The sequence below is a fragment of the Bos taurus genome, chromosome 4 (assembly GCF_002263795.3).
Source record: "Bos taurus isolate L1 Dominette 01449 registration number 42190680 breed Hereford chromosome 4, ARS-UCD2.0, whole genome shotgun sequence".
In the NCBI taxonomy this organism is placed as follows: Eukaryota; Metazoa; Chordata; class Mammalia; order Artiodactyla; family Bovidae; genus Bos; species Bos taurus.
In genome coordinates this window covers 109124110-109268288 of record NC_037331.1, presented here as the reverse complement: position 1 = coordinate 109268288, position 144179 = coordinate 109124110, and positions in this window count along the sequence as shown.

Sequence of the window (144179 nt, the reverse complement as noted above, 5' to 3'; positions counted from 1 at the left end):
CTTTACTAGGGTGTGAGATGAGTGCAATTGTGTGGTAGTTTGAGCATTCTTTGGCATTGCCTTTCTTTGGGATTGGAATGAAAACTTACCTTTTCTAGTCCTGTGGCCACTGCTGAGTTTTCGAAATACTCTGGCATATTGAGTGCAGCACTTTCACAGCATCATCTTTCAGGATTTGGAATAGCTCAACTGGAATTCCATCACCTCTTCTTGACTTAAGTACATCTAAGTAATTAGAGGCCACCTCAGTTCAGTTCAGTTGTCGCTCAGTCATGTCCAACTCTTTGAGACCCCATGAACTGCAGCACGCCAGGTCTCCCTGTCCATCACCAACTCTCGGAGTTTACTCAAACCCATGTCCATTGAGTCAATGATGCCATCCAACCACATCATCCTCTGTCGTCCCCTTCTCCTCCTGCCTTCAATCTTTCCCAGCATCAGGGTCTTTTCCAGTGAGTCAGTTATTTGCATCAGGTGGCCAAAATATTGGAGTTTCAGCTTCAGCATCAGTCCTTTCAGTGAACATTCAGGACTGATTTCCTTTAGGATGGACTGGTTGGATCTCCTTGCAGTCCAAGGGACTCTTAAGAGTCTTCTCCAATACCACAGTTCAAAAGCATCAATTTTTCAGTGCTCAACTTTCTTTATAGTCCAATTCTCACATCCATACAAGACTACTGGAAAAGACATAGCCTTGATTAGATGGACCTTTGTTGGCAAAGTAATGTCTCTGCTTTCTAGCATGCTGTCTCGGTTGGTCATAACTTTCCTTCCAAGGAGTAACAGTGTTTTAATTTCATGGCTGCAGTCACCATCTGCAGTGATTTTGGAGCACCCCCAAAATAAAGTCTGACACTGTTTCCACTGTTTCTCCATCTATTTCCCATGAAGTGATGGCACCAGATGCCATGATCTTAGTTTTCTGAATGTTGAAATTTAAGCCAACTTTTTCACTCTCCTCTTTCACATCATCAAGAGGCTCTTTAGATCTTTACTTTCTGCCATAAAGGTGGTATCATCTGCATATCTGAATTTATTGATATTTCTCCCAGCAATCTTGATCCCAGCTTGTGCTTCATCCAGCCCAGCTTTTTTCATATACTCTGCATATAAGTTAAATAAGCATGGTGACAATACACAGCCTTGACGTACTCTTTTTCCTATTTTAAACCAGTCTGTTGTTCCATGTCTAGTTCTAACTGTTGCTTCCTGACCTGCATACAGATTTCTCAAGGGGCAGGTCAGAAGCCACCTATGTATTTACTATTGAAATATTATAAGTTGAATTAAACTGGAAAGTTCAAAGAAGAGTTAAAATTGATATGACTTCCCATAGAATAAGAAATTGGACAATGATTTCTTTCTGTATAAAATTAAATATTAAGTGACATGAAATTAGATAGAATAAACTTTACTGTTGTAGGAAATCTCTTTGAAATATTTATTCTCTCCATATATGTAGACTGAACAGACTTAGGTAGAAACCAAAATGGAGGCAGATAAATAAGGTGGACTCGTAGGCAGGCTAGCCACATGGGTACCTTTAACTGATACAATGACTCAGTAACATGTAGAATGTGTGATCATACAAGTGTGCCCTTATAAATATTTCCATTCATGAGAATAGCATAGACCCTTGAGTACTGATGTATCTCTCCAGCCATCTAGCCAACTTTGGTATAAAAAGCAAAAGGTAATAGTCTATACTTCTGAGGTCCCTCACCTGCGGATAAGAGTTCCCTGAGGGCTGCTTGGGCCAGAGAAGATTGAATATGCTTTTATGAAGAGCAAAGGAAAACAGCAGTGAACCATATCCACTTCTGCTAAACTTAATACTATGGGACTCTTTTGTACTTTTTGTCTGCTGTGCTGACAATAAACTGAAATGAAGACAGTTTGTTTTTCTCTCTAGTTCTTAAACCTGGAAGAGCCTGGGTCTGAACTGACATAGTTGAGTCATATGTGGTTTCAGGATCTGTCAATCACTGCCTTAGAGACTTCCTGTGTTTTGATAATTAAAAGTCTCATGCTGCCTCTTAGATTATCCAAAAAATCTATTTCAGTTTTCTGCTGAGATCTGCCCTAACTGAATAGCCTCCCATATCTGCACACTTTTGTTCCTTTTCATTTGCATTGAAATGAGCCTGCGTCATGTCCCAAATCCCTTATGGTCCCTCTGTGTGCAGTCAATTACACTGAAAAAGCTAATTTGTGCTAAGTTTTTAATGGTCCATTTTACTGCCCTTCTGAGAAATCATATTTATCTACAATACCCATCCTGAGTAATATGGTCAACCTGAAAGAATTACAGTACCATTGGAGGATAAGACTAATGAAAGCATTACACAGAATGAACCACACTTACTTACCCTCCTAAATCTCTGAAAATGGTGGAGAGGACAGGCATTTATAGGAAGAGTTTCAAAAGAAAGTGGTTGATATAATTGTTGCTGCTAGATCGCTAAAGATAATAATTGCTCAGAGAATTCACCATCCAGTGAGGTTCTTGTTTATTCCAGCATCCTACCGTCAGTCTCTCCACCTTGATTCCTCCCGTTTCAACACACCCATTTCAACAAGCCTCTGTGCCTTCTTATAGGCTATTCCCTTTGCTTGCCATGTCCTTTCTATTTCTTGTAAAAGTGTATTAATTCTTTAAGACATTCTTTAAAAATACATCACTTCCTCTTTAAAACACACTCTATTCTTTCTCAATAAAACTTAATTTGTGTCTGTTTGCTTTTTGCATAATTTTGGTTCACAAGGTAGATGCAGCAGTTATCACCTTGCATAATAGTTAATCTGATTTTTTTTTTCACCCATAGATGGAAACTATTCATTAGTTGCAAGCATTCCATATGCAACTTTGTATTTTTTTCAGGGGTTAGAACAGTGCCTAAAACATAATATAAGAAAGCAAATGAATGAATGAACATAATACCTTATAAAAATGTAAAATTGTGAGGGAAAAGGGGGGAAAAAAGAACTTCTAGTAGTTACAATAACAGATTACTGGGATGAATAATGTTATGTGTCAACTTGACAAAGCCATAGGGTGCCCAGATATTTGTGGGTGTGTCTGTGGAGACGCTGCCTGATGAGATTAGCATTTGAACTGGTGAATTGAGTAAAGCAGATTTGCCTTCTGCTTGTGGATGAGCATCATCCAATCTGTTGAGGGCCTGAATAAAACAAGCAAGCAACCAACCAAGGAAGGGAGAATTTGCTTTCCCTGCCTGACTGATGAGCTGGTAGCTGGTCTTCTTCAGCTCTGAGACTGGGACTTCAGACTTGGACTGGAACTTACTTTATGATTCTAGAATCTTCAGGTCTTTGGGTTTGGACTGAAATTGTAATACAGGCTTTTCTGGGTCACCAATTGGCAAGTGGAAGATTCTGGGACTTCTCTGCCTCCATAATCAAATGAGCCAATTCTTTATATTAAATCTCATTCATTTTCTCCCTTTTCATATATCTTTGTCTGTCTATATAATCTTTCTTATCTATCTGTTGTTGTTGTTTGACTGCTAATCCATGTCTGACTCTTTGCAGCCCCATAGACTGCAGCATGCTTGGGTCCTCTGTCCTTCATTATCTCTCAGAGTTTGCTCAAATTCAGGTCCATTGAGTTCAGTGATGCTATCTAACCATCTCATCCTCTGCTGTGCCCTCCTCCTTTTTCCTTCAATCTTTCCCAGCATCAGGGTCTTTTCCATGGAGTCAGCTCTTTGCATCAGGTAGCCAAAGTATTGAAGCTTCAGCTTCAGCATCATTCCTTCCAATGAATATTCATGGTTGGATCTATTTAAATATCTACTTGGCTATCTCCTATTAGTTCTGTTCTTCTGGAAAATACTGGCTGATATATTACTGTCTTCATCAATTTGGACTGCTGTAACAAAAAATCTTATACTCTGTGGCTTAAACAACAAGCATTTAATTCTTACATTTTTGGAGGCTAAGCAAAGATTGAAAGGTTGTTGCTGAACCATCAAAGACGCTGGGATTCTTGGCCTCCAGAGGAGAAAAATTCAATCTCGGGCCAGTGATGAGGCTTGATCACTCAGAGCTTTTGTGTAATAAAGTTTTATTAAAGTATAACAGAGATAGAGAAAGCTTCTGACATAGACATCAGAAGGGAGCAGAAAGAGTGCCCCCCTGCTAGTCTTTAGCTGCATGGTATATAGCTACTAGGAAGCTGTTAATTATAGAAAGGAAATACAATGGATTAAAGACAATCTCTTTAACAAGTGGTGCTGGGAAAACTGGTCAACCACTTGTAAAAGAATGAAACTAGAACACTTTCTAACACCATACACAAAAATAAACTAAAAATGGATTAAAGATCTAAACGTAAGGCCAGAAACTATAAAACTCCTAGAGGAGAACATAGGCAAAACACTCTCCAACATACATAGAGCAGGATCCTCTATGACCCACCTCCCAGAATATTGGAAATAAAAGCAAAAATAAACAAATGGGACTTAATTAAACTTAAAAGCTTCTGCACAACAAAGGAAACTATAAGCAAAGTGAAAAGACAGCCTTCAGAATGGGACAAAATAATAGCAAATGAAGCAACTGACAAACAACTAATCTCAAAAATATACAAGCAACTCCTACAGCTCAATTCCAGAAAAATAAATGACCCAATCGAAAAATGGGCCAAAGAACTAAATAGACATTTCTCCAAAGAAGACATACAGATGGCTAACAAACACATGAAAAGATGCTCAACATCACTCATTATCAGAGAAATGCAAATCAAAACCACTATGAGGTACCATTTCATGCCAGTCAGAATGGCTGCGACCCAAAAGTCTACAAGCAATAAATGCTAGAGAGGGTGTGGAGAAAAGGGAACCCTCTTACACTGTTGGTGGGAATGCAAACTCGTACAGCCACTATGGAGAACAGTGTGGAGATTCCTTAAAAAACTGGAAATAGAACTGCCTTATGACCCAGTAATCCCACTGCTGGGCATACACACTGAGGAAATTAGAATTGAAAGAGACACCTGTACCCTACTCTTCATTGCAGCACTGTTTATAATAGCCAGGACATGGAAGCAACCTAGATGTCCGTCAGCAGATGAATGGATAAGAAAGCTGTGGTACCTATACACAATGGAGTATTACTCAGCCATTAAAAAGAATACATTTGAATCAGTTCTAATGAGGTGGATGAAACTGGAGCCTATTATACAGAGTGAAGTAAGCCAGAAAGAAAAACACCAATACAGTATACTAACGCATATATATGGAATTTAGAAAGATGGTAACAATAACCCTGTGTACAAGACAGCAAAAGAGACACTGATGTATAGAACAGTCTTTTGGACTCTGTGGGAGAGGGAGAGGGTGGGATGATTTGGGAGAATGGCATTGAAACATGTATAATATCATATATGAAACGAGTCGCCAGTTCAGGTTCAATGCACGATACTGGATGCTTGGGGCTAGTGCACTGGGACGACCCAGAGGGATGGTATGGGGAGGGAGGAGGGAGGAGAGTTCAGGCTGGGGAACACGTGTATACCTGTGGTGGATTCATGTTGATATATGGCAAAACAAATACAATATTGTAAAGTTAAAAAAAAAGAAAAAAAAAAAAAGAAAGGAAATGTCTCAAAAATCAGAGATTGGCACCAGGCCCCTCACCCACAACATGCATTGAGATAACATTGGCACCAGGTGAGTCATCCCAGGCCATTAAACTATTGACGTGAATCTTGAAGAAAGGCAGATTTCCAAGCAGATATATAGTTTCATTAACATACGTTAGTGAGTGAAGTCGCTCAGTCGTGTCCGACTCTTTGCGACCCCATGGACTATAGTCTACCATGGACTATAGCCTACCAGGCTCCTCTGTCCATGGGATTTTCCAGGCAATACTCCTGGAATGGATTGCCATTTCCTTCTCCAGGGGATCTTCCCAACCCAGGGATAGAACCCAGGTCTCCTGCATTGTAGACAGACGCTTTACTGTCTGAACCACCAGGGAAGTCTTGCTGCTGCTGCTAAGTCGCTTCAGTCGTGTCCAACTCTGTGTGACCCCTGAGACAGCAGCCCACCAGGCTCCCCTGTCCCTGGGATTCTCCAGGCAAGAACACTGGAGTGGATTGCCATTTCCTTCTCCAGTGCATGAAAGTGAAAAGTGAAAGTGAAGTCGCTCAGTCGTGTCTGACTCTGAGGGACTCCATAGACTGCAGCCCACCAGGCTCTTCCATCCATGGAATTTTCCAGGCAAGAGTACTGGAGTGGGGTGCCATTGCCTTCTCCATAACATACGTTAGGAGAACAATATTTGACTAAAACATACTGGTTTGTCAAGTCGGTTTTGAGTCTTTAGGCTGAACCAGAACCGACTTGAAGACAGAATCTGGGGTAAATGCATAGCACATTAACATAGCTTAAGACAAACATTTCCATAAGAAAAATGCATTGGTTAGCTCAAGGTTTGAGAAAAGTTAAGTTCAGGTGGAACCAGGTGTCATTATGGCAACACAGGAGAAATCTCTTTTTAAATTTGTATAGAGAAGGGGGAAAAATATAACACTAGTTTGTTTCCTCCTGCCACTTAAGAGAGAGATAAACAATTGTCTGATACTTGTAGCCTATTTCCTCCATTTGGAGACCCCTGGCCTGCCTGCCTGTTACCCTCTCAAGAACAAGGTGCCAGAAGATTTGGTATCTGCTGAGAGCCCTTTTCCTGATTTGAACAGCCTTCTTCTTGCTGTGTCTTCACATAGGGGAGACAGAGAGGACTCTGATGTCTTCCTCTGCTTATAAGGACACTAATCCCATCACGGGGCATCACCCTAATGTTTTCTTCTAAACCCTATTTCCACCTAAAGGCCTCAACACCATCATGCTGGGGATTGGGGCTTCATTATATGAATTTGGGGTGAAATCAAACATTGTCTACATCAGCTGTGAAGAATGTCCTGTTTCTGCAATAGGGATATTATAAATATCAACATTAGATACGTTCATAAGTTATGAGATTGGGTTAAAATATTTCCCTGAGCCCAGTCTTGTGACTGGTGATTTGTGACTCCTATGATTTGGTGATGAATCTCAGTTCTTAATTTCCTTCTCATACCAAATTTAAAAAAAAAGGAAAGAAAGAAAGAAAAAAAAAAAGAGGTTACTCTGACTACATTTTTCAACAAAAGAGAATGATGATTTCATTTATGTAGATTTTCATATGAGTGAAGATGAGAGAAAGAGAAGTTTATAAGCCTAGTTGCTCTTAATTTATGTCTCACTCATTTATGTCTCAGTAAAATTGGAGTGGTTTTTGCTTCAAAGAAACTTGAGAAAAAAAATTTTTTTGACTAATATCAGTCTTAGGTCGCCAAGATACCAGACTGTTGGTAACTTCATGATATATTTTGTGTCCAGGCAATGATATTAGTCTTTTTTTGTTTTAAATTTGCTTTTAATCAGATAATGCTATTATACTAGGTTTTCATTTTGTGAACATCTGCTTCTTAATTATTCCCATGTTTATTATTACTTCAAGAAAAGATAAGGTATTTTAATTGTAACTAGGGAGTGATCATTATCCTCATATAGGTGTAAAATAAGAATATATTAAAATCTGGGAGGAGGTTTAAAGAGAAGACATTTTTTGTTATAAAATTTAGAAGTTTTTGTGTCTTATGTTAAGCTTAAATTAGTATCATTAAGAAGGATGTGTATGGCTTAGTGGATGTAGCTCAAATTTAAAAAACCAAAATCAAACAAAAATATATAATTATTGTATTATTTACAACACATTACAAAGTCTGTAGAGATATCTATATTTTTAGAGATGAAAACTCTATTTTCCATTACAAAATGTGTTAGAGTCCATGAGGATAAAATAATGGTAAAGATACATAGTATTTTATATATTATTTCAATATAGGACATTTGAACAGAATCACTATGACAAAATATCTGAAATTTGTTTCCAGGTTTAAAGTTGTCCTTTAAATTATTGTTCTCTATTAGTCTAATTAAGCATGGCATATTAAGGACCTAAATTCATAACAATTTGGCTTTGAAAAACTACATGAAATTCTTTGTTACATCCCTAATTGCATACTGCAGGCTTCTGTTATACTTTTGAAAATTCAGATAAATGTATACTAAGACTATGTGCAATATCCAAATTAGTGAGCTATTTAATTTTCTTTGAATAGAATCTCTCCACCATGGGAGCTAGACATCTTGCTAATTTTGCAGTTTATCTGCAGAATACCAATAAATGGCTTTTAGGACTGTGGTGACCCTCAGGAATGATATTTTTGATGATCACACACAAGCTAGAAATTTATCTTCTCTCCTTTCTCTGTCCATGAGTAAGTGCAGCTGTGCTTAATAAAATACTGGGGAAAAATAATATACTAATACTAGTCCTGTTAATCCCAGGAATTAAGTAAGGCTTGCTTTGCAATAAATCCAGCTGTTAGGGAGTCACAAAGCAAGAATTCTTTCCAGATTTCCTGCCAGTGACACTGAGACTAAAATAAATTTGCCATTTCTATTTTCCAAATACAGGAGTTATTATTGAATTTTCCTCTATTCTTTGGAAACAATATGTTATCCCAAATTGAATTATGTTCTGTGTATCTATGTTCCTGACAAACACATGCAAGTTGTCACTGTTTTGTAAAGAGATGATAATGCAGATTTGTTGGATATGAAATGCTTAGGTTGCTACATCCCCTTGAACCTCTGCAACTAGGGATTGGATTGTTTGCTGAAGTATCGTTGGGTCTGTTTGTCCAGTGGTAGGAGATAGGAATTTAAAACCTCCATTCACCATGATGCTAATGGAAATAATTCATACTGTCAATGCAAAATAGCAGAATATTCTACTTATAAAAAGTTGACCATCACCTCTCAGGTTAAGCACGGATGGCAAAATCATAGCATGATGAAGCTTAAGGAAGTATTTTGGAGTCAAAATATAAAAGTTAGAGAAGTTGGAATAGACATATTTTCCCCTTATCCACCAACAATGTACAGCTAAATAACACTGGACATTTTGTATAGAACAAACATTAGGATACTCTGAGATACGGAGACAAGAAGGCAGCCAGGTTAGGGATTTCAGCTGCCAAGGAATGACGTGGTGGTCAGTTCCCTGGGCTTTCATTTTGCTTCATATATTCCACAGTCAAAGCTGAAGAAGGTAGCAATGCACAAAAGTCAACAGTTCAGTTCAGTTAGTCAGTTCAGTCGCTCAGTCGTGTCCGACTCTTTGCGACCCCATGAATCGCAGCACGCCAGGCCTCCCTGTCTATCACAATCTCCCGGAGTTCACTCAGACTCACGTCCATCGAGTCAGTGATGCCATCCAGACATCTCATCCTCTGTCATCCCCTTCTCCTCCTGTCCTCAATCCCTCCCAGCATCAGAGTCTTCCAATGAGTCAACTCTTTGCATGAGATGGCCAAAGTACTGGAGTTTCAGCTTTAGCATCATTCCTTCCAAAGAAATCCCAGGGCTGATCTCTTTCAGAATGGACTGGTTGGATCTCCTTGCAGTCCAAGGGACTCTCAAGAGTCTTCTCCAATACCACAGTTCAAAAGCATCAAGTCTTTGGCACTCAGCCTTCTTCACAGTGCAACTCTCACATCCATACATGACCACTGGAAAAACCATAGCCTTGACTAGACGGACCTTTGTTGGCAAAGTAATGTCTCTGCTTTTTAATATGCTGTCAAGGTTGGTCATAACTTTCCTTGCAAGGAGTAAGTGTCTTTAATTTCATGGCTGCAGTCACCATCTGCAGTGATTTTGGAGCCCCCCAAAATAAAGTCTGACACTAAAAGTCAACAGGGGTAGACAAAAAACAAACAAACAAACAAATAAACATATAAAAGAAAAACAGCTACAACAAAATACTACTAAGTCTAACCCTAAGACTGGACACAAAGCAAAGATACCTATTCTCAACACTCTTATCCATCATAGTGTTGGCAGTTCTACTGAGTGCAATTAGGCAAGAATAGGGCAGGATTAATAAATAAAAAGCATACAGTTAGGGAAGGAATAAAATTCTCCAGATGTAGTTAGCATGATTATCTATGTAGAAAATCTCAACAGAGCTCTCAAAAAAAAAAAAAAATCCAAAACTAATAAATGGGAGAAGGGAATGACAGAGGCCGAGATGGCTGGATGGCATCACTGACTCAGCGGACATGGATTTGAGAGATGGTGAAGATGGGAGATGGTGAAGGACAGGAAAGCCTGGTGTGATACTGTCCACAGGGTCACAAAGAGTCGGACACGACCAAGTGACTGAACAACAACCCCCTTTACAGAATTTTATATATTGACCTTTCCCCACTATCTTTTCTGGAACAGTTCCTCAAAGATATCAGAGGTGCTTTCTCTTGGGCTGCAGTCCTCATTTGCCCCAAATAAAACTTAACTCATAACTCTCACGTTGTGCATTTTTTTAGTCGACCCTTGTACGAAAAGCAAAAAGAAGAAATTCTATTGCATTAGAACCACTAAGAAATGTGAGATAAAAATATTAAATATCAAAGCTTGTGAAATCTACGGCAGGAAAATAATATCTAGTAGAAAAGAAAGGTTAAAAAACATCTGCTTTTAGATAGAAATAAAGCAATAGAAAAAGTCAAAAGTAGGAGAAAATAACACAAATAAAAGCAGAAAATAATATAAGTAAACAAAGAGGAATAAGGAGGATGAACTCACCCCAAAATGTTTTATTAAAAAAAATAATGAACTGTAGAACCTCGGGTGGCATTGCTTTAAAAAGAAGAGACTTATGGAGGACAAATAAATAGTATTAGAAGTAAAATGGTACATAATTGTAGCAGAGTGGTAGCCTGAGTAGAACAGAAATCTGATGTGTAACCATTAAGGACTTCCCTATGGTTCAGTGGGTGAAAAATCTGCCTGCAATGCAGCAGACACAGAAAACCCTGGCTTGATCCCTGGATCGAGAAGATCACCTGGCTTAGAAAATGGCAACCCACTCCAATATTCTTGCCTGAAAAACATCATGGACAGAGGAACCTAGAGGGTAACAGTCCGAAGGGTTGAAAAGAGTCAGACAGGACTGAGCATGCAGGCTGGAGGAAGATGTAATGATTAAAAATGAGGCTATTAGAGCAGGTTGGATATTCATAGACATAATAAAAAGGTCATGTAGAAGGAGAGAAAGGGATCATTACAGGAATAAAATCCTTAAGTAGTTAGTCTTTTTTACTATAATGAGATAATTTACAAGCAAAAGAATTTAAAGTGTGTACCTTTCCATTAATCACGAAAGTATTATTTAATTCAGATAATAGCAGCTTATTTTGGACCTCTGTACAAATGACTGGGACAAATATAGTCTTCCTTGATAAAAGCTATTAGTCTTATACTTGGGTCTCAAACTATTAGTTAATTTCACTTTATTGTTACTGTATTTTGATCTGTTTGTTAACCTTATTTGAAAAATTTGTGTTTGTCAGAAATGTGTCAGTGTAAATTGATCCAGACAATATCAGTATGCTTTTATTAAATAGTGAAACTACTTGTATCTTGTTTACATTGTGGAGGAAGATAATTTAGGGAAAGCAGAATTAACATGTTAATATTATTCAGCAATGTGGAAACAGGATCAAGGACTACTTGAAGAAAGCTTTAAGGAAAACTTGACGTGGTGCTTCAGAATGTTGCAACAGCTAATATTCCCCTTTCAGAGCTGATAGTTGCAGCTTGTAAAAAGGCCTCAGATAAGCACTGTCTTCTTTTTAACTCTTTAATGTATCCTGCTTGTTATCAGCTGCTGTCAATGTGGGTATGGAAAGCAAGAGAGATTTATTAATAAGAATAGTAGGTTGAGGGTATGAGGATTTATAGAAGAGGAATTTAAATGATACATTAAAGAAAAAACTTTGGGAAGAAATTGTATACTTATACTAAAGTTATTTTTTGTTTTTGTTCCATTTACCATCAAAGTAGGTTTCCACATTTCAGTCTTGCAAATAGATTCTATCAAATTAATCTATAAAATGATCCTGTAGGGGAAGGAATAGAATTTAAAGCCTTAAGGATTCTGAGATCACCTCACTTATCCGGAAATCACATCTAGAAACCTCAACTTAGGAACACAGAGAAGTTTAATAAATATCTGTCACAGTGCTTTCATTATCTCACTCAGAAGACACAGAATCTTTAGATCCTCATTCCAAGACCATTTGTATACAATTCTCATAAGCTTGAATGTAAAAATGCACATAGCTATAATAAATTATAATGGATTTGAGAGACAGTTAAGAAATAAAAGAACAATAAGTGACAAGAAAGATCCTGAAGGTAAGGAATTATACACCATAAGAGTAGTCAAATAACTTGAAAGTGTAGCTTTTCTAGAATCAGAGGCAAGAATTGTATTCAAATAGTCTCAAACGTGTTGTTAAACTGTCTCAACCATTACCACGACGGAAGATTATAAAGAAACCGAATCATCATGTATTAAATTATATGTACTAAATACGTTGAATTTATTTAGAAAACCAAATGCTATCAGTGTCAAAATAGGAACACTTTTTCTCCATATTTTAAGACACTATCTATGTGTCCATGTCTTTTTTCTTTCTTTCCTTCTTCTTTCGTCTCCCTCCCGTCCTTCCTCTCTTTCACCATAGTTGCTATAAAATATTGTCATATTGATATCTAGATGCCTGTTTTACTTCTCAAATTAACACCACCTGTAAGAGTCATTAATCTAATCATTACTTCCTGTCCCAGCTAATTATAAATGCTGTTGAACAAGACCTGACCTAGCATTGATCCATATATGTCCCATTAAAGGTTTCCTTAAAATTCAGCAGACTGCCATTCATCATTGCATTTGCGTATGAATCATCCTTTGCATTTCATTTCATGCTACAGTGCTCAGTTCCAAGCTGATCCTTGGACTAGACTTTCCTCTTCACTCAGTCAACTTTTCAGTGAGCAAATCTGCTCCATAATCACAGGTTGCACCTCTCTCTCCAGCTGTTCTAAATATGTGCTATGTGGACACATAAACTTCTGGGGAGATTTCTTTAAAAGTTAGTTCAAAGTAAAAATAACCGCCTAAAATGAAAAGTTAAGATTTAATAGTGTTCATGCATTTCTTAAAAAATATTAAAATTCTGGATGTAACAATTCATAAATCCTTCACAGTAAAGTGCACCCATTAAGAACATGCACTTTTCAGCTAGAGTGCCTTGGTTTGAATCCTGAAATATATGCCACTTATTAAAATATGAGGTTTATTTAACCTTATCTTTACAAATGAATTTTCTCAGAGATGATGTAGTTGCTTTTATGTAGCACCTTAGTCGTATGCGACTCTTTGTGACTCCTTGGGCTGCAGCTTGCCAGGCTTTTCTGCCCTTCACTATTTCCTGGAGTTTGCTGAAACTCATGACCATCGAGTTGGTGGTGCTATTCACCCATCTTATAAAAGTGACTAGTACATAGCCATAGACATGTTTGCCATTAGAGTTATTATAATTATTACTATTATTATTGCACAAGGAACAACATGGTGCCTTAATCATTATTTTTCACATAGCAAAATTATATCATTCAGAGATTGATTAACAGCTTTCTATTCCAATTGCTTGGATTTATAGTCTCAACATTTCCAAAAAGGTCATATTCTAAAATAAATACTAAAATCATAGCATCAGATCAGATCAGATCAGATCAGTCGCTCAGTCGTGTCTGATAGGCGATCTTAAAAACCATCTTAAAACTATATTTAAATAAAATGTTTTAAGGCAAACATAATTGTTATAATTTCCATTTTTACTCTATTATTTAGCTTATTATTCTCATTACAGTCTTTTACCCTTGATTCCAAAAGGATAAAATCCTGCCTAATTTACTGGGAGTCAAAAAACTTTGTTTATTTTATACTCAAGTGTCAGCTTCAGTTGATTGAAATCCTTTCTACTTATCTCACAATTGCTACATATATTTTGTTTATTTCAGTCCTCCTGTAGTCTGTGGGAAAAAAAAAAGCATGCTCATCAAGGGATAAGTGTAGGAAATATAAGAAAAAGGAGAAGAAAGTGGATAGGAAGGACACTGAGAATGGCAGATTGCTTTAAATGTGCCGGTTGCTATGTCACGTGCAGCAAATGTCTCTACACTTTTATTCCCTAGAACAAGGATAACAGTTATAACAACTATTATTAACTCCATTTCATACCTGAGGAAGCTGAGGCATAGAGAATTCAAATATCAATACAGTGCCCAACTTTACACAACTAGTAAATGGTGGGGCTAGAGTTCAGACTCAGTTCAAGAATTTGTGCTCTTTCTCTACATGCAGAATCTTCTCAATATCCTTTCTCTGACATTCGTTTTTCCCCTGGAAACTTTTGATCTGTGAAGTATGATGATCAGAACAATTAAATGCTGGTTGTTCTAACAGACACATCTGAAAATTCACACACATGCACACAAACACACAGAATGATATAACTGAATAATTGTATTTGTCTCTCAAGTCTCACTCTGATGTGATGCCGCTGTCTGGATGGTGCTCCTCTGAGTAGTAAATTAGATGACAAGGCTTCTTCTCTGTTGTGATCAGGCCATTTTCAATTTATTACTGTCACAGTCTCTTGAGGATTTGTCTATATGCCAGGCACTCAGAAACAGAAAAAACTATGTAGAATTTTCATCAGTCTGGCCTAAAAATAGCAGAGGTCTTTGGTCTAAGCTTATCACATGAGTGGTCCTAATTTCAAAGGAAGCAACAGAAATAAAGTAATTGAATTCTCAGAAGGAAGAAAAGGCTATTTTGTTGACTATTTAGTTTTCTCTACAAGGGGGAGTATTAATATTGTAAGAGTGCTTTCTTTTAAATTAGAGAACAATTCCTGAGGCTAATCTTCATTGTTGTATTATCTGTAGGTCTATCTACCTACATATCTATCATTCCACTTATTTTTAATGTGCCCCTTGATTCATTTCCTAAGGTTGTAATTAAGTGAAGTTGCTCAGTCGTGTCCGACTCTTTGCAACCCCATGGACTGTAGCCTACCCAGCTCCTCTGTCCATGGGATTTTCCAGGCAATAGTACTGGAGTGGATTGCCATTTCCTTTTCCAGGGGATCTTCCAGACCCAGGGATCGAACTCAGGTCTCCCACATTGTAGACAGACGCTTTACTGTCTGAGCCACCAGGGAAGCTAGGTTGTAATTAGGTCATTCTCTAATTCATAATCTGACAGGTTGGCCCAGGCTGGTTAATAGCAAGGAATTTGTTATGACAAAGTAAGAGCAAGTCATGGGAAGTACTGTTTACAAATTTGTAGAAGAGTACTCTGTTCATTCACGTCTCTTCATATACCTCTCTACAGGTGTATTTCCCTACTTAAACTTTCTGACAATTTAAAAAGCCTGAAGTGATGAGATACATTGCTTCACTGTGTTATCACTAGTTCATTTCCACTCATATAGTTCAATCACTCTCTCATGTTTGTTCATAATTCTGTACTTATTCTTGATCCTTACCATTTCTTATGGGAATCATGTACTTAGTCAGGACTTTCTGTAATCCTTTTGGACTGTGGCTGCCAGGCTCTGTTTCATGGGATTTTCCAGGCAAGTATACTAGAGTGGGTTGTCGTTTTTTTCTCCAGGGGATCTTCCCAACCCAGGGATTGAACCTGCATCTCCTGTGTCTCCTGCATCATACCTATTCACAAATGTAAGATTCCCATAAGTAGTGGTAAGGGGAGAAGATTCCAGAAGGGCAGGAAAATAGAAGACAGAGATCCTTGGGTACTATTCTACAGGCCTGCTCCACCTTTAAAACATTCATTACATTTTAAATACTATAAACACTTCTGTCTGGAAGAAAATTCAGGAAAAGAAATATGCTATCTTTTGGTGATGAATCAAATAGGTTGATAGGCTTCAGTTTGAGCTCTCCAAGTTAACCACAGAGAAGGAAATGGCAACCCACTCCAGTACTCTTGCCTGGAGAATCTATGGACAGAGGAACCTGGTGGGCTACAGCCATGGGGTTGCAAAGGGCCGGCCATGACTGAGCTCGTCAGCACAAGTTAACCGTATAGTCTTTACACAACTCTAAGTCTTAGCATGTCCTCCCAACACTTACAGTGGAATAATTTCCTTGAAAGAAATACCAGAAATTTTGTGATTTCCCATAGCATTGATTTACTACTTTGTGTTTCTATAAACATTTTGTAGCTTACTTTCTCTCTCTTTTATCTTCAGTGTTTTTCTTCATTATTTGAAAATTCCAAAGTGATCTTGCTTTGATTTTTCTTTCTGGACTGAATGTTCTCTTGTCTTCAGGATGTTCATGCTAATGCATGTTTCAGTGTACAAAAGATTGCTTTATTTTCAGGGACCTCGTGGAGTACATGAACATGATGATTGTCATTGGCATTGAGTGACATTTGTTTAGGGAGACGGAGAAATGAGTTCAGTTCAGTTCAGTTCAGTCGCTCAGTCGTGTCCGACTCTTTGCGACCCCATGAATTGCAGCACGCCAGGCCTCCCTGTCCATCACCAACTCCTGCAGTTCACCCAGACTCACGTCCATCGAGTCAATGATGCCATCCAGCCATCTCATCCTCTGTCGTCCCCTTCTCCTCCTGCCCCTAATCCCTCCCAGCATCAGAGTCTTTTCCAATGAGTCAACTCTTTGCATGAGGTGGCCAAAGTACTGGAGTTTCAGCTTTAGCATCATTCCCTCCAAAGAAATCCCAGGGCTGATCTCCTTCAGAATGGACTGGTTGGATCTCCTTGCAGTCCAAGGGACTCTCAAGAGTTTTCTCCAACACCACAGTTCAAAAGCATGAATTCTTTGGCGCTCAGCCTTCTTCACAGTCCAACTCTCACATCCGTATATGACCACTGGAAAAACCATAACCTTGACTAGATGGACCTTTGTTGGCAAAGTAATGTCTCTGCTTTTCAATATGCTATCTAGGTTGGTCATAACTTTCCTTGCAAGGAGTTAAGTGTCTTTTAATTTCATGGCTGCAGTCACCATCTGCAGTGATTTTTTAAAGTCTGACACTGTTTCCACTGTTTCCCCATCTATTTCCCATGAAGTGGTGGGACCAGATGCCATGATCTTCGTTTTCTGAATGTTGAGCTTTAAGCCAACTTTTTCACTCTCCACTTTCACTTTCATCAATAGGCTTTTTAGTTCCTCTTCACTTTCTGCCATAAGGGTGGTGTCATCTGCATTTCTGAGGTTATTGATATTTCTCCCAGCAATCTTGATTCCAGCTTGTGCTTCTTCCAGCCCAGCATTTCTCATGATGTACTCTGCATAGAAGTTAAATAAGCAGGGTGACAATATACAGCCTTGACATACACCTTTTCATATTTGGAACCAGTCTGTTGTTCCATGTCTGGTTCTAACTGTTGCTTCCAGACCTGCGTACAAATTTCTATGAAATCACAATAATATCATGGTTCTTAGTGGCCATCAGGAATGCCTGCATTCTAATATTAAATAAATAAATAAATAAATAGTATGGGGTCTTCTTTAAAACTATGTAATACCACTTGGAATATTTCTTAGTTCTTTTTTTTTCTTTTTCCTTCATAATGTGGAACATTTTTCTTTTGAAGTGAATTATAAAGAATTCATAATACTTTCATTTTTCTTATTTTAATTAATAATCAATTGATTGAAGTATTACATACAGCCTATTTTAAAACTACTACAAGGAAGACACATCATATACATTACTTAACACTTAAAGAGGAAACCTCACTCTAATACAGAATATTTTAACTAAAATTAGGAAATGTGACTTTTTCCTAAAGGGTCTGGCAATTCTTTATATCTAAAAGGAATTTAGGAGAACATTAAAATAAATACTAGTAGTATAGTTTTATAGCAATATTAATTTGTTCCTTGATGAAGAAAAATTGAACTCTACATTAGAGCTAATTGATATAAAGTAATGGTGTCTAATATATCATTTAATATATGTGGCATGGATCAAAAAATATTTTTAATTTCTCTGTCTTTATATATACTGTGATGCATTTCATCAGGAAAAAAGTGGGGAGGGGTGGTTTCCTGGCTGTCCAGTGGTTAAGACTCCATGCTTGCCTTGTACAGTACAGCCAAAAATGGAGGTGGGGAGGAGGTTTGCTTTTATATGAAGCAATAATTAATTCATGAATGAGTAATTGTTAGTGCTAGAGTGGATTATTGACATCTTGTAATCTAGCCAGTTGGGAGACAACCACGTGACAGAAAGCACACAATAAATGGAACAGGACACGTTTAAAATAAAGAATAAACTGTAACAGGAAGTGGGGTGAGGAGAGATAGACTAGTAAGAAATCATGAGAATTCCAGAGAGTTCAAGAATCACAGATGCAGGCAACAGCCACTCTCCCTGCGGCTGAAGTAGAGTGCCCCAAACAGAAGCACCCACAAATCCGTATCTTCTCAAAGAGGGGGGCATGTCTGTCCATGGTCTAGCGGATGGTGTTGACATTATTAGGAGACCCTGTGTTTTGCTGAAAGTTTTCACTTTCGTCTCAAGTTCAAAGGACTTGTTAACAAAATAAGCCACTCATCATATACAAATAAATAATACAAATATTTATTAGAGAATTATCTAGCTTACTTTTCATACACTAACATTAAAAGAGAAGAGAAATAGAGCAGAGGATACATCACCAAATTGGGTTTTGATCAACATCCAGACTTAACAGCTCTGGCAACTCCTGTGACACAGCACATCTGGAGTCCCAACTGGGAAAATGTCCCAGGCAGCATGTCTGCTTAGTGGATGAGACTTCAAAGATTGTAATTCGGGGTTCCCATTTATTAATCCCAGGACACAAACTGATATCATCATCAATCTGTGACCAATTTGTAGATTTGGCTTCATGTTAATGCTGTGTGTTTTGTTGTGTAAAACTTGGAATGTGGTTAAGCCTGGGGCTTGGCTGGCCAGGACCCCTCCAGGGGCTCAACAATCTCAAGATTTCTCCCCCATCTTACATTCACAGCAGGCAGTCACTTCCAGTCACTCCCAGTCAGGGAAGTGTCCAGGCAGGTTAGAAGCAAGGTCGGAGGTCTGCTCTGTTCTGTCTTTGAAGCCTAAACAAGACAATTTATTTAATTTCCCTAACGCTGTGAAACTTCAGTACTTTGCCCACCTGATGCGAAGAGCTGACTTATTTGAAAAGACCCCAATGCTTGGAAAGATTGAAGGCGAGAGGAGAAGGGGACGACAGAGGATGAGAAGGTTGGATGACATCACCGACTCAATGGACATGAGTTTGAGTAAACTCTGGGAGTTGATGATGGACAGGGAGGCCTGTTGTGCTGCAGTCCATGGGGTTGCAAAGAGTCGGACAAAACTGAGCGACTGAACTGAACTGAACTGAATGCCCTGTCAATGGAACTTGCTTAGAATGTGTCCCCCACCCCTGCCCTGCCCCAAGGGATGATTATGTTAGGTAGTTAGAATAGGAAACAGGAGTCCAAAATGGTGGTGGCTAAAAGACAAGGAAGGGAAAAGCCCACGAAAATAGAACAAAGGAAGGTCCGACAGGAGTGAGGACCTCAGGCAGAACAAACAGCACTCCTGGTTAGCCCAATTTACATAGGGCAGGCCCAGGGGGAGAATAAAACATATAAAAAAGCCAAAGGGCCAAGGGTTTCTCTCTCTCCTACACCCTGGCATGCTCTCTGACTCTCTTCTCTTTGCATCTTTGGGTCGGCACCCCCTCATGCCTCGAGGATGGATTTTCCTGCTATTTTCTAAATAAAGTAGAGCTGTAACATGGAGCTGTAACACTGATCTGTCTAAGAGCTATAACCCGGTTTGTCCAAGACCTGAGAGCTATAACACGGTCTGTTTGATACCTGAGAGCTATAACACGGTCTGTCTGAGAACTATGATATGCCTAGGGCTCTAACGTCTGTCGCTTCACATTTTTGTTGAGACGATACAGAACCGAGAAGAATACACTTGCCTGACAATTGCATACAATAGAACTCATTGGAAAGACACCCAAAGGGGAGCCATTCATGGGGTGGTCCCTCATCAGTGACACTCCACAGGGAAGATGGAGGAAGTACAAGGAGAAACTGCAGGACCCAGCCCTGGGGAAAGCCATCACTTTAGAAGACAGATGTTGGGGAAATATGCTTCATGAGCTGAGCTGAGCAGGAGCCAGGCATGGGAGAACCTACAAGCTGCAGGAGCTCAGCACTAGAGAAACTGCATGATGTAGAAGTCTGGTGAGGGCAACTTGTTCGAATCAGGAAGAGAAAACCTCCCTCCAACTCCACTGTCCCCTCTGCATCCCTATTGACAATATTTAACATTGTACCAGTTGGCAAAGGAACCATCTTTAAAAAGCCCAGCCATCCCTTGTATGTGAAATCTAAAAAGAAATGATAAAAATGAATTTACATAACAGAAAGAGACTTGCAGAGAACAATCTTATGGTTGCCAGTACACAGCGTTGTATTTAAAATGGAAAACAAAGAAGGACCTACTGTATAGCACAGCGAACTCTGCTCAATGTTATGTGGCAGCCTGGATGGGAGGGGAGTTTGGGGAGAACGGATGCATGTTTATGTATGGCTGAGTCTCTTCACTGTTCACCTAAAACTATTTCACCATTGTTCATTGGCTATGCCCCAATACAAAACAAAAAGTTAAAATAAAGCCCAGTTCCACATTTTCAGAGCAAACAATGAAGTATGCATTTGTAGTTAAGATGCAATATGTCGATACCCGAGAAAGTCCTTCCTTTTGGCTACCCAGCTTTCATATATATCAATCCAAACACATTGAAATACGTGTGCAGAATGAGATACCTAACAAAGTATTTATCTCCACCTAATGGGGCCCAGGTGGGCTCCCCAGGTGGCACTAGCAGTAAAGAATCTTCTTGCCAGTGCAGGAGAGGTAACAGACATGGGTTCATTGCCTGGGTCAGGAAGATCCCCTGGAGGAGGGCATGGTGACCCACTCCAGTATTCATGCCTAGAGAATCCCATGGAAAGAGGAGCCTGGCAGGCTACAGTCCATAGGGTTGAAAAGAGTCAGACACGACTGAAGCAACTTAGTATGCATGGACACAATGGGGCACAAGCATCCCTAAAAGTGAAAAAGCTACCATATTTATCCCTAAATTAGGAGAGGCATAGCCTAGTAGTAATTGAGTCTGTTGTTGACCATGATGCTGGGAAAGATAGAAGGCAGGAGGAAAAGGGGATGACAGAGGATGAGATGGTTGGACGGCACCACTGACTCCATGGACATGAGTTTCAGCAAGTTCCAGAAGGTGGTGAAGGACAGGGAAGACTGATGTGGTGCAGTCCATGAGGACGCAAAGAGCTGGACATGATTGAATGACTGAGCAACAACAACAACTGACAATATTCACTATTCCTCAAATGCCATGATAGTCCTGCTGAGCAGTCATCATCCTGCTTATTTAAAATCTTTAACAATGGCATTGATTCTTCCCTTAAGAATGTCATATTGCTTCAGGTTCATTTTCTTCTTAGGGAGTGAATGTTCCAGGGACTGTCACCAAGCCTTGTCTACCTGAATGGATCTTATGTCAAGTATAGAGTGGTAATAGAGGAATTCTGAAGTTTCCAAGAATGTGTATTTCATTTACACATTTAAGCACTAGGAAAATAATATACAGTGAGTCCATGGACTAACACACATGGAGACACATTTGAGCTAAGACTATAGATATCACTTAATCACCAAAAAATTGCATTTTGGCAAGAGTGAAATTTTGAGTCCCCAGGAATTGGTATCATTTCAGAACTGATGTATTGAAATCCTCTAAGAATTCTGGGTATTTCTTTTTTCTCTAAATGGCTCCAGGCTAATTGGGGAAAATTTAGAGACACTTAGTAGTATATACTGGTAGCAATTGTGCATAATCCTTCTTCAAGAAATTTTTTTCTTTCTTTAATTATTATTTTCAATCAAGGGACTCTGGCTCTCCATGTTGATTTAGGTCTAGATACTGGAGAAAGGCTGTGACTTTTCTCAGTACCAAATCAAGCCAGGTGTTTTCTACCTAAAGTTTTTGCTGTAATGTAGCTCCAGTGACATTCTATTGGTTTCCCCACCCATTGCAGTCCCAAGGACACTGAAATCAATTGGCCACTGCTAACATCGCTGAGGATCAAAGCATTCTGTTTAGCCATTGGTCCTTGCTTTCTTTTATTGTAGATATCTGTGCCTCATCTCAATGCCAGCATCTTTAAAACTGTACCTGACCTAAAAAGGAAAATGATCTCAGAACTTTCAAAGATATAAGTGTTCTACTTATTAATGAATTTCTCAATATCTTATTAAAGTTTTTTTTTTATCTTTTATGAAATGTATATGGGAGATGAGTATGCATGTTACATGTGATAAGTCCAATCTTTGGATTCCTTTCTCCTTATCATGGAAGAGAAGACCTGGCACCTCAATCACATTAAATGTTGGCCAGCTTTGCTTCCAGTGTTTGGTTAACCAACCAAGGAAGTAGCTAAATCTACCTCCAGATAAATAAGTTAGCATGTTAAATCTAGAAATCTCTATTAAGTGCATCCATAGTAATGAATTTAACTTGATTGAATACTCTTAGATTCTTTTCTCAAATATGTTCCTAAGTTTCTGCTGATACACTAATAAAGTTTTTGGGTGATTCTTTTGATAGGTAGGCTCTGTTTAGTGGTGTTATATTATATACTTGTCCCCTGGAGCATACTCACATTTGACCCTAGCTTTTGGCCAAGTGACCACAAAGAGTATTTGTGGTTGACCATAAGGGGAATGATGGTTCTCCTTCAGGGCATCTATCTCAAGTGGAATTAACAAAGTATTTTTTGTTTGTTTGTTTGTTTGCTCCATCAGAGGAAGTCTGATCTTGACCATTGGAGGGAAAGGCTTGGATCACTGGTAAGGAAGGCTGTATGACTTGGAAGTCCAATAGTATTATTTAGATCCAACCAGATGTCCTCATTCCAAATTTCAGTATCACATTGTTTCCCAGTGAGGAACAATGTGATACTTCACTTCATTCTTTCACATGAAGAATGCAGTGAAATTTTGAACTGAACTGTTATTTCAGTAGACTGAATAAAGAGACCTACCCTTATCAATGTCAGGGGTTATCATTTAATAAGTTGGAAGCCCAGTGGAATAAAAAGGTAAAGATAAGGGTGGCTTCTCTCTCTTCCTGAGCTGGGCTGTCCAACTTTTCCTGCCTTTGGACATCAGTGCTCCTAGTTCCTGGAACTTTGAACTTAGAAATTATACTAACTGTTCTTTTTTTTTTTCAGTCAAGGGGTTCTGGCTCTCCAGAAAGATGTTAAGGAAAGCTAACAAAGGCATATAAAGTATTCCAGGGATCAAAATAGTAGGGAGGCATTGGCGATGCCACACCTAAAGAAGTTAGGGGGAAAAGCGAGACTTGCAGGTACAGAGGAAGGCTGTCCCACAGTAGTAGTAGCCTCAGGTAGAGAAAGACTACCCTGCCCCTGGATCTATTTCTGGTGCTTCCATTTGTCTGGATCCAAAGTGAAACTACAGGTTGAAGGAGGTCAAGTTTTACTTCCATAAAAATTGTGAGCTAGTTGGATGGCATCACCGACTCAATGTACATTAGTTTGACCAAGCTCTGAGAAATACTGAAGGACAGGGAAGCCTGGTGTGTTGTAGTTAATGGGGTTGTAAACAATTGGATATCACTTAGTGACTGAATAACAACAAAGGGTAGAAAACATTACTAAAGATAAAGAAGACCTCTCTATACTAATAAGAAGTTCAATAAATAGAAAAAGATGCAAAACTATAAACTTATATGCAACTAGTATCAGACTCAAAAATATTTAAACAATTCACAGAACTGCAGGGAAGAATGGAAAAGTGTACTATTTGAATAGGAGACTTTAAATACACTTCTCTGGGTAATTGATAAATTGAGCAGAAAAAAAAAAATCACTAAGGATACAAAAGATTTGAATAATGCAATTAACTAATTTGATCCAGTGGATAAGTATCCACTACACTCAACAATGGCAGAATGCATTTCAAGCTTGAAGGAACACTTATGAAAACTGACCACATACTGGGGTATGAAGAAAAGCTCATTATATTTCAAAGCTTTGTTATCATGTAGAAAACATTCTCTCTGTACACAATAAATCAAATTAATGATCAATTATTAAAAAAAAAAAAAGGAAACTAGAGGATACCAATTCCCAGAGAGAGGAGAGAAAATGAAATATTAAGTCACATTGTGTGGTACAGTTCCTCAAGAAATTAGTATTTGAAGAAAGACTTGAATGTAATGAGAAAGCTAATCAAGCGGATATCTTACAGAACTCTCTTCTAGGCAGACAGATTATCTGAAGCAAAGGCTTTAATATGGCTTTTGTTGTTTACATGTGGAGGCCAGTCTGAAGTAGAATGTGCAAGACATAGTTAGAAAGTGAACAGGATGCCTATCAGGAAGGATTTTATTTTTTTCATTTTTGGTTTTATTTTCCTTAGTTTTTTTTCTTTGTTTTGGCTTCCCTTGTGGCTCAGCTGGTAAAGAATCCTGCAATGTGGGAGACCTGGGTTCAATCCCTGGGCTGGTAAGATCCCCTGAAGAAGGGAAAGGCTACCCAATCCAGGATTCTGGCCTGGAGAATTCCATGCACTGTATAGTCTATGGGGTTGCAAAGAGGTGGACAGGACTGAACGACTTTCCCTTTCATTTTCAATTCACTTAGGTATTTTTTAAGAGCCTGATTTTTACTTTAAGTGAAATAAGGAGCCTTTGCAGGGTTTTGAACAGAGAAGTAGCAAAATTTGAATTATGCTTTGATAGGGTCACTGTTCTGAGGAAAATGTGTATTATTTGAGAGACATTAGAAAGTTGTTACATGATCAGATAAGAGATCATTGTAGTCAGACAAGAGCATCAGCATGGAAATAATTTAAAAAAAAAGTTTGCATCTGGATATTAATACATGTTCACAGGAGAAAATATGATAACTTCTAGTGTGAGAGAAAGGATGACTTAGACTGTTGGCTTGAGAAACTAGATCTAAAGAACTGTCATCAAATTAGATATGAATGTTCACAATTGGAGTAGGTCAGTTTTGGATATATTTTGCCTGAGATGCATGTTATATATCCAAGTTGAGATATCAAATAGTCAGTTGAAAGTGTAAGTTTGGAATTAAGGGGGAGAAGGGCTTCCCTGGTGGTTCAGATGGTAAAGAAACTTCCTGCAATGCAGGAGGCCCAGGTTTGATCCCTGGGTCAGGAAGATCCCCCAGAGAAGTGAATACCCTTCTCCAGTATTCTTACCTGGAGAATTCCATGGACAGGGGAACATGGCAGGCTACAGTCCATCAGGTCACAAAGAGTTGGACATGGCTGAGCAACTAACACTTTCAGCAGGGAGAAGCCTGAGTTAGAGGTACACTACTGGGCATGGACAGCAAGAACATGGTATTTTTATTTATTTTTTGTCCATGCCTCAAGGCATGTGGGTCTTAGTTCCTCAACCAGGGTTTAAACCTGTGCCCTCTGCAGTGGAACACAGAGTCTTAACCACCAGACTGCCAGAGATATCCTCAAAAGGTGGCATTTGAACTGGTTAGGCTGAATGATATCACCAAGGGAATATTAATAGAGATGAAAGGGGGTCTAAAACTTGACTGCTGAAGCAAACCAATATTGAGACTCCAACATAACGAGAAGGAACTAATAAAGAATAGAGGGAAGTAATAAAGAGAAGTGAAAATGATAATTAAAGAAGGAGAGAATCATCAATCATATGTGCTTAATATTAATAATTAGTTGAATAATATAAGCACTAAGAATTGACATTATATTCAGTAAGTTGGAGCTTATTGGCAAACTTAACACAGTTTCACTAGGATATTTGATATAAGAGCTGAATTGGAATGGTTTTAAATCAGAGTAGGCGAAGAGGAATTAGAAAGAAAAACTATAGAGAAAATTTTGGGGAATCCAGGGAAGTAAAGACTGTGTCAGTAGCTGAAAGAGGAGGAGGATCAGGAGGATACATATGTATAAAAATAAACAGAGTGTGAGAATCTCACGTTTTAGGAGTTTTCTGTTTGTTACTGTGATGTGGATCTTAGGCGATATAACAGTAGAACTGAACAAAAATGTATTCACTTGAAGTAAGGAATTACCCGAGAAATACACCCATAGGGTAAAAGAAAAGTCCATGGACATCCAAGATAATGAGCATACCTTATTCATTCTCTTAACCACTTTTTTTTTCATTCTCCTTTATCTTTTTGTTTCTTATTTTTTCATGTTTTTCTTTTCTTTCTATCTCCTGCATCATTTTGAAGCCTAGTCATATACCTTTCTTCTCAGTATCACATTTGGGCCATTATTAGTGTCCTACTCTCTTGTACTTGCTTCTGTGGGTCATTAGACTTGGCTCTTTCAACTCTTACTTCACCAACAACAGAATTGCACAAGAAACTGCATTCGTACTGCCATCAGCTCCCTCTACAGCATCTACAATGCTTTATTAAATCTCCCCAGGCTTCTACTGTGGTAGAGAAACTGGTCAATAACAATATAGTCACAACTAACTTTTTGCAGGTTTTCACATTCCTATTCTTGTGATATTTGCTAGTTGTTTTTAGGTCATCATTGACAACTGTTCCTTGAAAAAATGTCTTTCAAAAACATTTAATTAAGAAAACTGTGATTTGAATTTTTCCTGAATGGTAAATAAAATATACATTAACCAACCTCTGTCTGGTATGTGGAATGCTTGTGTGTTGTTGGAGCATGCTTGTGGCGGAGTCTCTCAGTCCCCTCTCTTCTTCCCTTTTTCCCTTAGAAATAGCACATCTGGATATTACTTTGGCCCAGGGCCTTCTTGCACAATTACCATGTTTTTATGTTTCCCTTGAAGAAAGATATGATCACATGCCCTGCAAATTTTGGCTAATAAAATGTGGGCAGAAGTGATTTATGCTACTATCAGGTTGCATTCTTAAAGTCAAGGTTTTTTAATACATTTTTTTTCCTTTTTTTCCATTGGCTATGGTACAGACTCTAGCTAGAGCTAGAGCATGCATCTTAGACTATTAATTTGAAGCTCAAGGTGAGTTTGACAATAATTATTCAGAAGGATCTAGATCTCTAATGACTGTGGTAGCACCAATCAGCTTGGATTAGCTACACAGACCTTTTAGGTAAAGGAGACATTTCTACCTCATTAATACACTAGTTATTTTGAGTCTTTTGGTTATATAGTTGAACCAATCTAAATTATATACTCTTTTAGCCTCACACTTTCTCAAAATACTCCAAGATTGCAAGGAATATTGAAACTAAATTCCCTAAGTCAGAAATCAAATACTTCTGAGTAAGCTGTGACATCTTCCAAACTATAAACTTTTATGACATTTTCTGTTTATCAGCAGAGTTTGTATGTGTCATAAATAATCATTTACATCTAACAGTGAGTTGTTATAAGGTTGGGCATTCATAGATCATTGATTTATTATACTTTGAATCAGGTGATTGGAGTCTGTGCACGGTTAAATATGCAATAATTCCTCAGCTGTTTCCGATGATTAATACCTGAATTGGCTCAACATTTCGCTCATTGCCTACGTATACTTGTCTACCAGAATGATAAAGCACTAATAGATTCTCATTACTATCCAGGGGCAAAATGTGTTTCTCTTCAGCATTTCTGTGACTGTCCTAACATTTTACAAGGAATGCCCAGAGCTAAATGGAAGAGTTGGAATATAATAAAGATGAAACAAAAAGTAAATGATGAGGCATGGTGCAGATAGATACTTTTTAGGTGAAAATTATTCAGTATAATTCTTCTTCCTCTGATAATGGCCTATTAGAAAGAATATGTCAAATTACTGTTTCATAGACTCATAGGTCCTAAAGCTAAAGGCATGTTGAACTGTAATCTGTTGCAATTCCCTGCTCCCACAGGTGAGGTATTAATATCCCTGGTTCACATTCTGGTTAATAGCCTTTCTTAAGATTACAAAAGAGAAAAAAAGTCAGGATTAGATCTCTAGATTCCTGATGTATGTAGGTTTGTTATTTCTGGATAATGTGGTGTCAGGTTAGATTTGCTGATTCATTTATTTTTATTCATTTATCTATTCAGTTCACTTTTAAGGATCTAAGATTGCAGATGGGGCAATATAAGTCAGTCAGAGGCCTGATGATTCCATGTGACCAACCAAATACATCAAAGTACTGAGGAAGCTGGGAAGGGGCTGGGCCAATTCTGGAAGAGAATCAGTTAAGTTTTTACAAGAAGGCATTTCTCTGACCTTAATATTAAAAATAGTTAGATTTTTTAAATAGGAAGAATAGGGCAGAAAGACAGTGAGCCATGAAAGACCATGATGTGATTGAGAATATGACAAGCCCCAATGTCATTCAAACATTGAACGGATCGGTGGAAGTGTCCAGTGAGTGTCAACAGGAATAATAAGCGGTCTGATTGTGAGTTATTTGTAAGTCAGCTAAGAAATTTGGATTTTTATTTTGTAGGAAATACATAAAAACAATTTTAAGTAAGATAAAATAGTCTTTTTTTTTTTTGTCCACACCACCCAACATGTGAGATCTTAGCTCCCTGACCAGGGATTGAATCTGTACCCCTTACAATGGAAGCAGAGTCCTAACCATTGGACTGCCAGGGAACTCTCCATAGCTTTTTTTTTTTTTTAAGGTTACCACACCCCCCGACCCCCCACTGTGATCTTAAGAGTTGATGCTTGACTGAAGTGAAGAAATACTTGGGATGTGAATGATATACCAAGTTTACATATCATATGAATTTCCTGAAATGGGATAGTCTTGATGAAAGGAAAGATTGTCCTTTTCATCATAGGGGACTGGAATGCAAAAGTAGGAAGTCAAAAGATACCTGGAGTAACAGGCATGTTTGGCCTTGGAGTTAAAAATGAACCAGGGCAAAGGCTAACAGAGTTTTGCCTAGAGAACACACTGGTTGTAGAAAACACCCTCTTACAGCAACACAAGAGAAGACTCTACACATGGACATCACCAGATGGTCAATACCGAAATCAGATTGATTATATTCTTTGCAGCCAAAGATGGAGAAGCTCTATACAGTTAGGAAAGGCAAGACTAGGAACTGACTGTGGCTCAGATCGTGAACTCCTTATTGATAAAAAAGAAAAAAATTCAGACTTAAATTGAAGAAAGTAGGGAAAATTGCTAGTCCATTCAGGTATGACCTAAATCAAATCCCTTATGATTATACATTGGAAGTGAGAAATAGATTCAAGGGATTAGATCTAATAGACAGAGTACCTGAAGAATTACGGACGGAGGTTCATGACTTTTTACAGGAGGCCGTGATCAAAATCATCTCCAAGAAAAACAAATGTAAAAAGGCAAAATGGTTGTCTGAGGAGGTCTTACAAATAGCTGAGAAAAGAAGAGAAGCTAAAGTCAAAGGAAAAAAGGAAAGATATACCCACTTGAATGCAGAGTTCCAAAGAAAAGTAAGGAGAGATAAGAAAGCCTTCCTCAGTGATCAATGAAAAGAAATAGAGGAAAATAATAGAACGGGAAATACTAGAGATCTCTTCAAGAAAATGAGAGATACCAAGGGGACATTTCATGCAAAGAAGGGCACAATAAAGGACAGAAATGGTATGGACCTAACAGAAGCAGAAGATGTAAGAAGAGGGGGCAAAAATACACAGAAGAATTATACAAAAAAGAAGAAATATACTAAAAAGATCTCAATGATCCAGAAAACCACAATGGTATAATCACTCACCTAGAGTTGGACATCCTGGAATGCGAAGTCAAGTGGACCTTAGGAAGCATCACTATGAACAAAGCTAGTGGAGGTGATGGAATTCTTGTTGAGCTATTTCAAATCCTAAAAGATGTTACTGTGAAAGAACTGCACCCAATATGCCAGCAAATTTGGAAAATTTAGTAGTGGCCACAGGACTAGAAAATGTCAGTTATCATTCCAATCCCAAAGAAAGACAATGCTGAAGAACATTCAAACTACCACACAATTGCACTCATCTGACATGCTAGCAAAGTAATGATCAAAATTCTCCAAGCAAGGCTTTAACAGTACATGTACCATGAAATTCCAGATGTTCAAGCTGGATTTAGAAAAGGCAGAGGAACTAGAGATCAAATTGCCAGCATCCATTGGATCATAGGAAAAGCAAGAAAGTTCCAGAAAAAAAAAAAAACAAAAAACATCTACTTCTGCATTATTGAATATGCCAAAGCATTTGACTGTGTGGATCACAACAATCTGTGGAAAATTCTTAAAGAGAAGGGAATACCAGAAAACCTTACCTGCCTCCTGAGAAATCTGCTCAAGATTATATAGGTCAAGAAGCAACAGGAACAAATTGACTGATTCCAAATTGGGAAAAGAGTACGCCAAGGCTGTATATTGTCACCCTGCTTATTTAACTTATATGCAGAGTACATCATGTGAAATGCTGGGGTGGATGAAGCACAAGCTGGAATCAAGATTGCTGAGAGAAATATGAATAACCTCAGATCTGCAGATGACACCACCCTTATGGCAGAAAGTGAAAAAGAACTAAAGAACCTCTTGATGAAAGTGAAAGAGGAGAGTGAAAATGTTGGCTTAAAATTCAGCATTCAAACTCTAAAGATCATGGCATCTGGTCCCATCACTTCATGGCAAATAGATGGGGAAACAATGGAAACAGTGAGTCTTTATTTGCCTGGGCTCTGAAATCACCACAGATGGTGACTACAGTCATGAAATTAAAAGACGCTTACTCCTTGGAAGAAAATCTATGACCTGAAACAGACCAACTTAAAAAGCAGAGATATTACTTTGCCAACAAAGGTCCATCTAGTCAAAGCTGTGGCTTTTCCAGTAGTCATGTGTGGATGTGAGAGTTGTAATATAAGGAGAGCTGAGCACCGAAGAATTGATGCTTTTGAACTGTGGTGTTGGATAAGACTCCTGAGAGTCCCTTGGACTGAAAGGAGATCCAACCAGTCAATCCTGAAGTAAATCAGTCCTGAACATTCATTAGAAGGACTGATGCTGAAGCTGAAGCTCCAATACTTTCGCCACCAGATGCGAAGAACTGACTCACTGGAAAAGACCCTGATGCTGGGAAAGATTGAGGGCAGAAAGAGAAGGGGATGACAGAGGATGAGATGGTTCGATGGCATCACCAACGCGATGGACATGAGTTTGAGCAAGCTCCGGGAGCTGGTGAAGGACAGGGAAGCTTGGCATTCTGCAGTCCATGGGGTTGCAAAGAGTCAGACACAACTGAGTGACTGAACTGAACTGAACTGATAAGAATTTCCAAGTTAGAATTTACAATTAAACATGGGGACTCTAAATTTGATTGAAAAGTAACAAGGACATATTTCCCCATACTCAATATAGATTCACAAAATTAATCTTTCTGAGCTTCCATTTTTTATAAAGTAAAATAGCAGTGAGTATACAGCTCAAAGGATTATTAATCTCAGAGGAAAAGTAAATAGGATAATGAACATAAAGTAACCATGAGGGCCAGTTAAGTGGTAAGTATTGAATAAATGGTAGTTGTTATTATTGTTTTATTTTTTTGGTCATTTTTATTATTGCAGTGAATTTAGAAATAAGCATCCTACAGGAAAATGAAAATAAAAATATCCTTGGAAGAGAGCCAGGGATGTAAATATCTATTTGACAGTCATTAATGTATGGTGCTCAGTTAAAAACACAAGATTAGGCAGAAGTCTAATACAATTTTGTTCTTTGTTTTGTTGAAAAGGAGATTGAATTGTATGAAACTTGAACATCCCAAGTTAAGTGAATAAGCACAATAACATGTTAACTATTAGCACTGAATCTACAGAAACTGTGGAAATGCTGGATTTGTGCCTATGCCTGAATAAATAAATTTCAGGCTTCAAAGCCTTCTCTAAGTAGTAAAGTAGGCTGGCTTTAGGCCAGAAATTGAAATATGCAAAGTTTTTCTTCAGATGCTGCCTTTTCAAATCCATTGCAGAGAATGGAGGGGGAGGGTTAATAGAATAAGACCTGAAAATCCCTAGAGGCAATTTTGAAGCCTTAGGCATATCATAGCATATTTTATTCTCTCCATCATATATTTTCATAAAAGTGAAATCAAGTAAAATGAATATGTGAAATTGACTTGAAGGAAAAAGGAAATCACAAAAAGGAAACATTGTATTAGGTTGTTGTTCAGTCTGACTTTTTGTGACTCCCTGGACTACAGCGGCCAGGCTTCCCTGTCCTTCACTATCTCCCAGAGTCTGCCCAAACTCATGTCCATTAAGTCGGTGATGCCATCCAACCATCTCATCCTCTGTTGTCCTCTTCTCCTCCTGCCTTCATTCTTTCCCAGCATCAGGGTCTTTTTCCAATGAGTCAATTCTTTGCATCAGGTGGCCAAAATATTGGAACTTTAGCTTCAGTGTCAGTCCTTCAGGGTTGACTTCCTTTAGCATTGGCTGGTTTGATCTCCTTGTAGCCCAAGGGACTCTCAAGAGTCTTCTCCAGCATCACAGTTTGAAAGCATCAATTCTTCAGCACTCAGCTTTCTTTATAATCCAACTCTCCCATCCATACATGACTACTGGAAAAACCACAGCTTTGACCATATAGACCTTTGTTGGCAAAGTGGTGTCTTTGCTTTTTAATATGCTGTCTAGATTTGTCATAGCTTTTCTTCCAAGCAGCAGGCGTTTTTTAATTTCATGGCTACAGTCACCATCTGTGGTGATTTTGAAGCCCAAGAAAATAAAGTTAGTCACTATTTCCACTGTTTCCCATCTGTTTGCCATGAAGTGTTGGGACTGGATATCATGATCTTAGTTTCTGAATGTTGAGTTTTAAGCCAACTTTTTCACTCTCCTCTTTCACCATAATCAAGAATCTCTTTAGTTCCTCTTTGCTTTCTGCCATAAAGGTGGTGTCATCTGCATATCTGAAGTTCTTGATATTTCTCCCAGCAGTCTTGATTCCAGCTAGTGCTTCATCCAGCCCAGTGTTTCTCATGATGTAATCTGCATATAAGTTGAATAAGCATGGTGACAGTATAGAGCCTTGACATATTCCTTTCCCTATTGAGAATTGTATAGGAGACTTGACTTTTACAGGGATGGTTGGTACTGATTATGGGTAAATAAAACTCAAGTCATTGGGTAGTGGCCACTGCCCTATTAAAAATCATATTCTTTGCTGATAACAGGATTTCTAAGTCACTGCTAAAACCTAGAATGCTGGTGAGCTTAAAACGTGATCTCTAAAGACAATATTCCCAGAATATCCAAGACACATACTTGCTTTCCATGATTGGGCCTGACAGACAAATGAATCTCTCCATCTCTAAATGGAAAAATCACAATTATCACCATCATAACCGTAGTTCTCAGAAGGTTATAAGACACTTATGTTGAGTCAGATCTACTGTCTCAGTAGTCAGATCTAGTTTAATCTACTTTTGAAAAAATAATCTTATTTATTCACTTCTTTGATTTTATTTTTGGCCGCCTTTGGTCTTTGTTATTACACACAGGCCTTCTCTAGTTGCAGCGAGTAGGGTTACTCTCTAGTTGCGATGCCTGGTCATTTCATTGTGGTGGCTTTGCTTGTTGTGGAGTACGGGGCTGTAGAGAGCATGGACTTCAGTAGCTGTGTCTCATGGACTCTGTAGCACATGCTCAGTAGTTCTGGTGCATGGACCTAGTTGGATGCAGCATGTGGAATCTTCTCAGACCAGGGATCAAACCCGTGTCCCCTGCATTGCAAGGTGGATTCTTAACCACTGGATCACCAGGGAAGTCCCTAAATTACTCTTCAATTATTAACTCATTTAATTCAACAGCAACCTTATAAGGTAAGCATTATTGTAAATATTTTCAGTTGAGGAGCTCAAGGTATAGAGAGAGTTAACAAAACATTGCCAAAGTCATTCAGAAAAATAGTTTCATTTAGTTGATTACTATTTCCATGACTCCTCCAAAGTGTCTTATGACTAATCTGACCAGAGGGCAAATGATCCTTTTTATTTGTTGGAAAAGACAGAGCTGAAGAACTGTTAAATTTGGTTTCTGAAATCTTGATTGATCTTTAGGGGAAAATGTACCCTGCTCTGACCAACTCTATGACCTTGAGAAATATGTTTAATCATTTTGAACTTGAATTTATACATCTATAAGATGAAGACAAGAGTGGAGGGAAAATGGAAGTGGATTAGGTTGTTGAAGAAATAGAGGAAAACAACAGAATGGGAAAGACCAGAGATCTCTTCAATAAAATGAGAGATACCAAGGGAACATTTCATGCAAAGATGAGCTCAATAAAGGACAGAAATGGTAAGGACCTAACAGAAGCAGAAGATGTTAAGAAGAGGTGGCAAGAATACACAGAAGAACTGTACAAAAAAGATCTTCATGACCCAGATAATCACTATGGTGTGATCACTCACCTAGAGCCAGACATCCTGGAATGTGAAGTCAAGTGGGCCTTAGAAAGCATCACTACAAACAAAGCTAGTGGAGGTGACGGAATTTCAGTTGAGCCATTTCAAATCCTGAGAGATGATGCTGTGAAAGTGCTGCACTCAATATGCCAGAAAATTTGGAAAACTCAGCAGTGGCCACAGGACTGGAAAAGGTCCGTTTTCATTCCAATCCCAAAGAAAGGCAATGCCAAAGAATGCTCAAACTACTGCACAATTGCACTCATCTCACATGCTAGTAAAGTAATGCTCAAAATTCTCCAAGCCAAGCTTCAGCAATACTTGAACTGTGAACTTCCAGATGTTCAAGCTGGTTTTAGAAAAGGCAGAGGAACCAAAGATCAAACTGCCAACATCCTCTGGATCATGGAAAAAGCAAGAGAGTTCCAGAAAAACATCTATTTCTGCCTTATTGACTGTGCCAAAGCCTTTGACTGTGTGGATCACAAAAAACTGTGGAAAATTCTGAAAGAGATGAGAATACCAGACCACCTGACCTGCCTCTTGGGAAACCTGCAGGTCAGGAAGCAACAGTTAGAACTGGAAGTGGAACAACAGGCTGTTACAAATAGAAAAAGAAGTAGGTCAAGACTGTATATTGTCACCCTGCTTATTTAACTTCTATGCAGAGTACACCATGAGGAATGCTAGGCTGGAGGAAGCACAAGCTGGAATCAGGATTGCTGGGAGAAATATCAATAACCTCAGATATGCAGATGACAGCACCCTCATGGCAGTAAGTGAAGAACTAAAGAGCCTCTTGATGAAAGTGAAAGTGTAGAGTGAAAAAGTTGGCGTAAAGTTCAACATTCAGAAAACTAATCGTGGCATCTGGTCCCATCACTTCATGGCAAATATATGGGGAAAGAGTGGAAACAGTGGCTGACTTTATTTTTCTGGGCTCCTAAATCACTGCAGATGGTGATTGCAACCATTAAATTAAAAGACGCTTACTCCTTGGAAGGAAAGTTATGACCGACCTAGACAGCATATTGAAAAGCAGAGACATTACTTTGTCACCAAAGTTCTGTCTGGTCAAGGCTATGGTTTTTCCAGTAGTCATGTATGGAAGTGAGGGTTGGACTAGAAAGAAAGCTGAGCACCAAAGAATTGATGGTTTTGAACTGTGGTGTTGGAGAAGACTCTTGAGAGTCCCTTGGACTGCAAGGAGATCCATCCAGTATATTCTAAAGGAGATCAGTCCTGGGTGTTCATTGGTAGGACTGATGTTGAAGCTGAAACCCCAATATTTTGGCCACCTGAATGTGAAGAGCTGACTCATTTGAAAAGACCCTGATGCTGGGAAAGGTTGAGGGCAGGAGGAAAAGGGGACGACAGAGGATGAGATGGTTGGATGGCATCACGGATTCAATAGACATAGGTCTGGGTGGACTCTGGGAGTTGTTGTTGGATAGGGAGTCCTGGTGTGCTGCAGTTCATGGGGTCACAAAGAGTCTGACATGACTGAGCAACTGAACTGATCTGAACTGATTGTCCTTAATTGGAAGCCAGTCAAAAAAATCCTGAAATGCAAGTTAAGATAAGGGGAGATAACCATCTGGTTTTATTAGCAAGAATGTCCTTGGCCCAGAGCCCGCATATTTCTTCATCATGTAGAAGTAACTCATGAGTAGCAATGTTAGTGGCTGTGTGAGTGCTGATATGGCTGAAGTGTAACAGCGGTGAGTCCATGGTTCTACGATTTGCTAAACTCCTTGATGTTTCGCTTTGAAGACCAGGAAACTCCAGGTGTACTTCTTTGAGACATGAGGCAGGCAACAGCGAGACTTTCCCATTCACTAGCATCATTTTGTGATTTGTATATTTTACTTGTTTATTTGTTGACTTCCAAGAATCCAAAGTTATTTTAACTTTGGACAAAGTCTAACTCATCATTTTCACCCACACTTAGATGTGAAGTAGCCTATGTGTCCTAACCTAGGTTTGGATGTCAAAAATTAGCCAAGACTCTATTTCGTAGTGCATGCATGCTAAGTCACTTCAGTTCTGTCTGAAGCTTTGTGACTTTATGGACTGTAGGCTGCCAGGCTCCTCTGTCCAGTGGATTCCAAGCAAGAATACTCGAGTGGGTTGCCATGCCTTATTCCAGGGTATCTTCTTGACCCAGGAATTGAACCAGCATTTCTTATGTCTCCTACATTGGCAGTAGGTTCTTTACACTAGCGCTACCTGGGAAGCCCTCTATTTGATAATGTGTGTGTGTTAGTCACTCTGTTGGTCCTATGGACTGTAGGTCACCAGGCTCCTCTGTCCATGGGCTTCTCCAGGCAAGAGTAATGGAATAGGTAGCCATTCTCTTCTCTGGGGGATCTTCTGGACCCAGGAATTGAACTCGGGTCTCCTGCATTGCAGGTGGATTCTGTACCATCTGAGTCACCAGGGAAGCCCCTATTTAGTAGAATATACCATAAAAAAATAGCTATAATATTTTAGAAGAGGAGAGACTTTACAAAACTTTTCAGATTAGCTCTCTGTAACTGCTGAATTATCATACAATTGCATGCCCCTTCGTAGTAAGAGGATTTTCATAAATAGCAAGTAATAACTATATTTGTTTTTAAAATAAGTTTAAACTTTTTTTGGTTTGAAAATTCATTCTAAAATTCAGGATTCTGAACTTTTTCAGCACTTCCCAGTACCCTTCCTACTATAACTCACTGCTATTGTTGTTCAGTTGCTCAGTTGTGTCTGACTCTTTGTAACCCCATGGACTGCAGCACGCCAGGCTTCCCTGTCCGTCACCAACTCCCGGAGCTTGTTCAGACTAATGTCCATTGAGTCAGGGATGCCCTGACACAGTATATTACTTTAATCCAGTTGAATTTAGTTGGATGTAGCTTTTTTCCTCCTGCAAAAATCTTTTTATTTGCTTATTTTTCTTCTATTGCTAGCTAGATTTCTGCTAATTGAGACAAATAGTGTTATGATTTTTTTTTAACATTTCATCCATAAAGTGAGACTTTCAATTGGTGTAGATTTGAAAACATAAATATTTACCTCATCATTTTGCAATTTTTCCCCATAGACTCTCTAAAATACAACCCTTGTAAGTTGAAAGAATTGAGAAACAGAATTAAATTATTTGCACAGGCAGCAGAGTAAATTAGGGAAACAATTCCCAATCAAAATGAAGTAAAACAAATCAATCCTAAATGCATTTAGGTTCATTTTTACAAATATTATTGGATTGAGATCCCAAAAGTATTCCCATTGACAGAATTATTGCTTTTGGCAGTAATTTCACTAAATTTTTCACAGATTTAAATCTACTTGGTGGACTGCACTAATCTGATTTGCAAGCTCAGGTGGGTTAGATGTGCTGATAAGGATGTGGAGCAATTGAAACATTTATACATTGCTAATAGGAATTAAAAGTGATATAAGTTTGGAAACAAACTTGGCAGTTTGTTGTGTATTAAGATACATTGAACCAAATGCTTCCATACATGGGACCACAGCTAATTCCTTCCTAGAAATTTATCCAAATGGGTGAAAGCATGCAGCTGCACAGAAATCTGGGTGCAAATGTCTATAGCTATTTTATTCATTATTCAGAAAAAAGTAGAAAAAGCCCAAATGTCCTTCAATTAGTGAATGGATAAAAACATTGTGAAATAGGCATGCAATGTAATAATACTTAGAAATAAAAAAAGAACAGATACGTGTAACTATATGAATGCATCTCAAAAGCATTAAATGAAGTCGAACTATGAACACAAAACAGTCTGTTGTTAATATCCTTGAAGACAATGGTTAGTAGAGTATCTGAGAAAAAATATGCTTCAATAAACAAGTTTTGAAAGAACAAATTAGCATATAGCTCTGTCTGAATACTCAGTCACTTAGTCATGTCCGACTCTTTTGTGATACCATGGACTATGGCCCACCAGGCTCCTCTGTCCATATAATTTTCCAGGCAAAAATAGTGGAGTGGGTTGCATCTCCTACTCCATAACTTATAGCTCCTGATGTCACATAATTTTATACGACTGTAAAAAGTTACCAGGTAAATTGTTGTGGAACACCCTCCACCCCTCCCTAGAGTAAGTCATTCTATAAAGGAAAAGTCACACTCCTTGTTAACACATTCTGTTAAGATACAGAATATATATGCAGATACTAGAGAAGATAGAAAGAATAAACATTCTATATCAGTTTGACTATAGGTTAGAATAATTCATATATTGAGCATTGTGTGTGTGTGTGCACCCACATGCTCAGTTGTGTACAACTTTTTATGACCACATGGACTCTAGCCTGCCAAATTCCTCTGCGCATGAAATTTTCCAGGCAAAAATACTGGACCAGGTTGCCATTTCCTCCTCCAAGGGATCTTCCCAAGCCGGGGATCAAACCCTTGTTTCTTGAGACTCCTGCATTGGCACCTCCTTTACCACTAGCACCATCTGGGAAGCAGGCATTGAGTGTTAGTTTTTATTTAAACAAATAAACCAAAACAGAAGGCTTTAACCTAGCATACAGTTTTGATTAGACTGTGGCCCAGAAACTGAATTCATGTATAATTGACAGTCTTAATTTTAGCTAATCTATTTCATGTAAAGCAGAATCTTATTGTCATAGCAATTTGCATTACTGTTACAGTTAATGATGTTAAGCAACTTTTCATGTACTTATCTACTCTCTGTGTACCTTCTTTTGGTGAAACGTCTGTTGATTTTTTCTTTTTTTTTTTCTCACTGTTTAATTCTGGCTGCTTGTCTGTATTTTATTAAACTTTTAAGTTTCTCTATTATATCCTGGATACAGTTTCTTTGCAAGAAATGTCATTTGGAAATATTTTCTCCTTGTTTGAGTCTTATCTTCTGATTAACTTAAATGTTTTTTCAAGCAAAAGAACTTAAAAATTACAGTATAGTTTCTCATTGTTGTCTTTTATGTTTCATGTTTTTCTTTGTATCATATATTAAAAAATCTTCACTTCGGTTGTAAAGATTTTTTTCCTATACTTTCCCCTAGTAGCTTTATAGTTTGAGTGCTTACATTTAACTCTATGATCACTTTCAAATTAATTTTTATGTTTGGTGCAAGGTAGGGGTTTTGGACAGAGGAGCCTGGCAGACTACAGTCCGTGGGGTTGCAAACAGTCAGACGTAACTGAGCTAACACTTCACTACATGTCTAGTTACGTTTTCTTTGTACTTTTCCTGCATGGAATTTCCAAGATTTTGCATTTGTGGCTTCCAGTCATTCATTAATTTTGAAAAATTCTTGTCCTTGAGATCTTCAAATACTTTTCATACTTCCTCTTTCTTTACCTCTGGGACTCCAAATGTATCTATATTAGGTATTCAAAATTGTCCCATGGCTCATGGGTGCTCTGTTGCTTTTGGTTTGCTTGATTTCCTTTATTCTTTGTTTTTCCTCTTTGTGTTTCAGTTTGGATAATATCTAATTATCATTGTTCAAGTTCACTATTTCTTCATCTAGTGGTGTTCAGTCTGTTGAAAAGTTCATCAAAGGAATTCATTATCTTTAATATTGTTTTTTTTTTATTTCCAGCATAAATAATAGCTTCAATCACTCCTTTATAACATCCTGTCTGTTCTCAGACAGTGTCCACCTTTTACATCATGTCCTTTAAATAATCATAGCTATTTGCAACCCCATTTTAACTGTTCTATCATTAGGACCACTTCTGCCTGTAGTTCTATGAATTAGTTTATCTTTTAACGAATAGTCAGCAGAACTACACTTAAAGATGTGTTGCTTTTTTTTTTTTTTTTTCTCACTGCGTCTTATAATTTTCAACTCTACGCTGAACAGTGTGCAGAAGAACACTTGAACCTAAGGTATTTTTTCTCGGCAATTTTTTCTTCTTTCCTCAAGCTGCCTATCTGATGAGTTTAGCAAGTGCAGACACTGGTTTGGTTGGTTTGGGGTTTTAATGTTGCTGTAGCTATCCCCAGTGCTCCCCAGGTTTCAAACTCTCCCAGCATCAGGCAACGACTCTCACAAGCGTAATGCGAGGCCCGGGAGCCAGAGGCTGTTTTCCTCAACATCTGTGCACCGTTCTCAGGGCTTCGCAGGCACATGCTCTACCTTCCCCACTTCTGATAAATACGCTCTGTCAGGTATTGCTGATAGTTTTGTGTTTGTTTCAAAATATATATTTTGTTCTATATTGCGTTCCTTCTATTAATTCTTCAGCAGTATCTTTAAAATATTTCTAGCATTCTCTCTTGCTCTCTGTGTTTTTCTATTTAAAATGAGGTGATACTTTAATAATTTTAGTACCTACATATTTGAAAAACAACACCATTCAAACATAAAAGCAATGCATTGTGGTCTCTGAAAGCTACAAGGCAGCTGCCTGTATATTGGTTCCTGTGAAGTGAAAATAGCAACTTGTAATGTTGCTGCACTACACTCTGTTTATGTGAACAAAAGTGATGTTAATATATGTGTTTATATATGCAGACTGTCTCTGGAGGAACGCCGAGGAAACAGTTAAGACTCATTGACTTTTGGAAAAGGAATGAGATAGGCTTAAGAGTTAGAAGATTTACTTTTCGCATCACACGTTTTAAGTATTTATTAAAGATTTTAACATTTTAAAATATGGAAATATTATCTAGTCAAAATTAGAGAAAGGTAATAGTATAATTAGCAGTATAATTAGGTATTTGAATATTTAATTTAATTTTATTCCTGTGTACGAGACAGCAAAAGAGACACTGATGTATAGAACAGTCTTATGGACTCTGTGGGAGAGGGAGACGGTGGGAAGATTTGGGAGAATGGCATTGAAACATGTATAATATCATGTATGAAACGAGTCGCCAGTCCAGGTTTGATGCACGATACTGGATGCTTGGGGCTGGTGCACTGGGACGACCCAGAGGGATGGTATGGGGAGGGAGGAGGGAGGAGGGTTCAGGATGGGGAACACATGTATACCTGTGGCGGATTCATTTTGATATTTGGCAAAACTAATACAATATTGTAAAGTTTAAAAATAAAATTAAATTAAAAAAATAATTTTATAATTTTATGTATTTATATTTGGCCGTGCTGAGTGTTCACTGCTGCACGAGGGCTTTCTCGAGTTGCAGCAAGGGGATGGCTACTCTTCATTGCTGTGCACAGGCTTCTCACTGTGGGGTCTTGCTGTGGAGCTCAAGTTCTAGGGCACAGGGCCTTCATTAGCTGCAGACAGGCTTGGTAGTTGCAGGTCCCCAGGCTCTCCCCAGGGGGCGCTAGTGGTAAAGAACCTGCTTGCCAATGCAGGAGACAATAGAGATGCGGGTTCCATGCCTGGGATGGGAAGATCCCCTGGAGAAGGAAATGGCTACCTACTCCAGTATTCCTGCCTGGAAAATTCCATAGACAGAGGAGCCTGGTGGGCAACAGTCCATGCGGCCACAAAGAGTCAGACAAGACTGAGCACAACTACTTTCTTAGGCTCTAGAGCACCAGCTCAGTAGATGTGGCACACGGGCTCAGTTGTTCCACCGTATGTGCGATCTTCCCAGACCAGGGATTCAATCTATGTCTCCTGTACTGACAAGCAGATTCATATCCACTTCCCCACCAGGGAAGTCTATTATTTGAATATTTTAATATATATGTGTGTCATTTCTGTAAATAAAGAAACTCAGTCTCCAGAAAGTGTGTCTTAAATCATGGTTTTTCTGAAATATCTCTGAGGCCCATAGCATTATTATGTTTAGACAGAAACTGCAGGCTCAGGTATGTGATTCTATATTCTGGATCCACACTAGTATAATCTGGATACCTTTTCAAAAATATTCAGGCTTATCATCAGAATATTGATTAAATTAGTATTATACAAGCATCATGTGTAAATATCCTCTTTTAGTCAACAGTTCTTTTACTTCACCCTTGGGGGCATTAGTAAAGAAAAATTCGAAAACAAAAGTAAATAGTTTAATAAATAATCATAAGAAAGCATATATGTATGCATAACCCAGGTCAAGAAATAGAATATTTCTCATTTTTCCAATCACATTTTATCTTCTTTATCCCCTTCCTCTCCAGCGACCATCTCTAGATAATGACTATGCAGATTTTTAGCTTAGTTTTATCCTTGCTTTTCTTTTTATTTTTGTCATCTAAAAAAATAATTTTGCACCCTTAAAAATATAATAAGATTTTATCTGCTATAGAACTTCAACAAAGATAATTCTATCATATTCTTCACATCTTAATATTTTCAAATTGTTTTATATTTGATATACTTCTTTTTAAAAGTACCTATGCTGCTGCTGCTGCAAGTCACTTCAGTCGTGTCCGACTCTGTGCGACCCCATAGACAGCAGCCCACCAGGCTCCCCCATCCCTGGGATTCTCCAGGCAAGAACACTGGAGTGGGTTGCCATTTCCTTCTCCAATGCATGAAAGTGAAAAGTGAAAGTGAAGTTGCTCAGTTGTGTCCGACTCTTCGCGACCCCGTGGACTGCAGCCTTCCAGGCTCCTCCATCCATGGGATTTTCCAGGCAAGAGTACTGGAGTGGGGTCCCATTGCCTTCTCCAAAAGTACCTGTATCTACCTTCAATTTTCAGTACTGTATTATATTCCAGTGTATGAGTATAGCAGTTTGTAGTTTGACATAATCAAACATATATGATTGTTTCTTATTTTGAACTATTGTAGATAAAGCTCTCATAAACTTTCATATGTATTTATCATAGTGTTTATATGCAGAATTTTCTTTAGAGTTTATCTCTGGGGTGAATCTTTTAAATCAAATGTATGCATATCTGGAAATTTACTCCATTTAGTCCAACTGTTTTTTCCAAGTGGCTGTTCCAATATATACACCCATTGGCATGTAATAGCAAAGTATACTCCAGAGATGTGCAAAGCTGGGTATAATACGCTAGCTCACTGCCTCTGGATTCCTGACCCCTGAAGAGGTCAAGAGATAATCAGCTATTTCAAATTTGAAAATGTTCAACCCAGTTAATCCATTAATCTCCCAATAAAACCATACAATATATTATGTGAATAATTTTTGATTCCTGTTCACAAAATTATGGGAAAATATTATTTAAATGTGGGTTCCCCTGCTGCCTATTAATAGATAACTTTATCTATCTATTGATCTATCTTTATTGTTGTTAAAGAAGAGCTTCATTATCTATTTTTAAATGGATGATGTTGTTGTTTAGTTGCTAATTTGTATCTAATTCTTTGCCACCCCATGAACTGTAGCTCGCCAGGCTCCTCTGTCCATGGGACTCCCCAGGCAAGAATAAGGGAGAGTGTTGCCATTTCTTTCTTCAGAGGATCTTACAGACCCAGGGACTGAATTTACGTTTTCTGCATTGGCAGGTGGATTCTTAGCTGTGGAGCCACGGGGAAGCCCTAAATGGATGACTGTTGCTGTTAAGTCTCTAAGTCGTGTCTGATTCTCCCTGACCATATGGACTGCAGCATGCCAGGCTTCCCTGTCCTTCATCGGAGTGGGTTGCCATTTCCTTCTCCAGGGGATCTTCCCAACCCAGGGGTCGAAACCAGGTCTCTGGCCTCACAGGAAGATTTTTTTACCATCTGAGCCGCATCGGAAGCCCCTCTTTTAAAATGTTAAATCTTTTAACATGCCAAACGTGTGTCATTTGTAACTGTACTAACGATGAATACTTTTATCTTCTGGTACAAAACATGTGATGGAACACATACTTTTCAGAGCCATTTGGAGTTTTTGGTGTGTGAAACACACAATCATGGTTCTCTTTTTGCTTGTGTTTCTATTAAGGTGTCTGTGTTTTTACCATTGTTTTTGTTTTTGTTTTTTTTTCAAATTTTTTGGGTGCAAAATCCAGAAACAATACCTTTGATTTAAAGAAGTTCTTTGTATATCCACTGTATATACATTCTTTTTGGTTACATGGTATTTTCTCCAAATTTGGTACTTGTCTGTTCACTCACTTCATGATATCCTCTGATGCTTCAGTTCAGTTCAGTTCAGTCACTCAGTCATGTCCAACTCTTTGCAACCCCATGAACCGCAGCACGCCAGGCCTCTCTGTCCATCACCAACTCCTGGAGTCCACCCAAACCAATGTCCATCGAGTCGATGATGCCATCTCATTCTCTATTGTCCCCTTCTCCTCCTGCCCTCAATCTTTCCCAGCATCAGAAACTTTTCAAATGAGTCAGCTCTTCCCATCAGGTGGCCAAAGTATTGGAGTTCCAGCCTCAATATCAGCCCTTCCAATAAACACCCAGGACTGATCTCCTTTAGGATGGACTGGTTGGACCTCCTTGTAGTCCAAGGGGTGGTCAAGAGTTTTCTCCAACACCACAGTTCAAAAGCATCAATTCTACAGTGGTCAGCTCTCTTTATAGTCCAACTCTCACATCCATACATGACTACTGGAAAAACCATAGCCTTGACTAGATGGACCTTTGTTGGCAAAATAATGTCTCTGCTTTTTAATATGCTGTCTAGGTTGGTCATAACTTTCCTTCCAAAGAGTAAGTGTCTTTTAATTTCATGGCTGCAATCACCATCTGCAGTGATTTTGGAGCCCAGAAAAAGTCTGACACTGTTTCCACGTTTCCCCATCTATTTGTCATGAAGTGATGGGACCAGATGCCATGATCTTAGCTTTCTGAATGTTGAGTTTTAAGCCAACTTTTTCACTCTCCTCTTTGACTTTCATCAAGAAGCTCTTTAGTTCTTCAATTTCTGCCATAAGGATGGTGTCATCTGCATATCTGAGGTTCTTGATATTTCTCCCAGCAGTCTTGATTCTAGCTTGTGCTTCTTCCAGCCCAGCATTTCTCATGATGTATTCTGCATATAAGTTAAATAAGCAGGGTGACAATATACAGCCTTGACGAACTCCTTTTCCTATTTGGAACCAGTCTGTTGTTCCATGCCCAGTTCTAACTGTTGCTTCCTACCTGCATACAGGTTTCTCAAGAGGCAGATCACGTGGTCTGGTATTCCCATCTCTTGAAGAATTGTCCACAGTTTATTGTGATCCACACAGTCAAAGGCTTTGGCATAGTCAATAAAGCAGAAATAGATGTTTTTCTGGAGCTCTCTTGCTTTTTCGAGGATCCCAGCGGATGTTGGCAATTTGATCTCTGGTTCCTCTGCCTTTTCTAAAACCAGCTTGAACATCTGGAAGTTTTTGGTTCACATATTGCTGAAGCTTGGCTTGGAGAATTTTGAGCATTACTTTACTAGCATGTGAGATGAGTGCACTTGTGTGGTAGTTTGAGCATTCTTTGGCATTGCCTTTCTTTGGGATTGGAATGAAAACTGACCTTTTCCAGTCCTGTGATGCTTAAGATGTTCTTAATTTAAATTAGATGAACATATTAGTATTTTTCTTTCTTATTAGTGTTATTTTGTGTCTTGATTAAGAAATCTTTCTCTCACTCAAGATTGAATACTTATTCTCCTGTGTTATCTTCTAGGAATTATATAGATTGCTTAAATTTTTTAGGTGCAATTATTATAAAACTCTGGTAAAGAATCTGCCTGCAGTGCAGCACACCTGGGTTTGATCCCTGGGTTTTGAAGATCCTCTGGAGAAGGGAAAGGCTACCCACTCCAGTATTCTGGCCTGGAGAATTCCATGGACTATGCGGTCCATGGGGTCACCAAGAGTCAGACACGACTGAGCGACTTTCACTTTCATTTACACTATAAAACTCTGATTGGTCTTTTTCAACCCTCAGAAGGCTTCTATCTGATCCTGACTTGAAAATCTGTATGATGACCCTTTTATAACTTTTCCAGGATGCATTTTTCCTTTCTTTTTTTCAATCCTGCATCACCTAGCATCCAGAAGTCCTTATGACTTCTCATAAAGTTGGAGCAATTTTATTTCCTTAACCCTGAGAGCCAACCTTGTTGGAGACCCAGTTTAGAATGGGCAAGTTCTCCCAAGAGTTACCCACACAGTAAGGGGATTTGACTTTGGCTCCTGTTATTCCCATCTCTTAGGCTCCCAAAGGAAGGCCCAAGTCTGCTAGGATCGGCAGCTAGTCCTTAGCAAAATTGTTTTTGTTGCTCTGATGTTTTTCAAACTTGTTTGTGCCCTGTTTTCTCTTAGAATTTTGCCTGGTAATTTCTTATTCTCTTGAGATCATCGTAATATACTTAATAAAATAGGATCCATATTTTAACCAACATATTGTACTGTATTCAACAGAATATTTGATATGAGTGTCTTAGGTATCAACTTGGTTAGGCTGTAGTACCAAACTAATTGATAAAACACTAATGTAGGTGTTTCTGTGAAGGCGTTTTGTAAATGTGGTTAATATCTATTATCAGCTGACTTTCTTTTTTATTATTTTATTTTTATTGAAGTATAGATGATGTACAATATTATCTATGTTATAGGTATACAACATAGTGATGTATAATTTTTAAGGTTATACTCCATTTGTAGTTATTATAAAATATTAGCTATATTCCTTGTGTTGTATAATATATCTTTATAACTTATTTTGTACATAACTCCTACATTGTCCCTCCTTCCTTTCTCTCCCCAGTGGTAGTCGCCACTTTGATCTCTATATCTGTTAGTCTGTTTTTGTTGTTGTTATATTCACTAGTTCATCATATTTTTTAGATTCCACATGTAAGCGATATCATACAGTATTTGTCTTTCTCTGTTTGACTTAATTTCACTTAGCATAGTATCCCCTGAGTCCATCTGTATGTTTGCAAATGGCAAAGTTTCATTTTTTGATGGCTGAGTAGTATTCCATTGTAAGGAGATTGTCATCAGTAATGGAAATGGGCCTCATAATTCCTTGATGGCCTTAAGAACAAAAACTAGTTTTCACCAAAGACAAAGTAACCTCTGCTTCAAGAATGAAACATCACCTCCCACATGAGTTTCTAGTTGGTCAGACTGCCTTACATAGTTCAGACTCACCAGCCCTCACAATTACTTCAGCCAATTCCTCAAAATGTAATAAAATTTTACATATGAATGTGTGTGTGTGTGTGTGTGTGTGTATACACACACACACAGAGACACATTATTTGTTTTTGTTTCCTTGGAGAAGGCTGATGCACTGTCGTATCTTAGCATTAATGAAACTGAAATGCTCCCTAATCTTCTGTCTTTGTCTCTCTTCTTGGTATAAATTTATGTCTCTTTCACTATCAATTCAATTCAGTTCAGTTCAGTTGTTCAGTCGTGTCCGACTCCTTGTGACCCCATGAATTGCAGCACACCAGGCTTCCCTGTCCATCACCAACTCCTGAAGCTTGCTCAAACTTATGTGCATCAAGTTGGTGATGCCATCCAACCATCTCATCCTCTGTCATCCCTTTCTCCTCCTGCCTTCAATCTTTTCCAGCATCAGGGTCTTATCCAGTGAGTCAGTTCTTCGCATCTGGTGGCCAAAGTATTGGAGTTTCAGCTTCAGCATCAGGCCTTCCAATGAATATTCAATACTGATTTCCTTTAGGATTGACTAGTTGGATCTCCTTGCAGTCCAAGGGACTCTCAAGAGTCTTCTCCAACATCAAAGTTTAAAAGCATCAGTTCTTTGGTGCTCAGCTTTCTTTATAGTCCAACTTTCACATCCATACATGACTACTGGAAAAATCATGACTTTGACTAGATGGACCTTTGTTGGCAATGTGATGTCTCTGCTTTTTAATATGCTGTCTAGGTTGGTCATAACTTTTCTTCCAAGGAGAAAGCATCTTTTAATTTCATGGTTGCAGTCACCATTTGTAGTGATTTTGGAGCCCAAGAAAATAAAATCTGTCACTGTTTCCTTTGTTTCCCCATCTTTTTGCCATGAAGTGATTGGGCCCGATGCCATGACCTTAGTTTTCTGAATGTTGAGTTTTAAGCCAACTTTTCACTCTCCTTGTTCACTTTCATCAGGAGGTTCTTCACTTTCTGCCATATGGGTGGCATAACACCCTAATTTTCTTTCGTAGAAATAATATGGCTACAAATATGTTTTGTGATACTTATTACAGGTCTTATCTTTTCCCTTTCTATGTCTTCTCTTTCTGCTAAGCCTTTCTGTTTAATCTTGTTCTTAATTTTTTGTATTTCCAGCTCTCCTCACATGTCTGGAGATCCCTGGAAGACCCATGAAGCAGTCAGTATGTAGGGAGATCTGTTGTCTGAGAAACATTATCTTAGATGCATGTCTGGAAATTGAGGTGTTTTTATGGGAACCCTCAAAACTTTGGTTAAGAAGACACAATTCTCAGGTACTACCTTCTTTTTTTCTTCATATCTCATTAGGTCATTTTATGAGCTCTTTCTAGAACTAAGATTATCTCACTGATGTTCTAATTCACACTGTGTTCTGAATCCCACTGATTTCTATGTTTTTTTATCTTCGGTCTTCATGTTCTGAGCCTCTCCAGGTTTATGTAAAATAGGTTGGATTTGTCTTCTACTTTCTCTTTAAGCAGTAACTTCTGCTTTATTTATTTACTCTATATTTTATAAATTCATTGGAATTTCTTGTTTTATTCATTTCTTGATACTGCTGCTGCTGCTGCTTTCACTTTAGTCGTGTCCGGCTCTGTGCGACCCCAAAGACGGCAGCCCACCAGGCTCCCCCATCCCTGGGATTCTCCAGGCAAGAACACTGGAGTGGGTTGCCATTTCCTTCTCCAATGCATGAAAGTGAAAAGTCAAAGTGAAGTCGCTCAGTCGTGTCCGACTTTTAGCGACCCCGTGGACTGCAGCCAACCAGGCTCCTCCATCCATGGGATTTTCTAGGCAAGAGTACTGGAGTGGGGTGCCACCACCTTCTCCGTTCCTGATACTACATACTTTAATATTTTTTTTCCTACATTGAGATGAGGTCTTAAGAGAGGGGAGAGTTATTATATGTTTTTTTTCATAATCCAGTATCTTAATCTGAAAGATAAGATACCATTTAAATGCAATTTTATGTATTTAAAATGGTAGTAAATGAAACAGTTGTATTTATAAATTCTATATTAAAGAATATTTTATTGGAAAATTGCCTTGTGCTTATTCTTTCAATTTCCCTGCATTTTACATTGCTTACCCATTGTTAAAAAGTCTTGAGCTGCTAAAAGAGATTGCATAAATTGCTGTTTTTCTGTCTTTCTACTTTCTGCCTCTTAAATTACATGATAAAACTTAATTATCTCTGGTGAAGCTAATGTAGGCAGAGAAGAGGAAGAGACTTGGTAAAGCTCCTACTGTACACTTGATTAAGCACAAGCTCAAAATTCTGTTTATTAATATTGATTGGATGCTGAAAGAAGATATGTTGGAAAGTATAGATTCAGTTGCAGTGTGTATACTCATAAGGAAAAGAGAAGCCTAGATTATTCTGCAAAGGAATAACAGCTTCAATAAATGCAGTGGTACTTTTATATGCAATTTTAAGTCACATATAGACTTCTGAGCTGATTTACAAATCAGTCTTTTAATTCAGCATTCCATAATTTCAGAGTTTGTGCCATTAAATTCCAAGTTATATAAACATTCAGACTCAATTACTCTTCTCTTAAATTATTCCTTATGGTACTATGCATTGCTTAGAAGACACAGAAATTTCTTTTTAAACCTAAATGATCAATGAAAGTAGGATGGCTCTCATTTCATCTCTAGCAACAGTAATATCAAATAGTTAAAAATGAAAATGTGGAAGATTCTGGGAAGATGGTAGCCATCATGTTGTTTTGAACATCCCAGAGTCTTCTTATTAAACAAAAGTAGAAACTAATTAGCAAAAGCAATTATATCAAAGGCATTAGAGATATTTACAACAAAGTTAATTGACAAGGTATCCCTATGGACCCTGGAATACAGACATATAGTGAAAGGCTTTCAACATTTCTAAGACCTGCATAGAATCAATTTTGTGCAGAAGAAAGCAGAGGATAGAAATGAGGAGTATAAAAGATCTTGAAACAAGAAACATTCAAAATATTCAATAGTTATTTACTGAAAAACAGCTACAACTCTGAGTGATTTTATACAATCTAAAAGTTGGTGAGAGTGAAGGATCTAAACAGGCTGGTGCAGTGGGGCTATGTTGCTTCAGTTGTGCCTGACTCTTTGCTACCCTAAGAACTGGGGCCCCCAGGCTCCTCTGTCCATGGGATTTCCCAGGCAAGAATACTGGAGCGGGTAGCCATTCCATTCTCCAGGGGATCTTCCCAACCCAGGGATCAAACTGGGGTCTCCTGAATTGCAGGCAGATTCTTTACCATCTGAGCCACTGGGGAAGCCCACTTTATGGAATATTTATATTTATTTCCATAAATCATTATCTTCACCAATACTGTGTTTCTTGCTTTAAGTTTGGTAGAATTCCTTTTTCTCTGGTTTCATGTGTATGCAATTGACAGAGAGCACTGTTTAAGGTGTATATAAAGAAATGGCACCCCACTCCAGTATTCTTGCCTGGAGAATCCTGTGGATGGAGGAGCCTGGTGGGCTGCTGTCCATGGGCTCACACAGAGTCAGACATGACTGAAGCGACTTAGCATAGCAAGGTGTATAGATAGCATAATGATTTGACTTCCATATATTTCAATATGATCACTACAATAAGTTTAGTTATCATCTGTCATCTTATATTGATACAAAAGTAAGAAAAATGTTTTATCCTTGTATGAAGACTCTTAGGAGCTACTCTCAAAAACTTTTAAATATACCAGATAGCACTGTTAACTATAGTTATCATGTTGTACATGACATTTCCAGTACTTCAGTGCAGTTCAGTTGCTTAGTCATGTCCAGCTCTTTGCGATCCCATGGACTGCAGCATGCCAAGCTTCCTTGTCCATCACCAGCTCCCGGAGCTTGCTCAAACTCATGTCCATCGAGTCAGTGATGCCATCCAACCACCTCATCCTCTATTGTTCCCTTCTCCTCCTACCTTCAACCTTTCCCAGCATCAGGATCTTTTCCAACGAGTCAGTTCTTCACATCCAGTGGCCATAGTATTGGAGTTTCAGCTTCAGCATCAGTCCTTCCAATGAATACTCAGGACTGATTTCCTTTAGGATTATCTGGTTTGATTTTCTTGCAGTCCAAGGGACTCTCAAGAGTCTTCTCCAACACCACAGTTCAAAAGCATCAATTCTTTGGTGCTCAGCTTTCCAGTACATACTTATCTTCTAACTGGAAATTTGTGACTTTGACCACTTTCATTCCACATGCAAGTGAAATCATACAGTGTTTGTCTTTCTCAGTCTGACTTATTTCACTTAGCCTAATGTCCTCAAAGTCCATCCATGTTGATGCAAATGGCAGGCTTTTCTTTTTTTACTGCCATATAATATTTTATTGTGTATTCATGACCCGATTTCTCCATTGATGCATCGATGGACACAGGTTGCTTGCATATCCTTGCTATTCTGAATAGTGCTGTTATGACATGAGGATTCTATGACTTTTTAAACATGTTCTTATTTTTGAGTTAAATTGAGTATATTAGGGTATATGCCATGATGATTGGAAATATATAAAGAGATAAATGATTACTATCATCAAGCTAATTAACATATCATTTCCTTGGATAACTGCCATTTTTGTGTATCCCCCTTATCCAGCTAATAGATTTCAGTTAATAATTAAAAACTCAACTGACACATTATCTCTTCTAGGAAAAAGTTTCCTGACCTTAAAGGTAAGCTTTGACATCAATTTATTAACCAAAATTTATATGATTGATATATTATATGCTATTAATATTTTATTGATACTATTTGTTTATATACAAACATTACCTTCAGTTACCTCACTAGGTAACATTTTTTTCTATAAAGGGCCAATATTTTAGACTTTGTGGGCCATAGTCGCTGTTACAACAACTCAACCCTGTCACTGTAGTGTGAAATGATATGCACAAATAATAAATATAATCAACCATAAACAATATGTAAATAGCAGTTTATGAAAAGAAAAGACCCAATGAAAAAATATGCAATGGATGTAGAAGAAGACAGTGACAAGCTAACAAAAACAAGCAAGCAAATAAAAAACAAAAGAAATATACATGATTGTGTCCAGGTAAAATTTTATTTACAAAAAGAGGCAGCCAGCTGGATTTGACCTCTGGCCCATAGCTTGCCAACTTTTGAATTTGCTGACTAAGATTTACCTTTGATGCTTGCTATAAAATGTCTATGATGAAGCATTAGTATTATTATATCATAGTAGGTATAAAAGTTCAAACTGCTAAACAGACCTGGAATTCCCAGTAGAAACAGCTTGTCTTAATTGACTGTCTTTCATTACCAATAACGGATTCTTGTACATAGTAAGACAAAAACATGATAAATTCTAATAATACATATGTAGACTGTTACTAAAATTAGATAGCATATTTTTTATAGTATTGTTTATAGAAAATGGCTGTGAAAGGAATCAGTCAAGAAATGTTCATCTTCTTGCAACTTCCTTGGGGTCCAGGGGTTAAAACTTTGCCTTCCAACACAGGGACTGTGGGTTCGATCCCTGGTCAGGGAGTTAAGATCCCACAAAGAAACCAAAACATGAAAGAGAAGCAATAATATAACAAATTCAATAAAGACTTAAAAAGTGGCCCACATCAAAAAAAAAACCCCACAAAATCTAAAAAACAAAGAAAAAGAAAAAAAAAACGTTCCTCTCCTTTATATATGGTCCTTCTTGTATGAATGTATCATAAGGTATCAGATTAGAGCTGCACAGTGGTTTATTCAGGATACTCTTTTATCTAATCCATCTCAAAGACCTTTTCAGGAATTTTTTACTCTTAAAAGTGTTATAATTTGTTGAGAGCAATGTAAGAACCAAAATTCACACCCACAAAGATGGCATGAATTTTATTTTATTGTAAATTATTTTAGTTTATAATAGAATAATTTTACCATCGACATAGTTTCTTTTTTCCTAATGTTAGCTGCACAGGGTGATTTTATGATCACACTAAGTTATTCTTCGTTTTGTGTCAACAATAATCTTTCCAGCCCTCAGGTAGTTATAATTCTCTGCTTTGTCCTAAAATCTAGGAAGGGAGAGAGACAGAAAACATTAAGCATGCCATATAAAACCTACCATAATGGATTGCTTTATTTTTAAAGGTTAAAAACCTTAAAATCTAATGTTGGTTTTATATGAGTACAACAGAGCAGACACCTAGAGTTTGAAGTCTACATACACATACATTTCCCAAGCCCTTTGAAAGTGATCTAATAAAGGTTAAACCAATAAAACAGACACTTGAATATTGCTATTAAATTGGAATGAGAGAATAGTGGTGTTTACCATATTTCCATAAATATAAAGTCCCAATGGTATTTTCTATTCTAAATTTAAATTGCCTTTACTCCCAAGATTTTCATAAGGGACTTATAAAATTAAGATGAAGTAGACTTAGTAAGCAAAAGTATTTCAAGTGTTTATGTGAACATGTGTGTTTTTAGCACATTTATAGCAACTCATTTGAAATAGGTATTTTTTTTATTGTTTCCTGAGATGGGGTCTGTAACTTTGGTGTCCCTTTTTTGCTACTATAACAAATTACAGCAGACTAAGCAGTTTACAGAATACAATTTTCTATCTTCTGCCAGTCAGAAATTTGGTATGGGCCCCACAGGGATAAAATGAATCATCAGTAGAATTCCTTTCTGGAGATTCTAAGGACAAATTAGTTTCGTTGCTCATCTGTTTTGTTAGTAGAATTTAGATCCTTGTGGCTACAGGAAAAGCTCCCTGTTTTCTTGTTGGCTGTCAAATGAAGATTATTCTCAGCTTCTAGGAACCACTACAGTCCTGGGCTCATGACCCCTCACTCTGTCTTCCAAGCCAGAAGAGGTAGAAGGAATCTGTATCAAGCTGAATCTCTCTGCCCTACTTGGCCAACTTCTTAAAAGTGACATGATTACACTGGGTCCTTTTGAATAGTTCATGATAATCTCCCCATTTGAAGGTCAGTGGATTACAAAATTTATTCCACCTGCAACCTTAATTCCCCTTTGCTGTGTAATATAACATATTCACAGTTTCCAGGATTAGGATTAAGCCATAGACATCTTTGGCCTGGGGCTTTCCTGGTGGCTCAGATGGTAAAGAATCTGCCTGAAATGCAGGAGACCTGGGTTTGGTCTCTGGGTTGGGAAGATCCCCTGGAGAAGGAAATGGCAAATTATTCTTGCCTGGAGAATTCCATGGACAGAGGAGCCTGGAGGGCTACAGTCCACGGAGTCACAAAGAGTCAGACATGACTGAGTGACTAACACACACACACACACACACACACACATTTGGCCTATTCAACATGCCATATTTGATAATTTCCAATATCAATATCAATAGACAATAGCAATAGTAAATTCAATTACTGACTGCAAAACTTTGAGGTAAGAATAACAATGGTTACATTTTTATTGTTGGCCTCTAATTCTCATAATAAAGTTGAAGTCAAAGATGCAACAGATACTAAATAAGTCATTTGATATGGATACTGGTTATCTGAGCTGTAGGCAAGCAAGTTTTATTGTAATATTATCAGTTGGGAAATAATTGAATATTTTTTTAAATTTAAAGGAAGTAATATTTAGGTAGAGTTGTAATTTCTAGAACTGTGGATGTTGTCTTTTATGTACTTTGGAGTAAAACTTCCAATTTTGGTATACATGGGGGTCTTGCAGATACTTTCTTAGTTGAAAATAAAAAGATTTGGTACATCCACCCAAGAAAGTCTGCCTGAAAACCTGTTGTTCTGTGAAATAATTCCTAAGGATGCTCTTCACTCTATTTCTTACTAATTATTCAAAGACAGATTTGGTTTTAATTTTATTTTCAATAGCTCAGTTTTTCATCCTTGAACATCTAATTTATATTTTTTCCCCCATCATGTCTTTCTACCATCAATTTCAGAGGTAGCTAATCATTCAGGGTTTTTCTCACCTTGTTTAATGTGCTCAGAAGTATATCTGCTACCTTAGTGGTTCAAGTTTTCTACAGCAGCATGGATCAAGATATGGTAAAGGGCCAATGGAACTTTTTCCCATCATTAAACTTAAACACTAATCAGATCATTTTTATTTGGTATAGCTTTTATTTTGGAGTATTAATTTAAGAAGAATAACACACTTGAGTATATTCAAAGAGGAATGAAAAGTATAATTAGCAGCTCTGACAAGTACATTTTTAAAAATGATGAAATTACCATTGTTTTGTCTAAAATAAGAATTAAGTGACACATGTTATTTCCCTATATTTCACTGATTTGTTAGAGAATGTTGATGCTTCTAATATTGAAGTATTTGACTATATATAAACATTATGTTAATATTTTATCATTATTAAAGTTGCACAGACTCATATCTGAGTCAGTTATGCTATTCAAACATCTTATCCCTGGGTGCCTCCTTCTCCTCCTTCAATCACAATCAATCTTTCCCAGCAACAGGATCTTTTCACATCAGTCAGTTCTTTGCATCATTTGGCCAAAGTATTGTTGTTTCAGCTTTAGCATCAGACCTTCCAATGAATGTTCAGGGTTGATTTCCTTTAGGATAGACTGGTTTGATCTCCTTGTAGTCCAAGAGGCCCTTAAGAGTCTTCTCCAGCACCACAGTACAAAAGCATCAATTCTTCAGTGTTTTTGGGCTTTTGTGTTTTGTGGCTCAGCTGGTAAAGAATCTGCCTGTAATGCAGGAGACCTGGGTTCAGTCCCTGGGTTGGGAAGATCCACTGGAGAAGGGAACGGCTACACACTCCAGTATTCTGGCCTGGAGAATTCTGTGGACTGTATAGTCTACTGGGTTGCAAAGAGTTGGTCATGACTGAGTGACTTTCATCTCACTTTACTTCAGCCTTCTTTACGGTCCAACTCTCACATCCATACATGAATACTGGAAAAAACATAGCTTTGACTTGTTGGCAAAGTGATGTCTCTGCTTTTTAATATGCTGTCTAGGTTTGTCATGGCTTTCCTTCCAAAGAGCAAGCATTTTTCAGTATCATGACTTCAGTCAACGTCCACAATGATTTTGGAGTCCAAAAATAAAATCTCCCACGTTTCCACTTTTCCCCCTTCTATTTGCCAAGTAGTGATGGGACCAGATGCCATGATCTTAGTTTTTGAATGTTGAGTTTTAAGTGAGCTTTTTCACTCTTGCCTTTCACTCCCATCAAGAAGCTCTTTAGTTCCTGTTTGCTTTCTGTCATGTATCATCTGTATACCTGAAGTTGTTGATATTTCTCCCAGCCATTTTTATTCCATTTGTGATTCATCTAGCCTGGCATTTCACATGTTGTACTCTGCATATAAGTTAAATAAGTATCGTGACAATATACAGCTTTGATGTACTCCTTTCCCAATTTTGAACCAGTCCATTTTTCCATGTCTGGTTCTAACTGTTGCTTCTTGACCTGCATACAGGTTTTGCAGGAGGCAGGTTAGGTGGTCTGGTATCCCCATGTGTTTAAGAATTTTTCACAGTTTGTTGTGATCCACACAGTCAAAGGCTTTAGTGTAGTCCAAGAAGCAGAAGTGGATGTCTTTTCTGGAATTCTCTTGTTTTCTCTATGATCCAATGGATGTTGGCAATTTGATCTCTGGTTCCTCTGCCATTTCTAAATCCAGCTTGTGCATCGGGAAGTTCTTGGTTCATGTAGTGCTGAAGCCTTGCTTGAAAGATTTTGAGCATTACCTTGCTAGCTTGTGAAATGAGCAGAATTGTGCAAAAACGAAAGTCAAGGGAGAAAGGGAAAGATATACCCAACTGAATGCAGAGTTCCACAATAGCAAGGAGAGATAAGAAAGCCTCTTTAGTGAATAATGCAAATAAATAGAAGGAAACAACAGAACAGGAAAGACTAGAGATCCCTTTGCTCAATTGGAGATATCAAGGGAACATTTCATGCAGGGATGGGCATGATAAGGGACAGAAACAGTGAGGACAAAACAGAAGCAGAAGAGATGAACAAGAGGTGGTCAGAATACACAGAAGAACTACACAAAGAAGACTGTAATGACCTGGATAACCACAGTGGTGCGGTCACTCAGCTAGAGCAAGACATCCTGGGTATGAAGTCAAGTGGGCCTTAGGGAGCATTAGTGGGAACACAACTAGTGGAGGTGACGGAATTCCAGCTGAGCTGTTTAAAATTCTAAACGACGATGCTGTTAAAGTGTCAGCAAATTTGGAAAACTCAACAGTGGCCACAGGACTGGTAAATGTCAGTTTTCATTCCAATTCCAAAGAAAAACGATGTCACAGAATGTTCAAACTTCATCATAAGGAGTAATTGAAACAAACCCATATCCTAAAAATTCAAACTGTTTTTTTTTATCAGCTTATTTTCTGAGTTATTTAAATTTATCTGTTCATAGCAAGATCATCTGTAAGAACTAAATTACATGCCCTCTGGGAGACAATAACATCATTTGGAGCCACAAAAGAGATCTATTTTATTTTCCTACAAATAAATTGCTGTTGTTTAGTGACTGAGTTGCCTCTGACACTGTGATCCCATGGACTTTAGCCCACCAGGTTCCTCTGTTCATGGGATTTCCCAGGCAAGAATACTGGAGTGGGTTGCCATTTCTTTCTCCAGGGGATCTTCATCACAAAAGGGCATCTCTCAATTAAACATAATCAGGCATTAAAGTATGTTGGAACTCCGTAATAAAAAAACAACTAATAAGAATAGAAATGCAGGTGACCCATATATTGGCTTTATATGAAAAGGTTTTATCAGTAGTAGTTTAAAAATCCTTGTATTTAAGAGATCCAAGGGATTAACTAGCATGATCAAATCTTTCACCAGAGAAATAAAAAATACCAAATATCAAATATAATATCTAGGATGAAAAATAGTATTAATAGTTTGGTGGTGATGGTTTAGTCGCTGAGTCATGTCTGACTCTTGTGACCCCATGTGACTATGGCCTGACAGTTTCCTGTGCTCATGGGATTCTCAAGGCAAGAATACTGGAGTGGGTTGCTATTTCCTTCTCCAGGGGATCTTCCCGACCCAGGAATGGAACCCAGGTCTCTTGCACTGTAGACAGATTGTTTACCAACTGAGCTACAAGGGAAGTCATAAATAGTTGAGTGGTGGTTTTAATAGTAGATTGGACTTCCCTGGTGGCTCAGATGGTAAAGTGTCTGCCTACAATGCGGGAGACCCAAGTTCAATCCCTAGATCCGGAAGATCTCCTGGAGAAGGAAATGGCAACCCACCCCAGTATTCTTGCCTGGAAAATCCCATGGACAGAGGAACCTAGTAGGCTATAGTCCATGGGGTTGCAAAGAGTCAGACATGACTGAGTGACTTCACTTTCTTTTTTCTTTCTTTAATAGTAGATTAAAGAAAGTTCAGGTACAGCTGAAGAAAGAACCAGTAAACTAGAAAAAAATTAGAATACCCAGAGTAGACCATGGGAAGAAAAATAAATAGAAATTTTACAAAGTATAAGCAAATATATGGGATATGGTTTAAAATATAAATTGCATGTTACAAAAATCCTGAAAGGAGTAGAGAGGGGTTGTGAAAGATGCAATATCTCAAGACAGAGAAACCAACAATTTCCAAAATTGATGAAAGATAGTTTGCTGGTTCAGGGAACTTTACAAATCTTTGGTTGAATAACTACAAGAGAATCTATACTTTGATGCATCATAGCGAAACTACTGAAATTCTTTTATAAAGGAAAAAATATAGCTTTCTGATGTAAAGAATGACTTCTTAGGTATCCTATTTGATACTTTTTGCCCGACCATTAAGTTGCTTTTACTGGTTTTATGTTCCCTAAGTGAAAGTGAAGTTGCTCAGACATGTCCGACTCTATGAGACCCCATGGACTATAGCCTACCAGGTTCCTCCATCCATGGGATTCTCCAGGCAGTAGTACTGGAGTGTGTTGTCATTTCTTTCTCCAGGGGATCTTCCCAACCCAGGGATCAAACCCAGGTCTCCTGCATTGTAGACAGACACTTTACCGTCTGAGCCACCAGGGAAGTTCCCTAAAGACCTTATAAAACTTGACTTGCAGTTATTTAATCATAAGCATTATTCATTTACAATCTGAAATCTTTGTGGACTCTATCCATGGTGTATTGTTTCAGCTGCTATCTATTCAGTGACCCTTCTCGGCTTTTAATCACATTGCTTTGGGTTGCTCGTTGTGTTTGTTCCTTATTCAATATGCGTCTTTGAGACTTAAATGAAGACAAATGAAGAAGCCATCATTCTGAGAAGAAATTTAAGTTAATTTAGTTGTTTTCCAAAACACTAAATCTTTTTCCAACTTTTGTCTTTTATTCTAATTTTTGTCAGTCTTAGAGGGATACAGCAACCTATTTAATGATGATTTTAGCATTTTGGTGTATGTGGTGAGATTGTTTAGACCATCCAGATGTTGGGATTTTAGGCTTCAAATCAAGAAGACAATTTGCAAAAGCTGACATATTTAAATACAAATCTCAGGGAAATTGGCTTTCTGGCTCAGGAACAACTCAGTTTACTTTGTACTTGCCAGAAGAATATTTCTTTGGATTCAGCCAAATGGTGAAGGACGCCTCTTATAAATCTCCATCTTCAGGAAAAGATACTCTTAAAAAATTCATTTCCTGTTTGCTTCAAAAATGCATTAAAACTAAAGTTCAACTGTGCCTGGCTCGAGGTAAAAATGATTTCAATGTGTCTCTTATTTCTCTAGGTTTTGGCTTTCTCCCCATTTCTTCCAAAATGACTGTACCCTTTGACATTCCAAACTGCAAAGTATCAGAGTTCCTGTTGTTCCAGCTCTTCACCAGCATTTGGTATTGACAGTGTTCTGGATTTTGGTCATTCAAATGGGTGGAGAGTGGTGTCTCATAGTTTTAATTTGCATTTGCCTAATGACATGATTATGGCAGAAGGTGAGGAGGAACTAAAAAGCCTCTTGATGAAAGTGAAAGTGGAGAGTGAAAAAGTTGGCTTAAAGCTCAACATTCAGAAAACGAAGATCATGGCTTAAAGCTCAACATTCAGAAAATGAAGATCATGGCATCCTGTCCCACCACTTCATGGGAAATAGATGGGGAAACAGTGGAAACATTGTCAGACTTTATTTTGGGGGGCTCCAAAATCACTGCAGATGGTGACTGCAGCCATGAAATTAAAAGACGCTTACTCCTTGCAAGGAAAGTTATGTCCAACCTAGATAGCATATTCAAAAGCAGAGACATTACTTTGCCAACAAAAGTTCGTCTAGTCAAGGCTATGGTTTTTCCTGTGGTCATGTATGGATGTGAGAGTTGGACTGTGAAGAAGGCTGAGAACCGAAGAATTGATGTTTTTGAACTGTGGTGTTGGAGAAGACTCTTGAGTCCCTTGGACTGCAAGGAGATCCAACCAGTCCATTCTGAAGGAGATCAGCCCTGGGATTTCTTTGGAAGGAATGATGCTAAAGCTGAAACTCCAGTACTTTGGCTACCTCATGGGAAGAGTTGACTCATTGGAAAAGACTCTGATGCTGGGAAGGATTGGGGGCAGGAGGAGAAGGGGACGACAGAGGCTGAGATGTCTGGATAGCATTACTGACTCGGACATGAGTCTGAGTGAACTCCGGGAGTTGGTGATGGACAGGGAGGCCTGGTGTACTGTGATTCATGGGGTCGCAAAGAGTCGACATGACTGAGTGACAGAACTGAACTGAATGACATGATTTGGAGCATATCTTTATATGCTTATTTATTATGTGTATATTTTCTTTGAGATGTCTGTTAAGTGTTTGGCTCGTTTTTAAATTGGGTTCTTCATGTTGTTGAGTTTTAAACTTTCTTGGAATACTTTGGATAACAGTCCTTTATCAGATGTGTCTTTTGCAAATATCTTATCCCTACCTGTGGCTTGTCTTCTAATTCTGTTTATACTATATTTCAGAGTAGCAGCTTTCAATTTTAATGAAGTCCCATTTAGCAATTATTTATTTCATGTACCATACCTTTGGTGCTGCATTGAAATGTTTTTTTAATACCCAAGTCACCTAGGTTTTCTTCTATGTTACCTTCTAAGGGTTTTACAGTTTTGTGTTGCCCATTCAGATCTGTGATCTATTTTGAGTTAATGTTAGTGAAGGGTGTAATATATGTGTTTGGATTATTATTATTTTTTTTGCATATGGATGTCCAAATATGCAAGTCATTTCATGGAAAAGATTATCTTTGACTACATATTCCCGCCTCTGCCCAAGTCACAAAGAGTTTCTCTCAGTTTTTCATCATGAAAATCTGATGGGGATTCTGTAACTAAAACCCAGGAAGGTTTGGTAGTCCCTAGGACTGCAATTCTTAGGAGTTACTCACTATAATGATGGTCTACACTTAGACTTCAGCAACTCATCACAATTACCATTTAAGTGTCTCCACCTGTGTATAACTACTGCTATTTCTGTTCCAGGAAGTCAGATATGGTTGTGGGACTCTGGATTTGACTGTTTTGAAACTTAATGCCAGTTTGCCTTGTGACCTCTTTTCTGACATGACCAAAAGAAGTCACTGATTGTCCACATATTTAGATTTTTCTTGTAAGGAGTAATGATTTCTGTTTTGTATATTAGAGTCGTTTTCATTACTCAATATATTTACATGGTTCAGAAGTGGAAACAAGTATAAAGAGATCAGTATAAGATATCTCACTTTATTATTCATCTCCTGTGTGTCAAAGTGTTAGTTGCTCAATAGTGTCTCTTTGCAACCCCATGGGCTGTAGCCTGCCAGCTTCCTCTGTCCATGGAATTCTTCAAGCAAGAGTGCTGGCTGGGTTGCCAATTCCTTCTCTAGACGATCAACCCAACCCAGGGATCATATCTGGGTCTCCCACATTGCAGGCAGATTGTTTACCATCTGAGCCATCAGGGAAGACCTATTAAAAATTAAGACTTAACTCTTAATAGATAGCTATTGCTATTTTTGTGGGGGTTATTTTAAAAATATTTTCATTTTATTTTTATGTATGTTTTATTATTTTTGTTGTTATTTTACCCTTTCAAACATTTCATGCAACTACAGATGTATATTTTCCATTTTTTAAAATAGAAATACTTGTAAAACATTTTTTCTTTTCTTTTTATACTTGTTACTAATTCCCAACTGATTTATTCAAAGAATTATCTTGATTTTTCATTGGAATAGAATTCCATTATATGGATATGCCTTACTTTTAAAAACATTATTGGCATACATGTATGATTGTTTCCAAACTTTCGCTATTATATTTATAGGGAAATATCTATTATATTTATTTTGCTAATATATTTCGCTATATTATATATATAGAACATTTTCCATATGCATGATATTTGTGAGACAGATACCTAGAAGTAAAATACCTGAAAGAAAATGTATATTTACTTGTAATTTTGAGAAGTATTTCTCAATATTTTATGTATTTCTCAGTGTCGTAAGTGAAAGTTATATTTCAATGCAGCTTAAATTTGCAGCTATCTTATTTTAAAATAATGTAGTATTGTTAAGAGCTACTTTTATACCACTTGCCCAGTTATTAATTAAGCTGTTTCCCTCTTACTGATATTTGTGAAATTTGGCATTTTTACTGTGAGATATGAATTACAAATATGATTACCCAATTTATAATGCCTCATTTATCTTTTGAGTCTGTGTTTTCTATGCAGAAATATTTTTAAGATATATTTAGTTTTTTAAAATGTTTAGGACTTGAGGAATTTCTGACATGGTGAGATTTCTTCATAACTATGGAGTGATAAAATTTCTCATCTTTCAAAATTTGCACTTGAATCATTGGAATTTATCCTAATGTAAAGTGTATAAATATGGTGATATAGATTAGTTTCCATCTAGTGTTACTTCTACTTTTCCGAATTTTTAGAACTTTATTAATATCACTATTTTCTCTTCTTAATAATATTGCATTGTACCTGAAAAAGTTACATGGTAAGAGCATACTTTCTGTTTTTTGTCTTTCTGGTTAAAATTACTATTTCTCATATAGAATGCTGATTTCTGAAAATTAATACATCAAGAAAGTTTTTATTTCTGTGGTACTGGTTTATCTTGAGTTGCTGAATCTTGCTAAATTTTGCCTTTTCAGTATACTTGTATATAGTAGTATGCCATTTTCTTCCATTTTAATAAACAAATTCCTAAAAATTGAACTAATTTTAATAATTAATTTCCTAAAAATTCAGCAATCTTCTCATTTCTGGAATAAACCTCATTTTGTAATGAACTGTTATTAAACTTTTTTCCGGATTACAATACCTAATATTTTAGTAAGTAGCTTTCATATTCATAAGTGAGATTTGTTTGGTTTATTTGTAAACAGTTTGTTTTCTATTTGTAAGCAATTTTCCTAGTTTGGCATCATTGTTATGTTCACTTACAAGTATCAGGAAATAATCTTTCCTTTTAAATGTATTTTAGTGGTTAAATAGAATTTCTAATACTATTATGAAAAATGTCAAATTTATTAAAAAGTTAAAAGATGTAAACAGTAAATATCTGTATTCAGTTCAGTCGCTCAGTCGTGTCCGACTCTTTGCGACCCCATGAATCGCAGCACGCCAGGTCTCCCTGTGCGTCACCAACTCCCGGAGTTCACTCAGACTCACGTCCATCGAGTCAGTGATGCCATCCAGCCATCTCATCCTCTGTCGTCTCCTTCTCCTCCTGCCCCCAATCCTTCCAATCATCAGAGTCTTTTCCAATGAGTCAACTCTTTGCATGAGGTGGCCAAAGTACTGGAGTTTCAGCTTTAGCATCATACCTTCCAAAGAAATCCTAGGGCTGATCTCCTTCAGAATGGACTGGTTGGATCTCCTTGCAGTCCAGGGGACTCTCAAGAGTCTTCTCCAACACCACAGTTCAAAAGCATCAATTCTTTGGCGCTCAGCCTTCTTCACAGTCCAACTCTCACATCCATACATGGCCACAGGAAAAACCATAGCCTTGACTAGACAAACCTTTGTTGGCAAAGTAATGTCTCTGCTTTTGAATATGCTACGTAGGTTGGTCATAACTTTCCTTTCAAGGAGTAAGTGTCTTTTAATTTCATGGCTGCAGTCACCATCTGCAGTGATTTTGGAGCCCAAAAAATAGTCTGACACTGTTTCCACTGTTTCCCCATCTATTGCCCATGAAGTGATGGGACTGGATGCCATGATCTTCGTTTTCTGAATGCTGAGCTTTAAGCCAACTTTTTCACTCTCCTCTTTCACTTTCATCAAGAGGCTTTTTAGTTCCTCTTCACTCTCTGCCTTAAGGGTGGTGTCATCTGCATATCTGAGTTTATTGATATTTCTCCCAGCAATCTTGATACCAGCTTGTGTTTTTTCCAGCCCAGCGTTTCTTATGATGTACTCTGCATAGAAGTTAAATAAGCAGGGTGACAATATACAGCCTTGACGAACTCCTTTTCCTATTTGGAACCAGTCTGTTGTTCCATGCCCAGTTCTAACTGTTGCTTCCTGACCTGCATACAAATTTCTCAAGAGGCAGATCAGGTGGTCTGGTATTCCCATCTCTTGAAGAATTGTCCACAGTTTATTGTGATCCACACAGTCAAAGGCTTTGGCATAGTCAATCAAACAGAAATAGATGCTTTTCTGGAACTCTCTTGCTTTTTCAATGATCCAGCAGATGTTGGAAATTTGATCTCTGGTTCCTCTCCCTTTTCTAAAACCAGCTTGAACATCTGGAAGTTCACGGTTCACACATTGCTGAAGCCTGGCTTGGAGAATTTTGAGAATTACTTCACTAGCATGTGAGATGAGTGTAATTGTGTGGTAGTTTGAGCATTCTTTGACATTGCCTTTCTTTGGGATTGGAATGAAAACTGACCTTTTCCAGTCCTGTGGCCACTGCTGAGTTTTCAAAATATTCTGGCATATTGAGTGCAGCACTTTCACAGCATCATCTTTCAGGATTTGAAAGACCTCAACTGGAATTCCATCACCTCCACTAGCTTTGTTCGTAGTGATGCTTTCTAAGGCCCACTTGATTTCATATTCCAGGATGTCTGGCTCTAGGTGAGTGATCACATCGTGATTATGTGGATCGTGAAGATCTTTTTTGTACAGTTCTTCTGTGTATTCTTGCCATCTCTTTTCAATATCTTCTGCTTCTGTTAGGTCCATACCATTTCTGTCCTTTATCGAGCCCATCTTTGCATGAAATGTTCCCTTGGTATCTCTAATTTTCTTGACAAGATCTCTAGTCTTTCCCATTCTGTTGTTTTCCTCTATTTCTTTGCATTGATCACTGAAGAAGGCTTTCTTATCTCTTCTTGCTATTCTTTGGAACTCTGCATTCAGATGCTTATATCTTTCCTTTTCTCCTTTACTTTTCGCTTCTCTTTTCACAGCTATTTGTAAGGCCTCCCCAGACAGCCATTTTGCTTTTTTGCATTTCTTTTCCATCGGGATGGTCTTGATCCCTGTCTCCTGTACAATGTCACAAACCTCCGTCCATAGTTCATCAGGCACTCTATCTATCAAATCTAGGCCCTTAAATCTATTTCTCATTTCCACTGTATAATCATAAGGGATTTGATTTAGGTCATACCTGAATGGTCTAGTGGTTTTCCCTATTACTACCACCTAAATTATATAATTAACTTTGTTCTTTGTTTTCTTCATAATACACACACATCAATTCCTATGTTTGCTATTTCTTGAATGCCTTTCAAAGTTAGTCTCAGAGTTTATTCAATTAAGCATTGTTCTTCATAACTTTTAATAGTATCACCCTGGTATAATTGACATGTATTAATAAGTGGCATGTATTTAAGATATAGAATTTAATAAGCTTTGGATAAAGTCACCACCATATTTAAGATAATGAACATAGTTACCCAAAAAAGGAATCCCTCTCTCTGCTTCCCCAGGCAAACACTGATCTCCTTTCTCTCTGAACATTAATTTCCTAAAATTTTTACATTATGTTTCATACAGCATGCATTTGTTTTTCTTGCTTTATTTCATTCTGATGCTTTTTGAAATTGATTTCTATTTCAGGGCTTATCAATGATCTATTTCTTATTATTGGTGAATATTAGTCTATTGTATGGATATGTTATAGTTTATTCACATAGTGATAGAAATTTAGGTTGTTTCCATTTGTTGGTTCTGTACAAAGTTTTATATGAGCATATGTTTTCTTTATCTTGGATAAATATTTAGTAATATAGTGCCTGGATCCTAAGGTGATAAGTTTTCAAGAGTCTGTCACACTCTTTTCCCAGGTATTTGTTCAACTACAATTGCGTTCCATGCATGCACACTTGAATACACTCTTCCAGACACTTGATATGTTCTGTCTTCTTCACTTTAGTCATTCCAGTTAGGTCTGAATGTCATACCCTTTTATTGTACTTTGCATTACTTTGACTAATGATGTTGAGCATCTTTTTAGGTGCTTTTCTGCCATTTATATATTTTCTATGGTGAAGTGTCTGTTCACATTTTTGCCTATTTTTAAGTTGAATCATTTTCTTTTAAATTTTGAGAGTTTTTAAAACATATATTACAGACAGGTGCTTTAGATAGGTATGATTTGCAAATATTTTTTCCCAGTCTGTGACCAAGAGACAGTCTGCCACTACTGCATGTCCTATTGAGGTTTTGAAATGAGCTCTTTTCAACCTGGCGAAAACAAAACAGTGAACTTAAGCTTGTTCAGTTTTTTGTCTGAGGAGACAGAAGCCTGAGGTTTGTGGGCAAATGATTTACTAACCATCAGTTTAAAATTTTACAATTCTATAGGATTCAGTATTAACAACATGAAAGTTACTATGCCACATTTTTCAAAAGGGACAGTTACTCTTATAAGTCAAATAAGAAAAGCAAAAGAGATTCTGGTCTTTCCAGTGTCACACAAAGATATGGCAAAAAACACTTTCAGTATCTGCAGCTAACCAAATCAACATAAGTGGTATAAACTAGCAGAGGCCATTTTTAAGATACTTAATATTTGATTGAGACCATTTAGTTAGTTATTAAATCAGTTTCACTTATTCCTCATAGTATAAAAGGACATTATGGCTCCATTAAGTTTGCAATATTAGGCAGTAAGTATAAGGAAATTGAAAATTCAAGATCTTCCCAGCTATGTTATCTTGGCCATCTTCATTTATTGTGTTTGAATAATTTATACTTAATATCAAATAATGAATCTCACTGAAAGTAAATTAGTCATTAAAATAAGTATCATTATTCCCATATAGAACTTGATCAGATTGGCTTAGGAATTTGCTGTTTAATTGAAATACTCTTACATAGTATTTAATTGGGGAAAAAACCTTTATGATTTTTGCTCTGCATCCTACAAAGTGTTTAGAATGATTAAAGACAAGTTGAATTCACGGCTAGAAACATTGTCTCTGAACCTGAGTTTTTACTCCATTCTAGATGGTGGACTGATTTTTGTGGCTCTTTATAGAATCCCATCTTATTCATTCTCTACTCTCTAGCACTGTTAGCACTAGAGTTAGCAACGCTTTTCCAGGTCCTGCACCTGTGTACACATGCTCAGTCATGTCCAACTCCTTGAGACCCCATGGACTGTAGCTCACCAGGCTCCTCTGTTATTGGGATTTCCCAGGCAAGAATACTGGACTGGATTTCCATTTCCTCCTTCAGGGGATCTTCTAACCTAGGAATCAAACCCTTGTCTCCTGTCTTCTGCATTGACAGGCAAATTCTTTACCATCTGAGCCACCTGGGAAGCCCCTCACTTATGCATAGACTTTATGAATTCTGTACTCTATAAACAAAGGAAATTTATTCTCTCTTGACTAATGTCTTTTCATCTTATATCCATTAAGCTTCCTTTTCTTTCAACTGTCTTGAATTTTTTTTTTATTAAGAAGGAACTCATTTTCTGCATAAAACATTTTTTAAAGTGATGGGTTTATATTATCATTTAATTTTAATTTCCCTTGGTAGGAAGCATGTGATTAAGAAAATCAACTATTCTTCACTTCTCATACAATAATATTTTAGACTAAAAGAAGAAAGCATTTCTTTCCTATAAGGTCTCAAGTTAGTTTTCAAACTGCATCTCCAGCTAATATTTTCATAATTATATTCATATTGATTTTTTTCACTGTTCCTTAAAATATTGTGCTTTCATGCTTGTCTGTATCACTCCATTTACCTAGCATTATTCAATAGTTTAATCCACTTCCACTAATCTTTCATTTCCATGATCTTGTCTCTTAAATTTGATGTTTATATTTATCTACATGGGCTTCCCTGATGGTTCAGCAGGTAAAGAATCTGCCTGCAGTGCAGGAACCACAGGAGGCCTGGGGTTGATCCCTGGGTTAGGAAGAGCCTTTGGAGGAGGAAATGACAATCCATTCCAGTACTCTTGCCTGGAAAATCTCAAGGATAGAAGAGCCAGACAGCTCCAGTCCATGGGTTCAGAAAGAGTCGGGCATGATTGAGCACGTGAGCACATTTATCTACACTTTAGACTACATACTTGAAACTTTCAATAATAAGACTTCTATTTCTTGTTCTCTTCATAAGGTGAGTTCATTTCAGTTGAGTCACTCAGTCGTGTCCAACTCTTTGTGACCTGATGGACTGCAGTGTGCCAGGCTTCCCTGTCCATCACCAACTCCTGGAGCTTGCTAAAACTCATGTCTATTGAGTCGGTGATGCCATCCAAACATTTCATCCTCTGTTGTCCCCTTCTCCTCCTGCCTTAGATCTTTTCCAGCATCAAGGTCTTTTCCAATGAGTCAGTTCTTTGCATCAGGTGACCAAAGTATTGGAGTTTCAGCCTCATCATCAGTCCTTCCAATGAATATTCAGGATGGATTTCCTTTAGGATTGACTGGTTGGATCTCCTTGCAGTCCAAGGGACTCTCAAGAGTCTTCTCCAGTACCACAGTTCAAAAGGATCAATTCTTGTGTGCTCAGTTTTCTTTATAGTCCAACTCTCACATCCATACATTACTTCCGGAAAAACCACAGCTTTGATTAGATAGACCTTTGTTGGCAAAGTAATGTCTCTGCTTTTTAATATGCTGTCTAAGTTTGTCATAGCTTTTCTTCCAAGGAGCAAGCATCTTTTAATTTCATGGCTTCAGTCACCATCTGCAGTGATGTTGGAGCCCCCCCTCCCCAAATAAAGTCTGTCACTGTTTCCTCTGTTTCCCCATCTATTTGCCATGAAGTGATAGAAATAGATACCATGATCTTAGTTTTCTGAATGTTGAGTTTTAAGCCAACTTTTTCACTCTTCTCTTTCACTTTCATCAAGAGGCTATTTAGTTCTTCACTTTCTGCCATAAGGTGGTGTCATCTGCATATATGAGGTTACTGATATTTCTCCCAGCAATCTTGATTCAAGCTTGTGCTTCATCTAGCCTGATATTTCACATGATATACTCTACTTAAAAGTTAAATAAGCAGGATGAGGGTATACAACCTTGACATACTCCTTTCCTAATTTGGAATCAGTCTGTTTTTCCATGTCTGTTTTTAACGTTGCTTTTTGACCTGTATACAGATTTCCCAGGAGACAGGTAAGGTGTTCTGGTATTCCCTTCTCTTTAAGAATTTTCCACAGTTCATTGTGATCCACACAGTCAAAGCCTGTGGTATAATCAATAAAGCAGAGGTAGATGTTTTTCTCTAATTCTCTTGCTTTTTCAATGATACAGTGGATGTTGGCAATTTGATCTCTGGTTCCTCTGCCTTTTCTAAATCCAGCTTGAACATCTGAAAGTTCACAGTTCAGGTACTGTTCAAGCCTGGCTTGGAGAATTTTGACCATTATTTTTCTAGCATGTGAGATAAGTGCAATTATGCAGTAGTTTGAACATTATTTGGCATTGCCTTTCTTTGGGATTGGAATGAAAACTGACCTTTTCCAGTCCTGTGGCCACTGCTGAGTTTTCCAAATTTGCTGGCATATTGAGTGCAGCATTTTCACAGCATCATCTTCCAGGATTTGAAATAGCTCAACTGGAATTCATCACTTCCACTAGCTTTGTTTGTAGTGGTGCTTCCTAAAGCCTACTTGACTTTGCATTCCAGAATGTCTGGCTCTAGGCGAGTGATCACACCATCATGGTTATCTGGGTCATGAAGATCTTTTTTGTATAGTTCTTCTGTGTATTCTTGCCACCTGTTCTTAATATCTTCTGCTTCTGTTAGGTCCATACCATTTCTGTCCTTTATCGAGCCCATCTTTGCATGAAATGTTCCCTTGGTATCTCTAATTTTCTTGAAGAGATCCCCAGTCTTTCCCATTCTATTGTTTTCTTCTATTTCTTTGCACTGATCACTGAGGAGGGCTTTCTTATCTCTCCTTTCTATTCTTTGGAACTCTGCATTCAAATAGGTATATATTTCCTTTTCTCTTTTGCATTTCACTTCTCTTCTTTTCTCTACTATTTGTAATGCCTCCTCAGACAATCTTTTTGTCTTTTTGCACTTCTTTTTCTTGGAGATGTTCTTGATCACTGCCTCCTGTACAATGTCATGAACCTCTGTCCATAGTTCTTCAGGCACTATGTCTCTAGATCTAATCCCTTGAACCTACTTGTCACTTCCACTATATAATTATGAGGGATATGTTTTAGGTCATGCCTGAATTGTCTAGTGGTTTTCCCTATACTCTTCAATTTAAGTATGAATTTTGCATTAAGGAGTTCATGATCTGAGCCACAGTCAGCTCCTGGTCTTGTTTTTGCTGACTGTATAGAGCTTCTCCATCTTTGTATGCAAAGAATATAATCAATTAGATTTCGGTGTTGGGCATCTGGTGATGTCCATGTGTAGAGTCTTCTCTTGTGTTGTTGGAAGAGGGTGTTTGCTATGACCACTGCATTCTATTGGCAAAACTCTGTAGCCTTTGCCCTGCTTAATTTTTCACTCCAATGCCAAATCTGCCTGTTACTCCAGGTATCTCTTAACTTCCTACTTTTGCATTCTAGTTCTCTATGATGAAAAGGACATCTCTTTTGGCTGTTAGTTCTAGAAGATCTTTAGATATTCATAGAACCATTCTATTACAGCTTCTTCACCATTAATGGTTGGGGCATAGAGTTGGATTACTTTGATATTGAATGGCTTGCCTTGGAAATGAACAGAGATCATTCTGTCATTTTTGAGATTGAGTTACTATTATCTAAAAACAAAACAAAACACAAAACAAAACCCCATAGCTTCCTCTTGGCTTATTCTTTTTTTACCTTCTCTACCTTAATATTGTCTAATTGTACTTAAAATATTTCCAAATTCAATATATTTACTTTCATTGGTATCTGAAAACTACAGTCTGTTGTCTGTCTACATATTTATTCTAAAAGCAAAATCTACTCTTTTAATTCTTGGTATTCTGAAACACCAGTGATGTGCCTTTGAATCAATATTTATTTATTGAGCTCAGCAATCAGTGGGTTTTGTTGAATCTGGAGACAGGATTTTCTTTAGTTCTGAAAGATTTTCTTATTTAATAATTTCCCCCTATTTTTTCCATTAATGTCTCTCTTTTGAAAGTCCTAGATAAGCTATCTTTATCTACTTTTATTTATTTATTTACTAGATAAATAGTCTTGACCAATTTGTTTTCTGTTACAGGCTTTCTCTTTTTGTGTTTTCACATATGTGTGCTAGAATGATGTCTCAAATTAATCTTCTAATCCTCCTATTGATTTATATATTTTTGTCAGTATATTTTTAATTTCCAAAGGATTTTTTTGAGAGTTATTTTTCATTGAATCCTATTCATGACTCTCATATTGTTGAAACATCATTTAGAATGCTTCTGAATACACTATGCTTTAAAACACTCTCCTCTGCTTATGAATGATCTCTGTTTCCTCTTGGGGATCTCATTTTTGTATATTTGACTATTTTCATTATTTTTATTTGTTTTATAAATCTAGTAACGCTTAGTTTTCATTCTAATTAAGCACTAAAGAATCAGATAAGTTACTACAGATAGTTGCTACCCGCTTTTTTCTCCTCAGCTGTTATTCTCACACACTGCCATATTTGTCTGAAACTATAATGTTTGTAGATGTTAATCTCAGTTATAAATTGGTACAGAAGGATAACTTGAAAGTTACTTGTTGAGATAATTAAAACTAAAAAGGTCTCAAACTTTCAATTCTATTTTATCAGTTTATGCTAAGGATTAATTTTTTGTCTAATAATTATAATGTTGATCAATGAAGGATTATTATAATAGTTAAAAGTAATAAAAACCTACATATTTAATATAGGGAGATTATCAATAAAATATGGTACAAAAATTTAAGCTGACTTTTATAGGCGTACTCACTATTCTTGGAGTAATTTTCTGTTGTTTTTACTTTACCAAAATTTATTTGATTACATTTACACTTCTTATTCATTTCATTTTTATTTAAAGTTTACTTATTAACATAAGAATTTAAGGCAGTGTAATAGAACAACTAAAGTGAAAACATAGCTAACTGTAATAAATTGAAAAGCACAAAGCTCATTTTATAGAAGACAAGAGTGTAAATACTATCAGAAATGTGAAACACACTTATTTATAAAATTATGGTCAACATTTGGCTCAGTAGTTAATACAAGGTATGATCATGGCATCCGGTCCCATCACTTCATGGGAAATAGATGGGGAAACAATGGAAACAGTGTCAGACTTTATTTTTTTGGGCTCCAAAATCACTGCAGATGGTGACTGCAGCCATGAAATTAAAAGACACTTACTCCTTGGAAGGAAAGTTATGACCAACCTAGATAGCATATTCAAAAGCAGAGACATTACTTTGCCAACAAAGATCCATCTAGTCAAGGCTACGGTTTTTCCTGTGGTCATGTATGGATGTGAGAGTTGGACTGTGAAGAAGGCTGAGCACCAAAGAATTCATGCTTTTGAACTGTGGTGCTGGAGAAGACTCTTACGAGTCCCTTGGACTGCAAGGAGATCCACCCAGTCCATTCTGAAGGAGATCAGCCCTGGGATTTCTTTGGAAGGAATGATGCTAAAGCTGAAACTCCAGTACTTTGGCCACCTCATGCAAAGAGTTGACTCATTGGAAAAGACTCTGATGCTGGGAGGGACTGGGGGCTGGAGGAGAAGGGGACGATAGAGGATGAGATGGCTGGATGGCATCACTGACTCGATGGACATGAGTCTGAGTGAACTCCGGGAGTTGGTGATGGACAGGGAGGCCTGGCGTGCTGCAATTCATGGGGTCACAAAGAGTCAGAAATGACTGAGTGACTGAACTGAACTGAATGACAAAAACAAAGATGGATAACTGTTTGATTGAAACTAAACTCAAACAGGAATTTATTGTGCGATTGAAACTTAAAAATGTACTGTTTTATATATGGTCTACCCTGACAGGATGGTAACAGTCTTAGAACAATTACTTTAAAGGCAGTACAGTAAAAAATTGGTATTCTCCTAAAGAGTATATGTATTGACTCTGTTTAAGGAAAAAGATAATTCCAAGAAGTGATGGCTTCTTGAAGGAATGTCTTCAAAACTACAACAGTGTTATATATATGTGTGTGTGTGTGTGTGTGTGTGTGTGTATATATATATATATATATGTATACTTTGCTTTTTGAGAATAGCTCTTTGGTTGAATCCCATATGCCTTCTGATCTCAAAGTGAAATGCCATGTTAGGGTTGCCATTTCTGGAAACACTTTCAGAATAGGAACATTGCTGTGTCAGATCTTCATCCCTCCCATAGATTTTTAAACACAATTGGTGAACCAGGAGAAGGAAAAGGCAACCCACTCCAGTATTCTTGCCTGGAAAATCCCATGGATGGAGGAACCTGGTGGGCTACAGTCCACTGGGTCACAAAGAGTTGTGTCTAAGACACACACTAACACTTGTTAGTTGTGACTAACACACATGCTAGACTCTATTCTGTTCCTTTTGTTTGTTCTTGAAGTATTGTCAGATTGTCTTGATTACAAGACTAGATTTCTTCATTCTCTATGAACTGAGTTTCCATCTTGTTCACTTGTTTGTTTCTTCCCTTTCTTGATCAGCCTCAATTAAATGCACTCCGTTCTTCCCTAACAGATTCCTCTAACTTAGAATCTCAGGATTGATAAGTCTTAAGTTTCTTGAATTCTTTAAGAGCCCAGGCTCCTTGTAAAAGTTAATTCAATACTTACCTAGATTCATTTTATTGAAAGCATTGTCAATAAGTTGCTATTTTAGAGTTTTGAGACTTCTATGAATACTTATATTCAGCCAAAATACAGAAAAGATGAAGCAGGAAAATTTTTTTCAGGTATTCAATGATTGTGGAAATGTTAATTATCATATGATATATATAATGTGATATTACTCCCCAACTTCCTTTCCTTTATTGTGATGAGTATGTATGCAAGCAGAAGGGAAATGTTAAGAAAGAAAGAGATATGATCCAGGTAAGCTAAATGAAACATGAATAATCCACTTATAAAGCAACTTATGTAGCTACCTTTTTTGGGAAAAAAAAACAAACAAACAACTAAAAGGATGTCTAATTACAGTGACCATTTTTTCATAAAGTTTCTGAGTAAAAGGACAATATAAAAGACAAACATTTGAATTTCTATATAATACTTTCAAGTTAAGGAATTAAAGTTGTGAAAGTTTATAATAACTACATTATTGAATACATATTAATATCTTAATATCAATAACCATAGAATATATTGTATATATTAAAATAATCATAAAATTATTCAGTATCTTTTCACTGAAAATTATAAAAAAAATTTAAAGAATTAAATACATGGAAATACTATGTTTCAGTTAGAGCTTAGAAGACAATATTTAAAAAATGGCAATTCCCCCTAAACTGATTACTAATTCAATTCAATCCAATGAAAATTTCCCCATTAATGTAAGTCATTCCACAAATGCTCAAATTTCCCCATTTGAGTATCTGGAAATTGATGAGCTTGCTCTAAGTTTTAAGCAGAAATGTAAATGGCCGAGCATGTTGATGGTGAGAAGCCTTGCTATCAAAACAATCTGACGGTAGTTCAAGAACAAACAAAAGGAGCAGAATAAAGAATGTAGAGTGTGTGTTAGTCACTCAGTGATGTCTGACTCTTTGTGACCCCATGGACTGTAGGTCACCAGGTTCCTCGGTCCATGGGATTTTCCAGGCAAGAATACTGCAGTGGGTTATCTTTTCCTTTTCCAGAGGATCTTCCTGACCCAGGGATTGAACCCAGGTCTCCCACATTGCAGGCAGACTCTTAACCGTTGGAGCTGCTATGAGTCTAGAGACAGGACGTAATGTGTGCAGGCAGTTGATTTTGTCTGACTCTTCGTGATCCCCATGGACTGTACCCTGCCAGGTTCCTGTCCACGGGATTCTTCAGGCAAAATGGAGTAGGTTGTCATTTCCTCCTACAGGGGATCTTCCCCACCCAGGGATTGAACCTGTGTCTCTTGCATTCCTGAGAATCCATAATAAACATAGCACTGTATAGCTGTGGGCAAAGTATTGAGGAAAGACGAACTTGTTTTTTATGTCCAACTACATAATTTCAAGTCAATTGTATACATAACCATGAGAGGCAAAATAAATACATAAATAAATAAAAGATATAGAAGATAATATGGGAACTTACTTTCATTATCTTGGGACAGGTAAAATATCTTGAACTTATTTTAACTAAATGTTTGCCAAACTGTGATTTAACCACAAACTCTGTGTGAGCATTTAATCCACTGGGGAAATAATATTTTTCCTGAAACCCTTTGGGGAAGGCTACTTTGGTTTCTCCCCTTTCTTATCAAATTAAATTAAAGGCCAGTCTCCATAAAGGATAATAATTACAAACTGAAATAAACTTACAGAACAATTCAAGAGATAGAGCTGGTTCCTTGTCTGGAAAAAGAAAATCAAGGCAGGAATCTGCCCCTTTTCACAAGTTCATAAAATAGGATTTATTTTCAGCTACATGTCTAGACTCATTTCTAGTATGACAGTAACAGGATGACTAGACTCAAGTAATTGTTTATGTAGCAATTTGTTCACTAAGAAGTATTAAGCAGAGAATGAATAAAATCTGTTAAACTTTTCTTTAGATTTATTTGAAAGTTATTAAAAAGATATGTTTGTATCATTTATGCATAGATCCTTAAATGTTTCTACAATTAAAGTATCCAAATTTCACCCTATTTAAAGTAAATCATATTAAAGGCACTTTGGTCTCAGCCTCTGTTTAGCTTGATTACTTATTTTTTTTCTGAAAGGTACTTAACGGTTCTGAGACTCATGTGCCTACTCCATAAACTGCAGACAGTATTTCCAGTCCTTAATTAAATGATAGAGCTATGTATTGCCTTATGGAAGCTGTATCCTTTAACAAGCTACAAGTGTACACAAGAGGAAGAATAATTACCACATTTACTTGCACAATGGGAACTTCCTTTCTTATGAGGTTTGAAGCATGAAACAATCTATCATGGATCCCAATCAAGGGGAAGTAGCCAACTTTATGGACTTCCCCATGGCTCAGACGGTAATATGTCTGCCTTCAATGCCAGAGACCTGGGTTCAATCCCTGGGTCTGAAGATCTCCTGGAGAGGAAATGGCAACCCACTCCAGTATTCTTGCCTGGAAAATCCCATGGACGGAGGAGCCTGGTAGGCTACAGCCAACGGGGTCGCAAAGAGTCACAAATGACTAAGCAATTTCATTTTCACTTCACTTTCAGCCAACCTTATAAGTCATAAATTGGGTACTTAGTGCAGGTTCCAAACATTTCAACTGACTAGAGAATTCTAAGAGGGAATTGGTTGGCCTGTAACACATACAGACTTCTTAAATGGAAGGAGTGGTTCATCCATCCTGATGCTGATAACAGGAATAATGTATATGCCTCTCAGTCCACCAGTCATGCATTTGAGAGGACGCTGATTTCCTTTCCATCAGTAAGCAATTCTTGCAGTGGGCTGCCCTCTTCTCTAGATTGAAAGTGTATTTTTCTCTTCACTTTCTCTGGATGTTCATGTAGTGTAATGTGCATGCAAGATGCATGATATATTATCATGGCTTTTATTTCTCATTCCAATATTAATAACGGTGAGAGGGTTTGTAAGTATGTGAATTTGCCTTAAGGAGTGCCTAGTAAAGAGTATGATAAAAGCTAAATTTAATAAATTTAGATTTATCATCTGCTGAATATTGTGCTAAATACTAAGAAGCTTGCTCATTGGAAGAAAAGCTATGACAAACCTAGATAGCATGTTAAAGAACAGAGACATTACTTTGTTAACAAAGGTCCATCTAGTAAAAGCTATGATTTCCTTATGGTCATGTATGGATGTGAGAGCTGGACCATAAAGAAAGCTCAGCACCAAGAACTGATGCTTTTGAACTGTGGTGTTAGAGAATACTCTTGAGAGTTCCTTGGACTGCAAGGAGATCAAACCAGGAAATTCTAAAGGAAATCAGTCCTGAATACTCTTTGGAAGTACTGATGTTGAAGCTCCAATATTCTGGCCACCTGATGTGAAGAACTGACTTATTGGAAAAGACCCTGATGCTGGGAAAGATTGAAGGCAGGAGAAGGGGATGACAGAGAATGAGATGGTTGGATGGCATCACCAACTCAATGGACATGAGATTGAGTAAGCTCTGGCAGTTGGTGATGGACAGGGAAGCCTGGCTTGCAGCAGTCCATGGGGTCGCAAAGAGTTGGACATGTCTGAGTAACTGAACTGAACTTAAATTATATAACTCCACTTGACCCAGTTTTGGCCAGCATAATATTTATTTTCATTTTAACAATTAAAGTATGAGGTCTATAAACATTAATTATGCTTCTTAGAGGATAAAGCCAGAGGTTTGTCTCAATCCAAACTCCAAGTTTGTTGTGCTTGACCTTTTGATCATACAGTGAATACAGGCTTTATACAACTATGTGCATGAATATTATAAAATAAATTGTGTGTGTGCTCAGTTTCTCAGTCATGTCTCTCTCTTTGTGACTCCATGGACTGTAACATGCCAGGCTCTTCCATCCGTGGAAATTTCCAGGCAAGAATACTGGAGTGGGTTTCCATTTCCTTCTCCAGGTGATCTTCCTGATAATAAAGCAAATTGGGATAATCCCAAGCTGTTCTTCATATGATGCTAATATTTTACTAGGTTGCTGGGAATGCTGGGAAGTCTTTTTTAATTTCTAATTTTAATTCAAATTTGACTTCAAAATGATTCTAGATTCCATCAGTAAGACAATAGAGCTGATAAATGAGGAGTGAAAAGATGGAGGTCGTAACCCATAATAGTACTTGGCAGGGAAATGTTTGCCTTAGCTCACTGACAAACGTTTACAGTTGTTTTCAGTTGAACAAAACCTCACTTACTATGCTTGTAAAATGGTTATCTTTCCTGAGGTAGAGTGATTGAAAAATAATAGACAAATATATCAGATAGATAGGTAAAGAGTCTATTTTAAAACATGATATAATACTATACTTCTAGAATGTGGGTTATATTTATTTATAATTCAAATATATTAACATAAACATATGCTTATGTCAATATTCTTAATAGGTTTCAATCTTCTTGATATTAAAAATAGATTCTGTGTTGATGCTTGCAAGTTAGATTTCTATGAACCATGGCTATATTCATCATTTTATAAGTAAGAAAAATTTGAGGGAAAGCATAATCACTGTCATTGTGTGTGCATACATATAAATATATAATGTCATAAAAATTACGCATATTTTTGGTAACTGCAGCTGTTCAAATATTTTGTGATATAGCTTATTTTCCTGTACTAGTAGTTTAAGGGCTTATATATAAGGTTGAAGCCATTAGTGGGTCAGAGGATACTAACTCAAAGGTATTACCTAGATGTAATTTAGATGCTTTTAAAAGAGCTTTTTACTACCTGAATATCACTAATAGGATTAAAATTAGAGGAATAGTAATACATCACTTGATTCTCAGACACTTAGAGGCTTTTAAGGACTTCTAAATATTTCTGTCCCCAGTTTTCAAACATGTTTAAAAAGGCATTGTTATATTACAAGAGATAAGGAAGAACACTTTATAATGATGAAGGGATCAATCCAAGAAGAAGACATAGTAATTGTAAATATTTAGCGCCCAACATAGGAACATCTCAATACATAAGGCAACAGTGTGCATGTATGCTAAGTCGCTTCAGGCATGTCTGACTCTTCGTTACTCCCATGGACTGTGGCCCACCAGGCTCCTCTGTCCATGAGATTCTCCAAGCAAGAATACTGCCCTTCTCCAGGGGATCTTCCTGACCCAGAAATTGGACCCACATCTCTTATGTGTCCTGCACTGGCAGGCAGGTTCTTTACCACTAGCACCACTGGGGAATGAAAGGGACATGGACAGTAACACAATAATAGGGGTGTTAAGTGGGGTGTTAAAGTAGGTGGCTTTAACACCGCACTTATAGCAATGGAGAGATCACCAAAACAAGGAAACACAGCCTTAAATGACACATTAGATTGCTGCTGCTGCTGCTGCTAAGTCACTTCAGTCCTGTCCGACTCTGTGTGACCCCATAGACGGAAGCCCACCAGGCTCCCCCGTCCCTGGGATTCTCCAGGCAAGAACACTAGAGTGGGTTGCCATTTCCTTCTCCAATGCATGAAAGTGAAAAGTGAAAGGGAAGTCACTCAGTCGTGTCCGACTCTTAGCGACCCCAGGGACTACAGCCCACCAGGGCTCCTCCATCCATGAGATTTTCCAGGCAAGAGTACTGGAGTGGTGTGCCATCGCCTTCTCCAGGCACATTAGATTAGATGAACCTAATTGATATCTTCAGGACATTCCATCCAAATGCAGAATAATTCATTTTCTTAAGGGCGCATGGAACATTCTCTGGAAGAGACCACATCTTGGGTCACAAAAAATGCACTATTGGTTTATGGAATTATTCCAATTACTTGGAAAACACCAACAGTGGTGTAAGTCAGTCAGTATTTTGTCTCAATGTTATATATATATATATACCCATGCTATAAAAACATAGAATTTTTCAAGGTCCTAATATAAAATTCTGACATGTAATGGAGATTTGTAAAACATGTTATTTACTTTTTGCCCATTGTTTTCTCCTTTATCTTACCTTTTCATTGAGTGGCCCAACTTAGCAACTAAACAGAAGCAGCAAAAATTGTTGATTTACAATATTAATTAGTTTCAGGTGTACAAGCGACTGCTTCTGGAAATAAGCTTTGGGTCAAGAAATTTAGCAAGGAAAAAATTAATTACATAAACCAACATCTAGTTGTAAAAGGTAAACTGGATTTTGATGCAAGTGTCTGTTCCACCACTGAGACATTTTAAAAAATTCACTCTTTGAAATGCACCCAACTTAGAACCAGAAATAACTCAAATTATACCACCACTATTCAAAGGACTAGATGTGCATAGTTAATTAACCCACAAACATTTATGTTTTAATATTTGCAAACACTATACTAAATGAAAAGATGAAAACTTTGTGTTGGAATATGATAGAATCTAGTTAGAGTCTGCAACTTTGAGATTTAAAGCAAAGTGTCACAAATGGCTAGTAGAAAATTTACTTTTTTTTTTTTTTAAATGACATGTTCGTTTTGACTTGTTCTTGGTTTCTTTTTCCCCCTCCTTTTCTGTCTATCTTGTTTTCTCTATGTCTCTCCTTCATTTTTCCTGGCTCTATCCTATTGTCTTTTCACCTCTGGTACCTAATGGGATTTGGTGCATTCTCTCTCTCTCTCTCTCCCTTCCTACCCCCCCGCCCCCCGCCCCCGCCAACTTCACCCCCCACCTCTCTCTTTTTTTGTATTGCATTTGTTTCAGTTCAGTTCAGTTCAGTAACTCAGTCGTGTCCGACTCTTTGTGACCGCATGAACTGCAGCACACCAGGCCTCCCTGTCCATCACCAACTCCCGGAGACTACCCAAACTCACTCCATTGACTCAGTGATTGCATCCAACCATATCATCCTCTATCGTTCCCTTCTCCTCCTGCCTTCAATCTTTCCCAGCATCAGGGTCTTTTCCAATGAGTTAGATCTTTACATAAGGTGGCCAAAGTATTGGAGTTTCAGCTTCAGCATCAGTCCTTCCAATGAACACCCAGGACTGATCTCCTTTAGGATGGACTGGTTGGATCTCCTTGCAGTCTGAGGGACTCTCAAGAGTCTTCTCCAACACCACAGTTCAAAACCATCAATTCTTCAGTGCTAAGGTTTCTTCACAGTCCCACTCTCACATCCATACCTGACCACTGGAAAAACCATAGCCTTGACTAGACGGACCTTTGTTGGCAAAGTAATGTCTCTGCTTTTCATTATGCATTGTTTAAACATACTCAGTTCAATTAAGTTGCCAGGTTCAAAATAATTCATTGGGTTAAAAGGAGTACATGATAGAGATATACATAGGTAAGTAGATTGATGAAAAGAGGGAAGGAAGAAACAGAGGTGTGAAAGCCTGGAAGGGAGCACTTGAAAATATATCCTTTGATGACATCACACAGGTGTGTGGGAACCTTCAGGTGTCCCCAGGTTTAAATCAAATACATGGAAAATAGCTGCCTGAATATTAACTCCCATGTGATTAACTGGGCTAGCACCAGAGTGGCTTTAAAGATAGCTCAGGTTAAAGATTACAAATTAGAAACCAGGTTATGTAATTCATAGGGTTTTTCTCCTATCTAGCATCCCTCACTTCTTATCTTAAATTTCAGCCATTTGCTAAAATCTTAAATCCATTCAATGAGTCCTCTTGCTTTAAACGTACCCTTACCAGTTTTCTCCAAACCCTCACATCCTATTGTTAATTTATCTTAGATATGTTTTTTGGGGAGGTTCTTCCTGTCCCTTCTCATGCCTTTTAACCCTCAAGGTGAATTAGTCAATATATTCAATAAGTAAGGTAGAAATTCTGTGTTTAATTCTTGCAAGGTGATTCTTAACCATGGCTTTGTTTAAAGTCACAGGTTTCCAGGCCTCTAAGAACTTTACAACTTAAAGTTGATAACAAAGTAAAATACTGTAATCTCTTGGGGTTGGAAGAGGCTAGAAGACTGATTTAATTAAGTGGGATTCAGGATCCGAGGTTGGAAGAGGCTAGAAGACTGATTTAATTAAGTGGGATCCAGGATCCGGGCAAGAAGGAAGATTGGTTTATACTAAGTTAAAATATTTTCACCTCATGTTTAAAAAGAAATAATTTCTTATATAAGCCTATTTTCATTCTGTCGCTTGCAATTAACAAAATGAGAAGAATGTGGAGGTAATTGCACTATCTTTTTTAATAATCCATTCAATCACATTGCCTACTTATCTATTAATACTAAAGAGTCTTAGAGCATTGCTTTCTCTAACACTGCATGACAGTAGTCAAGTTGCAAGATACTGGTCAATCACTGTGAAGTTGGGTATGTGTGCATGTTTATAATTGTTTTATCCTCATGGAGAATTGACCCTTACACCATTTGTTGAGCTGTCCAAAAAGTTCACTTGTTATCTGAAAGCTCATTATGGAAAAATCCGAAGGAGCTTTTTGAACAACCAGTGTATACAATGGAAAGTGATTCAGCTTTTTAAAAAATTCCACATTATGTAACTACATGGATGAACCTGGAAGACATTATGTTAAACAAAATAATCTAGTCACTAAAGGATAAATACTGCATAATTTTACTGATATGAGGTATATGAAAAAGTCAAGGCTATAGGATCAGAGTGGAATGGTGGTTGCCAGGGACTGGAAGGAAGAGGAGTGAGGCATTCCTAATCAACATACATAAACTTTCAGTTAAGCAAGATGAATCTATTCAAGGGATCTGCACACATCGTGTATACAGTTAATGCAATATTGCAAACATGAAACATTAGGTGTCTCATGTTGTCTTCTTATCACAATTAAATGAAGTTTAAAAAAAACCCTCTACCCACAAACAGAAAATGCACCATTAAAGTATATCCCCAAATCTCAGAGGATGGAGGCATTTTCCTTTTCTTTTAAATTATTATAAATTATTTATTGAAGCATAGTTGATTTATGATGTTGTGTTTCTGCTGCACAGCAACGTAACTTGGTCATAAATGTATCCACCCTTTTTTATGCCAAAACCTTTGTGCAGATCATAAAAAACTGAGGAGAATTATTAAAGAAATGGGAATATCAGACCACCTATCCTTCCTCCTGAGAAACCTGTATGCAGGTCAAGAAGCAACAGTTAGAACTGGACATGGAAAAACAGACTGGGTCCAAATTGAGAAAGGAGTATGTCAAGGCTATACATTTTCACCCTGCTTATTTAACTTATATTCGGAGCACGTCATGAGCAATGTTGGGCTGGATGAAGCACGAGCTGGAATCAAGATTGCTGAGATAAATATCAATAACCTCACATATGCAGATGACACCAAACTTATGGCAGAAAGTGAAGAAGAACTAAAGGGCCTCTTGATGAAAGTGAAAGAAGAGAGTGAAAAAGTTGGCTTAAAACTCAACATTCAGAAAACAAACATCATGGCATCCGGTCCCATCACTTCATGGCAAATAGATGGGGAAACAATGGAAGCAGTGACAGAATTTATTTTGGAGGGACTCCAAAATCACTGCAGATGGTGACTGCAGCCATGAAATTAAAAGATGCTTGCTCCTTTGAAAGAAAGTTATGACCAAGCATATTAAAAAGCAGAGACATTACTTTGCCAACAAAGGTTCTTCTAGTCAAAGGGATGGTTTCTCCGGTAGTCATGTATGGATGTGAGAGCTGGACTATAAAGAAAACCGAACACTGAAGAATTGATGTTTGAGAACTGTGATGTTGGAAAAGACTCTTGAGAGTCCCTTGGACTGCAAGGAGATGCAACCAGTCCATCCTAAAGGAAATCAGTCCTGAATATTCATTGGAAGGACTGATGCTGAAGCTGAAACTCCAATACTTTGGCCACCTGATGCGATGAACTGACTCAGTGGAAAAGACTCTCATGCTGGAAAAGATCGAAGGCAGGAGGAGAAGGGGACTACAGAGAATGAGATGGCTGGATGGCATCACCGACTCAATGGACATGAGTTTGAATAATCTCTGGGCGTTGGTGAAGGACAGGGAAGCCTCGTGTGCTGCAGTCCATGGGCTCTAAAGAGTCAGACACAAGTGAGCAACTGAACTGAACTGAACTCTTTTTTAGATTCTTTTCCCATGTAGGTCATCACGGAGCATTGAGTAGAGTTCTCTACGCTATACAGTAGGTCCTAATTGTTATCCATCATTTTCCTTTTCTAATGGGAAGCTGTTTAAATGCTCATCACAGGTTTATCTATTTATGGTCTTCAAATGAATTAATTTCACATTCTGTTCAGCTCTTCTATTTGACCTCAAATAGGAGAGGGCTAGTTGGTCTACTGTATGGATAATCTTCCATCATCAAAATGGTTCATTTACTTTTAGTTTCTGCAAATACTGGGGTGTTGTGGTTGTCAATGAAACAGTATTCTCTCATAAATTTGTTTTCAGAATCACCCTTTACCCTTAATGCCATATTAATCCCACCATAAAAATAAAATAAGGTCTGTGGTAAACCACAAGCCTCAAAGTATAAACAGTCCTCTTTGCACAAAGATTATTTCCAAGTGGAAATAATCAATCAGTGTCACAGGAGGCAGCCACCAGCTTTTTCATTATGATCAATTATTTCATACCTTCACTTCTGCTATGCACTAGCATTTCAAGAACTTTCTGTCCAGAGACATATAGAATAAAATACTAAAGGTTCTTAAGTTAACCAATACATTTCTGCATACATATTGACATTTAAAAATTCCATTTATCAATAATGGCGTATGACATGTAATTAAATACAGAAGGCAACTCCTGAAATCACCAGACTTCGAAAGAAGGTCAGATCATGATGACTGGTTCTCATATGTAAGACATTTCTTCCATTTTGCCTGTACAGTCCTCTATTTTTCATTTCCCCTTGACAACAGAAGCAACATTGCTAGTTGGAAAATAAAGTCCGATGTCTTTTAAAAACACTTAAGAGAATTCCATTGCCTCTGATAACTAAAGTAGCAATTTTGTGATGTCTCTGAAAAATAGGACAAACTGAACACACCAATCAACTAAGCCAAGATTTTAATTTTCTTTCTCTACCAGTTTGATTGCCACCTCCCTAGCCTCAGCCTCCTTGGACCCAAAGCCAAAGCCACATGTTTTTGGTTTTTATTTAAAGGTCACTCCACTTCGGGGATACTTAATCAGTTTTCCATTAGTGTGTAATGGGGCTTACAGGTGGTACTAGGAGTAAAGAATCCACCTGATCATGCAGGAGACACAAGAGACATGAGTTTGATCCCTAGGTCAGAGGAATCCCCTGGAGTAGGAAATGCAGTCCACTCCAGTATTCTTGCCTGGAAAATTCCACGGGCAGAGGAGCCTGGTGGGCTATTGTCCATGTGGCTGCAAAGAGACATGACCGAATGACTGAACACACATTCGTGCGTAATACCAAAAACTGTTTGTTTTTTTATTACAAAACTATTTTATTTTTTGCTTGTGATGATCTGTCCTCCTGCTGGTCATATCTTGTTTCAAACATGAAGCTTACCCCCTGGGGCTGAAAATAGCAGTGGCTGTGGCTTGAACCACATTACAGCAATATTACTAGGGTTGTAAGTTGTGCAGTGTTATCTCATTTAATTAGTCAAAATTAGTCACAAGACCAGGTGAAATTCAGGTTACATATGGGAATGTATAACCCCTCTTAAAGAGAGGAGCTGTAAATAATTTGTGGCCATTTTTAATCTACCTAGGACCCATTAACATTTGGTGATTTTATTCTCTGACCTCAGTTTCCTAGACTTCATAGAGATAGAGTTTGTATATGTTAGTCCCTCAGTCATGTCTGACTCTTTGCAACTCCATGGACTGGAGCCTGCCAAGGCTCCTCTGTCCATGGAATTCTCCAGGCAAGAGTACTGAGATGGGTTGCCATTCCCATCCAAATTCTGGATAGGGTTGATATTATTAATAATGTTCTCAATCTGTTTTGTAACAACATATTTTTTTTCTTCCTCACTGCTTTTCTCTTCAAAATTTCATCTTAATAATTCCTAAAATTAAAAAAAAATCTATTTCCTAGACTAAACATTCTTGAAATCAAGCTTAATTCATCCTGTATTTTCTTTACCCCTCATTTTCTATATCTAATGTGCCAAAATCTATTTGAAATAATTATTGGTTCTGTCTGCTGTTTTCATCCCCCACTCCAGTACTCTTGCCTGGAAAATCCCATGGATGGAGGAGTCTGGTAGGCTGTAGTCCATGGGGTCACGAAGAGTCGGACACGACTGAGCGACTTCACTTTCACTTTTCACTTTCATGCATTGGAGAAGGAAATGGCAACCCACTCCAGTGTTCTTGCCTGGAAAATCCCAGGGACGGGGGAGCCTGGTGGGCTGTTGTCTATGGGGTCGCACAGAGTCGGACACGACTGCAGTGACTTAGCAGCAGCAGCAGCTGTTTTCATCCAGTTGCCTGACCATCAATCACAACCATATGTACCTAAGACAAGACCCTGATAGCTGGCTTTCCTTTTATTCATTTGTCTCCAATTTACCTATTTTATTTGATTATACACCCTAATCTACTGCTACTTCAATTATCCTCTCTCTTTTTAAAAAAATATATTTTTAACACCAAAAACATATTTTATTGGAGTATAGCAAGTTAACAATGTTGTGGGAGTTTCAGGTGAACAGCAAAGGGACTTGGCCATATATATACATGTATCTATTCGCACTCAAACCCCCTTCCCATCCAGCCTGGCACATAATTTCCAACCTTTCAAGTTTTTCTTTTTTAATGATATGGTTCTATTTTACCCAATTTTACTATAAACTATTATACCTGGAAAATCCCATGGATGGAGGAGCCTGGTAGGCTGCAGTCCATGGGGTCGCTGGAGTCCGACACGATTGAGCGACTTCACTTTCACGCATTGGAGAAGGAAATGGCAACCCACTCCAGTGTTCTTGCCTGGAGAATCCCAGGGATGGGGAAACCTGGTGGGCTGCCGTCTCTGGGGTCGCACAGAGTCGGACACGACTGAAGTGACTTAGCAGCTTAGCAGCTTTATGTGTATAACTTTATTTCCAAGTTTTATTACCTCATGTTTTATATATAGTATTTTCATTTCTGAATCTCTGTTTGCTCTTCTGTCAGTTACACACATGAAATAATTTTCTTTCATTTGTTTGCTTGTATGAATTGAATATAGTATCAGTACCCAATTTAATTAGAGTATATTCCTCTAACCTTTCCCCAACTCCTCAAACTAAAACACTTATCTACCCTCCTTAAAATATCAGTTTATTTATGCATTACAAGCCTATAGCTCAATATCTAAACTTTAGTAGTTTCTTTGTACTTCATAACAAGCTCATGAGTGATTTTACTGAGTTACTTAAGTAACAATGGAAGAGGATGGGAACCAAGGTGAGGTTGGAGGACTAAGCATTCAGTAGCAAGAAAGACAGGGTGTGTATTTACTCAGGGGAAAATAAGGAAAGAGTGGGTATAAAATGAGGAAATCTTGCTGGAACTCAGGAGAGGGAGTTCTCATACGATAATGCTTAACTAGTTTCTTTATTTTTTAAATTGGAGTATAATTGCTTTGCGATGTGTTAGTTTCTGCTGCACAATGAAGTAAATCAACTATATGTGTACATACATCCCTCCCTCTCGGGCCTCCCTCCCAACCCTCTTATCCCACCCGCATGGGTCATCACAGAGCACCAAGCTGAGCTCCCTGGGCTTTAAAGCAGGTCCCCCGGACTAGCTAGCTATTTTACATACGGTAGTGTATAGACGTCAATCCTGATCTCCCAATTCATCTACCCTCCGCTTCTCGGTCTATGTCCACACGTCCATTCTCTCCATATGTGTGTCTATTCCTGCCCTGCAAATAGGCTCAACATATATGCATTAATATATGATATATATATATATATATTTATTTATTTATTCTTTCTGACTTACTTCACCCTGTATGACACTCTCTAGGTCCAGGTCCATCCACATCTCTACAAATGGCCCAGGTTTGTTACTTTTTATGGTCGAGTAATAGTAGAAGGTGTATCATATGCCTCTGGTGCCTCCAATAGGGCCACAGCTTTGGCAGAGTCATTTGCGGGCATAGGTTCCATTCATACTGACAGTGTCTGAGATGGTCACTCTTCATCTTTCTCTTGAACTTTCTGACATGCTGTGAGCACACACTAAAGCCTGTGGATAAGTACCTTCATACAGATCAGTCTTGAAATGTAGGGTCATTAACAAGCCCAAGGAAAATCAGTGTGGGTTGGGAACCAAAGAATAAATATTACCCTATTTAGTCATAGGGTGGACAGTTTTGAGAAGGTGCAGTAGGGTCAAGCCTCAGTTGCCCACAGCAGTAAACTCTGTAATGGACTCCTATTTTGGTTTTTCTTCATCTCTTCACTTTTTTATTCCCTTTCTGTTCTCTGCAAATGGACTATGTGCACCCGTTTCTTGGTCTTGAATTTTGCTTCAGGCTAAGTCGGAAGCAAGTCCTTTCTTAAAAATTTTATTATAGTTGATTTACAATGATGTGTTAGTTTCAGCTGTATAGCAAAGTTATTCAGTTACACATAGATTCATTCTTTTTCAGATTCTTATATAGGTTATCGCTGAATATTGAATAGAGCTGCCTGTGCAATACAGCACTTTCTTATTGGTTATCTAACTTACATATAGTAGTGTGTTCTTGTTAATCCCAACCTCCTGATTTATCCTTCCCCCACATTTCCTCTATGGTAACCATACGTTTATTTTTTACCTTTTTTCCGAAAATGAGAATGGTATGCTGCAGTCAGAGGTTTGAGATAGTTGACTTGGAAAGAGAAAACTATAACAGAAATGAATGGCAAGATTTTTTCCCCTGATATATACAGATTTGTGTTTTCACCTCAATTAAGTTATCTCCCTAATGGTAGGTGTTGTTTAGTCACAGAGTCATGAATGACTCTTTTGTGACTCCCATGGACTGTAGCACACCAGGATTCTTTGTCAATGGTATTTCCCAGGCAAGAATTCTGGAGTGGTTTACCATTTCCTTCTCCAGGGAATCTTCCCAACCGAGGGGATGAACCCATATTTCCTGCAATGCAGGCAGATTCTTTACAAGTGAGCCACCTGGGTAGCTTATAAGTCATCCTAAAGGTAGACTTATACTTCATAATTCTATTGTTTTCCTATAGTGCATTGCTGAGTACATGACAGATAATGAGAGATACTTGTTGATTATTTAATAAAAGTAATTTATTATGAATTGCTGTTTATGGTGTGGACTGTAAAATCATATATATATATATATATATATATATATGCATATATGTATGTATATATGTGATTTAGTTCAGTCACTCAGTAGTGTCTGACTCTTTGCAACCCCATGGACTGCAGCATGCCAGACTTCTCTATCCATCACTGACTCCCGGAGCTTACTCAAAACTCATATCCATCGAGTCAGTGATGCCATCCAACCATCTCATCTTCTGTTGTACCCTTTTCCTCCTGCCTTCAATCTTCTCCGACATCAGGGTCTTTTCCAATGAGTCAACTCTTTGCATCAGGTGGCCAAAATATTGGAGATTCAGCTTTAGCATCAGTCCTTCCAATGAATATTCAGGTTGAGTTCCTTTAGGATGGACTGGTTGGATCTCCTTGCAGTCCAAGGGACTCTCAAGAGTCTTCTCCAGCACCACAGTTCAAAAGCATCAATTCTTCCACGCTCAGCTTTCTTCACAGTCCAACTCTCACATCCATACATGACCACTGGAAAAACCATAGCCTTGACTAGACAGATCTTTGTTGGCAAAGTAATGTCTCTGCTTTTTAATATGCTATTTATTAGCCACTGAAAAAATGTTGTCAAGTGTTTTTGGTGTGATTTAAAAATCCTCACTCTTCAAGCATAGTGAAATCATTCACTGAACACCTTTTTTATGAGGGCTTCATTTGATTAACGCCTCTTTGTTGTTCCTCTCACATTGATGTACAGTGTCACTAATCCAAATCAATTGCTTTATGACAGAAAAATATGTAAAAACAGTTCAAAATTTTGAATTTATATCAATTACATTTCTCTAGATTTCAAATGGTATGTAGGCATAATAACAGCCATAGATTGTAAGAATTCCAAATCCATTATTTTATATTCAAAAAAATCCTTTTGGATTAATAGCATATTTTTGGTGCAGATTTTTTCCTGAATGAAAATATAACATTGATACATATGCTAGTAATCTATACTATATATATATATGATTTTACAGATTATATATCAGTATTATATTTATATATATATATATATATATATATATATATATATATATATATATAATATATGTCTATATATAGGCTACCCAGGTGGTGCAGTGGTAAAGAATTCACTTGCTGATGCAGGAGACACAAAATAAGCCATGGGGGCATGTGTGCTGTCACTTCAGTTATGTCCGATTTTCCACCCCATGGACTGTAGCCCATCAGGCTCTCTGTCCATGGGATTCTCCAGGCAAAATACTTGAGTGGGTTGCCATGCCCTCCTCCTTCCCAACCCAGGGATCGAACCTGCATCTGTTGCATTGCAAATGGACTCTTTACCCACGGTGCTACTTGGGAAGCCATAAGCTATGGGACCTTTATATAAATATAAGTACATGGTAGATCTGGGCATGACTGAGCATAACCTAGTGTATAATCACCAGGGAAGCCCAGCTCCAGGTTAAGAGCCTATGTTTGATTTTTCAGGCTTCACTACTGGCAGTTATAAAGTTTTGATCTGGCGGGCCTTGAGGGTGGTGTTGTGTTGGTGGGGTGAAGTTGCTGTCTGCACTCCAGCCTTGGGACACAGTCAGCATTCCAGATGCTGGAGGGAGTTGCAGTCATGACTCAGACCCCTGGGTTAGTCATGCTGTTTGACAGATTTACATTCTAGCCTTGGGATTGCATCACTGGGTCTCTAGAGCTGAGGCCTCGGCATTCTTCAAATGCCTTCACTCCATCTCTTTTTGAGGGCAAGAGTGGGAACCTTGAGGCTGTGTTTCCCACTCTGACTCAGTACCTAGTACAGCTGTCCCTCCATGCATTGGTGTCCAGGGGAGTGAGTCCTGGAAACAACCATACTTCGGAACCAAGTGATGACTATAACTCTCCCAGATCACAGCCCTTGCCCGCTCCCCTCCCCAGTTCCAGATTCCATGAAGTGGCCTGAGTCTTCTTTTGGGGCTACCTCAACAGGAAGATAACCCCCCATATCTGTATTAAGCCACTTGACTCTTAACCAGTATGTCAACTCCAAGGGGAGATAGAATAGGGCGTGTCTGTACCATCTCTGGTTTTAGACACTTGCTTCTACCAGTGCATTAAAAGATTAAAGGCTTGACTCTAATTTTGCTGTTGCTTTGGTCTCTAGCTCTGACACCTGACAGCTCATTTGTCTCTCAGCTGAACTGACATCATCTGACTTGACCACTTGTATAATATTTCTTCAGTTCAGTTCAGTTCAGTCACTCAGTCGTGTCCGACTCTTTGAGACCCCATGAATAGCAGCACGCCAGGCCTCTCTGTCCACCACCAACTCTTGGAGTTCACCCAAACTCACGTCCATTGAGTCTGTGATGCTATCTAGTCATCTCATCCTCTATCATCCCCTTCTCCTCCTGCCCCCAATCCCTCCCACCATCAGAGTCTTTTCCCGTGAGTCAACTCTTCAAATAAGGTGGCCAAAGTATTGGAGTTGCAGCTTCAGCTTCAGCTTCAGCATCAGTCCTTCCAATGAACACCCAGGACTGATCTCCTTTAGGAGGGACTGGTTGGAACTCTTTGCAGTCCAAGGGACTCTCAAGAATCTTCTCTAACACCACAGTTCAAAAGCATCAATTCTTTGGTGCTCAGCTTTCTTTATAGTCCAACCCTCACATCCATACATGACTATTGGAAAAACCACAGGCTTGACTAGACAGAACTTTGTTGGCAAAGTAATGTCTCTGCTTTTCAATATGCTATCTAGGTTGGTCATAACTTTCCTTTCAAGGAGTAAGTGTCTTTTAATTTCATGGCTGCAATCACCATCTGCAGTGACTTTGGAGCCCCCCAAAATTATGTCTGACACTGTTTCCACTGTTTCCCCATCTATTTCCCATGAAGTGATAGGACCAGATGCCATGATCTTAGTTTTCTGAACGTGGAACTTTACGCCAACTTTTTCACTCTCCTCTTTCATCAAGAGGCTTTTTAGTTCCTCTTCACTTTCTGCCATAAGGTGCTGTCATCTGCATATCTGAGGTTATTGATATTTCTCCCAGCAATCTTGATTCCAGCTTGTGCTTCTTCCAGCCCAGAGTTTCTCATGATGTACTCTGCATAGAAGTTAAATAAGCAGGGTGACAATATACAGCCTTGACGTACTCCTTTTCCTATTTGGAACCAGTCTGTTGTTCCATGTCCAGTTCTAACTGTTGCTTCGGGACCTGCATATAGGTTTCTCAAGAGGCAGGTCAGGTGGTCCTGTATTCCCATCTCTTTCACACAGTTTATTGTGATCCACACAGTCAAAGGCTTTGGAATAGTCAATAAAGCAGAAATAGATGTTTTTCTGGAACTCTCCTGCTTTTTCGATGATCCAGCAGATGTTGGCAATTTGATTTCTGGTTCCTCTGCTTTAGCACTATACTGTGTTCGTTCTTGCCAATGTTTCTTCTTCCCACCCACTATTTCTGAGCTTTTTCTGAGCCTCTGAGACTGATTATCTGTCAAGTGTCATTCCCCTTCTATCAGAAAAAGCACATCCCCCAAACAAAATTATGCACACAGAGTTAGGGATTTTAGGATTTGCAAATGTGAAGTTGCCACTGTATCACATTATTTTAATTGCAATAAGTTTAAAATTCAAGATACCAGTAGAAATAAATTAATATTGAATATCCAGGAGAAATAAAAGAACAAAAATTACACAGTAATGAGAAATATGGAGGATTATGGATCTCTGAAAGCCCATCCATGGACGGAGTTCACTAAGTCAACATCAAAATTGTTGTTCTAAGTTTTTCAACTTAAGTTTTCCAAACTATAGTTTTTTGTTGTTGTTGTTGTTTGTTTTTAATATTAGTCCCTTAAAAATATAAGACCTCTTGGAGAAGAAAATGGCAACCTAGTCCAGTGTTATTGCCTAGGAAATCCCATTAACAGAGGAGCCTGGTGGGCTGTAGTCCATGGGGTGACAAAAGAGTTTGACGTGACTCCGTAGCTAAACAACAAAGACATACAGATGTAAATAAAAAGAGCAACATGGAAAGCTCTGTGTTTGGAAAATGTCATCAAAGCTCAGCTTGGAGACTCACAATACATGGCAGTACAATAAAGGCTCTTCATTTGTATATTTTTAATGCAAAACACTCAATCCAGTATTCAAGACGTACAGTCCCTTCATTCCAAAAGAAACAATTTTTTTTTTCTGGTTTCTTTTCCTGTCCCAGATACTACCAATCAAATTTTAGCAAGAAGTGTTCAAGGTTTTGTTTTCCAATACTATCTATTAATAGGAAATCATAATATTATAAGATACTTTCAGAACAATTTCAGATGAGCACATTTTTCAAAAAGTACATTGCCTATCCTAGGTTTTAATTAAAGTCTGAGTGTAATGTTTTTGGTGGTAGGGGTGGAATTGCAGGGAGGGTATAAATACATCACAGAGGTGTCAGAGTGTTATTCCTTACTGGTTTAAAAAAAAAATTCTTAGATGCCAATAAACATAAAGATATGACTTTTCTTTTTATGGAAATAGCCCAAACCTAATGGTTGAAAAGAGATTGAAATTGGATATTGTTGATCATGCAGTGTGAAAACATTTTTAAAATATATGATATGGGCTACAGAAGGAAAGTAAAGAGCAGATAATGGTGCTGATAATGTTTCATAATTGTAACAGTAGATATACTTTCATTAAATGACCAAATGAACCACTGCTGGCACAGTTTGGAGTTTTTGTTAAATAATAAACATGAAATATGGGTGGAATAACTTCAATGTTGCAAAGAGCTAATAAGAGTAGCAGTCATGCCCTGTTAAAGCAATGAAGTCTATTTTGTTCAATGCTAGAGTTTGCAATGATCAAATTGCCAAAATGAAGTAGCTGTAAAAATAAAAACTTTGTCTGTGCTTCAAAAATAGATTGGATCTTAGCTTTTAATTTTACTATGTAGTTTTGTAAAAAAAAAAAAAAAAAAAATATATATATATATATATATATATATATATATATATAAAGGTTTTCATTGTTGCATTTGTGAACCTTAGGAAGGTAATTAAAAATGAAATGAAAATCATATTACTTAAATACAAACTAGGGAATCTTGGTCTGGAAAAACTCCATCACTAAGATAAAAAGCACACTGAAACGTTTGGTGGGGAAGAATCAGTTCACTTTCAATGACGTACTTGCAATATTTAGTCTCTTATATGGTAATTTCTTCCCAGTGTTGTTGATTTTATTTTGCTTTTGTAGTCTAGAATGAAGGAAACAAGGATCTTCAGTTTTTAATAAGGAAGTTAAAACACCTTGGGGAATTCTTAGGCTATTTTGAAGATTACCATGAAACTAGGAAGCATCCTCTAAACCAGTGAAATGATTACCCCCTGTTTTCTCTTGCATATTTTCCACTTCTGTAATTTATATCTTTTCGGCTTCTCAGTGTACCTTGTTATACTTTTGCCTATTGAATCTCTGTAATGTATTTATTCCTTTATTGGTAATTATTTAGTCCTGTTAAAACTGATAGTTTCCATTTAGGGAATTGTAGAAATATAGCATTTAATCAACAGAGTGGAAACAGAATTCTAGCCTTAGGACTGCTGCTGTCTTCCTCTATGACTTATGGGAGACTTCCTATCTCTCAAATTGACTATAAAATAGTGGGAATGGAATTCATACTTGTTGAAATATTGATGGCTACACTGAGGGGTGTACAATAAAAAAAGCTTTATTTCTCTCATTTTGAGGTGAACACTCTGTGAGAACTCTTGTACTCTCCCATATTATGATCAAAATGCCTTTTTGGTGAGTTTCTCATTGTGTCAATCACATGCCCCAGTGGATTTTATTCATTTGATGTGGGGTATAAATTTATCACATGTGAATATGAATCTGTTAATTTACTTTAAATTTCTATCTGTTCACTTTGAGAGGATTCAGTCTTTGAAATTTAGAAATGTTCTTTGAAATTTTGCAGCAAACTTCTTTCAGCTGTAGTTTGCTACAAAAAAACATTGTGTACTGAAGATATTTTTATTTAGTTGTGTACAATGTTCTTAGAAATGACATCCTACACTTGAAATATTTTAAAAATTAAAGTTGAAGAACATTCAAAAGGATGTTTATTAGGATGATTATTTACTTGTGATTTACAGAACTATATGAGTAAAATCTCATTTACCTATCCTCTATGAAGGTATTGCCCAGTAATTGATATGTTATCTTTCTTAAACTCTAAACAACAACAACAAAACAATGTTCTGTGTACCACAAAATACCAGATGTTTGAACTGAACACACATTTTTGATGTTTTATGATTTAGGTAAATACAAATACTAGGGTGTATATCCACCTACTAGAGACCAGACAATACATTTATGTTATAAAGGATACAAATGTGATAAGTCCTTTAAAGAAGTTACACTTCCGTCATTTACTTTTCTCGTAAATTGTAAGTTCAAATCAACCCAGGCAACTTTATTTAATTTTTGTTAAATATTTTACAATTGTCGAGTGAAAACAAAACATTGAATGATTGAGTGATTTTTAATGCCACTGAATTTAAAAGCATGGCAGAGAATATTTTATACTAACAACTGACATTCAGATTCGAGATTCTTTACACTCAGTCAGTCAGTCAGTTCAGTCGCTCAGTCGTGTCCGACTCTTTGTGACCCCATGAATCACAGCAGTGTTTAAACTCTGTGAACATCAGCCAGTCACAAGTTATCATACAACTTAGCTTTAATGATTTTATTTTTCTGATCTTTGAACAAATTTCTTCAACCCACTCCTCCAGAATATTAGGGCTACTGTGTGGTATTTTGGGGTCTATCTCTTCTAAACCATGAGTATTTTCGTGCTCAAAGTACTTTTTCTTTCGTTCTTTTTCTTTTTTTTATTAACACCTACTTCTCTTTGTCTCCAAATTTCTGATGTTTGACGAATTTTCTTTCTGTGTGCATCTCCTTTAGTCAATGGGTTAGAAAAGATCTCCAATTAAAATAAATAAATTTATATTAAAAAAAAAGATCAAACAATGAACAAAAAAAATCAGACCTAAACAAATGAAGTATCAGAATATGAAGGTGGGAGAAGGGGATGACAGAGCATGAGACGGTTGGATGGAATCACCGACTCAATGGACATGAATTTGAGTAAACTCTGGGTTTGGTGACGGACAGGGAGGCCTGGGTGCTGCAGTCCATTTGGCGGGAAAGAGTCGGACACGACTGAGGGACTGAACTGAACTGAACTGAGTCAAATTCTAATAAAATGTGATTGCCAAATAAAAAGTTAGTTTTAGATGTACAAAAACATACAAAGTATATCTCCTATATATCTTAGTTTAGAATATGAATGGAAGTTATTTGGCACCAAAATAAAGAAGAAATCTGAGAAAAAGGAAGATATGATATCTGGAGAAACAGAGCTGTCTCAAGAAACCATTATCAAAAATCAGCTCCATTAAGTGAAAAAAACGGGGTAGGGGGGAGGTGCTGTAAGAAATAAAGCAACAATGATACCAAGCCTTTGAACATTTGAAAAAACTTAAAGAATACTAAAAATACTGGTGATTGGTGTAGGGCTAGTCTGAAAAATAAGTTTTTAGAAATGTATTTATGGGAATATGATTAAATTATTAAATCCTAGAGGGACATTACACAGGGAAATAATTATATACATGAACTGCTTGATATCACAAGTAATTGTGTTTAGGCTGTCAAAATAAAAATGTAAATATTGATCAGTGATTCATCTATAAATTAAAGTAAACCTGTATTAGGAGGATATGGGGAAAGGATTTTAGCTTTAAAAAATTTGGTAATATTTGATTTTTTAAAAAACAGACACACATTTAAAAATAATGGTCCAAAAGGACCTTATTCTTCATTAACTCACAAAATTATATTACCCAAACCTTCCATCAGTCACACAGTAGTTTTTTTCCAACTGTTTTTGTTATCAACCTTCTTCTCAGGAGAATCCATTTTATTTCCTGATCTTACTTTAATTTCAGCAATGGTTAACACAGGCCTTAATTTTTGAAACCCATTTTGCATTTTCACTAATCTTTGGTCAAGTGGAAGCCATATGCCATTTAGCTAAAAAGTTTTCTTAGAAGATATTTTACTGTGATCAGAGCTATAATAAGCTATTTGAAAGATTGAATTGAAATATAAAAAGCATTTTAGATATTTTACACTTCAAAAAAATTTTCCAAATAGAACTTTTCCAAAATTAGCTTAAATTGGAAGCATTTTTACATATGTGAAAGCAAACCAATAATGAAAAAAGTAATTTTTAATATATTTACAAAAGAATAACAGAAGTTCAAATTATTTATGTACTTTACAGATATTGCATAAGTATATGAGTTTTGGTAGAAGTTTATTAACACAGTAAACATAAATGCAATGTGTTTTAAAAATCATGTAGAAAATTGAATTGATCAGATACATATTGGAAAATCTATGCAATATACTTCAGTTTTCAACTAACAGTGGTTTTTCTAGAAAAAGCAATAAGGCTTTACTCATTTAATGTTAATAGGTACTACAATGGTTGCAAAGTGAATTTTGAAGAAAATTTGAGACTTTTGAGGATAACATGAAAATTTAGCCATTTGAGATTCTTTTCAAGTGAGCTGCATATTCTCTTTACTTAGTAAAGATGCTAAGCATAATATGTTTTTTGATGATTAAAGCTATTTTTATGTCATACAATCTTCCATCTAGAATACTGAAACATGTAGAACACTACAATTAAATAAGCTAAAGTCATGTTCTTAATTATTTGACCTCTTTGAATGGTTTTTCCATCTGTTTTTCTCTTCATCATTATGTCAGTCGTAACTTCTGAGTGTTGTCAGTACGCCTGATTCTATTAGGATCCTTTTCTAAGTCATCAGTTCATTTGTGAGGTGGCTTTAAAACAAATAAAAAGCAGGCAAGCTGACCAAATTTCTTTTTTAAGAATTAAATGCAAATTATGTTTGCCAGAGCGGAAGAATGAGGGGAAGGGATAGTTAGGGATTTTGAAATAGACCTGTACCCACTGCTGTATTTAAAATGGATAACCAACAAGGTCCTACTATATAGCACAGGAAGCTCTGCTCAATGTTTTGTGGCAGGCTGGATGGGAGGGAGTTTGGGGCATAATGGATACATATATATGTATGGCTGAGTTGCTTTGCTGTTAGCTTGAAACTATCTTAACTTTGGTCAGCTGTACTCTAATACAAAATAAAAAGTAGAAAAAAAATGCAAAATAAGTGTAGAAAGCCTCCTGATTGATGGCTTAAGCCTTCTTCCCTGTAAAATTGGCATGAACTGTAGCTAAGTTCATTATTGTTCATAACTGTCTCAAGGTCAATTTCACTTTCTTTCCTATCACTTGTGGTTAAACTTGAACAAATGGCCTCTGAAGATGAATTAGAATGAATATTCAGAGCCTGAAAATAAGAGTGATAACACACGTATTTTATTATAATATTTAGGGAAAGATCTATGATAAACAGAGTAATATTGGTTTTCAGATGGGATGTAATCGAAAGGATTTTTTGGTAAATTACCTACACAAGATTCATCATGATTTCTTTTTTGCTTCCACAACTCTGGGCTTCTTTATACATATCCCCTGGAACTGTCTTTCTCAACTCTTTGGGTATATCTTGGATTCACCTGAAAATGTCTTTGCCCTTCCACAGAAATTATGATTTCACTAATTCTAACGAATCCCAGGCACTGGTATTTTTAAAAGCACTGCCACCCCCACCCCCACCCCAGTTGATACCAATATGTAGCCATACATGCAAAACAGTACTAGAGTCAGCCATAAGTTTAGATTTGAACAGAAACCTATTCTACATGATTTAAGCAAGAAAAGAAAATACCGAAGGATGTTAACTCATAGGGCAGCAAGAAGAGCCAAGAATCAGGTCTTGGAGCAGAAGAGGCAATAAGGTTGATCCAAATCACCACCTGCCTCCTCCAGGGCTGAGGGACTGTGATTGCCACAGAAACTCCTGCCGCTCATGACTTGTTTTGACACGTCTGCCTTTTTGAATAGCTCACGACTGAACCACTTTTAAGTAATTCTCATCATACATTTTGTTGGCTGATCTAGAGTACATGCTTATGGCCTTGGTGCGTACAATGCTGGGAAAGTTCATTTTCAGGTAGAACACTAAGAAAATTTAAAAGGCTACAGTGGCCTGCTTGTATTGAGGGAGAGAAATCTGGTCCAAAAAAAAAAAAAAAAACCCTACTTGATTTAAGTTTTGAGGTTTTGTCAGGAGTATTGGGAAATCAGGGGTGGGGGAAAATGAGTGAATAGTCTTAGAAGGCTTGCTATGTTTTGCATTGGATTTATTTTACTATCTTTAGTAAGAAAAAAATGTAATACAATTTAAGTCATTTGGGGGGATGATATACTTATGTTAATAACCTGGAAATTATCATCCCATAACACTCTCAGAAATCCTTTATCACAGCTGAAACTATAAAAAATAGAAGAAATTATACTTTCAGAAGGAAAACTGAGTAAAGTAGTTCTTATAAAACAACTGAAATTGTGAATTAAATATTTTTATTGAACTATAGTTGATTTCCAATGTTGCTTTTTTTTTTTTTCTTTTTCTTTTTAAACCCAATGTTAAGCAGGCACAAATGTAGGGAAAAGAGCCCAGAAATGAAACTAAATCAGGGACTTGAAATTAAGAGCATTCAAAGGCCTTCTCTTATTGGGCAGTTCTGTCTAAAGTTAAAGGAATTCACTAACTACTTTGAAGACTTAAAGGGGGAAAAAATAAACCCCTTAGTTCACAGAAAAGAGGGAATCTGACAAAATGTCTCTGTACAAAGTGTTACCCCAAAGGTTATACCTGCAGTGTAAGAGTGAAAAAGAAATAATAGTTGCAGCAAAAAAGGGGAAAAGGAAGAGACTTGTTTTCTGAACCTTTGAACTAGATGAAGAGAGGAAAAACATTTCATCTGAGAATTTATAAACACCAGTGATCCCTTACATGATTTTGCAGTATATTTTCAGGCTGTGTGACCCATGAAGACCTCAAAAAGAAAAATTAATACAATGAAGCCCAGAATTGAAACCACCCACAGGTGACAGGAAAACATAAATCTTTTCAAAAGAAACTCAAAATCATCAGGGCCTTGGAAAATTTCACAATGAAAGAAGGCATAGAATTCAGAAAGTAACAGAAAAGATACTGGCAAACATCTAGACCAATGTAAGCAAGCATCTTCTGTATCTGCAAATTAATTGTTTCACTTTCTGGAAGGCACAAACCTTCCCTAGAGCCTAGCTCAATATTATTGACCATGTCTTAGGTCCCATAATCAGACTGAGTCAGATAGAATTAGATTAGCTGCACTGTATTTTTTCTTTTTCACCACAAGGAGAGATTTAGTTTATTTTAGAAAATCAGTGATGAGATAGGGGTTTTAAGTTATTTTTTATTCCCATAGTATCTTAAAGTTGTATGAAGCCCTCCCAAAAATTAATTTTGAAAAATTCACTATGACTGCATTGGCCTTTGCACATTTTCTTAAATTTCTACCAATTATCTTGAATATCCTCAAGATTTTTAAAGCATCTTTTAGTAAATTTTCAAACTCAATTTCATTCGAGTCCATTGTTTTCTCCAAATCATCAGAATTGGAGAATATTTGTATTCTTGCCCTTAAATCCATGCATCTTAAGTCTGCTAATCTCAAAAACTCATTGGCTTAATACCTGGGAGTCAGTCAGTGTCAGCTGTTTCATTCGAAGAATGTCTACTGTCTACAACAAGAACTCCTAACCCTTAGGGTAAACAATGCAGATCTCTTCTCCAACACTAATATGTAAGAAATATCTTCTTATTTTCTAAAACATATAATTTAATCCCATCCCATCTCCCTCACTGGGTAATTCTCCCTGGGCAGGAGGAAATTTAAGGTCAATCATGAGAGTGGAGGGTCTCTGCTTTCCAACTATTCCTACAAATTTGAGAACTTATCTTTGGGTTCATGCCAATTATTATTTCCCTTAAAGCATTTAATGCTCTTTCTAAATCCTCAAGGTCTGTTGTTGTTCAGTTGCTAAGTTGTGTCTTACTCTTTGTGACCCATGGACTGCAGCACGCCAGTCTCCTCTAACCTCCACTCTCTCTCAGAGTTTGCTCAAATTCACATCTATTGAGTCAGTGATGCTATCCAACCATCTCTTCCTCTGTCACCCCCTTCTTCATTTGCCTTCAATCTTTCCTAGCATCAGGGTTTTTCCCAATGTGTCAGCTCTTAGCATTAGGTGGCCAAAGTATTGAAGCTTCAGCATCAGTCCTTCCAATGAATATTCAGGGTTGATTTCCTTTAGGATTGGTTTAATCTCCTTGCAGTTCAAGGGTCTCTCAAGAGTCTTCTCCAAGCATCATTCTTTTGTGTTCAGCCTTCTTTATAGTCCAACTCTCACATCCACACATGACTACGGGAAAAACCATAGCTTTGATTATGGAGACCTTTACTAGCAAAGTGATGTCTCTGCATTTTAACATACTGTCTAGGTTTGCCATAGCTTTCCTTTCAAGGAGCTAGTGTCTTTTCTAAATTTTACAAGGTCTATTCAAAGCCAAATTATGAGCTGCATCCTTGCCTAACAAAATCACTGGATATTTTTAGCTTCTTTTCAGGTCAGCAACATTATCTGAAACTCTGCCACTTGAAATGTGCATATATCCATCCCTTTTAAAATTCAATAATTTATAGATATAAGAGACCCTTCCCTGGTGGCTATGTTGGTAAAGTATTTGCCTGCAATGCAGGAGACCTAGGTTCGATTCCTGAGTTTGGAAGATCCCCTGAATAAGGGAATGGCAATCCAGGCCAATATTCTTGCCTGGAGAATTCTGTGGACAGAGGAGCCTGGTTTGCTATAGTCTGCGGGGTCACAGAGAGTCAGACACAACTGAGTGACTTACACTTTCACTGCACTTTCAAGAGATCCTAACCTCAGCAGGCATTAGCTACAGGGCTAACATAATAAAATTTCATGAACTGCTGTTTAATATTCAGTCGTGTCTGACTCTTGGCAACTCCATGGAATGCAGCACTCCAGGCTTCCCTGTCCTTCATCATCTCGTGGAGCTTGCTCAAACTCATATCCATTGAGTCAGTGATGCCATCCAACCATCTCATCCTCTGTCATACCCTTCTCCTCCTGCTTTCAATCTTTCCCAGCATCAGGGTCTTTTCAAATGAGTAAGTTCTTCACATCAGGGTGTCAAAGTATTAGATCTTCAGCATCAGCATCAGTTCTTCCAATGAATATTCAGGACTGATTTCCTTTAGAATGGACTGGTTTGATTTCCTTGCAGTCCAAGGGACTCTGAAGAGTCTTCTCCAACACCATAGCTCAAAAGCATCAATTTATGTTGATATATGGCAAAACCAATACAATATTGTAAAGTTAAAAAATAAAATAAAATTTAAAAAGCATAAATTCTTTGGTGTTTATCTTTCTTTATGGCCCAACTCTCACATCTATATATGACTACTGGAAAACCCATAGCTTTGACTTTTTGAACATTTGCCAGCAATGTCAAGTCTCTGCTTTTTATAAGCTGTCTAGGTTTGTCATAGATTTTCTTCCAAAGAACAAGCGTCTTTTGATTTTGTGGCTTCAGTCACCATGTGCAGTGATTTTGGAGCCCAATAAAATAAAGTCTGTCACTATTTCCATTGTTTCCCTATCTGTTTGCCATGAAGTGATGGGACTGGATGCCATGACCTTCGTTTTCTGAATGTTGAGCTTTAAGCCAGTACTTTTCACTCTCTTCTTTCACCTTCATCAAGAAGTTCTTTAGTTCCTGTTTGCTTTCTGCCATAGGATGGTGTCATCTGCATATATGAGGTTATTGATATTTCTTCCAGAAATCTTGATTCCAGCTTGTGTTTCATCCAACCTGGCATTTTGCATGATGTACTCTGCATAGAAGTTAAATAAGCAAAGTGACAATAAACAACCTTGATGTACTTCTTTCCTGATTTGGAACCAGTCCATTGTTTCTTGTCTGGTTCTAAATATTGCTTCTTGACCTGCAATACAGGTTTCGGCAGAAAGTAGGAAAGGTGGTCTGGTATTCCCACCTCTTTAAGAATTTTCCACAGTTAGTTGTGATCCACACAATCAAAGGCTTTGGAATAGTCAGTGAAGTGAAATAGATGTTGTTCTGGAATTCTCTTGGTTTTTCAATGATCCAACAGATGTTGACAATTTGATCTCTGGTTCCTCTGCCTTTTCTAAATCCAGCTTGAACATCTGGAGGTTCACAGTTCATGTACTGTTGAAGTCTGTCTTGGAGAATTTTGAGCATTACTTTGCTAGCATGTGAAATGAGTACATTTGTGCAATAGTCTGAACATTCTTTGGCATTGCCTTTCTTTGGGATTGGAATGAAATCTGACCTTTTCCAGTTCTGTGGCCACTTCTAAGTTTTCCGAATTTGCTGGCGCATTGAGTGCAGCATTTTCACAGCATCATCTTTTCAGATTTGAAATAGCTCCACTGGAATTCCATCGCCTCCACTAGCTTTGTTCATAGTGATGCTTCCTAAGGCCCACTTGACTTCACATTCCAGGATGTCTGGCTCTAGTCCAGTGATCATACCACCGTGATTATCTTGCTCATGAAGATGTTTTTTGTGTAGTTCTGTGTATTCTTGCTAACTCTTTTTTATATTTTCTGCTTCTGTTAGGCCCTTACCATTTCTGTCCTTTATTGAGCCCATATTTGCATGAAATTGTTCCCTTGGTATCTCAAATTTTCTTGAAAAGATCTCTAGTCTTTCCTATTCTATTGTTTTCCTTTATTTCTTGCATTGATCACTTAGGAAGGCTTCTTATCTCTCCATGCTATTCTTTGGAACTCTGCATTCAAATGTGTATATCTTTCCTTTTCTCTTTTGTCTTTTGCTTCTCTTCTTTTCTCAGCTACTTGTAAGGCCTCTTCAGAGAAGAATTTTGCCTTTTTGCATTTGTTTCTTTGGGGGATAGTTTTGTTCAGTGCCTCCTGTACAATGTATGAAACCCTGTCCATAGTTCTTCAGGCACGCTGTCTATCAGATCTGATTTGGGACTGACATAATAAAGTTCTATGACCTAGGTAGTAAACAAAGAAAAAAATACATTTATTCTTGAGAACATTATTTCATATTTCAAAAATATGAAATGAAAGTGGTAGGGCCATTCTCTCTCCCATGCCTCTTAGGGAAGAATCTCTTTTTTCCTCTTCTAGCTTTGGTGGGTTCCATCTCTCCATCTTCCATATGTGTGTCTGTATCTCTGTGCCCAAATTTCCCTCTTCTCATAATGAAAACAGTCATATTGGATTCAGAGCCTACTCTAATTCAGTATAACCTCATCTTAACTTAATATCATCTGAAAAGGCCATATTTCCAAATTAGATCATATTCTGTAAGTTCTGGGTGGACATGAATTTTGGAAGGTCGTGATTCAACCCCAGTACACAGGGATTCTAAATATTTTACAGGTGTGGGTTTTTCTAGTTTCTGTCTGCTCAAGATGGAAAAATTTCCCCCTTGTCAGATAATATGATTTGTCTGAAAAGGTTATGTGTTAAAAAAGTTCTGTTAAGTTTCCTCTAGGAGCAGGAAATATTACCTTTTGAGATAATAGACTTAAAACTGTGCACAATTATTTATTGTACATAAAACATTCAAAGCACACAGTTGATCCAAGGATAACATGAATGTTAGGGCTACTGATCCTCCGCATGTAGAAAAATCCATGTATAATTTCATCATGGGCCCTTGTATTCCTGGTTTCTTCATATCCAAGGTTCCACTTTTTGGGTCAGCTACATATCATGGAGCACTGCAGTGTGTGTTTAGTGAAAGAAATTCACATATATATGGACCCGGGAAGTTCAAAACCATGCTGCTCAAAGGTCAACTGTATAGACAAGAGCATTTTGAGTAAATCATATTCCAGAAACTCACATTCCATACCTGTTCTTTCCTAAAATTTTTCAGTCTGAGATTGTGTCATCCAAAGAGGATTTGTTAAGGTGTAAAACAAAGTGACTGTTTGACATAAGAATTATTTTCCAGAAGGACACCTTTAATTAAAGCAGCATTATTTGTCTCTGTCTTAGTTAAATTTTTTGTTTCTAAAATGGCCTTAGAAGCACAGAGTTTGTTGTAATTTATATATATTTTAGAGTAGGACAGTAGAGAAACAATGACAGTTTTCATTTGGAGACCTTCCCTCTTTCACTCTCCAACTATTGTGAAAAAATTACTTACTCCTGAGAGAATGCTATGAAAGGAAATCAAGGGAACTTCCGTAAGAAATATTGGAGATGGCAGCACACTATTTCATCTACCTGAGATATTCATGGGATGGCTCCGTCTTAGAATTCAGAAATGAGCTGGTTGTCATAGGAATGCATATTAATATGTTTATTTGAATTGAAAAATGAAGTCCGACTTTCTCTGACAGAAAGAATTCTGATGTGGCTGATTAGTTGGAAAGTATTGACTGGTTTTACCAATTAGGTTATATGGTTGACATTTTCCAAATTGAATAAGGTAAATCTGTAAGTCCAGGTTTTGACAAACATATATAATAAAGAGTGTGATAAGATTAAAACATTTTACCCAAAACATTTATTGGCAAAGACATATTGAAATCAACAATATTTCAATCTTTGCAAACCTTTCTGAATGTATTAAGTTAATCAAGGTGTGTCAAGGTTAAAGATCAACAGTATAATTAAGAGCCTTTGGATATGTCTGCATAAGATTTTTTTGTTCGTGGGTTTTTTCTTTTTTTTCATATTCTCAAGAAATTAAGTCAACAGAGTAACACATTCATTTGCAGTATCCAAAAATTATGTCCAACATAACTTAGACTTGTCTATATAAGTACACAAATAAGATTTTTGAAACCATTTATTTTTATTAAAAACTAGAAATAGAGTTTAACTGTTTAAACTGGTGGTGAATAATTTCAGATTCCAACCGAAAAATGTTTAAGAGAGCACACACTACAATTTTTAAAGTGCAAACTAACTGAAATATTTCAAAAAATCACCATTCTGGAAAATAGATACTGGATTATTGTCTATAGATGTGAGTATTGAACATAAAAGACGTGCAAGTAAATTGTCTAATAAACTTTTCAGTCTTTTGTGATTAACCAATAGCAAAAAATAAAGTATATGTACTTTACTAATCAGATTATTCTGCTACACTGTGCTTTTGGAGCATTATTGTGACTTTTTAAAAGTTATTTTTGTTCTTATTCATCCATGTAAAATGACTTGTATTCCATTTAATTCTTTTCAGATTTGGCTAGAACAATGTTTTCTTGGCATTTAATTCTGCAAAATAATTGTGCTTTTATAGAACCTGGATTTGAATATCTTAAGACAAAGAATCTTGGTTATAATAAAAGTAGGACTTATCAAACCCAGGTATATTGTGAAATACATAATTCACATGTTAAAAGGCTGACCATAACCAAATATACCCAGCAAAGAGCTCTTTCAAACATAATTTTCCACATTTACTTCTTCTACCCTTTGGAAACATCTTCAAAAGTTGCAACTGATTTCCGTTTGAGCCATAAAAATATAACACAGATTTAGGTATTTAAAGTCAAATAAAACAACATTTAAGGTTAAAAAAAAAAAAAAACAAAAAAACACCTATGCTTAGTCAAATGAGAAAGGACAAATAAAGAAGATTGCTCATACTGTTAAGGGACTAATCTTACTACTTACCCAGCATCTAGAAATTGAGAAGAAACCAACAGAAAAAATGGAGAAAGTTATTAGCAGAGAGTTCTCTGAAAGACAGGGGCCTTAAGCTACAAAGAGGAATAATCTCAGTTTTGACTGGAGAAACACAAACGCACAGAACCCTAACATTCTATTTCTTCTCAGATTGGGAAAAATCCAGACATTTAGCATCAACAGTTGCAGAGGCTGTTAAGGAATAGACATAGTGATAAGTTGTTGCAGTGCAAAATGGCATTATTGCTATGGAGTGAAAGTTGGCAATACCTATCAAAATAAAAATTGCATTTACCCTTTGACCCAGAAATCCCAGTTCTGGAAATTTACCTTACTCTTCTAGTCAGCTTGTGTAGCAGCCATAAGAAACTCTGAAATCTCAGTGGCTTGCAATCAAAGCATATAATTATTGCTTATATGAGGGCAGCAGGTCAGCTTCTGCTCTGTCTGGAAACTGCTCATTCCTGAACCAGTGCTAAAGTTTCCCCTGCTATAAGGATCATGTTCTTCATGCAGGAGCAGAAGCTAAAGGGACTTAGTGGAAACATAGCGGACTGCAAGTCTCTGCTTGAAATTAGCACAGCTTTCTTCTGTCCACATTCTATTGGACAAAGAAGTCACGTGACTAAGTCTGAACTCATCCAGGCAGTGGAGTATAGTCCACCTATGGGGAAAGCTGCGAAAGATTTGAAGGCAAAAGGAGAAGGGGATGGCAGAGGATGAGATGGTTAGAAAGCATCATTGAGTCAGTGCATGTGAATTTGATCAAAGCCTGGGAGATAGTGAAGGACAGGGAAGCCTGGTATGTTGAAGTCCGTAGGGTCAGAAAGAGTTGAACAGGGCCTAGCAAGTGAACAATAAAACAACAGCAACAATGGGAAGAGCGTGAGTGTATTCCTATTACAGAGAGGAAGCAAGGAGTTCAGAACCCTTCCTCCCTGTCCATGGATGATAAGAAATATATACAAGGTTATTCATTGCAGCATTGTTAGTAATAATAAGAGCATTGATTTGCAAACATTTATGGAGAAGTATCAGACAGGCGGTCTTTCTCTATACCAATCCTTTCTCTTAGAAGAATGTATGGTTGACAGTAATGCTCTCTGTGTTAAAAATTCCTATTTTCGGCAGCCACTGTGCTTGAGTTATTTGAAGGTGGAAAGTGATCTTTCCTGGACTACAGATCTTACATCATTTAAAACATGAAATTGTGCTTCCAATTCATTCATTCAGTAAATATTTATGGAGGGTCTAGTATGGTGCAGACTGATTTATGTTGAGGAAGTCTGATGGATTAAGGATGTATGAAAGGCATAATTAACCTGCAGAGAACAAAAATTCAATATCTCTCAATCCCGGTTTTTCTTACTTGCCTGCCTCTGCCAATCTGTCCTGGCCCAGGTTATAGGTGCAGGGGTTTGAGAGATATAAAGGAGTAGGCTTTCGACACTAGGAACTAGGAGTCTATGGCAAGAAATTTTTTGGAAGAAAATTAAGTCAACATAAAAGATGTGTTTGAGGGTGTTTGGGCCTGATATAACTGCAGAAATATCTGTGGAATTTCCAGGCATGAGAAGGCCCTGAAGGAACATTCTAATCTGAGAAGGAGGACACAATATCTTCTAGGATTACTTTAAAAGGAGGGAAACAGGCAAAATGTAGCTTGTTTTGGAAGAGAAATATTGTACTTAAGGATTAGAAGCCATTGTTTGGGCTTTTTTTTTTTTTTTTCTTTTTTTTAAAATTTTATTTTATTTTTAAACTTTACATAATTGTATTAGTTTTGCCAAATATCAAAATGAATGTTTAGGCATTTTTAGAAGGACAATGAGGAGAATGTGTGAAAAAGCAGGCGTGGGGAACACAGGAGAGTCAGAATGAAGTGTTCTTAGTTCTTTAGTGTCTTGTACACTTGCATGAAATATTCAAGTTCTCTTGGTAATATTAAGCATTGATTCAGGTGTTTGCCAGAAGGAAACTCTTGGGATGTTTTTGATACATGGTACTGTTACTGAGAGACTTTTTGAGCAGAAGTTAGCAAGTTACAACTGCAGCCTGTTTGTCTAAAGAAAGCTTTATTGAAATACAGCTATGTTATTTACTTGCATATTATCCATGACTGCCTTCACAGTATAACAGCAGAGAACATTTAGTATTGGTCTCTTTGTAGAAAAACCTTATAGAAACCTATTCTAATGGTATATTGCTGCCATGACAAAATTTCACAGTGTAGGTGACTTCAGCAGGAAAGTGTTTCCCACAGATTTGGAGACTGGAAGTCTGAGCCCAGTGCCCTCGGGTTTAGTTTCTGGGGATGCATTTCTTCTTGGTTTATAGATGGTCACCTTCTTGCTATGTGTCCGCAGGGCCTGTCCTGTGTGTGCACACAAAGACAGCAAAAGCTCTGGTCTAGCCTTCTTAGAAGGACGCTACTCCCATTGGATTAAGGGCTCACCTTTATGACCTCATTTAAGTGAAAGTACTCCATCTGCAGAGTTGGACATGACTTGGTGACCGAACAATAACAACAACAACTGTATCTGTAAATACAGTCACATTGCAGATTAGGGCTTTTGCATTCAAACTTTGAGGGAACAAAATTCAGTCCTTATCATTGCTCTAACCTTGATTCAGGGAGCAAATAGGAGGGTGATTTTTATGAGTGTGTTGCAAAGTGGGACTGGACTGAATGTTTCCCAAATACCCAAAGAGCTAAAACAATCATAGACTAAAGCGTAACCAAAAAGGGCAGGTCCACAGCATTTGTCAAACTTCTTTTTCAGGCTAATATTGTGTTCTGTTTATTTGATAACTACTCGAGGATTTAGGCATGCTTTATTAACATTTCCTCAGATGCTTCCTTCCAACTCCTGGGATTTGATGTAAGCATTTGTTTTCAGAATAGGTTATCATCCTATTTCCTCTTCACCTTCATAAACTTAATGCAGGTTTCCACTTGTACACATTTCTCAGTGTTTTCCACTTTGCTTTTCTTTGTCTTCTGGTGTCTCTTTGGATCCAATTAGCCATTTGCTCAAGTCCTTTATCAATTATCTTTCAGAGATGTGGAACATGGGTAAACATATTTATACCTGGGGGCTTCCCAAGTGTGCAGTGGGAAAGAATTCCCCTGTCAATGCAGAAGACGCAGGACATGCATATTTATATTTAGAATTTTCTATATTCTTGCATAGGCAATGTATCTTTCTAATCATCCAGAGAAAATGGATTCATTCTTGGGATTCTCAGTTTTTGAACCATTTTCTCATGAGCTATTCTGTGAACTCTTTTCTCAAACTTTTCTATCGCTTCCTAGTTCCCTGTGCTGCTTATGAAAGATCTCAAACAACTCTGATTCTATCTCCATTCTAAGTGGTAAAGTATTTCCACATTTAGTCTGAAAATCTGTAAGGTTTTGTTTTCTTTATCCTTCCACATCTAGAATTTAACCAGAGAATGTTGACATGTATGAGATTTGTCATTAATTCCATTTGTGACTCAGGGATCACTTTCAGTCTCATAAGGCAAACTCTTCCACAGTCCAGGGGATTATTCAGCTAGTATGTTAATTGTTATCCTATAAGTTCTCTTCATGTTCTTTTGTTCCCTTTTGCAGAACCTTGTAAGGATAGCCCATTGATTTTTTTTTTAATCCATCTTGATCTGCTTGAGATTTTTATCAGGTTTCATAAATTTCCCCTCGTGATGCCTGTCTCTCTTTCTCTTTTTAATCCACCACTAATTATGGAATTTAGAAAGATGGTAATGATGACCCTATATGCAAGACAGCAAAAGAGACACAGATATAAAGAACAGACTTTTGGACTCTGTGAGAGAAAGCGAGGGTGGGATGATTTGAAAAAATACCATTGAAACATGTATATTACCATATGTGAAATAGATCACCAGTTCAAGTTCGATGCATAAAACTGGGCACTCAAAGCCCATGTACTGGGACAACCCTGAGGGGTGGAATGGGGAGGGAGGCAGGTGGGGGTTCAGGATGGGGGACACATGTACACCCATTGCTGATTCATGTCAATGTATGGGAAAAATCGCTACAATATTGTAATTAGCCTCCAATTAAAATGAATAAATTAATTAAAATAAATAAATAAAAAATAAAAACTGGGAGAGTAGTAAAATTGTTACTAACCTGAGACTATTTTTAAGCAAATAAAAAAGCAAGTAGCAGAACAGCTTATTTTATATTATTCCATTAAAAAAATTCATAAATAAATTATTTATAATAGTGAGTAGAAAACATTTAGTAAAACTATACACTAAAAGATATTTACCTTTATATATTGCAAGTTTATCTATCTATATAATGTTATATAAGAAATCTCCAAAGACCAAAAGACAAGCTAATCTTTAAGAAAATTTTATATGGAATAAACTGAAGTTAATATTTTTAAATGATCATTAGATCTTCAACTGGCTCAAATGATTCAGAAAAAAATATGTCCTTCTACAGGAAGAGAGAATGATAGAGCAAATGTTACAACTGGGAAATACAGTGAAGGATCTGTGGGAGTTCTTTGTGTTATTTTCAAAATCATTCCATAATTTTGACAGTATTTAATAACAACCACCACATTAAAAAAAGCAACCCCTTCTTTTAGATGTTCAACTTGATTTTCATCCTTCAAGTTTTTGATTCCCTTAAATGTTTGCTATTTTACAGCAAGTAGATGGGGAAACAGTGGAAACAGTGGCAGATTTTATTTTTAGGAGGGGGGGCTATAAAATCACTGCAGATGGTGATTGAAGCCATGAAATTAAAAGACGCTTCCTCCTTGAAAGAAAGTTATAACTAACATAGACAGCATATTAAAAAGGAGAGACATTACTTTGCCAACAAATATCCATCTAGTCAAAAGTATGCTTTTTCCTGTAGTCATGTATGGATGTGAGAGTTGGATTCTAAAGAAAGCTGAGCGCCAAAGAATTGATGCTTTTGAACTGTGGTGTTGGAGAAGATTCTTGAGAGTCCCTTGGACAGCAAGGAGATCCAACCAGTCATTCCTAAAGGAAATCAGTCCTAAACATTCATTGGAAGGACTGATGCTGAAGCTGAAACTCCAATACTTTGGCCACCTGATGCAAAGAAGTGACTCACTGGTAAAGACCCTGATGCTGGGAAAGATTGAAGGTGGGAAGAGAAGGGGACAACAGAGGATGAGGTGATTGGATGGCATCACAGACTCAATGGACATGAGTTTGAGTAAACTCTGGGAGTCGGTGATGAACAGGGAGGCCTGGTGTGCTGTAGTCCATGGAGTTGCAGAGTCAGACACCACTGAGTGACTCAACTGAACTTATTGTTTATTTTAGTTTGTTTCTTTTGCCACCCTGTATCATTTTGCTAGGGCCTCTTGACCAGAGTCTGGCTAGTTTGGTGAAGGCATAATAACCTCTTTGGTTGAGGGTTAACAGTAACAGCTGGGCTTTGCTGAGCTGAGTTTTCCTGCCATCCTCAGAAACTGAAAGAAAAGCAGTCTTCCTGGGTAGTTCCCTATCCCATGGTTGGTAGATCTGGAGAGTCAGATGGGCTTTCCTGGTGACTCAGACAGTAAAAAATCTGCCTGCAATGTGGGTGACCTGAGTTTGATCCCTGGGTTGGGAAGATCCCCTGCAGAAGGGAATGGCTACCACTTCAGTATTCTTGCCTGGAGAATCCCATGGGTAGAGAAGTCTGACGGGCTAACGCTTTCCCTTTCCCTTTCACACACTTAGAAGCACCAGCTGCTGAAGCTCTTTCCCAAAATCATTTATAGGATTCTGCCCCCTGACTGCCGGGAACCTGGAAAGCATAAACTCTGCCTTGAAGCAGTGGTTCTCAAATTTGGATGAAAAAGAAAACCCAAGGATTCTTCAAAATTCCCACTGCTCAGTTCACATCCAAGACCTATTCAATTAGAATTTCCAGAACTGAAACCCCAGCATCAGTACTTTTCATAGCTACCCCACTTGATTCTAACAAGTAACAAAGTAATAAAAAACTGACCTAGGGGCTCCAGGAACTGCAGACCCTCTCTAGCATCACCAGATAACCTCTGCTTTCCTCCTACACCAACACTCCTTCTACTAAACACTCTTTTGACTCCTTCTACTAGTAGACTTTAAGTGTCTGCTGTTTCGGTTCTTGTGCTATTCCAGATAGAGGGGCAGATGGGTTGGAATTGTGTTTGCTACCTTTGCAGAATTCAACATGTGGGAGATTCTCTCTCTCTTCTGATTTTTTAAATTAATTGCCTGTAGATGATCACACACATAATAACTTTACTTAAATTCATTTTTTTCAATATCCAACAGTTTCTTTCTTAGGAAAAGAATTTACCTTCCTTTCTCTTTAACAGTGCTAGTGGGAGATCTCTCCCAATTGTCTTTTTACTTGATTTAGTGTTTTCATGCCCTCAGCACTTGGACGGGTTTTTGCTCTTCTGAGATGCTTTTTCAGCCTCACAAAAGTTAAAGAGAATGTCTTATAATTTTTATTCTACATACCTAAGATTAAGTTACTTTTTGAGTTCTGGCCTAGTATTCTCTTTAACTTTGTATGTTTAATTTGTCTAAAAAAACAAGTAATTTCTCAAAATGATGATGGAGTACCTTTCCACCAATTTTTATTTCTCAAAATATATATCATTCAGATTATCATGGAAGCACATCAGATAATTTTTCTCCATCCTCAAAAAGTCTAACACTGTTTCTTTTAAAAATATTCTCTAATATTTAATTAACCATATCCTATGGCTTAAGAATCTGGGAATCTTATTGCTTAGTTTTTAATTAAATTTCACTCTAGATAATTTCAGCCTTCCTATGACTAATAGACCTAAAATATTTAGTCTTTGAGGATAGATCAAATGAGCCTTGATGAGCTTCATGAGAAGCCATTCTCTTTAAAAAATTATATTAATATTGATAATTAAAATAATAAAAATCGGTTTGACAGATTTTCCACAGATATTGTGGAAAAAATAAAGTCACAACAGACATTTTCTCGTTTAACTCTGCTGCAAAGACGTATGCAAGTCTTAATTTGGGAGGAATTTACAAGGTAAATTTTAGAAAATATAACAAGGTGAATTCATCTGTTTCTCAGGCATTGTCCATTTTATGAGTAGGTATAGTATTTGAGTGAACTCCGGGAGTTGGTGATAGACAGGGAGGCCTGGCATGCTGTGATTCATGGGGTCGCAAGGAGTCAGACACGACTGAGTGACTAAACTGAACTAAACTGTTTTAGAAGGCCAGCTGGGCATACTCAACCAGATTTCTTGAAACTCATTTTGAAAAAGGCAATTATTATAGTCAACAGAAGGACCGACAGCAGGGGGGCAGCAAACTTACTACTACTACATGTATGTATTATTTGTCCCTCACACCCCCAAAACACTTTCTCTGACGTGTGTATTGCTTATTCGTCAGTTGATTTGTTAAACTATGGAATAATTCAATATACAAATAGCTATATAATAGTAACCATATTTCTTCATTTCTTTTTTCCTTGAATTAAATTTGCCTTATTTTCAATAATTCTTATTAAAATTCTAGCTTCCTGCCCTCATATAAGAAACTGATATTTGTAGTGAAAACATAGTGTAATAATTTCTAGTGGGATTTTAAGGAGCCTAGAAATAATAAATTTCTATTTTGAGAACTCCTTATTCAAGAAGAACTTATGCTGAAAACTCAAAGGCACATTTTTAATTGTCAAATTTGTGAAATTCAAAGTTTATATTCATTTGAAGATAAGTTCTCTATCATTGATAAATACAGATTTTTTTCTGTGTATATGAACTCAACTTTGAAAGTTTTTTTTAAAAAACAAATCCATTCTAATTACATTTATATGTTTCAAGACATGTTACTAACAGTCAGGGAATAGTTTAAGGGGGAGAAGCTCTATACAGTCAGTAAAAACAAGACCTGGAGTTAACTGTGGCTCAGATCATGAGCTCCTCTTTGTTAAATTCAGGCTTAAATTGAAACAAGTAGGAATGTGACAGCTGGACCACAAAGAAGGCTGAGTACCAGAGAACTGATGCTTTTGAACTGTGGTGCTTTTCCCATATTCTTTCTTAGTACTGATTGTGAGGTACAGTCCTGGGCTTGTTTGGGAGGAGCCTTTGGCAACATCTAGCCTCCACTTAGCTCAGGAAATACAGTGCAATACTGCATCTGATCTTTACTTTATCTCTAAATATGGTGAGATAAGGTACTGAGTTCTCACTTGCACTAGTGAGATTGGCACCATTACTTGGGCAGAAAGACTGAGAACTTCTGTTTCCTCCTGTTCCGCTTTGAACAATCATGGAAATAAATAATAGTAGCCAGCACACGTTACCATGAAGAGAAAAGGAAAACCATTTTTCTTTTCTATGACTTCTACTGGGATTAAAAACTATTTGAAAAAGAGCATAGTTAACATTTACATCTCATACAAGTTTTTTTTTTCCCCCCCAGCTTATCTTTATCACTAGATGACCCCTATAAAAGTTATCTTAGTTATATAGAGAGAAATTTTCACTTGAGCAGTCATTTTCTGAAGGATATTTCATACTGAAGAGTCTTTGAAATACCATTTTTCATCTACTCACTAAACCTATTGAAAATGTCTCCACAGTACCTGAAACATTTTCTCTGTTGAAATATATCATTTTACATTACTCAGATGTTCTGAAAATTCATAAAGTGGCAATAATAATTTATTGAAATTTCTTTCTGCCAGTCAGAAATGAATAACTGTGCAGTGCATTCAGGAGGAAAAAGAAAAGAAAAAGGAAGAGAGTAACATCAGTGTTTTTGGTTTAGAAATAACAGAAGATGGTTCTGAATAAAGAACCTTAATGTCAGTGGTTCTCTATAATTCTTGTTATTTATTTCAAAATCATAAAGTACTGAGCCCAAAATTATGTGGCAACCTTTACACTTTTTTGGTCACTAAGTCATGCCTGAGTCTGCGACCCTGTCCTCCACTATCTCCTAGAGTTTGCTCAAATTCATATCCATTGAATCAATGATGCTACCTAACCATCTCCGCCTCAGCTACCCCTTCTCTGTTTGCTCTTCAATCTTTCCCCGTATCAGGGTCTTTTTCAACAAGTTGGCTCTTTACATTCAGTTCAGTTCAGTCTCTCAGTCATGTCTGACTGTTTGCGACCCCATGAATCGCAGCACACCAGGCCTCCCTGTCCATCACAAACTCCTGGAGTTCACTAAAACTCAACGTCCATCGAGTCAGTGATGCCATCCAGCCATCTCATCCTCTGTCGTCCCCTTCTCCTCCTGCCCCCAATCCCTCCCAGCATCAGAGTCTTTTCCAATAAGTCAACTCTTCGCATGAGGTGGCCAAAGTACTGGAATTTCAGCTTTAGCATCAGTCCTTCCAAAGAACACCCAGGACTGATCTCCTTTAGAATGGACTGGTTGGATCTCCTTGCAGTCCAACGGACTCCCAAGAGTCTTCTCCAACACCACAGTTCCAAAGCATCAATTCTTCGGTGCTCAGCTTTCCTCACAGTCCAACTCTCACATCCACGCACGACCACTGGAAAAACCATAGCCTTGACTAGACGTACCTTTGTTGGCAAAGTAATGTCTCTGCTTTTTAATATGCATTAGGTGGCCAAAATACTAGAGCTTCAGCTTCAATTCTTCTGGTGAATATTAACGATTGATTTCCTTTAGGATTGACTAGCCTAAACTCCTTGAAGTTCAAGGGACTTTCAAGAGTCTTCTCTTCCACCATGGTTGAAAGCACCCTTTGGTGTTCAGCCTTTATGGACCAGCTTTCTCACATCTGTACATGACTACTAGAAAAAACATAGCTTTGGCTTTGCAGACCTTTGTTGGCAAAGTGATGTCTCTACTTTCTAATATGCTGTCTAAGGTTGTCATAGGTTTCCTTCCAAGCAGCAGATGTCTTTTAACTTCATGGCTGCAGTTATCGTTTGCAGTGATATTCAGTTCAGTTCAGGTCAGTCTCTCAGTCATGTCCGACTCTTTGTGACCCCATGGACTGCAGCATGTCAGGTGTCCCTGTTCATTACCAGCAGTGATATTAGAGTCCAAGAAAAATCTGTTGCTGCTTCCCTTTTTCCCTTTCTATTTGCCATGAAGTGATGTATGCCATGATCTTAGTTTTTTTTTTTTTTTTTTAAATGTGAGTTTCAAGTCAGCTTTTTCACTATGCGTTTTCCAGCACTCTAAGAGAGAACTCTGCACATGGACATCACCAGATGGTCAATACCAAAATCAGATTGACTATATTCTTTGCAGCCAAAGATGCAGAAGCTCTATACAGTCAGCAAAAACAAGACCTGGAGCTTGTGGCTCAGGTCATCAGGTTCTTACTGTAAAATTCAGGCTTAAATTGAAGAAAGTAGTGAAAACCACTAAGCCATTCAGATATGACCTAAATAAAATCCCTTATGATTTTACAGTGAAGGTGATAAACAGATTCAAGGGATTAGGTCTGGTAGATGGAGTGCCTGAAGAACTATAGACAGAGGTTTGTAACACTGTATAGGAAGGAGGCAGTGACCAAAACCGTCCCAAAGGAAAAGAAATGCAAGAAGGCAAAGTGGTTGTCTGAGAAGGCCTGACAAATAGCTGAGGAAAGAAGAGAAGTGAAAGGCAAGGAGAAAAGGAAAGATATACCTAATCTGAGTGCAGAGTTACAGAGAATGTTAAGGAACGCTAAGAAGGCCTTCTTAAGTGAACAATGCAAAGAAACAGGAAAACAATAGAGTGGGAAAGATTAGAGATCTATTTATGAAAATTGGAGATATCAAGGGAACATTTCATGCAAGGATGGACATGATTAAGGACTAAAACTTTACACAAGGGATCTCTAATGAGCTTTTTTTTTTTTTTTTTACTGACATTGATAATTATTTAATACTTATCACTGGGATTCCAACAATTGAGTCTTGTTTCTTCTCTGCTTCAGCTGTCTTTTGCTTATTTACTTCCAGGAAGATGACTGAAAGGCTCCGGCTGTCCTTATCATTTGTAGATTCTGAGCCTGTGGAGTGTCTAGGATTGTTCTTATCTCTGCTGATTTTGAAATATCTTCCCCTGTAGTTCCATCTGCTTTTGTTTCTCTACCTAGTCATGCCCATCTGATTAATGTGAAAGTGACTCTATACTGAATGGCTCTTTTTCTTACTTTATAGGAGAGTTAAGAATACAGGTACCATGCAACAGAAGATTGATATAAAGATTATATGAATTAACAATGGTAATCATACCATGAACCTGGCATCACTCAACATATGCTTTTAGCATTTTTGTTATTGTTACAACATGTTCTGTCATTTCAGAAAAAAAGAGAAAATAGAATCCCTCCAAATGTATTACTTTACTTTTCAATGCCCAGTATCTGTGTACACTGGAAACTACATACATTTTCATAGATAAATTTCTCAAAAATACAATTGGGTAGATATCTGGAACTGACAACGTTCCTCAATGAAACTTGAGTCATCTATAAGGAAACACACTTTTGAACTGCTTTACCACCGTTTTATTCCCTTGTAGTAGATATTTCGTAATACATTTTTTTTTGTTTTTGCTATTATATATAATTCACAGTAATGAACTTGTGTCTATGTCTTTGTAAACTTCTTTAAGTATATCTATAAGGTTAAAATCAAGAAGTAGACTTGCTGAACTAAAGGACATTAGATACTTTAATTTAGATCCGTATCACACAACTGCTCTCTGAAGTCTGTGCTGATTTACATTAGCTCTAAGAATGAATGTGTGTTCCCGGTCCCCATGTTTTCCTAACACTGTTAAATATGTTTTCAGTGCCAACAATGTAAGAGGGGAGAAGTGGCATGTAGTTCTACTTTAGGGTTTTCCACTTACAGCTAAAATCTGACATGATTTCATATGTTTATTGGTTATCTTTAAGGGGAGAGAAGCATCTGTCTCATCTGTTCTCATTTTTAACCTAAAAATCCCAGGTATTCCTCCTGCTCTGAAATTGCTTTTTTGTTTTTTTGTATATCTGCCTCCTTTTTGCTTTCATTCCATCTGCTTTGGCTTCTCATGTAATACAATCCCATCTGTTTTCCTCACAATTTCAAGTGTATTGACTGTTACAATTCCTGTTTATAGCACATTTAAAAACACGTGTCTGTATTACATTAAGTCACAAGGACAGGATAAGCTAATCCAGGCATAGGTTTGAAACAGTGCCTGGTAACAATCGCAGGTCAAAGCCTAGCATGAAATTTTTCTTCTTGGCATTCTTAAAAAATGAATATCTTATAAGTTGATTATCATATTATACAAAATTAAAGTTATATCATATTATACAAAATTAAGGCTGCTTATTATTTATAAGAGCTCTTTTTACTAAGACAATATTGTCTTATATGGTGCCTTTTGCTTTTTTTCCCCCAGAAAAATGAATGTTTATGTACATTTATTTTCTCCATGATTTTCACTGTGGAATTATTTTAAGTGGTTATTTGCTTATAAGTGAAATCAAATAATGAGAAGAAAAATGGGAAGCATTAAGGGAGAAATTAAAAAGAGAAAAAATATAGGGAAGAAGAAAAACTAAAACTTTTGCTTATCTAAATATAAATAGGTACAAAAATTAAGGAGGTCAGAGACAAAAGAAACAAGTTAATTTAAAACTTAGGTAAGATGAGGAAGTAAGGAAACAAATGAAAAATATTAGGATAAAATTAAATGTGATTCAAAAAGAGAAATTAACAGAAAAAAAGTATGTTGAGCCTTCCCAGCCATTAGAACCAAATGGTTCTTCTTTTTTCCAAATATGTAGCATGATTATTATCAACACACCATGGAGATATCCAAATTCCACATAGTTTACTGGGTCTTTATTGCTCCTCAGTGAAAGTAGGAACATATTCACATTTAGAATCAGAGATTAGAATGCTTAAATCCAAGTGCTGGCAACTGGAATGATTAAGTTCACTTCACTTCAGTCCCTCAGTTGTGTCCAACTCTTTGTGAACACAACAACCGCAGCACGCCAGGCCACAGCCTAGACCAGATGGACCTTTGTTGGCAAAGTAATGTCTCTGATTTTAATATTCTATCTACTACTACTGCTACTACTAAGTCGCCTCAGTCGTGTCCGACTCTGTGCGACCCCATGGACTGCAGCCTACCAGACTTCTCCGTCCGTGGGATAAGAACACTGGAGTGGTTGCCATTTCCTTCTCCAATGCATGAAAGTGGAAAGTGAAAGTGAAGTTGCTCAGTCATGTCTGACTCTTAGCGACCCCATGGACCACAGCCTACCAGGCTCCTCCATCTATGGGATTTTCTGGGCAACAGTACTGGAGTGGGTTGCCATTGCCTTCTCCCAATATTCTATCTAGGTTGGTCATAACTTTCCTTCCAAGGAGTAAGTGTCTTTTAATTTCATGGCTGCAACCATCTGCAGTGATTTTACCTTGGGCTAATTCTTTGAAGTTGCTAAAACCATAGTAGTATAGCCACTTATTTCAGAGTTTCTCCAACTCAATTAAGAGAGTGTTAGTACTCAGATCTGTATATTGAATAGGACTATGAAGTATAATCCTGATCCCTTCTGGGATCTGGAATTTATTGTAATATTCTGGGGAATGAAGAAATTATCTATCATTCTGATTTTACACAGCCAGTTGTATAACCTTGGATAAGGTGATTAATGCCAAAGTACTTTACTTTTATAATCTAAAAGTAACTCTCAGAGGCACATGGATAAAAATAGAAAATAGATATTATATATATATTCAATGTGTTTACTATGATATAACCTAGCATTGGCTATTATTGTAAAACAATTCAGTTTATAGAGTCAATACTATTCCACTCGTAATCCCAGCATATTCTTTTTGTGGAGTTTGCAGGCCAATTTTAAAATTAATTTGGAAATGCAAATGGCCTAATAAAATCAAGGCAGTCTTGAAAAGAAAAATAAAAACTAGCAAACTTACATTATCAGATTTCAAGAGTTATAAAGTGAAAGCAATCAAGACAAGATGATATTGAGACAAGGACAGTCATAAAGTACCATGGTACAGGATAGAATAGAATAAAGATTTCAAAAATAGATCTGCTCATATATGAAGACCTGATTTAGCACAAAGACACCATAGCAATTTGGTGGGAATGAATGGCAGTTTCAGTAAGTGGTGCCAGACTAACTAGATAGCTGTATGGTTAAAAAAAAGAAAAAAACCCTAAAACTTGAAACTTTATGCTTACTCAGTCATGTCTGACTTTTTGCAACCCCCTAGACTGCAGCTTGCCAGGTTCCTCTGTCCATGGATTTTCCAGGCAAGAATACTGGAGTGGGTTGCCAATTTCTAGTCCAGGGGATCTTCCCAACCCAAGGATCAAACCCAAATCTTTTGAGTCTTCTGCATTGACAGGTGGATTCTTTATCACAGGACCATGTAGGAAGACCCTTATACCTTTATATCTTATGCAGAAATTAATTCAAGAAATTCCTACATTAATTTAGGAATATAGATGTAAAAACAAAACAAAAATAAACTCAGGTGAAAACAGCAATATTTTCATGACTTTAGGCAGAAACAATTTCTTTTTTCCCCCTCACACTTTATTACGAAAAATTTGAAGAACATTTGTTGTAAATATCTGTATATACATATTCTAAATTGCACAATTAACAATTTATCCTGTTCATTTTATCATATTGAATTATATCATCTCTCTTTTCTCCAAGGAAGAAATCCTAGATTCTCCTAGGAACAAATTCCGTAATTACCCATTTTTTCATTCTATGATATATATTCAACAGCTATAGACTAATAATACCAATATCAACACAAATTAGAGTTCTAAATAAATAATTTTAACATGATTTAGGGTTCTTATTCTTTTTAGTTGGTATCTTACTAGAGATGTAAAAATAATTGTTCTAAATTCACTTGAAATATTTTTATTTGATTATACCATTAATTCATTATATTAATACAAATCAATTCTTTACTTCATATTACTCTAATTTTTTAGGGATTGCTTATTTACCTAATTTACCTAAAATTTAAACTCAGGTTGATGGAACTAATACATTAAAAGAAGTATGACTTCCATCCCTGTATATACCACTCTGTTTTCTCCCACTTCTCAATAAATAATCATTATTTAAAATTAATTTTGCTTTAAGCTATCATTGTTTTACTTTACCATAATGAAAATTTCCTCCTTTGGCTATGTTTATTATTGTGTTTAATTGCTTTTATATTTTAAGGCAGTTTTATGATCACAACAGTATTGAGCAGATGAAGATTTCCTGTCATATATGTAGTCTCATCATTATCAACATGCCCCACCTGAGTGGTAAAATCCTACAAACTGGTGAACCTACTTGTCACATCAGATCATTCAAAGTCCATACTCTAGGGTTCACTCAATCCATCCCTCCCTTTCTCCCAACCTGTGAGAGTCACTGATCTTTTTACTGTGTCCATAGTTCTTTTTTTCGAGAATATCATATAGTTGAAATTATACATTATGTAGCATTTTCATTGGCTTATTTCACTTAGCAATATTTATTTAACCTGTCAATCCTAAAGGAAATCAGTCCTAAATATTCATTGGTAGGACTGGTGTTGAAGCTGAAACTCTAATACTTTGGCCACCTGATGTGAAGAACTGACTCCTGAGAGAAGACCCTGATGCTGGGGAAGATTGAAGGCAGGAGGAGAAGGGGACAAAGGGAGATGAGATGGTTGGATGGCATCACTGACTTGATGGACATGAGTTTGAGCAAGCTCCAGAAGTTGGTGAAGGACAGGGAAGCCTGGCATGCTGCAGCAGTCCATGGAGTCGCAAAGAGTTGGATGTGATTGAACTGAATATGCATTTAAGTTCCCTCTATGTCTTTTCATGGTTTAGTAGCTCATTTCTTTTGAGTGTTAAATAATATTCCATTGTCTGGTTGTACCACAGGTTTTTTTTTTTTTTTTTTAACCATTCATCTACTGGAAGGCATCTTGATTACTTTCGAGTTTGACCATTATCAAGCTGCTATAAAGGTCCTTGTATATGGATTTTAAGTGGCATTCTGCTTCTTACAGTAAATACCAAGAAATGCAATTACTGGATCATATAGTATAGGTTTAGTTAGGTTAGAAACAGCCAAACTGTTTTTTCAAAGTGACTGTACCATTTTGCATTCTTGCCACCATCACTGAGAGTTCCTGATGCCCCACATCCTGGCCAGGACTTTCTGCTGTCAGTGTTCTGCCTATTAACCATGGGCAAAGGTGTTAGTGGTGTCACCTTGATGTTATAGTTCTCATTTCCCTCGTGATATACGATACGGATCATCATTCCATGTACTTATTTGTCTTCTGTGTGTCTCTGGGGAAGTGCCCAGCAAACCCTTTGGCCCACTTTTTAATTGAATTTTATTTTTATTTATTTATTTTTATTGTTGACTTTTAATTTGCTTGCTTATTGTTGAGTTTTAAGAATGTTTTTGATTGCATTCATTTATCAGATGTGTCTTTTACCAATCTTTTCTTCCAGTCTGTGACTTGTTTTTTTCATTTTTTCATTTTCTTGACAGTATTTTTAATTTTTATTTGACTTTAATGAAACCCAGCATGTCCATTCTTCATGAATTGTGTTTTGGTGTCATTTCTAAGAAGCCATTGCCATATAGGTCTTATAGGTTTTCTCCTATGTTATCTTTTAGAAGTTTCATAATTTTGCATTTTACATTTAGGTCTGTGGTCAACTTTGAATTATTTTGTGCAGGATATAAGGTCTGTATGTAGATTCATTTCTTTGGATGGGGATGTCCAGTTTTGGACTTGTTGAAGAAACTTCCTTTGCTCTATTGTTACCTTTGCTTGTCAATGATCAGTTGATTATATTTATGGAGGTCAATTTTGGGGATCTGTTTTTTATTCATTTGAACTATTTGTCTGTTTTTTGCCTTCCATTGTCCTTTTCTGGATCGTTACTTTTGTGCCTGATGTTAATTTAGGGAAATTCTCAAGTCATTATTATTTCAAATATTTCTTCTGTTTCTTTTTCTCTTTCTTCATTTGGTATTACCATTACCACATATATGTGTATATATATGTATATGTGTGTATATATATAGGTTATACTTTTGTACTTGTCCCACAGTTTGGGGATATTCTTGGAATTTATTTCTTTCAGAGTTTTTTTTTTTTTTTTTTAGCTTTGAGAATTTCTATTGACATAGCCTCAAACTCAGAGATTCTTTCCTTAGTTGTATCCAGTGTAATAATAAGCCCAATATAGACTTTCTTGATTACTGTTAACAGTATTTGTTGTCTGTAGCATTTCTTTTAATTTTTTGTTCTTAAAATTTAAATGTGTGGCTTACACTGCCCACCTATTCTTTTAAGCTATTTTTTTTCCATCAGCACTGTTAGCATCTTAATCAAACCTTTATATTCAAACTTCTTGCCATATGTGTGTCTGGTTCTGATTCTTATTCTGGCAATTCAAGCTCTATCTTTTGCTGTTTATGTCTAACATATACTTTTGGTAGCCAGGCCTGATATTCTGGGTTTAAAAAAAAAAGGTTGTTAGTAATATGATGAGGTGCTAGGGGAGCATCCTGTGGTCCTGTGATTAGATCTTAGTCTTTCAGTGGCTTGTACCCTGGTCTCTGAACTTCACAAAGGTTTCTCATTTTTTCTCCCTCCTCAGGTGGGACAGGTTGGCAACATGGGCTGTAGTTTGGTGTTTTCCTTCCTTCTAGTAGAAGTCTTGACAGCAGAGATTGGGTATTTCCCTCCCTGTCACTCGCTGAGGCTCTGACAAAACCCCAGCAGGTTAGGCTTTGGTTAGTTTCTCCAGAGGACAGCCTGTGTTAAGAAGAACAAAACGATCGGGTGTATTTCAAAGTGGTTCATTTTCCCTTCCTCCTGCCGGATGCACAAGTGGATTTTTCTCAGTTACTCTGAGAGCCTGGTAGAACCCGAGGATGACCGACTCCCCTGCAGTTTTTATGACTCAGGCTTCTCTACACTGAGCCTCCACCACCGTGTCCTTTCAGAGATGCCTGTTCTCCTGGCTTGGCACTGCCTCTTGCAGAGGTTTCAGCTCTGTAAGTGTCTGTTCTGGTGAATTATCCTTCTCTGTATTTGCCCGTCTCTCCAATTTGGGGAGTTTGTTGTACTGGAAGATCTCACTCCTCTCACAGTTCTAACAAGAGCTAATGGCTTTCCAGTTTGTTCAGCACTTACTCTTAACGCATGCTGCTGACTTCTAAGCTCCTTTTAGGCTGGACCACAAACTGGAAATCTCTCCACTTTGCTTTTTTTAAATAAACAATATAATGTAGAGTTATCTCTTTAGCTCTATAGACAGATATATTTCATTCATTTTGAAATCTGCATGGTAATGGTTTTATTTTGTATTATACAGTTTACAAACATGTTCAATTAATTTTCTGTTGATAGACATTGGGTTGCTTCTCACTTTGGAGTACAAACAGTGCCACAATGAATCGTCCACGCATGTGACGCTTTATGATTTTACCAGTGTATCTTTAGGGTAGATGAACTGGAGTGTTGCCAAAAGTGGAGTCTGGCCGCTCACTGCTCAAAAGCCATTAAAGAAGCCAGGTTGGTGGAACGTTTGCTCCATTTTTGTTGCTGGCAACTTGTGGGGGGGTTGGGGAGGGCAGACATCTGTCCAAAGGCTGACCCCCGCCCCCCAAACAACTAGGTGGCAAGAGCTTTTATAGACAGAGGGATGGGGCTACATGCAGAAGCAGCACAGTGGCTCTGACATTCATCTTGAAACTGATCATTGGTGGTGGTCTGATCAGTATCATATTGATTGTTTTAGATACACTTAATCTTAAGTTCCAGGATCAATTTTTTTTCCATTTCTTTGAGGCCAGTTCTCAGAATTGTGGCAGCTTGTGTCATGGCTACAGCCTAGTGATCACATAGTTAACTTCTCCACCTGGTGACCATTTCAGTATCTATAAGACAGCTCAGAGGATATAGTTAAAATGTTTTTTATAGTACCTGAGAAGTAACTAAAGTTGTGTGTGTGTGTGTGTTAACTATGCTTAATAACTCACTTATTATTATTTGGTCTCCTTTGATTTTTTTTCCCTTTGTTTTTGCATGTTCTCACTTCTCTGATTAAATTTATTCTTTGGCTAAAGTTTTTCCCACAGACAAAAGGCAGGCAGAGGACATGGGGGGAGGGGTGAAGGACCACAGGGTCCTGCTCCATTTCAGGAGTTCTGGATCTAAGGGTCAATATGTGTTAATTTTGCTAGATATTGCCAAACTCCTCTGCTTAGAGACTGCTGCTGCTGCTAAGTCACTTCAGTCGTGTCTGACTCTGTGCGATCCCATAGACTGCAGCCCACCAGGCTGCCCTGTCCCTGGGATTCTCCAGGCAAGAATACTGGAGTGGGTCGCCATTTCTTTCTCCAATGCATGAAAGCGAAAAGTGAAAGTGAAGTTGCTCAGTCATGTCCGACTCTTCGCGACCCTATGGACTGCAGCCTACCAGGCTCCTCCGTCCATGGGATTTTCCAGGCAAGAGTACTGGAGTAGGGTGCCATTGCCTTCTCCGGCTTAGAGACTGCAGGGCTTTTCAACTCCTCTAGCTCTCTTTGAGAATGATGCCTAGTCACAGATTTACCCAATTATGTGTTTTGTCAAATGCATGCATTTGTGCTTATCTGACAGGAGATAATAGCCTCGGGGTGTTTCACTTAACATTTTTCATATTGTAGCAAGGTTAAACAGTACTGGCACCCCACTCCAGTACTCTTGCCTGGAAAACCCCATGGACGGAGGAGCCTGGAAGGCTGCAGTCCATGGGGTCGCTGAGGGTCGGACCCGACTGAGCGACTTCCCTTTCACTTTTCACTTTCATGCATTGGAGAAGGAAATGGCAACCCACTCCAGTGTTCTTGCCTGGAGGATCCCAGGGATGGGGGTGCCTAGTGGGCTGCCATCTATGGAGTCGCACAGAGTTGGACACGACTGAAGTGACTTAGCAGCAGCAGCGATGAGGTTAAAAATTTTATCAGGGGTAAGTATTTTATCATAAATGTAATGGACACTTGAATTTACTATGAATGTATGTGCACCTGTGCTGAATTTACCTCCTGTACATTTGGGTTACAGTATTGATTTACTTTTTTTCTTTGTTATTTTTAGTAGCCCCCCCTTTTTTTTAATTATCATTTTCAGTGATATAAGTTGTAGCCAAAACTTTTAAACAGTGACTTTAGGTACTAGCATGAAGTGTGATATTTGTAGTCTATTTTTCTGTAGTTTCCAAGCTTCGAAAATAAGACAAAAACTAGAATTGTGGAATAAATTATATGCTCATTTTCCTTTATCAATGGACACTTTTCTCCCCTGACTTGACTTGACAGACTTTGTTTGCTACAAAGAAAGAAATTTAGAAATTCAGATTATAATTTTCCTTAAATTTGTCTACTAAAATTTTCACTAACCAAGAATTCATAACTGAAGTCATAATTAAATTTCTGAGTGTAGGGATATACTTTCCCATTTTTAAAAATCCAGCCTTCTTGCTTGAAACTGGTAACTGTGACCCAGAGAGATGACTTGGATTTCCCAGGGCCCCAAGCTGAGTAGCAGTTCATGGATCCCTGCGTTCCTACCACCAGGGGTTGGGATTGTAGTGACATGTGCAGTAGTATTGATTTTCAGGTGATAGGGAGATTTACTGTTGTTCAGTTGCTCAGGCACATCTGACTCTTTGTGACCCCATGGACTGCAGCATGACAGGCTTCCCTGTCCTTCACCATCTTCCAGAATTTTCTCAAACTCATGTCCATTGAGTTGGTGATGCCATCCAACCATCTCAACCACCATTGTCCTCTTCTCCTCTTGCCTTCAATCTTTTCCAGCATCAGGGTCTTTTCTGATGAATCGGGTCTTCGCATCAGGTAGCCAAAGTATTGGAGCTGTAGCTTCAACATCAGTCCTTCCAAAGAATATTCAGGATTGAGTTCCTTTACGATTGACTGGTTTGATGTACTTGCAGTCCAAGGGACTCTCAAGAGTCTTCTCCAACACCACAGTTTGAAAGCATCAATTCTTTAAAGCTGCAGTCACCATCCACAATGATTTTGGAGACCAAGAAAATAAAGTCTGTCACTGTTTCTGTTGTTTCCCTATCTATTATTAGCCATGAAGTGATGGGACTGGATACCATGATCTTTGATTTTAGAATGCTGAGTTTTAAGCCAACCTTTTCACTCTCATCAAGAAGTTCTTCTTCTTCTTCTTTTTTTTTTCCTGTTTACTTTCTGGCATAAAGGTGGTGTCATCTGCATTTCTGAGGTTATTGGAAGACTTGTTTAGTAGCTTAGTTGTGTCTGACTCTTTTGTGACCCCAAGGACTGGAGCCCACCAGGCTCCTCTGTCCATAGGATTTCCCAGGCAAAAATAATGGAGCGGGTTGCCATTTCCTTCTCCAGGGGATGTTCTAGACCCAGGGATCAGACACATGTCTCCTGCATAGGCCAGCAGATTCTTTACCACTGAGCCACTAGGAAAGCCTGTTAGGAAGACTGCAGTGCATAAAAAGCAAACTATACATTTTCCTTTCTCATTTTGCTTAAAATCTAGTGGAAAAGTAGCACATTTAGATAAGTAAAATCACATGTCTTGGCTCTATCATAGACTCTGCATGAGTTGATCTTGAAAGTAGGAGGAATATGTCTATAAGATGCTATAAGATGTAACATTATGTTCAGAATCAGGGGTCAAAACCCCATTTTCCTCTGATATGAATTTCAGTAGTTTTCAAAGAAGCAAATATTGCTGTTATCATCATTTTATTTTAACCACTGAGTGGGCTTCCCTGATGGTTCAGCAGTGAAGAATCTTTCTGCCAATGCAGGAGACATGGGTTCAATCCTTCAGTTTGGAAGATCCCCTCAAGTAAGAAATAGCAACTCATTCTAGTATTCTTGGTTGGGAAATCCCATGGACAGAGGAGACTGGAGGGCTACAGCCCATGGGGTCACAAAGAATCAGACAAGACTTAGCGACTAAATAGCAAGAGTAATACTGAGAATTAGGCAATCACTGTAATTTCATTTGGTCTGTAGCTTTCAGATTAATTTTGTAAGAATTCCTCAGAAGATGAGTATGGGAAAGATGATTATTTGTATGCTGAGAGAGAAATTTACAGAGAGAAGTTAAGCAAATGTTCCCACTGGAAATAGATAGATTGGATTTTATTTGTGAATTCAATTATATTATGTTCTAGGAATAGAAAAGATTTTTTTTTTAAACCCTGGGAATATTTATGGACATATAATGCAAACTATGACACAAACTTATTCTCCTTGAAGTTATTCATTTAGGGTACTCATGGAAAAGAACATATCTGATATGACAGGCTTGGTATATTTGTTCATGCATTTTAATGAGTTTTTGACATGAACCCTAACGAAAAAGATAACTGTAGCAAATGACAAGAAATAAAAGACTGCACTTTGATGCAAATAAATTTATTATTATTTGTTAGGTGGTGAACTGCTTAAAGCATTCCAATATTAACTCTCTTTTGTTTCTAACAAGTATTTTTTGTTTTGTTTTAATAAAAAGTATTTCCTGATATTCTGTAAGGATGTTTCTTGAAAGAAATAACAAATGAGCATTACTCTAAATAAGTTTAATTAAAAATTAAAATATGTAAGCCTACATTAAAATATGATACTCATTTAATTTTCATGTTTTCCAGATACTTAACATGATACCATAATTTTCCCCTTTGTTAGCTCCAGAGTTTAGCAAAAAGGCAGGATGACAGATTTAACCATACATTTTAACTTTAGAAACATGTTGCAGATTTTAATAAAGCTGAATTTCAATTAAATTGAAGTTTCCCTACTCTGTAATGGAAAATAATTAAAAAAAATCTTTTAACATGTAGCTAGTTCCTCTTCTGTCTCTTTTTGTCTTTCCTCTCTCCTTTCCATTTTCCTTTCTGCAAGGGTTTTTTGTCTCTCTTTACATTCTAACTGCTTCCCAATATATGCCTGGAACTCAGTCCTCTCTCCTCTGTTCTAAACGTCTATATTTCCTATCAGGCTCACCTAAATGAATGTGGCCAAGAAATTTCAAATACAAGCTATCCAGCTCTAACATATGCACTTTCTGTCTGAACAGCCTCCTACTGTGTTCTATCTGTTGTTCACAAATTAGTCTGTATAAAACTGTGATTATCACTCCCCTCATTTATACTAACAATTGGTTAGCTTTCTTCCTCCAATTTGTGTCTTAAATAGCATGATTATCCCTTTGATAAAGGACTACTTTCAGCTGCTGCTGCTGCTGCTGCTAAGTCACTTCAGTCATGTCTGACTCTGTGTCACCCCATAGACGGCAGCCCACCAGGCTCCCCCATCCCTGGGATTCTCCAGGCAAGAACACTGCAGTGGGTTGCCATTTCCTTCTCCAATGCATGAAAGTGAAAAGTGAAAGTGAAGTCGCTCAGTCGTGTCCGACTCTTTGCGACCCCATGGACTGCAGCCTACCAGGCTCAGCTACTTATTCATAACTAGATATCATGTTCTAATGTGTCTTTAAACACACACACCTTTCTGTTTCTGAAGCTTTGAACAAATTTGTTTCTGGCTGTACTGAGCCTTTGCTGCTGCACACAGACTTTCTCTACTTGTGGTATGCAGGCTTCTCATTGGGATGGATTCTCATGTTGTGGAGCATGGGCTTCAGTGCTTGTGGCATATGGGCTTAGTTTCTCTGCAGCATGTGGAATCTTCCTGACCAGCAATTGAACCCATGTCTCCCACATGGGCAGGCAGATTCTTAACCACTGAACTGCGAGGGAAGTCCAGCTTTCTGTTTGTTTATTTTTTAATTACAAGACCAATCACCTATTCTCCTGTGCATATGTCTTGTGACTTTCCACTGTGTACAAAATAAAGGACAAACTTCTTCATAATACTCAAGAACCTTCATTTTTTGGTCGCCATTCAAACTCCATCTTAGCTTCCATCATGTGAACCTTATAAACTAGCATCTTGTGAGTATGGCTGTTGCTGGCTGAGCTTGGCTTTTCACATTGTGCTGCTTCTATTAAAGTCTGTTCATCGTCAGTTACTGACTCTTCCTCCCTTTGGACACAATTGTATTGATAAAGCTTCTGTGAAGATATTTAAGATATCAGCTACATTGTCTAGATGAGACTGAAATTGCACAACTCAGACAGGGACTTGTACCTACGATCTTTGAACTGAGATCCCAAACCTGGTCTCAGTACTTAATGAATCTCAGGTTCTTCATGTCGCATCACTAAAGAATTCAGTGAGAAACAAAGAGATGAGATAGGTAAGAAGTAGATTTATTTAGAGAGAAACACACTCCTCAGAAGAATGTGGGCCATCTCAGAAGATGAGAGTTGCACCAGGGTCCAGGGTTGTCAGTCTGTTTCAGTTCAGTTCAGTTGCTCAGTCCTGTCCGACTCTTTGTGACCCCATGAATCGCAGCACACTAGGCCTCCCTGTCCATTACCAACTCCCAACTTGAGCCAAACTTATGTCCATAGAGTCAGTGATGCCATCCAGCCATCTCATCCTCTGTCGTCTCCTTCTCCTCCTTCCCCCAATCCCTCCCAGCATTGGGGTCTTTTCCAATGATTCAGCTTTTCACATGAGGTGGCCAAAGTACTGGAGTTTCAGCTTTAGCATCAGTCCTTCCAAAGAACACCCAGGACTGATTGCCTTTAGAATGGACTAGTTGGATCTCCTTCTAGAACAAGGGACTCTCAAGAGTCTTCTCCAACACCACAGTTCAAAAGCATCAATTCTTCGGTGCTCAGCTTTCTTCACAGTCCAACTTTCACATCCATACATGACCACTGGAAAAACCATAGCCTTGACTAGATGGACCTTTGTTGGCAAAGTATTGTCTCTGCTTTTCAATATGCTATCTAGGTTGGTCATAACTTTCCTTCCAAGGAGTAAGCATCTTTTAATATTGTGGCTGCAATCACCATCTGCAGTGAGTTTGGAGCCCAGAAAAATAAAGTCAGCCACTGTTTCCACTGTTTCCCCATCTATTTCCCATGAAGTGATGGGACCAGATGCCATGATCTTCATTTTCTGAGTGTTGAGCTTTAAGCCAACTTTTTCACTCTCCTCTTTCACTTTCATCAAGAGGCTTTTGAGTTCCTCTTCACTTTCTGCCATAAGGGTGCTGTCATCTGCATATCTGAGGTTATTGATATTTCTCCCGGCAATCTTGATTCCAGCTTGTGTTCTTCCAGCCTAGCGTTTCTCATGATGTACTCTGCATATAAGGTAAATAAACAGGGTGACAATATACAGCCTTGACGTACTCCTTTTCCTATTTGGAACCATTCTGTTGTTCCATGCCCAGTTCTAACTGTTGCTTCCTGACCTGCATATAGGTTTCACAAGAGGCAGTTCAGGTGGTCTGGTATTCCCATCTCTTGAAGAATTTTCCACAGTTGATTGTGATCCACACAGTCAAAGGCTTTGGCATACTCAATAAAGCAGAAATAGATGTTTTTCTGGAACTCTCTTGCTTTTTCGATGATCCAGCGGATGTTGGCAATTTGGTCTCTGGTTCCTCTACCTTTTCTAAAACCAGCTTGAACATCTGGAAGTTCACAGTTCACGTATTGTTGAAGCCTGGCTTGGAGAATTTTGAGCATTACTTTACTAGCGTGTGAGATGAGTGCAATTGTGCGGTAGTTTGAGCATTCTTTGGCATTGCCTTTCTTTGGGATTGGAATGAAAACTGACATTTTCCAGTCCCGTGGCCATTGCTGAGTTTTCCAAATTTTCTGGCATATTGAGTGCAGCACTTTCAAAGAATCATTTTTTAGGATTTGAAATAGCTCAACTGGAATTCCATTACCTCCAATAGCTTTGTTCATAGTGATGCTTTCTAAGGCCTACTTGACTTCACATTCCAGAATGTCTGGCTCTAGGTGAGTGATCACACCATCATGATTATCTGTGTCACAAAGCTCTTTTTTGTACAGTTCTTCTGTGTATTCTTGCCACCTCTTCTTAATATCTTCTGCTTCTGTTAGGTACATACCATTTCTGTCCTTTATCGAGCCCATTTTTGCATGAAATGTTCCCTTGGCATCTCTAATTTTCTTGAAGAGATCTCTAGTCTTTCCCATTCTGTTATTTTCTTCTGTTTTTTGCATTGATCACTAGGAAGGCTTTCTTATCTCATCTTGCTATTCTTTGGAACTCTACATTCAGATGCTTATATCTTTCCTTTTCTCCTTTGCTTTTCACTTCTCTTTTTTTCACAGCTATTTGTAAGGCCTCCCCAGGCAGCCATTTTGCTTTTCTTTTCCATGGGGATCGTCTTGATCCCTGTCTCCTGTACAATGTCATGAACCTCTGTCCATAGTTCATCAGGCACTCTATCTATCAGATCTAGGCCCTTAAATCTAGTTCTCACTTCTACTGTATAATCATAAGGGATTTGATTTAGGTCATACCTGAATGGTCTAGTGGTCTTCCCTATTTTCTTCAATTTGAGTCTGAATTTGGAAATAAGGAGTTCATGATCTGAGCCACAGTCAGCTCCTGGTCTTGTTTTTGTTGACTGTATAGAGCTTCTCCATCTTTGGCTGCAAAGAATATAATCAATCTGATTTTGGTGTTGACCATCTGGTGATGTCCATGTGTAGAGTCTTCTCTTGTGTTGTTGGAAGAGGGTGTTTGTTATGACCAGTGCATTTTCTTGGCAAAACTCTGTTAGTCTTTGCCCCACTTCATTCTGTATTCCAAGGCCAAATTTGCCCGTTACTCCAGGTGTTCCTTGACTTCCTACTTTTGCATTCCAGTCCCCTATAATGAAAAGGACATCTTTTTTGGATGTTAGTTCTAAAAGGTCTTGTAGGTCTTCATAAAACCATTCAACTTCAGCTTCTTCAGCATTACTGCTTGGGGCATAGACTTGGATTACTGTGATATTGAATGGTTTGCCTTGGAGATGAACAGAGATCATTCTGTTGTTTTTGAGATAGCATCCAAGTACTGCATTTCAGACTCTTTTGTTGACCATGATGGCTACTCCATTTCTTCTAAGGGATTCCTGCCTACAGTAGTAGATATAATAGTCATCTGAGTTAAATTCACCCATTCCAGTCCATTTTAGTTCGCTGATTCCTAGAATGTCGACGTTCACTCTTTCCATCTCCTGTTTGACCACTTCCAATTGCCCTGATTCATGGACCTAACATTCCATGTTCCTATGCAATATTGCTCTTTACAGCATTGGACCTTGCTTCTATTACCAGTCACATCCACAACTGGGTATTGTTTTTTCTTTGGCTCCATCCCTTCATTCTTTCTGGAGTGATTTCTCCACTGATCTCCAGTAGCATGTTGGGCATCTACCAACCTGGGGTAGGTCAGTTTGTTTAGGGGTGCCTAATTTCATAGGCTAATGAGTGGGAGGAGTATTTTGGGGAAGGGGCTGAGGATTTACAGAAATTGGGCCACTGCCCACTTTTTGATTTTTATGGTCAGTCTTGGAACTGTCATAGTGCCTTCGAGTGTGTAATTTAGTGTGCTGATGTGTTACAGTGGGCGTATGCTGAGCGCGAGGCCTAGTGGAAGTTGTGTGTCCACCATCTTGGACCTATTTGGCTCTAATCAGTTTGCGTCATGTCTTTGGGCTGTTTCATTCTTTTAAAGGTTGTTCCTCTTCCCTTCTGTTTCAAATCTGACACTTATTTAAAGTGGTGCTCAAACATAAAATAATTTACATACATAAAACAATTATCACACTTTACCTTACTTATTTGTAAATATGCTCACCCTCTAAATTGGGCATTTTGAGTGCAGGATAATTTTGATATCCTTGGCATAGCTCTCACCTACCTAGTAGTTACTGATGATCTATTACTTGATGAAGACAGCCTAGGTGAAAGCCAAGACACTCATTCCTTTTTTGTCTCTCATCACATGCCCATGTTCTTCGAGCTTCAGTGTTTGCACCTGTCAAATAAGGAGTTTTGAGTAGATTTTAATGTTCTTTCAACTAGCTGATTTTTCTCACTTGTTTCTTTGATCTTTGGTAATATTTGTTGTTTATACAGACAGATTTTTAAAATTATAATTACTAAAGAATTACTAAAGTATAGATACATCAGCCTAATTGAATATTAACACACTTGGTTCATTTGGATGCATTTGCTTTTGTTTATTAATAACACACAGTTTAAAGAATAGTGCATGATTTTAGCATTAGAAATGAATTTAGAGAAGATTTTGAAAGTACTTGTTACTGAAATCTGGGACAGACAGTTTGGCAATATTTAATATATTCTATTATATATAATACTGTGTGGTCTTTCAAGGAGCTCAGATTCTTTTCTAAATATGACTTTCAATCTTTCCATGTTGCTATGGAAGATCAATGGAGGGGTCAGCTCTTTTACAATATTTATGCTCTGGGGATTGTTAAGAAACTGAGGTAAAGCAATATCACATTTTTATAAAGTTCTTTTAACATAGAGTTACCCAGCCTGTGGTAGCACAGTGGAGAGTTTGGCCTTGACATCATCAAGTCTGTTCATCACACAAAATTAGCTGAGTGCACCTCTTTTCTTCCTTCCCTTCTCCTTTCCTCCTTCCTCTTCTTCTTTTCACAAGTATATTTTCAAGTGATGTATAACACATTTTCAAAAATTCATTTGAAGTAACTCTTTCTGTCTATTGTATTATACAGTACTTGCTTATCCTTAAAGATAAAATTTTATTTCATTTTATATTAGATTAGTTAGGCTATAATGAGTTCCAAGAATTTCACTAGATAAACTGGGGCCAGAGATTGTAATATATTGAAATTATTAAATAATTTTATATTTACTTATGCATGTTACTCATTCCTATATTCAAGAAATGTTTTATTTTGGAAAATAGTATTTTTATTTTGTCAATTTATTGTGTTCTAAATTTAATCCTAATGACAGTGAAATAAACGAAATGATTGCTTTCAGTGACTAAAGATGAATTAAAACTTATAGGAAATTTTTGTATAGAACTCTCCTGGTTGATTTCAGTGATTGTTTTTGTAATAATTAAAATAATTTTAATAAGAAGTGATTAGGATTTATGTGTACATATTTTTTGGATACTCTTGCCTAGAAAATCCCATGGATGGAGGAGCCTGGTAGGCTGCAGTCCATGGGGTCGCTGAGAGTTGGCATAACTGAGCGACTTCACTTTCACTTTTCACTTTCATGCATTGGAGAAGGCAATGGCAACCCATTCCAGTGTTCTTGTCTGGAGAATCCCAGGGACAGGGGAGCCTAGTGGGCTGCCATCTCTGGGGTCACACAGAGTCGGACACAACTGAAGTGACTTAGCAGCAGCAGCATAGCAGTGATGATAAATAAATATATATTTGTAAGTATAAAATTTTACATGATCTTTATTAATATGTGTGACAAGAGATCATGTTCAATTTTCTTTACTGTTGAAAAGAAAGGAAATACTAAGAAAAAAATTGAAGAATAAAAAGATATTATCAAAAATAGCCATTATCTCTGCACAATCATATATTTGAGAAAAAAAATTGAGAAATTAACACACACAAAGAAAACTGTATAAAAGATAACTGAAAATGAGAGATTACTATCTCCCTAGAGAGTTAAAAGTGGACTTTCTTCATGATGGAGAATTCCTCCCCCACAAAAAAAGAAAATGATACATTTAATTAAAACATTGAGAACACTAAGTAAATCAGTATTGCTATGGAAAATCATGATGTGGAGGTATGAGATATGAAAAGAAAATAAATTCAAAATCTACTGAGGTTCTTTTCCAAATCTGAAATAAGATATAACAAGCAGACTCTAAGGAAAAGTACTGAGATTGTCATGCTGCAAATAAGCCATGTGTTTTTAAGCTTACTTTAATTAGGAGGGGATATTTCCTTATGAACAGAGCAATCTAACAAGGCCCAAGGTTTTTTAAATCTTGAATATTGTTTGGGAGCATTCAAGGATGATGTATTAGACTGACTATATTTTATTTATTCTTTCTTCAATTTTATGTTTGAAATCTTTCAGAAATGGGAAAAAGGGAAAGACTAATACAATAAAGCCTGTATTTCTTCTGAAATAAGTTTAAGAAATATTAAGATTTGCTAAATTTGCTTTTCATCTCCCTCATACTCTTATCTATAAATATATGTGTGTGTTAGTCACTCAGTCATGTCTGACTCTTTACGACTGCAGCCCACCAGGCTCCTCTGTCTATGGAATTCTCCACACAAGAATACTGGAGTGGGTTGCCATTTCCTTCTCCAGGGGACCTTCCCAATCCAGGGAACCTTCCCAATCCAGGGATCGAGCCCAGGTCTCCCACATTGCAAGCAGATGCTTTCCCATCTGAGTTAATAGAGAATAATTTAAAAAATAATTTGCAGACATTATGAATATTTCACTTTAAATATTTTGGTGTGTATTTACTGAGACTATTATATTCTCTGTCACAACACTAGTTCTCTTTCTCTTGGTCTATATCTCTGTGTATTTTCATCACTAAGTCTTGTCTGGCTCTTTTTTGACCCCATGGACTGTAGCCTGCCAGACTCCTCTGTCCATGGCATTTCCCAGGCAAGAATCCTGGAGTAGGTTGCCTTTTCTTTCTCTAGGGGATCTTCTTGACTCAAGGATTGAACCCAAGTCTCCTGCAGTGACAGGCAGATTCCTTACCAATGAGCCACCTGGAAGGCCCTGATCTATTTATCTATATCTATATAAATTAAAAATATGGATAAACTGACAACAATTTAACTATTATTTAATAGTCAATCAATTTTCAAATTTTTCACATTCAGTTTAGTTCAGTTCAGTCACTCAGTCGTCTCTGACTCTTTGCAACCCCATGAATCACAGCACGCCAGGCCTCCCTGTCCATCACCAACTCCCAGAGTTCACTCACACTCACATCCATCGAGTCAGTGATGTCATCCAACCATCTCATCCTCTGTCATCCCCTTCTACTGCTGCCCCAAGCCCCTCCCTGCCGCATCAGAGTCTTGTCCAATGAGTCAACTCTTTGCATGAGGTGGCCAAAGTACTGGAGTTTCAGCTTCAGCATCATTCCCTCCAAAGAAATCCCAGGGCTGATCTCCTTCAGAATGGACTGGTTGGATCTCCTTGCAGTCCAAGGGACTCTCAAGAGTCTTCTCCAACACCACACTTCAAAAGCATCAATTCTTCGGCACTCAGCCTTCTTCACAGTCCAACTCTCACATCCATACATGACCACTGGAAAAACCATAGCCTTGACTAGACAGACCTTTGTTGGCAAAGTAATGTCTCTGCTTTACAATATGCTATCTAGGTTGGTCATAACTTTTCTTCCAAGGAGTAAGTGTCTTTTAATTTCATGGTTGCAGTCACCATCTGCAACGATTTTGAGGCCCAGAAAAATAAAGTCTGACACTGTTTCCACTGTTTCCCCATCTATTTCCCATGAAGTGATGGGACCAGATACCATGATCTTCGTTTTTTGAGTGTTGAGTTTTAAGCCAACTTTTTCACTCTCTTCTTTCACCTTCATCAAGAGGCTTTTTAGTTCCTCTTCACTTTCTGCCATAAGGGTGGTGTCATCTGCATATCTGAGGATATTGATATTTCTCCCACCAATCTTGATTCCAGCTTGTGTTTCTTCCAGTCCAGCATTTCTCCTGATGTACTCTGCATATAAGCTAAATAAGCAGCGTGACAATATACAGCCTTGACGTACTCCTTTTCCTATTTGGAACCAGTCTGTTGTTCCATGCCCAGTTCTAACTGTTGCTTCCTGACCTGCATACAAATTTCTCAAGAGGCAGGTCGGGTAGTCTGGTATTCCCATGTCTTTCAGAATTTTCCACAGTTGATTGTGATCCACACAGTCAAAGGCTTTGGCGTACTCAATAAAGCAGAAATAGATGTTTTTCTGGAACTCTCTTGCTTTTTCAATGATCCAGCAGATGTTGGCAATTTGGTCTCTGGTTCCTCTGCCTTTTCTAAAACCAGCTTGAACACATGGAATTTCATGGTTCACGTATTGCTGAAGCCTGGCTTGGAGAATTTTGAGCATTACTTTACTAGCATGTGAGATGAGTGCAATTGTGTGGTAGTTATCCCCCACCAAAGACTTTGTCATCAACCCCAACAAGGAGTCACATTGCATTTTGTTTCTACAGCTTTCTAATCTAAGAGCATGCCTGTGCTTTAAAATATTTTGAATAACACTGATATTTTTGTAAAATCTTTGTCAGTTTTTTTAGGACAAATATTGAATGTCTCCTTGTTTCTTCATTATTCTCATTGAACTTGTTCCTTTACCCCCTGTATTTCCTGCCAACAGGAAGTTGAGTCTACAGGCTTTATTAGATTCAGATTATACCTTGGGCAAAAAGAATTTACAAGTGATGTGGTGTCACTTCTGGAGGCCCAGTAAGGACACCCTCATGCTGACCTCTGTTTCCTCTTAACAAAGTGTCATTAGTCTTTGAGCCATTCCTTGCTTCTTGCTACTATCAGATGGCCCAATTTTATGTTCTCTAGATCTAGAACTTCTCAAGTAGGAAGAATGTGAAAATCTGTAAGCAAGAGGACATATTTTTATAAACTGAAGTACTACTCAGTAGATGTCCCTTCATCTCTCTTTCTCCCTCCCTCCCTTTCTCCCCCTTTGCCTTGGGGCAGAGTATACCTCTTTTCCCCTGTTACTTTGGGACTAGACCTATGACTTGGTGCCTCAGTGAAATGTGAGCAGGTATGCACACAGAAGCTTTAAATGTATTTAGATGGTTTGGCTTGTCTATTGTGATCTGTTGATTCACCATGAGGATATGCCTTGGAGAGGTATTAGGTAAAAGAAAGAGAGGCATACATAGAGCAGATTTAACTCAATGTGCAGCCTGGAGATAAACAGATCATGAACAACTCTCCAGGGGTTCTTCCCGACCCAGGGATCAAATGCCGGTGTCCCGCATTCCAGGCAGACACTGTAATCTCTGAGCCACCTGGGGAGCCCTATATAAGAAGCCCTATATAGCTATAGCCAATGCTATGGTAAGAAAATAATATTCTCATTTCAGCTGCTAAATTTTGTTTTGTTCCCTCATACAGTATTGTTGTGATAGTAGTTGATGGATGCATAGGTCAGAGTATATGCAGAAGAAATCTGGCTACATGGTGCCAAATTTCCATCCCTATAAGAAAATACAATTTTACTACCATAAGCAAAATATCACATCTTTAGAGAAAAAGTACAAACTTAGAAATGGCTAACACACTCTTAGCCCTCATATGTTTCAAGTATTCTTAAGATTCCTACATACATTAATTGATGTAATCATCAACATACTATTATCCCTGTTTTCAAGTGAGAAAAGGACATCTTAGTGAATTAAAATAATGAGGAACACATACAATTCGGTAGCTTTAGAAGTGAAGCCAATGATTCAACAACATGGTCTGTGTGCCATATACTATTATACAAAGAAGAGTGAAAAATACACGTTTGTTCCCTGAAGCCAGGCAGAGGAGAATGTTGGAGAAAATTAGTGGGATCAAAAGCAGGTATATTGTAATAGAGTACATTTGATCTATTTTTAAAATTCGGTGATGAAATTCAGGCAATAGAAATTCAGTGGAATAGAATCATAGAAGAACAATGCGACAAAAACATCCTTGAAGTCTGAAGAACTAGAAATGACAGTGCTGTGCCCAGAATGACAGCCGATGAGGAAACAGGATGGAGATAAAGGTGTATATTGCTAAGGAATAAAGAACAGCTAAAGGAAACCATATTTGTTTTTGCTTTAAATTTTATTTTTAAAATTAAAAAAATTTATTCAACTGTAATTGCTTTATGATGTTGTTGGTTTCTGCTATACAGCAAAGTGAATCAATTATACTTATGCATATATCCTATCTTTTTTGGATGTCCTTCCCATTCAGATCACCACAAAGCATTGAGTAGAGTTCCCTGTGCTATACAGTATGTTCTCCTTAGTTTTCTATTTTATACATATTCAATAGTGTATATATGTCAATCTCAATCTCCCAATTCCTCCTACCCACCCTTCCCCCTTGGTATCCATACATTTGTTCTCTATGTCTGTCTCTATTTCTGCTTTGCAAATAAGATCATCTATACCATTTTTCTAGATTGTATATATAAGTGTTAATATGTGATATATGTTTTCCTATTTACTGATTTATTTCACTCTGTATGACAGGTTCTGGGTCCCTTCACATCTCAGCAAATGGTACAAGTTTGATCCTTTTTTATGGCTGAGTGATATTCTACTATGTATATGTACTACATCTTCTTTATTCATTCCTCTGTTGACATTTAGGTTGAGGAAACCATATGTGAGTACATCTTATCACCTTAAAGTAAGTTTGACTGAGTGGGATTTATAGAGAAGGTATAGAGTTTATGTGACTGATAACAACTAAATTAATGAGAAACCAATAACACTGTGAGGTTATGCCAACTAATATATTGACAAAGAACAGAGAAAAGTTACAGATTAATTGGTATAAAAATATGCTGGAGTGGTTGGAGCCATTGGATTTCATTATAATAGCACATTTTTCAGAGCTCAGGAGCCCAAAGCAGGCAAGAAACAGGAGCAACTACATTAACCAAGGTCTAAGGCTATGGTTTTTCCTGTGGTCATGTATGGATGTTAGAGTTGGACTGTGAAGAAGGCTGAGCGCCAAAGAATTGATGCTTTTGAACTGTGGTGTTGGAGAAGACTCTTGAGAGTCCCTTGTTCTGCAAGGAGATCCAACCAGTCCATTCTGAAGGAGATCAGCCTTGGGATTTCTTTGGAGGGAATGATGCTGAAGCTGAAACTCTAGTACTTTGGCCTCCTCATGCGAAGAGTTGACTCATTGGAAAAGACTGATGCTGGGAGGGATTGGGGGCAGGAGGAGAAGGGGACGACAGAGGATGAGATGCTGGATGGCATCACTGACTCGATGGATGTGAGTCTGAGTGAACTCCGGGAATTGGTGATGGACAGGAAGGCCTAGTGTGCTGCGATTCATGGGGTCACGAAGAGTGGGACACGACTGAGCGACTGAACTGAACTGAACTGAAGGATTGGAAAGATTGATGCAGTAAAAGAGAAGATACAAGACTTAATCATTGAAAAGTCCATGCTCAGAGAGATCTAAGTAATAAACTATGTGAAAGCAAAAGTAGATCAGTTGTGTCTGACTCTTTGTGACCCCATGAACTATACAGTCCATGGAATTCTCTAGACCAGAATACTGGAGTGGGTAGTCTTTCCCTTCTTCAGGGGATTCTCCCGAACCAGGAATCAAACCTGGGTCTCCTGCACCAACTGAGCTATCAGGGAAGCCCCAGTAAACTGCACAGGGCCAGAAATTTTAAAATCATTCTATTCTCATATAATGAAAGAGAGTATTTAATGGAGGAACATCTTTCAAGTATCACACATCTTCACACGACATTATTTTATGTGAATTACAGAAAACTTCTTGTGATTTAAAAACCCAACCAAAGAAATGAACCCAAGGAATAAATACATATTTGGACCACTTTAAGGCTTTTGTGTGGATCACAATAAGCTGTGGAAAATTCTGAAAGAGATGGGAATACCAGACCACCTGACCTGCCTCTTAAGAAACCTATATGCAGGTCAGGAAGCAACAGTTAGAACTGGACATAGAACAACAGACTGGTTCCAAATAGGAAAAGGAGTATGTCAAGGCTGTATATTGTCACCCTGCTTATTTAACTTCTATGCAGAGTACATCAGGAGAAATGCTGGACTGGAAGAAGCAGAAGCTGGAATCAAGATTGCTGGGAGAAATATCAATAACCTCAGATATGCAGATGACACCACCCTTATGGCAGAAAGTGAAGAGGAATTAAAAAGCCTCTTGATGAAAGTGAAAGAGGAGAGTCAAAAAGTTGGCTTAAAGCTCAACATTCAGAAAACTAAGATCATGGTATCTGGCCCCATCATTTCATGGCAAATAGATGGGGAAACAGTGGAAACAATGTCAGACTTTATTTTTGGGAGGCTCCAAAATCACTGCAGATGGTGATTGCAGCCATGAAATTAAAAGATGCAAAAAAAATTAAATTAAATTAAAAAATAAAAGATGTTTACTCCTTGGAAGGAAAGTTATGACCAACCTTGATAGCATATTCAAAAGCAGAGACATTACTTTGCTAACAAAGGTCCACCTAGTCAAGGCTATGGTTTTTCCAGTGGTCATGTATGGATGTGAAAGTTGGACTGTGAAGAAAGCTGAGCACCGAAGAATTGATGCTTTTGAACTGTGGTGTTGGAGAAGACTCTTGAGAGTCCCTTGGACTGCAAGGAGATCCAACCAGTCCATCCTAAAGGAGATCTGTCCTAGGTGTTCTTTGGAAGGACTGATGCAAAATTG